This window comes from Triticum urartu, chromosome 7A, assembly GCF_056163025.1.
Source record: "Triticum urartu cultivar PI428250 chromosome 7A, HENAU_Tu73, whole genome shotgun sequence".
In the NCBI taxonomy this organism is placed as follows: Eukaryota; Viridiplantae; Streptophyta; class Magnoliopsida; order Poales; family Poaceae; genus Triticum; species Triticum urartu.
The window spans coordinates 684,958,980-685,103,158 of record NC_141879.1 but is presented as its reverse complement, the minus strand read 5'-3'; the positions used below and the strand labels follow the sequence as shown (position 1 = coordinate 685,103,158).

Sequence of the window (144,179 nt, the reverse complement as noted above, 5' to 3'; positions counted from 1 at the left end):
CATCCAAATCATCCTCATGTTCTTCTGGGGCATTTATCAGCTTGGCCCATTCTTCAACAGTGGACTGATACCTAGTACCTTCTAACATCCAAATGATCTTCCCATCTGGGTAAAAGTGAGCAATGGAGTAAAACTGCATGATCAGCTCATCATTCCATTTTGTGAGCTTCTGTCCAACAAACTCATCTACTCCACATGCTTTGAAGCCGTCATAAACTCCTGGAAAGTGATCTTCATTCTCCTGGATGTATTCCCAATCAACCCATATCATGTCACAGACAATGGGCTTCTTGTCAAGCAGGATAGTTTCATAAAAGTCTTGTTGTTCCTTTGTGTGAAACCTGTAGTCAACTGCAGTCCGTCTCCTCACAGCATAGGGATCTGACTGTCTCCACAATCCCAGTCCTGAATCTTTCCTGATGTGCATGTTCTCAGCGACTGGATGAGCATCATTGTGGTCTGGAATCTTGGGCTTCAATTTTCTCAAAACAAGAGACTCATCATCTTCTTTAGCCTGAGGCACTAGGGCCTTGTTCTTTTCTTCAGCAGGTATACTTCTGGTGTTCCTCTTGGGCTTAGGAGGCTTCTGAGCTTGAGCTTTGGGGGCAGCTTTGGGCTTTGATGTTGCAGCCCCTGACTTTATAGCATCTCCCATAAGCTTCTGAGCTTTGGGCGCTGGAGCATCCTCTTCTTCTTCATCATCTTCAGAGGGATCTTTCATCATGGAGGGATTTCCAATGACTCTGGCAATGGTCTTCTTGACTCTTTCCTTTCTCTTCTTTCCCTCTCCAGCTTCTTTGGGTTCAAGAGTGAACTCCATTGTCTCCTAAGTAGAGGCTCTGTCCTTAGACATAGGAATCCTTTTTGCTGGAGCCTTCTTATTCATTTCTGGCTTAACTATAGCAGTTGTGCCATACTCCTTTTCAGCACCTTCTTCTTGGAGCTTACTTCCTCCTCAGTGGCAATATAATCCTCATCCATAGATTCTGAGGTTCTCTTCTTCCTAGATCTGGTGGCTGCCTTTGGAAAGTTGCTGGGAGTGCTCCTGCTGCCATCATCAGAAGTGCTCGAGGGATCTGAACCCTCACTCAGCTGCACATGTTCCTCAGACTTGTTCTGACTATCACTCTGATCAAACATCTCTGGAAACTCACTGACAGCAGACCCTATGAATAGATGTAGATGAGATAGAGTGGATGAGCATCACAAAGTGCAGAGTTTTTGCCAAATAGATGACTTAAAAACTTAGTTTTAGTTCTCCATAGAAAGCATTTCAAAGCTACCGATTTGTAAACTCGATGATACCGAAGTAGCTTTTGGAACCTAAACTAGTGAACTCGGTCAGACCAAGTCACAGTTTGGTGGCACCAAGACTGCTAGGGTTTCACAAAGAATTGAACTTGGTCACACCGATTTGCAGTTTTCGGTTAGACCGAAAATTGCAAGTGCTATGGCCTAAGCCAAATCGGTGAGACCGATTTCTACAACTCGGTCGGTCCGAGATGAGTTCGGCGGAGACCTAACCCTAAATTTTCAAGTCAAATCTAACCTAAATGATGTTTTCAGTGGATAGAGTGTTTGCGTACGTGGTAAGGATCATGGAAAAACATTGTGCTATGAATCAGAGGTAAAAGAATAGCACAAGGGTCGAACCCATACCCTAGTTCGGCGGGGGTTCGCTACGGCGACAACGGTGGAGAAGATTTCCATTGACGGCGATGAAAACCAGTGGCAGGAGGTCGCTGGCGGCGAGGAGACAATCCGGAGACCCGAGGAGGCAGAGCAGGACGCACATGTGGGCTGAGGAGTTTGAAGAAATTTCCAAAATCTCACCTGTGTGTATATATATCCCGACCCTGTCGGTGTGACCGAGTGGAACAACACGGTGGACCCGAGATGTAGAATCGCAAGCGGTTACTGCAACTCGGTGTGACCGAAAAGTTCAAATCGGTTGCACCAAGATTGAAAACCTAGATCAACTTAGTGATCTTGGTGTGACTGAAATGGATGACTCGGTCATACCGAAATGCACAAAGAGGTTTTGAAAGTTTAAGTCTATGAGGAATCGGGGACTCCGAGTGCTCCTCACACAGAGCGGTTCGAATCTGACTTGATGAAACTTTGTGATGTAGCATGAATAGAGTTTGAGACGAGAAAAGCATAGATAGCTAGAGGAAGTCCTTAGGCATTCTTGTCCATACATTTGGCAAAAGAGAAAAAGCCAAACAATCAAGGCAACAAATGGATGTCCTTGAATGAGTAAAACATGCAATCAACATGCTCACACAATAAGATGGCAAATCAAATATGTGGCAAAGCATGCACAATCACTCTAGCATCTATCAAGCAATTTGGCGATGACTAGATCATCTATACATGAGTATATTGACTGAGGAGTCAAATGAGAACATTTGATCGTAGGTCATACTCATCGTTTAAGAACAAGTGGGGTTACCACTTTTACATAATGCATTGTTGTGTTCACATCGTTATAGTTGCTTTAGCTCAATTGATTAGAGTGAAGCTCCCCCTAGATGTGATATCCCCCTAGGAGGGATGAACTAACCTTGGGTTTTGTCGATGATGACTTCATGTAGGTGTTGAAGATGTAGGTGCTCAAAGTTGATGTAAATCATTCTGAGCAATCCTTTGGAGTGAGTTGCACTTTCAATACCTACACGGGTTAGTCCTGATAACCCACAAGTATAGGGGATCGCAACAGCTTTCGAGGGTAGAGTATTCAATCCAAATTTATTGATTCGACACAAGGGGAGCCAAAGAATATTCTCAAGTATTAGCAGCTGAGTTGTCAATTCAACCACGCCTGGAAACTTAGTATCTACATCAAAGTGTTTAGTAGCAAAGTAATATGATAGTGGTGGTAGCGGCAACAAAAGTAAAGACATCAAAAGTAATGTTTTTGGTATTTTGTAGTGATTGTAACAGTAGCAGCGAGAATGTAAATAAGCGAGAACCAGTATATGGAAAACTTGTAGGCACCGGATCAGTGATGGATAAGTATGTCGGATGCGGTTCATCATGTATCAGTCATAACATAGGGTGACAAAGAACTAGCTCCAATTCATCAATATAATGTAGGCATGTATTCCGTATATAGTCATACGTGCTTATGGAAAAGAACTTGCATGGCATCTTTTGTCCTACCCTCCCGTGGCAGCGGGGTCCTATTGGAAACTAAGGGATATTAAGGCCTCCTTTTAATAGAGAACTGGAACAAAGCATTAGCACATAGTGAATACATGAACTCCTTAAACTATGGTCATCACCGGGAGTGGTCCCGATTATTGTCACTTCGGGGTTGCCGGATCATAACACATAGTAGGTGACTATAGACTTGCAAGATAGGATCAAGAACTCACATATATTCATGAAAACATAATAAGTTCAGATCTGAAATCATGGCACTCGAGCCCTAGTGACAAGCATTAAGCATAGCAAAGTCATAGCAACATCAATCTCAGAACATAGTGGATACTAGGGATCAAACCCTAACAAAACTAACTCGATTACATGATAAATCTCATCCAACCCATCACCGTCCAGCAAGCCTACGATGGAATTACTCACGCACAGCGGTGAGCATCATGAAATTGGTGATGGAGGATGGTTGATGATGACGACGATGACGAATCCCCCTCTCCGGAGCCCCGAACGGACTCCAGATCAGCCCTCCCGAGAGGTTTTAGGGCTTGGCGGCGGCTCCGTATCATAAAACGCGATGATTTCTTCTCTCTGATTTTTTTCTCTCGGAAAGCAAATATATAGAGTTGGAGTTGGCGTTGGAGGGCATCCAGGGGGCCCACGAGGTAGGGGGCACGCCCTAGAGGGGGGCGCGCCCCCACCCTCGTGGACGGGGTGTGGGCCCCCTGGTATTCATATTTGGCGAGGATTTTTTATTGTTTTTTCTAAGATGTTCCGTGGAGTTTCAGGTCATTCTAAGAATATTTGTTTTCTGCACATAAAACAACACCATGGTAATTCTGCTGAAAACAGCGTCAGTCCGGGTTAGTTCCATTCAAATCATACAAGTTAGAGTCCAAAACAAGGGCAAAAGTGTTTGGAAAAGTAGATGCGATGGAGACGTATCAACTCCCCCAAGCTTAAACCCTTGCTTGTCCTCAAGCAATTCAGTTGACAAACTGAAAGAAAGAAAGAAAAACTTTTACAAACTCTGTTTGCTCTTGTTGTTGTAACTATGTCAAGCCAACATTCAAGTTTTCAGCAGAGATCATAACTAACCACATTTGCAATAATTCTCAGGTCTCATAATTACACATATCAATAGCATAATCAACTAGCAAGCCATAATAATAAATCTCGGATGACAACACTTTCTCAAAACAATCATAATATGATATAACACGATGGTATCTCGCTAGCCCTTTCTGAGACCGCAAAACATAAATGCAGAGCACCTTTAAAGATCAAGGACTGACTAGACATTGTAATTCATGGTAAAAGAGATCCAATCATAGTCATACCCAATATAAATTAATAGTGATGAATGCAAATGACAGCTGTACTCTCCAGCTAGTGCTTTTTAATAAGAGGGTGATGACTCAACATAAAAGTAAATGGATAGGCTCTTCGCAGAGGGAAGCAGGGATTTGTAGAGGTGCCAGAGCTCGGTTTTGAAATAGAGATAAATTGTATTTTGAGTGATATACTTTCATTGTCAACGTAACAACTAAGAGATGGCGATATCTTCCATGCTAAACACATTATAGGTGGTTCCCAAACATAATGGTAAAGTTTATACTCCCCCTCCACCAACAAGCATCAATCCATGGCTTGCTTGAAACAACGAGTGCCTCCAACATACATCAGGTCCCAGGAGGAGTTTTGTTTGCAATTAATTTCGATTTAGTTTGCATAAAGCATGGGACTGGGCATCCCGGTGACCAGCCATTTTCTCGTGAGTGAGGAGCGGAGTCCACTCCTCTTGAGAATAACCCGCCTAACACGGAAGATAAGGACAGCCTTGGTTGATACATAAGCTATTCGAGCATACAAAACAGAATGTTTATTTGAAGGTTTAGAGTTTGGCACATACAAATTTACTTGGAATGGCAGGTAGATACCGCATATAGGAAGGTATGGTGGACTCATTTGGAATAACTTTGGGGTTTAAGGGATTGGATGCACAAGCAGTATTCCCGCTTAGTACAGGTGAAGGCTAGCAAAAGACTAGGAAGCGACCAACTAGAGAGCGACAACAGCCATGTACATGCATTAAAATTAATAAACATTGGATGCAAGCATGAGTAGGATATAATCCACCATGAACATAAATATCGTAAAGGCTATGTTGATTTTGTTTTAACTACATGCGTGAACATGTGGCAAGTCAAGTCACTTAAATCATTCAAAGGAGGATACCACCCCATCATACCACATCATAATCATCGCAATAGCATATTGGCATGCAAGGTAAATCATTATAACTCATAGCTAATCAAGCATGGCACAAGCAACTATGATCTCTAATTGTCATTGCAGACATGTTTATTCATAATAAGTTGAATCAAGAACGAGGAACTCATCATATTTACAAAAACAAAAGAGGTCGAGTTCATACCAGCTTTTCTCATCTCAGTCAGTCCATCATATATCATCATAATTGCCTTTCACTTGCATGACCGAATGGTGTGAATAATAATAAGAGTGTACGTGCATTGGACTAAGCTAGAATCTGCGAGCATTCAATAAACAGGAGAAGACAAGGCAATATGGGCTCTTGGTTAAATCAACAATAATGCATATAAGAGCCACTTCAACAATTTAATTATGGTCTTCTCCTACTGACCCCCAAAGAAAAGAAAAGAAATAAAACTATTTACACGGGAAAGCTCCCAACAAGCAAAAGAAGAACGGGAAATATTTTTGGGTTTTCTTTTTAATTATTACTACTACAGCAGAAAAATAAACTACTACTATTTTTTTGGTTTTTCTTAAGGTTTAACAAACACACAAGAAGAAAGCAGGAAAAAGAAAATAAACTAGCATGGATATTACAGTGAAAGAGTATGAGCACCGACATCTAGTAATGAGTGTATGTGAGCATAAATGTAATGTCGGTGAGAAATACGTACTCCCCCAAGCCTAGGCTTTTGGCCTAAGTTGGTCTATTGCCAGGGATAGCCTGGCGGATACCCATAGGTGTAGCTGGGGTCGTACTGCGACGAAGAATAGTTGGGATCATACTATGATGAAGAAGAAGACTCTGACTGCCACTGGCTGACAGTCATCTCTGGATCCCAAGAATAAACAGATTGTCGTGGAGGCTCATCTTGTGGTTCCTGTTCCGGGGCTGGTGCAGGATTCTTGTAAGCTTGGACGACAGCCCACGTAAGGAGGTAGGGTCCTACAAAATTAAACAAAGAAGGAGCAGGCAATGTAATAGTTTCAGGATAATGTTTATCAAAGTATAACTTATATTTGAGCTCTCCATTCCTGTCCTTAACAAGAAAATCATGGGCTATCATGGTCTTATAGTCTAGATAAGCATTAGGCAGCAATTTTTCTTCTTTCTCATAATGCCTAATAGCTATGTTAAAGTGTGCAGCAAGGCGAGAAGCATAAATACCTCCAAAGATGGGGCCTTTAGTACGGTTCAGACTCAACCGCCTAGCGATAATTCCGCCCATACTGACAGTGTTGTCGCGGTATAAACCATGGAACAGAATAATAATATCAGGAACACTAAGGTTCCCACAGTTCCCACGACCAATCAAGCATCGACTAGCAAATAAAGCAAAATAGCATAACACAGGAAAATGTATGCTAGTGATTCTTGCATCAGAAACCTTCCTGGTTTCTCCCATAGAGATAAGGTGAATAAATGGTTCCAACTCTTTACGAGGTGGTTCCTCTAAGATACCATCAGGAGGTATGTTGCAGACTGCGCAAAATTCAGACAATGGCATTTTCTTCACAACGTCATATAAATAAAACTCTACTGAAGGAGGTGACTCTTTAGGGAAAAAGTAGAAGTTTTGCACAAAAGTATTTGTGAGTAAGAGATACTGTGGACGTTGGTCGCGGATGAAGTCGGTGAGGCCAGCATTCTTAATCAATGAATAGAAATCCTCATAAATCCCGGCCTCTCTCAAGAAATTATCAGAAGGCCATTCACAAGGCCGGATCTCTGCAGTACGAGGCAAATTATATTTGGGCCTCTGAGCTTCTTCATTTTGTTTATCCTTTGAGCTTCGGCTCGATGAACCCCTCAAAAATCTCCTCAATATTTTTCTGAAATAATCTGAAATTTTTAGTAACTTCAAACAAAAGTGAACCAACTTCAATAAAACTGATAGCAACTACTCCTACAAGTGCCCAGAGCCTAAATCAAGCATTAGAACTACTTGGAACCATATAAATTGGACATGCAAGCTCAAGAACATGGTCACCTATGCAGCACAAATTTGGAAAGAATAAAGCACTAGAACAAAAACCAATTGGACCAATGGAGGAGTCACATACCAAGGAACAATCTCCCCAAGAAGTTTTGCGAGGGGTGCTTTGAGCAAGGAGATCGAAAATCACAGCAAAAGTGGCTGGAACTCGTGCTTGAGTTGGTTTTTCGGGTTTGTGTGAGACAGAGGAAGAAGATGGGTGCTGGGATAAGTGGAGGAGGGACATCATGGGCCCACGAGGCAGGGGGGCGCGCCCTACAGGAGGGGGGCGTCCACCACCCTCGTGGCCAGGTGGCAGCTCCTCCCGCGGTAATTTTTGCACAGTAAATCCTCAAATATTCCTGAAAAATATCATATTAAATTGGCATGGCATTCTGAGGACTTTTATTTTCAGGATATTTTTATATTGCACGGATAAGTCAGGAAACAGATAGAAAAATACTATTTTTACTTTATTTCTACTAATTAACAGAAAATAAAGAGAAGGTATAGAAGGTTGTGCTTATAGTTTCATCCATCTCATGTTCATCAAAAAGAATCCACTAACAAGGTTGATCAAGTCTTGTTAACAAACTCATTCCGATAATCATGAAACTGGAGAAATTTCCAATAACACTAAGTTGCCTCAACGGGGATATGCACATCCCCTATAATAAGTATATCATATTTCTCTTTGACAGTAGAAAGAGGAAATTCAAAACCTCCAATTATAATCGATGGAATTTTTCCAATGGAGTTGATACTATGAACTTGAGGTTGTTTCCTTGGAAAGTGTACTGTATGCTCATTACCATTAACATGAAAAGTGACATTGCCTTTGTTGCAATCAATAACAGCCCCTACAGTATTAAGAAAAAGTCTTCCAAGAATAATAGACATACCATCATCCTCGGGAATATCAAGAATAACAAAGTCCGTTAAAATAGTAACGTTTGCAACCACAACAGGCACATCCTCACAGATACCGACAGGTATAGCAGTTGATTTATCAGCCATTTGCAAAGATATTTCGGTAGGTGTCAGCTTATTCAAGTCAAGTCTACGATATAAAGAGAGAGGCATAACACTAACACCGGCTCCAAGATCACATAAAGCAGTTTTACTATAATTTCTTTTAATGGATCAAGGTATAGTAGGTACTCCGGGATCTCCAAGTTTCTTTGGTATTCCACCCTTAAAAGTATAATTAGCAAGCATGGTGGAAATTTCAGCTTCCGGTATCTTTCTTTTATTAGTAATGATATCCTTCGTATATTTAGCATAAGGATTTGTTTTGAGCACATCAGTTAATCGCATACACAAAAAGATAGGCCTAATCATTTCAGCAAAGCGCTCAAAATCCTCATCATCCTTTTTCTTGGATTGTTTTGGAGGAAAAGGCTTGGGTTTCTGAACCTAAGGTTCCCTTTCTTTACCATGTTTCCTAGCAACAAAGTCTCTTTTATCAGAACATTGATTCTTTGATTGTGGGTTATCAAGATCAACAACAGGTTCAATTTCTACATCATTGTCATTACTAGGTTGAGCATCATCATGAACATCATCATTAATATTTTCACTAGGTTCATGTTCATTACCAAATTGTGTTTCAGCATCAGACATAGATATATCATTTGGATTATCAGGTGGTTCAGCAATAGGTTCACTAGAAGTTTGCACAGTTCTATCATTTTTCTTCTTATTCTTTTTAGAAGAACTAGGAACATCAATATTATCTCTTTGAGAATCTTGCTCGATTCTCTTAGGGTGGCCTTCAGGATACAAAGGTTCCTGAGTCATTCTACCAGTTCTAGTAGCCACTCTAACAGCATAATCATTTTTCTTACTATTCATTTCATCAAGCACTTCTTTTTGAGCCTTGTACTTGTTCTACTTGAGTGGTAACCATAGAAGCATGTTTGCTAACAAGTTTAAGTTCACCTTTAATATTAGCCATATAATCACCCAAGCGTCTAATCATATAAGCATTTTATTTTAATTGTCTACCAAAATGAGCATTGAAGTTGTCTTGCTTAAACATAAAGTTATCAAACTCATCCAAGCACTGACTAGCAATTTTAGTAGGAGGAACTTTAGCTTTATCATATCTATAGAGAGAATTTACCTTTACTACCTGTGTCGGGATATCGGGGTGAGGAGGTTCTTCAGTAAATAAAGAATTGAGATCATATGTTTCTTCAACAGGTGGTATATTAAGACCATGTATTTCTTCAATAGGAGGTAAATTCTTAACATCTTTAGCTTTAATACCTTTTTCTTTCATAGATTTCTTTGCCTCTTGCATATCTTCGGGACTGAGGAATAGAACAACTCTCTTCTTCGGAGTTGCTTTTAGAATAGGCTCAGTAATTGGAGTAGGAGCTGGCTCAGGAGCTGGCTCAGGAGGTGCCCAATTATTTTCATTTGTCAACATATTATTCAATAGAATTTCAGCTTCATCCGGTGTTCTTTCCCTAAAAAGAGAACCAGCACAACTATCCAGGTAACCTCTGGAAGCATCGGTTAGTCCATTACAAAAGATATCAAGTATTTTAGGTTTCTTAAGAGGATGATCAGGCAAAGCATTAAGTAACTTGAGAAGCCTCCCCCAAGCTTGTGGGTGACTCTCTTCTTTAATTTGCACAAAGTTGTATATGTCCCTCAAAGCAGCTTGTTTCTTATGAGCAGGGAAATATTTAGCAGAGAAGTAATAAATCATATCCTGGGGACTACGCACACAACCAGGATCAAGAGAATTAAACCATATCTTAGCATCACCCTTTTATGAGAACAGAAATATTTTGAGTATATAGAAGTAACGCGATCTCTCATCATTAGTGAACAGGGCAGCTATATCATTTAACTTAGTAAGATGTGCCACAACAGTTTCAGATTCATAGCCATAAAACGGATCAGATTCAACCAAAGTAATTATATCAGGATCAACAGAGAATTCATAATCCTTATCAGGAACACAGATAGGTGAACTAGCAAAAGCAGGGTCGGGTTTCATTTTATCTCTAAGTGATTCTTTGTTCCATTTAACTAATAACCTCTTTGTCGGTGTCAAAACCGGCGGATCTCGGGTAGGAGGTCCCGAACTGTGCGTCTAGGTCGGATGGTAACAGGAGGCAGGGGACACGATGTTTTACCCAGGTTCGGGCCCTCTTGATGGAGGTAAAACCCTACGTCCTGCTTGATTAATATTGATGATATGGGTAGTACAAGAGTAGATCTACCACGAGATCGGAGAGGCTAAACCCTAGAAGCTAGCCTATGGTATGATTGTTGTTCGTCCTACAGACTAAAACTCTCTGGTTTATATAGACACCGGAGAGGGCTAGGGTTACTGTCGGTGTCAAAGCCGGTGGATCTCGGGTAGGGGGTCCCGAACTGTGCGTCTAGGCTGGATGGTAACAGGAGGCAAGGAACACGATGTTTTACCCAGGTTCGGGCCCTCTTGATGGAGGTAAAACCCTACGTCCTGCTTGATTAATATTGATGATATGGATAGTACAAGAGTAGATCTACCACGAGATCAAGGAGGCTAAACCCTAAAAGCTAGCCTATGGTATGATTGTTGTATGATGAAGTTGTCCTATGGACTAAAACCCTCCGGTTTATATAGACACCGGAGAGGGTTAGGGTTACACAAAGTCGGTTACAATGGTAGGAGATCTTGAATATCCGCATCGCCAAGCTTGCCTTCCACGCCAAGGAAAGTCCCATCCGGACACGGGACGAAGTCTTCAATCTTGTATCTTCATAGTCCTGGAGTCCGGCTGAAGGTATAGTCCGGCTACCCGAACACCCCCTAATCCAGGACTCCCTCAGTAGCCCCTGAACCAGGCTTCAATGACGACGAGTCCGACGCGTAGATTGTCTTCGGCATTGCAAGGCGGGTTCCTCCTCCAAATTCTTCATAAAAGTTTGTAAACACCAAGAGTAGTGTCCGGCTCTGCAAAATAAGTTTCCACGTATTGCCACAGAGAGAATAATATTAACACAAACCTAATCCGCTGACGTATTCCGCAGCGTGACATCACACTACAACCAAGCCTTTATTCGAATCGTTTTCACTTTTCCACCTCAGCGTGTTTTGCGAGGCGGTTTCCTTGGCACGTCTTGTCAAAGCAGAGATCGTGTCCCCTTTATTTACGGGATTCTCATCAATACGGACGTGGGTAACCCAATCGTGCCCGTTAGCATGTCTTCTCGATTAAAGGTGAGTCCCAAACGGTTACGGGGAGGGCTCCTGGTATTCAACCTCTTATAAAGAGACCAAGGCCTTACTCCTTCTCTCCAATCTCAAAACAAGTTCGCCCGTCGCCTCGAGTTCCAACACCCTAGGCTCCAGATTCCAGGCGCTTCGGACCTTCGACAATGTCCGGTTCCGACCTTCAAGGCTGATGGATGCCCTCCTCCGTCACGGAGGAGGACGTGCTAAAGTTGAGAGAGGCTAAGTTCTTGACCGCCGAAATTTTGCATACGTTGCCTGCTCAAAGGCAGGCTATTCCCAGTCCCCAGCCCGGTGAGAGTGTAGTGTTCATGTCTCACTTCCTTCGGGGGTTAGGCTTCCCGATGGATCCCTTCGTGAGGGGGCTGATGTTCTATTATGGGCTGGAATTTCATGACTTAGCTCCAGAGTCCATCCTCCACATTTCCTCATTCATCGTTGTGTGCGAAGCGTTCCTCCGTGTTACTCCTCACTTCGGATTATGGCTCAAGACTTTTGGAGTGGAGCCGAAGATGATCGAGGGTCGGCACGCAGAGTGCGGAGGCGCTGTCATAAGTAAGAATGCTGATGCTCCATGGCCCGAGGGCTCCTTTCAAGAGGAGCTCGGCTTGTGGCAACGAGAGTGGTTCTATATCACCGCTCCCAGGAGCGCCAAGTGGGAGGCGCCTCCTGCCTTTCACTCGGGTCCCCCACCACGGCTAGCGTCATGGGTCAACAAAGGATTAGATTGGGGGTTATCCAAAGACGTGCCCTTGTTGCAGGGCCGCATTAGGGATCTCTTAGAAAGAGACCTCAACCTGGTCAAGGTGACGCAGGTCATGCTGATTCACCGAACACTGCCCGGCAAACGTCGCTCCCTTCGTCTGTGGGAGTTTAATCCGGAGGGACCACGAGCTCTCCAGCATTTTATGGGCGCAACGCCCGTGGAGATGTATAAAATGTTCTTCGGATAACAAGCAATGTGTCCGAATTTGACCGAGGACGCAGGTTTAAGCTGCAATCGCCTGGATACTCAAGTAAGTAACCTTGTGCCCGGACTCGCTATCCGTAAAATTGTCATAAATTCACCCCTAAAAGAGCTGTCCTTTTAAACAGGAGTGGATAGCGAAGGCAAAGCTGATCAGGTGTCCGGCTCCCCTTCCTGAGACCAGGCCGGATCCTGTGCTAGTCAGGATGTTGAAGATCGTGCCTTTGGAGGGAAGTGAGGGGGAGGACAAGGAAACTATGGCCTCCTCGAAGGAGGCTGCTCCGAAGGGAAGAACCGACAATTCCTCTCCTAAGGGGAAGAAGAGGGCCGCCTCTGACGACCCGGAGACCATGGCCTCAAAGCGGGGGAAAAAGTCCTCGTCACAGGGTCCGACGCCGGGGAGATCCTCGGCCGAACTACGCCCTCAAAGGGATCAGCCCACCAGCGAGCCGTAAGTAGAGAAAGATTTTCCTTTAGAGGGATGAGAGAAATCCTTGCTTTTTATCTGAGAAGATTAACCAAAATTTTACTTTGTAGCTCGGACCTCAGCCCTTCTCAGCAGAGCTCGTCTTCGGGGGATCTTCTTCCGGAGATGATGGAGAGTGGAACGCCTCCCCCTGCCGTACCGCCTGGCGAGGCGGGCGAACTTGAGGTGTCGTCGCGGAGGGTATCTCCGAATCCGGCAGGGGTGGAAGGTAGCCATATGTCCCCCCAAGGTTCTCCGCGTCCGGCCTTCGATGGAGGTCATAGGACGAGTCCGGCACCGTCCGATGCGCGGTCGGAGGAGCTGATGATTCTGCTGGGGCGAGCTTCTATCTCAGAGGAGCACCGTGCATTGATGGGTACGGTGATTGGAAGGATTTCGTCCGCGGAAAGCGGATTGCATGAGGCCGTCAGAAGTTTGCTGACGGGTTTTGAGGTATGTTTGATAATGTACTTCTTTGTCAGTTGCGCATAAACAAGATGCGTCCTGTGTAGATAGTAGCCCCTGAGACTCTGTGCGTTGTCAAAATTGACGGCGCGCAGAGGATCATAATCCCAGGTCTAAAATGTCACCTTTGTATACAGGTGGCGAAGTGTCCAGAATCGAGCCGAACTGATGATTTTGCCGAACTAAAGTGGCAACTTGACGTGGCAGATGCCGACATCGCTCTCGTCAACGAGCGGCTTGATGAGGCTCAAGGTATGCAATTCCTCGGGCCGCATCTGGTAAGAGGAGCTTTATGCCAGTATCTTACAATGTGTGTGCTTGACGCAGATGGTGCGGCCGCCGTGGAGAGTCTTCGGGCGGAACTTGCCCGAGCTAAGGAACAAGCCAGGAAAAGTGATGCGGCTGCCGAGAAGGCCCTTGAAGAGCTGAGAGCCGAACAGGATTCTCACTGCCGAAGCAAGAAGGAGATGGCCGTGATGGCCGTGAAGTTAAAAAGTGCTGCTGACCGTTGCAAGTTTCTTGAGAAAGAAGACCGGGCGAGACAGACGGACTTAGAGAAGGCCGTTGCTGATGCCAAGGACGCTCGCTCTGCGATGAGAGCTGCGAAGGAGGAGCTGCGTCAGGCCGGACAGATTGCGGCTAGAAAGCCCTTTATGCTGCGGAGGAATTTTTGCGATCCGAAGTTTGCTCCGTTGGACCGGATGTGGAGTGCGGAGGACACCTATCTGGATTTGGTAGCGAATGCTGCTGATGCGACCGAATACTTCTGAGATCAAGAAGATCGCGAAGTGGAAAGGCTTTTCTGGTCGCAGTTCCAGAATCTAGAGCGTCCATTGGCAGTGGACGATCGTCTGGCTCAATGGGCCGAACTGAATAGATTGTCCGGACTTGCCATGAAGTACGTCATGGGTCATCTGTGGCCGAGGAGATCGGAGCCAAAGAGTTATTTCAGCTTGGTGCAGCAATTCCTTGACGCGGTGCCACGTATCAATGCGATGAAGAGGTTAGCATGCATAGAGGGCGCACGGATGGCTCTTGCCCGTGTCAAGACATACTGGGCAGAGATGGAGACCACCGTTGTTGCATCCCGAGATTCGGACAAAAGCCGAGTACCCTACGAGCACTATTTTCAGGAAGTCCTTGAAGGCGCTCGTGTAATAGAGACGCAGTGCTTGAAGGATGCTATGTTCTGATAGCATATGTAATTATAAAGCAATATTTTGATGAATTGTAGTAGCCTTTTATACTTGTGCCTTCATGTATTTGGAACACCTCCTGTGCGTCCGAATTAAGATATATATATACAAAATCTGAAAGATTGCAGTTGTTGGCTTCAGCTCCCACGCACATAGTGTGGGGGTGCTCGCAGAAGGCGCATTTTCACACTTAATCCAACGTCTTGGTCCTACAAAGGAGGTGATAGCGCAGCGAGCTAGGCAACCGGACTATAATGCTTTAACACTTTCACTTAGCCATAGGAGCTTGACAATGGAACTATTTAGGTAGCCCCTGGTGGCGACTGCGCTCGCCCGAATTCGGGGCGCGTATGTGCCTGGCCGGGAAACGGCCCTTCGTTAATGCGGAGGAATCCTACAGATTCCGGAGAGTCATCGAGTGGTTGACCAGTCTCACACCATATCATGACAGTCGGTTTTTGGCTTTCTCTACTGAGGTGCTCGCCTGGCCGAACCAGGGCACAATCGCAGTAGTTCTCCTGGTGCCGCCTTAGCCGATAGAGCGGAACGTAAGGTGGCCGAACACAGGAGCCGGGCAACCCAACATTTGACCAAAATCATGACTCAGAGCTGATGCATATAAGGCCAAACTCGTGACGCCGAACACTCCCTAAGGTATTCGGTCTTTATGAGAGCGGGCGAGGTAACGCTCTGAGGTATAAGCCCCTAGTGTCCAGGTACGCACAAGAATTCTGATGTGGCCACATGCCAAGACGCCAGCCTCCTCCTTGGTCATAGAACCAGGGGATGTGTATCAACAAGAGACAGTAAAAAAGGTTTAGCAGGGTCTTAATCTAAAAAGAATCCTTGGAACGGGTCCCTACTGCACGTCTGCGCCTGTGTCTCCGTTGTGCCGTATCCTAGACGGGCGCAACACGACGTTCATCTGTAAAAAGAGAGCAACTAAGTTGAAAAAGGGGCGTGCCGAACAAAAGTTATATGAAATAAACGAAGTGTAAAGTAAAATATGAAAAATTGAGCTTTATTGTCTCTTATTTTATACGTGTGAAACCCCTAGTGCAGGGGTATATGTCCACTAAGCCTTTATCAATGATACTTTTGTGCCGGACTCGTCTATCCGTGTCCGTGGTCTTAATGACCTGTTCCGATGTTCTGGCTGGTGAAGCCATTGTATTGTGGGGCTGTTAAAGCGGCCGCACAATCCTCCGCTTGGGGGAGGTGTTCTCACTGCTTACCCTTTAAGGAGATGATGCCGCGTGGACCGGGCATCTTAAGCGTAAGAGATGCATAATGCGGTATTGCGTTAAAGCGGGCGAAAGCTTCGCGTCCCAGTAGTGCTTGATAGCGACTTGAGAATGGGACGATGTGGAAAGTCAGCTTTTCGCGACGGAAGTTATCGGCAGATCCGAAAGTAACCTCGAGCCGGAGAAAACCCATGCAATGGGTGTCCGGACCTGGTGTTACTCCTTGAAAGGAGGTTTTGCTGTGGCGAATTCTTTTTGGGTCGATCCCCATGTGGAGGATTGAGTCCTGATATATCAGGTTGAGTCCGCTGCCACCGTCCATAAGGACATTTGAAAACTGGAGTCCGCCAATTATTGGATTGAGTACCAGGGCAGTCCATCCTGGGTTCCTGACACTTCTAGAATAATCCAGATGATCGAAGATGATTGGTTTTGACAACCAGTGGCGGGATTCCTTTGGGATAGGTCGTGGGGCGCGTACCTTTATGGGCGTCGCACGTTTTGTTATGTGGAGTAAGTTTACTGTTTTTACTTCTTGTGGGAAATTCTTTTGTTTCCTGGTACTCTGCTTTTGGGTTTCGTCCTCGTCTTCGCTTGGTGTGTCGAGCCCCTTGTGTTCGGCGTTGAGTCTGCCGGATTGTTTGAAAACCCAACAATCTCTGTGGCTATGGTTAGCAGGCTTTCCGGGAGTGCTGTGTATTTGGCATATCCTATCCAAGATTTTGTTTGGGTTGGATAGGTCGTCCCTGTTATCTTGGAGGGGCGGCTTTTTCTGATTCTGTCGTGAGCTTTTGAATCCGGCGTTGACTGCCGTGCTCTTCGGACTTTTTTCCTTAGTCCGGCGATGGTCCTTATTGTGTCGCGGTTTTCCGTTTCCATCCCTAGTTTCGGATGTACATGGGTCACTGGTGCTGCATCTTGCCAACCAGCTATCCTCTCCTGCGCAAAAGCGGGTCATGAGGCTTGTTAGTGCGGCCATTGTTCTTGGCTTTTCTTGGCCGAGGTGTCTGGCGAGCCATTCGTCTCGGACATTATGCCTAAAAGCCGCTAAGGCTTCAGCGTCCGGACAGTCGACTATCTGATTCTTTTTAGTAAGAAATCTATTCCAGAATTGCCGAGCTGATTCTCCGGGCTGTTGAGTTATGTGACTAAGATCGTCTGCATTCGGAGGGCGGACATAGGTCCCTTGAAAATTTGCTCAGAAAGCATCCTCGAGCTCTTCGCAACTTCCGATTGTGTTTTCAGGAAGGCTTTTGAGCCAATGCCGGGCTGGCCCTTTAAGCTTGAGGGGTAAGTATTTTATGGCGTGGAGGTCGTCTCCTCTAGCCATATGTATGTGGAGGATATAATCCTCGATCCAGACTCCAGGGTCTATTGTTCCATCATATGCCTCTATGTTTACGGGTTTGAATCCCGCTGGAAATTCATAATCCAGGACCTCATCGGTGAAACATAGGGGGTGTGCGGCACCCCTGTATTTGGGTGTGCCGGATTCTGATAATGGCTTTACTGCATTGCTTACGAGAGCTTGCTTTCTTGGCCCGTAAATGGACCTGGCTGGGCCATGATGCGAATCCTTAAGTGGGTCGCATGCCGGCTTAAGTGCGGCGCTGCTTGCCGCTTTATGCTGGCCATGGGGTCGTCTAACCGACCGTGTGGCATTCTCACTTTTGGGATGCGAGGGCTCTAAGGCCTCCTTCTCGAATTCAGGCAGTAGCTTTCTCTTCGTATAGCTTTTAGTGCGGCGACTGTCGCCGTATTTTTCTGCGGTATTGATTACTGTGTGCATCTTCCGCAGTTTTTAGCTTCCGCTTCTGCTTTTTCAGGCTGCGTGCGGTTGCAATGAGCTGTTTGTGGAGGTTCTTCTGCTTCGTGGGCTTGTCCGGCATAGGGTCGTCCGGAATGCCATTTTCGCCGGGGGAGGGATGTTCGGTTTCTCTATCTAGGTTGTCCTGTTGGGACGGTTGCTCTAAGGCATGCTCGTCGTCTACCGGCTCATCCTGCTCTATGGCTGGGTCTTTATCGAGGCGGGGCTTGGGCTGGCATTTACGCCGATGCTTTGATTGTTTTTTGAGAGATTGATCCCTCTTTCCATCCCCGTTTTCCTCGTTGTTGCTTCCTTTAGGGGTATCCACCATGTACACATCGTGAGATGAGGTGGCTGTCCAATGCCCTATAGGCGTTGGTTCTTGGTTGTCTCCTGCATCGTCGTCCATACTGTCGATGTCTTCGGAGTCAAAGTCGAGCATGTCGGTTGAGTCGTCGATAGTGGCTACGAAGTGGGTGGTGGGTGGGTTTTGAATTTCTTCATCATCCGAATCCCATCCTTGCTGACCGTAGTCCGGCCAGGGCTCTCCTGATAAAGAGAGAGACTTTAGCGAATTCAGGATGTCGCCGAAGGGCGAGTGTTGAAAGATGTCTGCGGCGGTGAACTCCATTATCGGCGCCCAATCGGATTCGATTGGCAGGGGCGCGGGGGGCTCGGAGTTTGGAAAGGTATCCGGTTCCTCAGAGTCACGGGCCATGCGGAGTGCGGGGCTGGAGTTCGGCTCGATCGCCTCTGAGATCGCAGCCCCTGAGGCAGCGTCCAACCGCTGATCCTCGATCGGCGCAGTAGGCTCCGAATCAATGGTCGGAACCGATGCGTGTGCGGCCTCCAAGGCACTGTTCAGCGGCAGAGCTATATCATGTCCATCGAGACAGTGCGGCGCGCTTGGCTGTGGCTCGAATCCGTCGAAGATCAAGTCCCCACGGATGTCAGCCGTGTAGTTTAGGCTTCCAAACCTGACCTGATGGCCAGGGGCGTAGCTTTCGATCTGCTCAAGGTGGCCAAGCGACTTGGCCCGCAGTGCGAAGCTGCCGAAGACGAAGATCTGTCCGGGGAGAAAAGTCTCACCCTGGACTGCATCGTTGTTGATGATCGAAGGAGCCTCGGGCCTAAAGGCGACGACACAGAGGAACTCTCAATGAAAGCACCAATGTCGGTGTCAAAACCGGGGGATCTCGGGTAGGGGTCCCGAACTGTGCGTCTAGGCTAGATGGTAACAGGAGGCAAGGAACACGATGTTTTTCCCAGGTTCGGGCCCTCTTGATGGAGTTAAAACCCTACGTCCTGCTTGATTAATATTGATGATATGGATAGTACAAGAGTAGATCTACAACGAGATCAAGGAGGCTAAACCCTAAAAGCTAGCCTATGGTATGATTGTTGTATGATGAAGTTGTCCTACGGACTAAAACCCTCCGGTTTATATAGACACCGGAGAGGGTTAGGGTTACACAAAGTCGGTTACAATGGTAGGAGATCTTGAATATCCGCATCGCCAAGCTTGCCTTCCACGCCAAGGAAAGTCCCATCCGGACACGGGACGAAGTCTTCAATCTTGTATCTTCATAGTCCTGGAGTCCGGCTGAAGGTATAGTCCGGCTACCCGAACACCCCCTAATCCAGGACACCCTCAGTTACACAGAGTCGGTTACAATGGTAGGAGATCTACATATCCGTATCACCAAGCTTGCCTTCTGCGCCAAGGAAAGTCCCTTCCGGACACGGGACGAAGTCTTCAATCTTGTATCTTCACAGTCCAGGAGTCCGGCCGAAGGTATAGTCCGGCTATCTGGACACCCCCTAATCCAGGACTCCCTCAGTAGCCCCCGAACCAGGCTTCAATGACGACGAGTCCGGCGCGCAAATTGTCTTCAGCATTGCAAGGCGGGTTCTTCTCCAAATTCCATGTACCTGTTGAATAGTGTCCGGTTTCTTGTAAATGTAGTGCTCCTTGGCTTCTACGCCCAATAATGCCCGTTTTCCATGTGTCAAACGAATACGAAAAGTCAGGGTGTATTTTATATTTACACCCCTAGCCGCGTGAATGAGCCGCCTATTTAAGGGGACGAGGATTTAGATCCAAACCACACCTTCTCCCTTCCACGAGTATTCATCAGAGCGTATCCGACAGAGGTCCATTCTATCATGGCCGGCCGCCGCAGCTGCTCCTCTCGCCCTTCCAGCCCTCAGCCTGGAGATTGGAAGAGGTGATCCATCCCGCACAGCGAGCTAGTGAAGCTCCAGACCAAGGGATTTCTCCCCCGGCCTATATGGTCCCGATTTGAGCCGGACTTGCCACCTATAATGGCAGAGAGCAGAGAGGGCCCCCAATCCCTCCAAAGGAGAGCGCGTATGCCTTGCCCCTTAATTAATAAGAGGGCTCGGAATTCCAATTCACCCATTTCTCCGGGGGCTTCTGGAGTTCTATGGCCTCCAGCTGCACAACCTCATGCCTGCCTCCATATTGCATATCGCGGGCTTCATAGCCCTTTGCGAGCTGTTTTTGGGTTGCGAGGCTCATTTCGCGCTATGGAAAAGGCTATTCTGCCTTGTGCCCTGCTCTAAGGAGGGGTCAATATATCAAGTGGGCGGAGCCGAAGTGTGGCGCATCGCCGGGACCGGATATCTATCCGAAACCCCAAAGAAGGCGTCCGAAGACTGGCCTTCGGAATGGTTTTATATAGAGGACGTCCCGCTGCCGGATCCTGTCCGGATCGGCCTCCCTGAGTTCGACAGTGCTCCCCTAAAGAAGCGCCTAAGCTGGCGTCCACGGAGCCCTCAGAGGGGAAGTGACAGGAACGTCATTTACCTGATGGGCCGGATAAGATTGTTAGCTCATTCCGGACTGACCATGATCGGGGTCATGGCCGCATGCATCATGCGAGGGGTGAAGCCGCTTCAGTATAGAGGCCGCCCCATGTGGGACTTCAACGGGGAGGACGACGCCACCCGCTACGGCCGTAAGGAGCCGGATTCGGCTGCCGCTCTAATAAAGACCTTGTCCACTTTGTACAAGGGAGAAGAGGAGGAATTTCTCCGCGTCAACCCACGGGGTGGATTTTCTATGTACAATCCCCCAAGTTGGGTAAGTGGACACTTTTACTTGTCCAACCGTTTTATATTCCCATTGTTAAATTTTCAGTCTAACGACTTCAACGCAGGAACTGCGCCAGGCTGTTAAAGAAATAAACAGCCCTCCTCCACAACTCGAGGATCCGGGACGGTCCCTTGACCCGGCATCTCAAGAGGATCCGGACTTATCGGTGGAGCTGATTGATGGAGTGTTTCATCAATTGAGCAAGGACAACGCCTTGGTGGCCATTACGGCCGATTATCCAGGGCTACTCCCAGCCTCGCAGGTAACTGAGACCGAAGTCCCAGCACTTTGAAAAGGGATCTGTCCTCGCGTGTTTTCGATTGCCGTATGACAACCGTGTTTTGCAGGGGAGGTCCTTGAGACGGGAGGCCGAGCCTGCGGCGACTAGCCAACGAGGGGCGGCAAGGCCCCGCGAGCTGAAAAGAAGTGCGGTCCAGACTGAGGCACCGACGCAAAGGTATAGCGCGCCACCTTATTCCCAGGTGTTATTCCTTCGAGGCATATTAATGCTCGTGCTCTCTTCAGGACGAAGAGACCTTGCCGGACAATATCCGGAGAGGCTGCCAATCGCGCCTCCACCAGCCAGGCTCCAAAGGCTGGTCCGAAAGCAGAGGCGAACACGAGGCGCGCACCAGACGCTCCTCCAACGGAGAAAGCGGACAGGCTGTCTGCCACCAATTCCGAGGTGGAGAGTGCCATGAACCACAGGCGTCGCCGGACAGTTCTTCGCGACGCTTGTTTCTGCCAAGAGGCATTGGATGCCTTCAATTCGGGAGATGTGTACCTCCGTGCTGCTCAAAATGGTCTAGCCAGAGCCACGGAGCAGTATGTGAAAGACATACGGGTAAGAAATTTTTGGTAATTATATATATATATATATACCAGTAGCCCCCGAGACATGAAACAGTTAGAATGACTGTTTTAAGGATCATTTGTTATGCAGGTTCTTACAGAAAAGAATACCCTACTGTCCCAGGAGCTGGAAGAGTGCAAAGCCCAACTTGAGGCTGCACTAGCCGCGGCAGGGGAGCCCAAGGAGACCCCCTCTGGTAATATATGCTTTGAAAGGTAAGTATTTTGCGAAGTGCGGCGTGGGTGCAAATCTGACAAATGAAATTGCAGATGGCGCCGGATTAAATCCGGAAGTGCAACAACTCCGACGCCAGCTAAAGGCTGGTGAGAGCGTGCTGACAAAGGTGAGGCGGGAGAAGAACGATCTCCAAGATGCCAACACCAAGCTGGGTGTTGAACTGAAGGATGTTCGTGCCCAGCTGTCGGACTCCGTGAAGGAGAATCAGCGGCTTCGACACGGCATATATAGTAAGTGCTTAAACGAACTTTAAAAAAAAGAGTTCGGCGAGGAAGTCGACTAACAGAGTAATGTCTGTAGGTATGCTAACAGGTCATCCTGCAGAGGAAATGCCCGGTTCTACAGGTGACCTTCTTCTCGAGCTCTCACAACTGCACGAGCGAGTTCGGCAGGTGATGCAAGGCGTCGCCCAGGCCTTGTGGCCATCTGTCTCCATGCCCGAAGGCCTTGGAGATCTTGTACAGAAGCTGAAGGGAGCACGGCAGCGCTTCCGATTGTGGAAGATGTCGGCCTGCCGTCAAGGCACCAGGGAGGCCTGGGCCATGGTGAAGACGCGGTACACGAAGGCTGACCCAAACCACATGGCCGAGGTCGGACCCGTAGGGCCCGATGGGAAGGAGATCCCTGTGAGCTTAGTATACAGCCAAGTAGAGTTGGCCGCAAAGTATTCCCAACAGGACTGTAAACTAGACAGCCTATTAGATGGTATTGAAGAGGAATACAATCAGTCAGATTGACTATGTAATTTTAATTGACATGCGTAATTCCTTCTAGCCGGATTGTAGATCGTTTGTCATGGCCGACCTTTTCGCTTCAACCTCGGGACCTGACGGTCCGGAGTGTGTCCGAATACCCTCGCGGTTATATAAGAACCGGGGTATGCATGGAGACCAGGCGTAGGGGTCATTAGTTCTTGAACAGACAAGTGCCCAACCAGTTATGTTATATTACATGGTTAGTAAGAAACATCTTCCAGGGAGAATAGTTCCGCTAGGGGTTCCTTTCCCTGGGAGGCATGTCCTAAAGTGGATGTCTGTTCTGCGAAAAGAGATGCAGGAAAAACATCTGGGGGCATATAGACAAATAAGTGAAAGAAAAGATCATCTTTAGTTCACCGACCGAATATTCCCTTAAGAACGCTAGCTTTCGGCTTCACCCAGTCTAAGGTACACATCCGGCTGACCTGGCAGTAACAATCGTAGAGGTGCTCCCTTTACCACCTAGCCGAACAATCGGGAACGTAGGGGTAAGCACAGGAGCCAGGCAACCCAGCTTGGCCAAAACTTAAGTCATATCGATGCATATAATGGTGAATAAAAGGTACATGCGGAAGTGTGACACATGTGTTGGGCATGAAGCCCGTATAAATAAGCTTCTGTTTAAAGAAGCCCCCAGGTTTAATGAGCGCGGATAGCGCGTCACTTTATGAGCCTTCGAAGGCTATAAGAGAAAGAGAGGAGAAGGAGAGAAATGTAAGACAAAAAGTATATAAAAAATGGACAGAGGAAGGAGACGAACATAGAGTCCGGTGCTAGGCATAGAATCTTCGGAGACGGGCTGCGTTCCATGGGTTCGGCTTGAGTCGGTAATCCGATGCATCTCGCAGGCGGTACACTCCACCAGTCAAGACTTGGTCAATTATGAAGGGACCTTCCCACTTGGGCTTGAGTTTGTCCTTTTTCTTGTCTGGCAGACGTAGAACTAATTCGCCAACGTTGTAATTTTTGGCCCGTACTTCTCTGCTTTGGTATCTTCGAGCCTGCTGTTGATAGAATGCGGAACGGGCTTTTGCCACGTCTCGCTCTTCCTCCAAGGAGTCCAAACTGTCCTGCCGATCGAGCTCGGCTTCTCTTTCTTCATACATGCGCACTCGAGGTGAGTCATGAATTATGTCGCAGGGCAAAACTGCCTCTGCGCCATACACCATGAAGAATGGTGTGTATCCGATGGTGTGATTTGGCGTGGTCCGCAGCCCCCAGTGTACGGAGTCGAGCTCCTCTACCCAATGCGTATTAGATTCCTTAAGGGACCGCACTAATCTGGGTTTGATGCCGCTCATGATAAGACCATTTGCACGTTCGACCTGGCCATTGGTTTGTGGGTGATAGACGGAAGCATAATCGAGCTTCATGCCCATGTTTTTGCACCAGAGTTTTACCTCATCGGCCTTAAAGTTCGTGTCGTTATCAGGGATGATGCTGTGAGGGATGCCGTAACGGTGTACAACCCCGGATATAAAGTATATCACCAGTCTGGATTCGGCCGTCTTAATAGGCTTGGCTTCTATCCATTTGGTGAACTTATCCACCATGACCAGTAAGTATTTTTTTCTTGTGGGTTCCGCCTTTAAGGGGTCCAACCCTGTCAAGCCCCCAGACCGCGAAGGGCCAAGTGATGGGGATAGTTTGGAGGGCGGTGGGTGGCATATGGCTTTGGTTTGCAAAAAGCTGGCAACCGACGCATCGTTGGACTAAGTCCTGGGCGTCTGCCCGGGCCGTCGGCCAATAAAAGCCTGTACGGAAGGCCTTGCTTACAAGGGACCGAGCTGCAGCGTGATGTCCGCCGAGTCCGGCATGAATTTCAGCCAGGAGGTTCCGCCCTTCCTCTTTGGAGATGCACCTTTGAAGGACTCCGGTAGTGCTTTTCTTATAAAGCTCTCCCTCATGGACTTTATAGGCTTTAGATCGCCGCACTATGCAGCGTGCCTCATTTTGGTCCTCAGGGAGTTCCTGCCTGGTAAGGTAGGCGAGGAATGGTTCTGTCCACGGGGCGATGACGGCCATTATTGCGTGGGTTGAAGGTGTTATTTCATTGGCAGAGCCTCCAATTGTGTCAGAGTGTTCGGTGTCGGGCAGTGCGGTTGGGTCTGGGCTGTTATTGCCGGGTTCCCCTTCCCATACTACGGATGGCTTGAACAGCCTTTCTAGGAAGATGTTGGGGGGACTACATCGCGTTTTGCGCCGATGCGTGCCAGGACATCTGCCGCCTGATTATTTTCCCGGGCTATATGGTGAAATTTGAGCCCTTCGATCCGAGCTGACATTTTTAGGACGGCATTGCGATAAGCTGCCATTTTTGGATCTTTGGCATCAAAGTCTCCGTTTATTTGGGATATTGCGAGGTTCGAGTCCCCGCGCACCTCTAGGCGTTGAGTGCCCATGGATACTGCCATCCGGAGACCATGTAAAAGGGCCTCATATTCGGCTGCATTGTTGGAGTCTGTGTACATTATCTGGAGTACGTATTGAACTGTGTCTCCTGTGGGGGACGTCAAAACGATGCCAGCCCCTAGACCGGCCAACATTTTGGAGCCGTCGAAGTGCATGACCTAGTTTTATTGAATGGTGTCTCCTGTGGGGGACGTCAAAACGATGCCAGCCCCTAGACCGGCCAACATTTTGGAGCCGTCGAAGTGCATGACCCAGTTTTAATATGTGTCGTACTCTTTAGGGAGTTCGGCCTCCGTCCATTCTGCGACGAAGTCGGCCAAAACTTGCGACTTGATAGCTCGCCGTGGTTTGTAAGTTATGTCAAACGGGAGGAGCTCAATGGCCCATTTTGCAATCCGGCCCATTGCGTCGCGGTTGTTTATAATAATGTTAAGTGGCACTTCCGAGGCTACTGTTATTGAACACTCTTGAAAGTAGTGTCGCAGCTTCCGGGATGCCATAAATACCGCGTACGGAATCTTTTGATAATGCGGATACCGTGACTTGAACGGAGTAAGGACAGTGGACACGTAATAGACCGGCTTTTGAAGGGGGAATTTGTGTCCGTTCGTTTCGCGTTCGACAACGATCACTGCGCTTACAACCCGATGGGTTGCTGCAATGTATAATAGCATTGGTTCGCCAATGTTTGGCGCGGCCAGGACTGGGTTTGTTGCCAAGATCGCTTTTATTTCGTCGAGTCCGGCCGTGGCTACATCCGTCCACTCAAAGTGTTCGGTGCGCCGAAGGAGGCGGTAAAGGGGTAGTGCCTTTTCTCCTAGGCGGGAGATAAAGCGGCTTAGAGCCGCCACGCATCTGGTTAATTTTTGTATTTGTTTGAGGTCCTTCGGGATATCCAATTGTGACAGAGCTCGGATCTTGGCTGGATTTGCTTCAATTCCTCTACCGGATACAATGAAGCCCAAGAGCTTTCCGGCTGGAATGCCGAAGACGCATTTTTCCGGGTTGAGCTTGATGTCGTATGTTCGGAGGTTATCGAATGTTAGCCTCAAGTCATCTACTAGAGATTCGACATGTCTTGTTTTAACGACCACATCATCTACGTATGCCTCCACTATTTTGCCGATCTGGTTTGCCAGACATGTCTGAATCATGCCCTGATATGTTGCGCCGACGTTTTTGAGCCCAAAGGGCATTGTGTTGAAGCAGAATGGGCCGTATGGTGTGATGAATGCCGTTGCGGCTTGTTCTGACTCTGCCATCTTTATTTGATGGTAGCCGGAGTATGCGTCGAGGAAACACAACGAATCGTGTCCTGTGGTAGCGTCGATAATTTGATCGATGCGGGGGAGAGGGAAGGGATTCTTTGGGAAAGCCTTGTTAAGGTCTTTGAAATCAACGCACAGGCGCCAGGATTTGTCCTTCTTTGGTACCATCACCAGGTTTGCTAGCCAGTTTGGATGTTTTTTGTCTTTGATGAATCCGGCCTCCAATAGCTTGGCTAGTTCCTCTCCCATGGCCTATCTCTTAGGTTTGGAAAAACACCGAAGAGCCTGTTTGACTGGCTTGTATCCTTTTATGATATTTAAGCTGTGTTCAGCCAGCCTGCGTGGGATTCCTGGCATGTCTGAAGGGTGCCAGGCGAAAATGTCCCAGTTCTCTCGTAGGAAATCTCGCAGTGCGGCGTCCACATCAGGGTTTAACTGTGCCCCGCTGGAAGCTGTTTTATTGGGGTCCGTTGGATGGACCTGGAATTTAACTATTTCATCCGCCGGTTTAAAGGAGGTGGACTTGGATCTTTTATCTAGTATCACATCGTCCCTATTTACTGAGGAGCGCAGCGCAGTCAGTTCCTCAGCCGCTAGGGCTTCGGATAGCGCCTCGAGGGCCAGTGCGGCTGTCTTGTTTTTAGCGCGGAGTGCTATGTCCGGATCACTAACGAGAGTGATGATTCCGTTAGGCCCGGGCATCTTGAGCTTCATGTACCCATAATGGGGTATTGCTTGGAAGACTGTAAACGCTTCCCGCCCTAGCAGAGCCTGATATCCGCTAGTGAACGGGGCCACCTGGAACGTGACCTCTTCGGACCTGTAATTATCCGGCGTGCCGAACACCACATCTAGTGTGATTTTTCCTGTACAACGCGCTTCCCGACTAGGGATTATTCCTCTAAATGTTGTGCTGCTTCGCTCAATGCGGTTCCAGTCTATTTCCATTTTTGAAGGGTTTCCTCATAAATGAGGTTCAATCCACTGCCGCCATCCATGAGTACCTTGGTAAGACGAAAGCCGTCCGCTATGGGACTGAGGACTAATGCGGCTGGTGTTCGGGCTGTTCGGAATTTAGGTTCATCACTGGCGTTAAAAGTAATAGCCGTGTCACTCCATGGGTTTACTGTTGCTACTTGGTATACTTCGGCAAGGCTGCAGAGTGTTCTTTTTTGCATATTATTTGATGCGAAAGTCTCGAAGACTGTTAATACCGTACTGGTTTCTCTGGGGTGGCTTTCTGTGGCTTCTGGAATTAGAAGATCTTCACCAATTTTTGCCACCTGCCGGAGTATCCAACATGCTCTGAGGCTGTGAGTTGGTGTGGCGCCCTCTGCAATGTGGATTTTACAGGGTCCATTAAGCCATCCTTCCAGTACGGTTCCGTGCCCTGTAGAGGGATTTTGCTTTTTGGTATTAAACCCGGGTGTCTGGCGATGATGCACCCTTTTGTTTCAGACTGGGTTTGTATTCAGGGCCGGATTGTCCCAAAATTTTATTTCGGTGTTCCAGGCGCTTTCCATCGCATAGTACTTTCGTACTATGGACGCCAAGTCAGTGAAGCGTGTAATATCATGGCGACTTATGGCGTTGAGGATTCCCTTGTCCGTGCAATTATTGCAGAAGAATAAAATTTGTATTCCTCGCGGCAGTCCTTTATCCTGTTCATAACCAGGAGGAATCTGGCCCAGTAATGATGTACTGTTTCTTCGGGCTCTTGCCTAATTTGGGATAGATCGCTTATGTACGGGTGGGTGGGCAGAATCAAATCCGAAACCTCACCCAATCTGAGACCCAGGGGCCAAGGAGTTTCCGATCTCGGAAGTTTGGATTCTTGGATGCTGTCCAATGAATCTAGCCCGTCACCTGACTTTAAGTTCAGGTCTTGGGTGATGTCCTCCCCTCCGCGGGTATCCGACTTGGAGGGATCGGGAATCCGGACATATCTAGTCCTTAAGATAGATGAAGGGTCGCCGCACTGTCCCTCAACCATGGAAACGTGATGGGTGACCTGGGGGAGTTAATCTCTCTCAGATCAGGTTTAGACCCAATTTGGTCGTAATCCGTAGCGACTCCCAGGGCGGCGAAGCGATCCAAGAGCTCGTTTAGGGAAGAGAGCTCCATTGGATCTAGCTGCTCGGCGAATTCCGAGCTGACGTGAAGATTGCTTTGGATGACCCGAGAGGTCATCATCGACGCAGCAGCCGAACAGGCGGTCATAAGGAAACCGCCTAGCCGGAGTGTTTGGCCGACAGCCAAAGCTTCCTTAGCAACGGTGTCGTCTTTAAAGACGGGATGAGGCATCCTTCCTGATGGCAATGGCACAGAGGAACTCTCAATGAAAGCACCAATGTCGGTGTTAAAACCGGCGGATCTTGGGTAGGGGGTCCCGAACTGTGCGTCTAGGTCGGATGGTAACAGGAGGCAGGGGACACGATGTTTTACCCAGGTTCGGGCCCTCTTGATGGAGGTAAAACCCTACGTCCTGCTTGATTAATATTGACGATATGGGTAGTACAAGAGTAGATCTACCACGAGATCAGAGAGGCTAAACCCTAGAAGCTATCCTATGGTATGATTGTTGTTTGTCCTACGGACTAAAACTCTCCGGTTTATATAGACACCGGAGAGGGCTAGGGTTACACAGAGTCGGTTACAATGGTAGGAGATCTACATATCCATATCGCCAATCTTGCCTTCCACGCCAAGGAAAGTCCCTTCCGGACACGGGACGAAGTCTTCAATCTTGTATCTTCATAGTCCAGGAGTCCGGCCGAAGGTATAGTCCGGCTATCCGGACACCCCCTAATCCAGGACTCGCTCACTCTTAAGCTCATATCTATCCCTGCAAGCTAAAATAGCGGCAAAAGATTCCATATCAAAAAGATAGCCCTCAGGAATAATAGGCATATTTTCATCATCACTATCATCATCGTATTCAGATTCAATAATTTCTTTTTCTCTAGCCCTAGCAATTTGTTCATCAACAAATTTACCAAGGGGCACAGTAGTATCGGGCATAGAAGCAGTTTCATCGTAAATATCATGCATAGCAGAAGTGGCATCATCAATAACATGCGACATATCAGAACAAATAGCAGAAGCAGGTTTAGGTGTCGCTAGCCTACTCATAACAGAAGGTGAATCAAGTGTAGAGCTAGATGGCAGTTCCTTACCTCCCCTCATAGTCGAGGGATAAATTGTTGTCTTAGCGTCTTTCAAGTTCTTCATAGTGTCCAGCAGATATAAATCCCAAGTGACTCAAAGAATAGAGCTATGCTCCCTGGCAAGGGCGCCAAAAATTGGTCTTGATAACCCTCAAGTATAGGAGATCGCAACAGCTTTCGAGGGTAGAGTATTCAACCCAAATTTATTGATTCGACACAAGGGGAGCCAAAGAATATTCTCAAGTATTAGCAGCTGAGTTGTCAATTCAACCACACCAGGAAACTTAGTATCTGCAGCAAAGTGTTTAGTAGCAAAGTAATATGATAGTGGTGGTAGCGGCAACAAAAGTAAAGACAACAAAAGTAATGTTTTTGGTCTTTTGTAGTGATTGTAACAGTAGCAGCGGGAATGTAAATAAGCGAGAACCAGTATATGGAAAACTCGTAGGCACCGGATCAGTGATGGATAATTATGCCGGATGCAGTTCATCATGTATCAGTCATAACATAGGGTGACACAGAACTAGCTCCAATTCATCAATATAATGTAAGCATGTATTCCGTATATAGTCATACGTGCTTATGGAAAAGAACTTGCATGGCATCTTTTGTCCTACCCTCCCGTGGCAGCAGGGTCCTATTGGAAACTAAGGGATATTAAGGCCTCCTTTTAATAGAGAACTGGAACAAAGCATTAGCACATAGTGAATACATGAACTCCTCAAACTATGGTCATCACCGGGAGTGGTCCCGATTATTGTCACTTCAGGGTTGCCGGATCATAACACATAGTAGGTGACTATAGACTTGCAAGATAGGATCAAGAACTCACATATATTCATGAAAACATAATAGGTTCAGATCTGAAATCATGGCACTCGGGCCCTAGTGACAAGCATTAAGCATAGCAAAGTCATAGCAACATCAATCTCAGAACATAGCGGATACTAGGGATCAAACCCTAACAAAACTAACTCGATTACATGATAAATCTCATCCAACCCATCACCGTCCAACAAGCCTACGATGGAATTACTCATGCACGGCGGTGAGCATCATGAAATTGGTGATGGAGGATGGTTGATGATGACGACGGCGACGAATCCCCCTCTCCGGAGCCCCGAACGGACTCCAGATCAGCCCTCCCGAGAGGTTTTAGGGCTTGGCGGCGGCTCCGTATCGTAAAACGCGATTTCTTCTCTCTAATTTTTTTCTCTCCGAAAGCAAATATATAGAGTTGGAGTTGGCGTCGGAGGGCATCCAGGGGGCCCACGAGGTAGGGGGCGCGCCCTAGAGGGGGGGCGCCCCTCACCCTCGTGGACGGGGTGTGGGCCCCTTGGTCTTCATCTTTGGCGAGGATTTTTTTGTTGTTTTTTCTAAGATGTTCCGTGGAGTTTCAGGTCATTCCGAGAATATTTTTTTTCTGCACATAAAACAACACCATGGTAATTCTGCTGAAAACAGCGTCAGTCCGGGTTAATTCCATTCAAATCATACAACTTAGAGTCCAAAACAAGGGCAAAAGTGTTTGGAAAAGCAGATACCACGGAGACGTATCAAGTCCCACAAGGAACAAACAAGGGTATCCATAGACATAGAGTGATATTCACATGAGATGTTGTCCATGAATGCATTAGGTTACCTTGTCCCTTGTCTTACCAACAAGAGGGTTTGTGACTCCTTGAACTAGTGCAAGATATGGAAGTTGTTTGCACTTGTCCTTGCCAAAATGATATGAGGGAGGTATGTTGGCGGAGTCACCCTCAAGAACTCTCTAGTTCTTCTTCTTCGGGATCCACATCATCTTGATGAGAATCTTTGGAGTTGTAGTCATACTTGATGAAGTAGAACTTGATGTAGTCTTGGGAACCCACTTGACCAATGCCTTAGGGACTTCTTCAAATGCATCAATCTCCTGTTGAAGCTTGTCCTTGCCCTTTAGCTTGTGGTCTTGTGGTGGAAGATCATCTTGAGCTTGTGTTCCTTGGAAAGAAGTATGATCATACTTCTCTTGTTGTGGAACAAACTTCGTCTTGGGGTATTGATCTTCTTGTTGGGTTTCGTAATAATTTCAAAAAATTTCCTACACACACGCAAGATCATGTGATGCATAGCAACGAGAGGGGAGAGTGTTGTCTACGTACCCACGCAAACCGACTGAAGCGTTGACGCAACGTAGAGGAAGTAGTCATTCGTCTTCATGATCCAACCGATCAAGTACCGAAACTACGGCACCTCCGAGTTCGAGCACACGTTCAGCTCGATGATGATCCCCGGACTCCGATCCAGCAAAGTGTCGGGGAAGAGTTCCGTCAGCACGACGGCGTGGTGACGATCTTGATGCACTACAGCAGAAGGGCTTCGCCTAAACTCCGCTACAGTATTATCGAGGAATATGGTGGCTGGAGCACCGCACACGGCTAAGGAATAGATCACGTGGATCAACTTGTTGTCCCTTTGGTGCTAGCCCTGCCCCTCTATTTATATGTTGAGCCCCGGGGTCGAAACTTGGAGCAAAAGCCTCCTCAAAGTCGGTTTTGCCCGAAAGGCAAGAGTCCCACTCGGAGTCCAGGACCAAACGCCACAATCCTTGGCATCTGGCCTAGACGCCATGGGCCTCGGCATCTGGCCCAGGGCCAGACGCCAGGGTCTCCGGCGTTTGGCCCCCTGGCCTCCGCAAAACTCCTTTTGCACCGACCTAAAGCCTCATGGGCTTGACCCCTTGGCCTAACCATATCATCCAATATATGAATCTTTACGTCTCGACCATTTCGAGACTCCTCGTTATGTCCCCGATCTCATCCGGGACTCAGAACTCCTTTGGTACATCAAAACATGTAAACTCATAATATAACTGTCATCGTAACCTTAAGCGTGCGGACCCTACGGGTTCGAGAACAATGTAGACATGACCGAGACACGTCTCCGGTCAATAACCAATAGCGGGACCTGGATGCCCATATTGGCTCCTACATATTCAACGAAGATCTTTATCGGTCAGACCGCATAACAACATACGTTGTTCCCTTTGTCATCGGTATGTTACTTGCCCGAGATTCGATCGTCGGTATCCAATACCTAGTTCAATCTCGTTACCGGCAAGTCTCTTTACTCGTTCTGTAATACATCATCTCGCAACTAACTCATGAGTTGCAATGCTTGCAAGGATTATGTGATGTGCATTACCGAGAGGGCCCAGATACCTCTCCGACAATCGGAGTGACAAAACCTAATCTCGAAATACGCCAACCCAACATGTAACTTTGGAGACACCTGTAGGACTCCTTTATAATCACCCAGTTACGTTGTGACGTTTGGTAGCACCCAAAGTGTTCCTCCGGCAAACGGGAGTTGCATAATCTCATAGTCATAGGAACATGTATAAGTCATGAAGAAAGCAATAGCAACATACTAAACGATCAGGTGCTAAGCTAATGGAATGGGTCATGTCAATCAGATCATTCAACTAATGATGTGATCTCGTTAATCAAATAACAACTCTTTTGTCCATGGTTAGGAAACATAACCATCTTTGATTAACGAGCTAGTCAAGTAGAGGCATACTAGTGACACTCTGTTTGTCTATGTATTCACACATGTATTATGTTTCTGATTAATACAATTCTAGCATGAATAATAAACATTTATCATGATATAAGGAAATAAATAATAACTATATTATTGCCTCTAGGGCATATTTCCTTCAGTCTCCCACTTGCACTAGAGTCAATAATCTAGATCACATCACCATGTGATTAACATCGATAGTTCACATCATCATGTGATTAACACCTATAGTTCACATCGTCATGTGACCAACACCCAAAGGGTTTACTAGATTCGGTAATCTAGTTCACGTCGCTATGTGATTAACACCCAAAGAGTACTAAGGTGTGATCATGTTTTGCTTGTGAGAGAATCTTAGTCAACGGTCTTCCACATTCAGATCCGTTATGTATTTTGCAATTTTCTATGTCTACAATGCTCTGCACGGAGCTACTCTAGCTAATTGCTCCCGATTTCAATATGTATCTAGATCGAGACTTAGAGTCATCCAGATCCGTGTCAAAACTTGCATCGACGTAACTTTTTACGACGAACCTTTTGTCACTTCCATAATCGAGAAATATTTCCTTATTCTACTAAGGATAATCTTGACCGCTGTCCAGTGATCTACTCCTAGATCACTATTGTACTCCCTTGCCAAATCAGTGCAGGGTATACAATAGATCTGGTACACAGCATGGCATACTTTATAGAACCTATGACTGAGGCATAGGGAATGACTTTCATTCTCTTTCTATCTTCTGCCATGGTCGGGCTTTGAGTCTTACTCAACTTCACACCTTGTAATACAGGCAAGAACTTTTTCTTTGACTGCTCCATTCTTGAACTACTTCAAAATCTTGTCAAGGTATGTACTCATTGAAAAAACTTATCAAGCGTCTTGATCTATCTCTATAGATCTTGAAGCTGAATATATAAGCAGCTTCACCGAAGTCTTTCTTTTGAAAAACTCCTTTCAAACACTCCTTTATGCTTTACAGAATAATTCTACATTATTTCCGATCAACAATATGTCATTCACATATATTTATCAGAAATGCTGTAGTGCTCCCACTCACTTTCTTGTAAATACAGTCTTCATCGCAAGTCTGTATAAAACTATATGCTTTGATCAACTTACCAAAGCGTATATTCCATCTCCGAGATGCTTGCACCAGTCCATAGATGGATCGCTGGAGCATGCATATTTTGTTAGCACCTTTAGGATTGACAAAACCTTCTGGTTGCATCATATACAACTCTTCTTTAATAAATCCATTAAGGAATGCAGCTTTGTTTATCCATTTGCCAGATTTCATAAAATGTGGCAATTACTAACATGATTCGGACAGACTCAAGCATAGATACGAGTGAGAAACTCTCATCGTAGTCAACACCTTGAACTTGTCGAAAACCTTTTGCGGCAATTCTAGCTTTATAGATAGTAACACTACTATCAGCGTCTGTCTTCCTCTTGAAGATCCATTTATTTTCAATTGCTTGCCGATCATCAGGTAAGTCAACCAAAGTCCATACTTTGTTCTCATACATGGATCCCATCTCAGATTTCATGGCTTCAAGCCACTTTGCGGAATCTGGGCTCACCATCGCTTCTTCATAGTTCGTAGGTTCATCATGATCTAGTAGCATGATTTCCAGAACAGGATTACCGTACCACTCTGGCGCGGGTCTTACTCTGGTTGATCTACGAGGTTCAGTAGTATCTTGATCTGAAGTTTCATGACTATCATCATTAGCTTCCTCACTTATTCGTGTAGGTGTCGCAGAAACAATTTTTTGTGATGTACTACTTTCCAATAAAGGAGCAGGTACAGTTACCTCATCAAGTTCTACTTTCCTCCCACTCACTTCTTTCGAGAGAAACTCCTTCTCTAGAAAGGATCCATTCTTAGCAACGAATGTCTTGCCTTCGGATCTGTGATAGAAGGTGTACCCAACAGTTTCCTTTTGATATCCTATGAAGACACATTTCTCCGATTTGGGTTCGAGCTTATCAGGTTGAAACTTTTTCACATAAGCATTGCAACCTCAAACTTTAAGAAATGACAACTTTGGTTTCTTGCCAAACCACATTTCATAAGGCGTCGTCTCAACGGATTTTGATGGTGCCCTATTTAACGTGAATGCAGCTGTCTCTAATGCATAAGCACAAAACGATAGTGGTAGATCGGTAAGATACATCATGGATTGCACTATATCCAATAAAGTACGGTTATGACGTTCGGACACACCATTACATTGTGGTGTTCTAGGTGGCATGAGTAGTGAAACTATTTCACATTGTTTTTAACTGAAGGCCAAACTCGTAACTCAAATACTCTTCTCTACGATCAGATCGTAGAAACTTTATTTTCTTGTTACGATGATTTTTCACTTCACTCTGAAATTCTTTGAACTTTTCAAATGTTTCAGACTTATGTTTCATCAAGTAGATATACTCATATCTGCTCAAATCATCTGTGAAGATCAGAAAATAATGATACTTGTCGCGAGCCTCAATATTCATCGGACCACATACATCAGTATGTATGATTTCCAACAAATCTGTTGCTCGCTCCATTGTTCCGAAGAACAGAGTCTTAGTCATCTTGCCCATGAGGCATGGTTCGCAAGCATCAACTGATTGATAATCAAGTGATTCCAAAAGCCCATCAGCATGGAGTTTCTTCATGCGCTTTACACCAATATGACCTAAACGGCAGTGCCACAAATAAGTTGCACCATCATTATTAACTTTGCATCTTTTGGTTTCAATATTATGATTATGTGTATCACTACGATCGAGATCCAACGAACTATTTTCATTGGGTGTGTAAACATATAAGGTTTTATTCATATAAACAGAACAACAATTAAATGAATAACCGTATTACAATAAACATGATCAAATCATATTCATGCTCAACGCAAACACCAAATAACACTTATTTAGGTTCAACACTAATCTCGAAATTATAGGGAGTGTACGATGATGATCATATTAATATTGGAACCACTTCCAACACACATCGTCACTTCACCCTTAACTAGTCTCTGTTTATTCTGCAACTCCCGTTTCGAGTTACTAATCTTAGCAACTGAACTAGTATCAAATACTGAGGGGTTGCTATAAACACTAGTAAAGTACACATCAATAACATGTATATCAAATATACTTATGATCACTTTGCCATCCTTCTTATCTGCCAATCACTTGGGGTAGTTCCGCTTCCAGTGACCAGTCCCTTTGCAGTAGAAACACTTAGTCTCAGGCTTAGGACTAGACTTGGGCTTCTTTACTTGAGCAGCAACTTGCTTGCTGTTCTTCTTGAAGTTCCCCTTCTTCCCTCTGCCCTTTTCTTGAAACTAGTGGTCTTGTCTACCATCAACACTTGATGTTTTTCTCGATTTCTACCTTCTTCAATTTCCGCATTACGAAGAGCTTGGGAATCGTTTCCGTTATCCCTTGCATATCATAGTTCATCACGAAGTTCTACTAACTTGGTGATGGTGACTAGAGAATCCTGTCAATCACTATCTTATCTGGAAGATAAACTCCCACTTGATTCAAGCGATTGTAGTACCCAGACAATCTGAGCACATGCTCACTAGTTGAGCGATTCTCCTCCATCTTTTAGCTATAGAACTTGTTGGAGACTTTATATCTCTCAACTCGGGTATTTGCTTGAAATATCAACTTCAACTCCTAGAACATCTCATATGCTCCATGACGTTTAAAACGTCTTTTGAAGTCCCGATTCTAAGCCGTTAAGCATGGTGCACTTAAACTATCAAGTAGTCATCATATTGAGCTAGCCAAACGTTCATAACGTCTGCAACTGCTCCTGCAATAGGTCTGTCACCTAGCGATGCTTCAAGGACATAATTCTTCTGTGCAGCAATGAGGATAAACCTCAGATCACGGATCCAATCCGCATCATTGCTACTAACATCTTTCAACACAATTTTCTCTAGGAACATATCAAAATAAATATATGAAAGCAACAACGCGAGCTTTTGATCTACAACATAGATATGCTAATACTACCAGGACTAAGTTCATGATAAATTAAAGTTCAATTAATCATATTACTTAAGAACTCCCACTTAGATAGACATCCCTCTAACCCTCTAAGTGATCACGTGATCCAAATCAACTAAACCATAACCGATCATCACGTGAGATGGAGTAGTTTTCAATGGTGAACATCGTTATGTTGATCATATCTACTATATGATTCACGCTCGACCTTTTGGTCTCCGTGTTCCGAGGCCATATCTGTATATGCTAGGCTTGTCAAGTTTAACATGAGTATTCTGCGTGTGCAAAAACTGGCTTGCACCCGTTGTAGATGGACGTAGAGCTTATCACACCCGATCATCACGTGGTGTCTGGGCACGACGAACTTTGGCAACGGTGCATACTCAGGGAGAACACTTCTTGATAATTTAGTGAGAGATCATCTTATAATGCTACCGTCAATCAAAGCAAGATAAGATGCATAAAAGATAAACATCACATGCAATCAATATAAGTGATATGATATGGCCATCATCATCTTGTGCTTGTGATCTCCATCTTCGAAGCACCGTCGTGATCACCATCGTCACCGGCGCGACACCTTGATCTCCATCGTAGCATCGTTGTCGTCTCGCCAATCTTATGCTTCCACGACTATCACTACCGCTTAGTAATAAAGTAAAGCATTACATCGCGATTGCATTGCATACAATAAAACGACAACCATAAGGCTCCTGCCAGTTGCCGATAACTCGGTTACAAAACATGATCATCTCATACAATAAAATTCAGCATCATGTCTTGACCATATCACATCACAACATGCCCTGCAAAAACAAGTTAGACGTCCTCTACTTTGTTGTTGCAAGTTTTACGTGGCTGCTACGGGCTTAAGCAAGAACCAATCTCACCTACGCATCAAAACCACAATGATAGTTTGTCAAATAGACTCCGTTTTAACCTTCGCAAGGACCGGGCGTAGCCATACTTGGTTCAACTAAAGTTGGAGAGACAGTCGCCCGCAAGCCACCTTTGTGCAAAGCACATCGGGGGAACCGGTCTCGCGTAAGCGTTCGCGTAATGTTGGTCCGGGTCGTCTCGTCCAACAATGCCGCCGAACCAAAGTATGACATGCTGGTAGGCAGTATGACTTATATCGCCCACAACTCACTTGTGTTCTACTCGTGCATATAACATCAACATAAATAACCTAGGCTCGGATGCCACTGTTGGGTTTCGTAGTAATTTCAAAAAAATTCCTACACACACGCAAGATCATGTGATGCATAGAAACGAGAGGGGAGAGTTTTGTCTATGTACCCACACAGACCGACTGCGGAAGCGTTGACGCAACGTAGAGGAAGTAGTCATTCGTCTTCACGATCCAACCGATCAAGTACCGAAACTACGGCACCTCCGAGTTCGAGCACACGTTTAGCTCGATGACGATCCCCGGACTCCGATCCAGCAAAGTGTCGGGGAAGAGTTCCGTCAGCACGACGGCGTGGTGATGATCTTGATGCACTACAGCAGCAGGGCTTCGCCTAAACTCCGCTACAGTATTATCGAGGAATATGGTGGCTGGGGCACCACACACGGCTAAGGAATAGATCACGTGGATCAACTTGTTGTCCCTTTGGTGCTAGCCCTTCCCCTCTATTTATATGTTGAGCCCTGGGGTCGAAACTTGGAGCAAAAGCCTCCTCAAAGTCGGTTTTTGCCCGAAAGGCAAGAGTCCCACTCGGACTCCAGGACCAAACGCCACAATCCTTGGCGTCTGGCCCAGACGCCATGGGCCTCGGCGTCTGGCCCAGGGCCAGACGCCAGGGTCTCCGGCGTTTGGCCCCCTGGCCTCCGCAAAACTCCTTTTGCACCGACCTAAAGCCTCATGGGCTTGACCCCTTGGCCTAACCATATCATCCAATATATGAATCTTTACGTCTCGACCATTTCGAGACTCCTCGTCATGTCCCCGATCTCATCCGGGACTCCGAAGTCCTTCGGTACATCAAAACATGTAAACTCATAATATAACTGTCATCGTAACCTTAAGCGTGCGGACCCTACGGGTTCGAGAACAATGTAGACATGACCGAGACACGTCTCCGGTCAATAACCAATAGCGGGACCTAGATGCCCATATTGGCTCCTACATATTCTACGAAGATCTTTATCGGTCAGACCGCATAACAACATACGTTGTTCCCTTTGTCATCAGTATGGTACTTGCCCGAGATTCGATCGTCGGTATCCAATACCTAGTTCAATCTCATTACCGACAAGTCTCTTTACTCGTTCTGTAATACATCATCTCGCAACTAACTCATTAGTTGCAATTCTTGCAAGGCTTATGTGATGTGCATTACCGAGAGGGCCCAGAGATACCTCTCCGACAATCGGAGTGAAAAAACCTAATCTCGAAATACGCCAACCCAACATGTACCTTTGGAGACACCTGTAGTACTCCTTTATAATCACCCAGTTACGTTGTGATGTTTGGTAGCACCCAAAGTGTTCCTCCGGCAAACGGGAGTTGCATAATCTCATAGTCATAGGAACATGTATAAGTCATGAAGAAAGCAATAGCAACATACTAAACGATCAGGTGCTAAGCTAATGGAATGGGTCATGTCAATCAGATCATTCAACTAATGATGTGATCTCGTTAATCAAATAACAACTCTTTTGTCCATGGTTAGGAAACATAACCAGCTTTGATTAACAAGCTAGTCAAGTAGATGCATACTAGTGACACTCTGTTTGTCTATGTATTCACACATGTATTATGTTTCTGATTAATACAATTCTAGCATGAATAATAAACATTTATCATGATATAAGGAAATAAATAATAACTATATTATTGCCTCTAGGGCATATTTCCTTCACTTCTTCCCACTCAACTCCATTGGCATTGAACTTTCATTCAAAACCAACACCTTGATTCTTCCGGTGTCTTCCTTGCTTGCGTACGATTTCCTCAAATTGCTTACTTCCGGCAAGACTCTTGTAAACACCTTTCTCTATAATTCCCTTCAATAAGCTATTTTCTTGCTCAAGTGTAACTTGGCGAAGAGAATCATTAGTGGAATCAAGAGAACTACTAGAAGCAACATCATTGGATTTAGCATGATTATTGTTACTACTAGAAGAAGAATCTTTCTTGTACTTGTTGCTAGTTTTAACTTGTGGCATGTAAGTAGACAAGAGTAAATTCTTGGCAATGTAAGAAGAACTTTTCTTGTGGGTGGGGGTATATATAGCCTCCATACAAAATCAAACCGTTACACACAAATCACCAAACTCGGTGGGACCGAATCTTGAAACTCGGTCAGACCGATTTAGTTCAAAATGTGAACGTTAGGATTTTCGGTGGGACCGACATGTCAACTCGGTGGGACCAATTCCATTAGGGTTGGGGCATAACGTAATCTCGGTGAGACTGATTACACAAACTCAGTGGGGCCGATTTAGGTAATAGGCAAACAGAGAGTTGGTTAGGCAAACTCAGTGGGACCGATTCGCTCATCTCGGTTAGACCGAAACATTACGAAGGGGAAACAGAGAATTTGCATTGCAATATCGGTGGGACCGATCGCTCATCTCGGTTGGACCGAAACGTTACGAAGGGAAACAGAGAGTTTGCAATCCCATCTCGGTGAGACTAAGATCCCTATCGGTGAGACCGAAATGACTAGGGTTTGTGGCAGTGGCTATGTCAAGTGAACTCGGTGGCGTCGGGTAGGAAATTTTGGTGGGGTCGAGTTTGACTTTTGGTTTGGGACATGTGTGGAACTGAGAAAGTAGTTGGGGGTTTTGGAGCATATCACTAAGCATTTTGAGCAAGTAACTCATTAAGCAACACCTCATCCTCTTTTAATAGTATTGGCTTTTCCTATGGACTCAATGTGATCTTGGATCACTAACACTACAAGAAATATGTCAACTAGTGACCTTCTGTGAGTGACCCTGGAAGAATTGGTCATAGATCTTCGACCATTTGAGATCAATTGGTCAAAAGTTGTTCGGGGGCCTCCAACCCCTCAACTACATCGACCATTTTGGTCAGAAAGGTCGTTATTTCCTTATACGAAATGGTCATAAAGCAGACAACACTGGTCTGCTTCCTTATTTCTAGATGATCACAACCAATATAGATGTTCATAACCTTGTAAATTGTGGTGGATTGCTATGACTAGGCGCCACCTCATCGGTTTTGCTTATGTGTCATGTCCATGTGTCAATTTTTGCCCTAAGTTGTGAAGCAACCTATATTTCCATTATTCCCAAAATTTCCCAAAATATCTCATAAATTCTTTGGGTTGTATCTTCGTCAAATATGTAAAAATCCTTCCTTGCCTAGTTCAAAAATAATTCAAAAATATTCATTTTCCTATTCGGTTCACAACAATACTTTGTGAAAAAAATGCTATTTATATATTCTTGATTGCCCTCCAAATTTTTGGGCACTCTTTCCTATCCAAATCATTTCCTCATGACAAAATTCAGCTCCATTTGCCCAGTAAATCTTCCGCGGCAAATTTCCAAAGTTTTTTTCCACCTAGAAGCATTGTGAAGGAAGTGCCATTTTTATATATCCAAATGACATGAAATTTATACAGTTACTTCATATGCCCAAATTATCACCCTCCTCCAAATTGCAGCTCAGTCAAATCATCTATGTGAGCCCAGGTTCAATTTATATTTTATGGCCAGATTGGCACATTGCAAAGCAAGTGTTATCCAGATCCCTCCTATTACCCTCAAACTTTTTGGGAACTCTTCCATACCCAAATCATTTCCACACGATAATATTCAGCTCCATTTTCCTGGTAAATCTTTCTTAGGAAATTTCCAAAGTTTCTATCTCGAGAGAAGCTTTGTGAAGTAAGTACTAGCTAGGCTTACCCAAATGATCTGAAAATTTACCAGGGCATGACCATACCTATGTAACTTACGTACACCAAATTTGAGCTCATTTCATTTATCCAATTTCTCTCGCTAATTTTCCCAATTTTTTGTCCAAGGAATAGCATTGTGAAGGAAGTAACACTTTGGCATGTCCAAATGGTATCAATTTTCTACAGTGCTTTCCTATGCCCAAATAACCACCCCCACCAAATTGTATCTCAAACCATTCATTATTTTTAGCTCAGCTTCAACATTCATATTTCTTTCCAGTGTGGTACTTTGCAAAGCAAGTACCACCTAGGCTCCTCCTTTTGAGCTAAAAAATTGTGAAGACAGTCTTCTTAGTAGATGATCATCCTCAGCCAAAACTCACGCCCATTGGCTACGTGCATTTCTCGTATCGCTAATCAAACATTTGGCTGCTAATTTATATTTGAGCACAGTTCGGTCTCCTCGTGAGAATCTAATGTTGTAATTTTCTTCCTAGCACCTACCTGGGGAGTACCCAACCCCCTAGACATGCCTAGGCCGCCCAGAACACATGGCAACACCACGGTCACGCGGTGACCACGCGGCGGGCATGCGAGTTTACGCGCTCTAGAGTTGGGGCCCTCGTCCACCATCCAAACCTCGATGTATCACCACCAAACCATGTATTTCTTATTAAATAGATACTTATATATCGAGAAATGATTTTTGTAAAAAATAAAGAGCAAACTATAAGGTAGATGCAGTACAAAATTGACCCGCTTCCTGCTAAATCGGTAGAAATTTGTCTTTTTCACAAGTGGTGGATCAAAACTTTTGACACCCAACCATTATGTAAATTATGCATTAATTATGGCCTAATATTTTAGAAAAATGATTTGGTCCAATTTTGCAACAAATATAAGGTAGCTCCTTCACAAAAAAACTCATTTTGGACATTCAAAAAATGGAAAATGAATTTTTCGTCCAAAGAAAATGAAAACTTCCTTAGCCAACATTGTTTGTCATTCCAAGATGCACCTTTTTACACAATATGAGATCATTTGAACAAACTATGCCATGAATGTGGCCATAAGATTGACCATTTGACTTGAAAGTCATCAATCCTCACACATGATAGCTCATTTCTGAGAACACTTTTTAAAAATAATCACCGTATTACAAGTTTATTATTTTTTTCTGGTAACTTGGTCACATGTAATGACACAATGCGAAGGTTTTCCATTTTTTTGATTTTTTTGAATTTTTTATGCCCGTTTCAAAATACGGTCAAACCGACGGGCTTGACCGTTCGTAGCTAGTGGTTGAATCTTGGAATTTTTTGGATGTTTCTCTGATTAAATAGATACTTCTATACCTAGAAATGATTTTTGGAAAATATAAAGAGCAACCTATGAAGCAGCTGCAGTTCAAATTTGACCCGCTTTCAACTCAATCGGCGGAAATTTGTCTTTTTCACCCAAGGTGGATCGAATCTTTTGACGCCCAACCATTTGGTCAATTGTGAATTAAATATTGCCTTGTATTTTATAAAATTGAGTTGGTCCAATTTTGCAACAATTATTTGGTAGGTCCTTCACAAAAAAACTTATTTAGGGCACTCAGAAAATGGAAAATGATTTTTTTCGTCTAAAGAAAATGAAAACTTCCTTAGGCAACATTGTTTGGAATTCCAAGATCACCCTTGCGCATAATATGAGATCATTTGAACAAACTATGCATGAATGTCACCATAAGATTGACCATTTGGCTTAAAAACCATGAATCTTAGAATTATTTATGCCCGTTTCAAAATGCGGTCCAAACGGCGGGCATAACCGTTCCTAGCTAGTGATTGAATCTTAGAATCTTTTTGGCGTTTCTCTGATTAAATAGATAGTTTTGTACCTAAAAATGATTTTTGTAAAAAATAAATACTAAACTATAAGGCAACTGCAGTACAAATTTGACCCTATTCCAACTAAATCGGCGAAAACTTGTTTAAATGGCCAAAAGTAGCTAGTAGGATTGGAAATGCATACAAATTGGTGATCATCCATAAAATGTGGTCTAAATTAATTGAAATTTTTAGTGATGCCATTTTGCAAAATAATTTTGGTTTCTGTTTCACGAAACCCCCTATTTTTAGCACTAAGAGATAATTTTAATAAATGCCTCATGTTTTGAACCAATCAGGAAGCAGCCCACGGATCACTCCCCACTGTATTCGATCTGAGTCGTCGAGACTCTCCTTCAGTCCCTCGATCCAGCGTCCCTCCCTCACCAACCCGCCCACCCCTCTGGAACTTACCCCTCTCTCGCTCATCTCGCTCTCTCTCCCCTGCACTAGCAGCGAAACCTAGCGCTCTCCCCTCCCCTCCCCTCGCCGCCACACCCACCCACCCGTCCCCCGCTGCCACCCACCGGTCCCCCGCCACCACCCACCTCCACCACCGACCAGTCCCCTCACCGCGACCCACCTCCGCCACACCTCCCCTCCCCACCTCAGATCCTCACCCCTCTCCCCACTCCCAGATCCAACTTCCCACCGCCACCTCCGGCGCCCAATCCCGGCGACCTAAGGCAGGATTCTACGACGCCTAGCACACCTACACCCATCACCGACCATGGAGGTGGTAGCCCTCTCTGCCGGCGACGTGCCGACCATGAACGAGGTCCTCGCCAACTCGCTCCGCACCGACGAGGCGACGCGGCACCCCACGGAGCAGGCCCTCTCCTCTGTTACCGTCCCGTCCTTCTCCTTTCCTCTGTCTCTCTCTCCCTCATGCATCTTCCCTCTTGTGATGCCCGGATAATTAAGCTACAGTGAACCATCGCTAATGATGCCACATCACCTCGGTTACTGTTGATAAACTCGCGTTGATTTGAAGCCGGTTCAAATTCAAATCAACAATCAAGTCAAATGATTAAAGTTTCCAAATGTCAAAACTAAACTGTTCAAAATGTGGCAAATAAATAATAAGTAATATTGGTGGAGAAAACATCTATTTATAAAATGTTCCAATGCACTAAATTAATTATAATAGCGATAAAACAATTATTTAAAATGCATCTAAAATAATAATAAATAAAATATACCTTATTTGAGGTGCCAAAATATTTGGGGTCGTAGCATATTTATTAACACTATTTTAGGGGCTACTTTTATAATTTGTAAAACTAAAGTAAAAGAGAAACTAAAATAAAACAATAAAAGAAAACACAAAGAGGAAATAAATAAATAAAAACAAAAATAAAACACAATCGCCCCCCCGCCCACGGGGCCAGGCCCAGCTGGCCGCCGAACCGGCCGGCCCACCTGCTCGCCTTGGCCTACTTAGGTCGGCCTCCCCCCGCTAACCCTAGCGCACAACCCCCCCCCACTCTCCTCACTTCCCCACTCCCCGATCCCCTTCTGGATCGGGGCAACTACCTAGGCGCCCCGCTACCTATCCTGCCGTCCCTCCATCGCCAGGCGATCGCCCGATCCCGTCGGCGCCGTCCCGTCATCTCTCCCTCGCCCTTCCCCCTCGCTCAAGATCGCGCCTCGAAGACCACACACGCCGCGGCCACCGTCGCCCCGCCCCCCCCCCACTCCCCACTCCCCCACTCTCCTCACTTCCCCACTCCCCGATCCCCTTCTGGATCGGGGCAACTACCTCGGCGCCCCGCTACCTATCCTGCCATCCCTCCATCGCCAGGCGATCGCCCGATCCCGTCGGCGCCGTCCCGTCATCTCTCCCTCGCCCTTCCCCCTCGCTCAAGATCGCGCCTCGAAGACCACACACGCCGCGGCCACCGTCGCCCCGCCTGGACCTCGTCGAAACGCTCCCTCGCCGGCGCCGCCTCCCCACCGGACTGCCGCGTCCCCATCCTCACCCTCGACCCCCACTGGCTAACCCTTACCGCCCCTGTGAGCACCGCACCTCCCCCTCTCTCCCTACCCCGCACCCGTACGTCGCCCCGGTAGCCAGCGCGCGCGCGCCGCCCGCCGGCTTCGCTGGCCTCGCCCGTTGTCGTCACCACGCCGCTCGGTCCTTCGCTCCGCCTGCTCCACGACGGTCGCTCCATGCTCACCGCGCCTCCCGCAACGAAGCGCGCGCATGCTCGCGCGCCCACACCCGCGCCGGCTGCGCCCCGCACGCCGCCCGCCCGCGCCCCGCACGCCGCCCGCCCGCGACCCGGGCCTTCCTTTGTTCGCCGTGCTCGCGCCATTCGCGCCCGGCGCGTGGCCGCGCCCCTGCTCCCCTGTTCCCCAGCGCGCCCTGCGCCTCGCCCGCGCGCACGCCCGCAACCTTCCTCCGTGCGCCGCCTAGCATCGTCGCCGCTCACCGACCCGCCGCTCACTGCGGTCGCAAGCTGCGTCTGATGCTGCTCCTCCTCCACCGTTGCCCTGCTTCGGCGTTTCTCCTTTTTCGGCCGTTAGCCGCTGCTCGCCGTGCGGCGTCACCAGCCACCGCCCCGCACTCGGATCCGCCCTAGTCCGGGCCCGTGCCAGCAGCTGCCATCCCGCCGGCGTGCGCCTTTGGCCTCGCCCTGCTGCACCACGTCGGCCTTGCCCCGCTACGCCCTATCGGGCGCTCAAAATGCGCCCGTAACCCGCAACCCGTCGCCTGAACCCACTATGGCCATGGGCCTATGACAGGAGGGCCCCGCCTCCAGAACGTTTCCATAAAAAAGGAAAAAAATTAATGAATTAATAATATTAATAATCTATCTATCTATCTATACCTATACTAATTACAGACTCCTAAGAAATTACCACATTAATCAGAAAATAGGAACCGTTTATCTCGTGAGACCAAATTATTACGGTGGAGATTAATCCCAGTTATCACGTTTCGTGCAACTTAAAAAAAATTGTTTAGTGCAACTAAAAAAAAGGAAACTGTGTGCTATTTATCTCCTCTTCTCCACGTTGTGTCAAAACAAATATATCTACTCCACGTTCCCCTAAAGAATAAACCTAAAAAAACCATCTACTCCATGTTTCCCTCAACAATAAAAAAACTATCTACCCACGTATCTTCCTCTCCCTGTTAAAAAACTTACCCAATCGTACACCAAGGAATCTCTCCGATCTCTCTTCCTCCCCAATGGAAAAGAAACCAACGTCTCTCACATATCTAAGCAATCAAGTTGGGGAATTAATCTGCCATGCTCATGCCATGTAATACCTCATCCTCCCTCCAGGAAAAACAAATCAATGTCTCTCTCAAATTGGAACAACCGTGTTGGCGAATGGATCTGATGTGTTGGCAGAGCTTACTGCATTAAAATCATGGATCCAATCCTGGAATTGGTCCAATAGATTCGTACCATCAGATCAGGTGTGCTCGGTTTTCCTAATTGTGTTTCTCTCCAATCTTTGAATCTCACTTGCCGTGTGGAGCAATAAATTATCTATATGTACATGATTTTATCGTGTTGATGATTTCGATTGTACAATCGAACAACCTAGCATGTATATTCATGTACATGGTTTTATCTCATGATGCTCAATTGAGTAGGTGTGATCCAATCAACCATGCATGTCTGGCTCTCCTGAATTCCTGATCATGTTCCTCTTCCATCTTTAAATCGGAGGTCCCAAGTTCTGAGATCTGAAAACACATATACGCCATGGTGGTTGATATAGCAGAAGGAGGTATACAGCCAATCTCATAATCTTCTGTACGTAAGCAATTTTTCTATCGGCTCAATTTACTCCGTTAAAGATATGTGATCAAATATTTTCTTGCGGCCCTAGAAAACGAGCCAGTGAGATCTATAACTTAAAAGTAGTGTTGTTAGTATCTTTCCGTGTTAGGTGACATGACATCCCAACGGCAATGATATTTACTTAATGATGTGAGATGTTTTGCATAATTATTTTTCAGTTACATATTTGTACTTTGATGTTGCACTCCTAATTGTTTCTAAATTTATGTAGCTAATCCGGATCTTATACTTGGGACTTTTATTTATTTGATTCTAGAAGATTTATCAATTCGAAACAAAGTATATCTAGGCTTTGAAAGTTGGGATTGCAATCGATAGCTAAAGTGCAGGCCTGTTGATTCACTATATCTTCTATGTGGAATATTTACTATTTTCTTATCCAATCTAATTAGATAGGCAAACACCAGAACTGGAGCCAATCAATCTGATCTGGCATGCATGCATGCATGCATATATTATGTCTCAAAGTATGAAGGTCAGTTCACATTTTGAGTCGTTAACGAAATTATATTCCGATTGTGCAGAACCTGTGTGCATATAGACCACTAACTAGGCAACGTCCAGTTCTCTGCGTATGAATTTTCATTTCCTATTGATATTCTTTCACTTTTAATGATGGCATTTTTATATAATGTGTGATATCCATAATTTCTATGCAATCTCATGAGATAGTTAAATGCGAAGCTGAAGGCAATAGATCTAACGTGCATGCATCCATATATGGGTTGAAGGTTATTGTTATGGCTGAAAGCATGAAGGCCAATTCACATTTTCATTCATGGTATTTTATTCAGAATGCAGAGAACATGCCTACATACACACTACTAACCAAGAACCGTCCACTTCTCTTCATGTCAATTTTAATTCCCTGTGGATATTTCTATATGTCATTATCTATGACTTTTTATGATATCATTTTTAAAATATCAAATTTGTTGGTCCCAAAAAATCTTACTTGGTTGTGGCATGCAGCTCAGAAATTGACCGAAAAGTCTATATTACCATTGTCTACAGGTCTATATCTCAGACAGTTGCATCATGTTTCTGCCACATACTGATTTGTTGAAATGGGTTCATGCACTTTTAGTTTTTTGTCTAATATGTACTCCCTCCGTTTCTAAATAGTTGTCTTTCTAGATATTTCAACAAGTGACTAAATACGAAGCAAAATGAGTGAATCTACACTCTAAAATATGTCTATATAGATCCGTATGTGGTAGTCCATTTGAAAACTCTAGAAAGACTTATATTTAGGAATGGAGGGAGTATCTCACATGTAATCAGAAAAAAATTATGATTATCACATAAGTGGCATGGCATCCCATCGGCAAATGACATTTACTTAATGATGTGAGGTGTTTTGCATAATTATTATTCCAGTCTATATTTTGATGTTGAACTCATAATCGTTTATAAATTTATGTAGCTAAATATGGATCTCATACTTCGGATGAAACATTGAATTTATTAATCCGCAATGCATTGTATACTATAGTTATCAAGCCAAGAAGTTGATTCCTTGATGGATATGTAATAGGAAAGCAAAACAAAGTGATTTGTCTATATTCTCTAATATGCAATCCTGATACCATAGAGTGCAAAATTTATCCCGAAAGTACTAATTAAATGTCTAAACTTATGATTACATCCACATGTTATTTCTGAAAAATTTGCATACTATCTGTTCCCTACATAATGATATTTTCTCCTTTTTATTAGCATCATCGTTCTTACTATTAATTTATGCAGATGCATGATGGTTCCTCAGATGATTGTTTAAATATGAGAAGCAAACTAACAAAGCCATGAGATTTAATGGTATCCTGAGAGATATTTACATGTAGACTTATTTTTGTTGCACGTTTGTAATATTCAACTGAAAACACAAGAAATGTTATAATTGTAGATGTTTACGTGTTTACAAATAGCTAGCCCATGCATGTGCATGGGTTGACGACTAGTATTATTAATTGATTAACTTAATTAATTTTGATTAATTAAACGAATCAATTAACTACACTAATTAAACTAGTTAACTATTTTAGTTAATCAGTCAATGACAGTGGGGCCACCCCTAATTAATCCTGATTATGTTAATTAATAGGTTTAATTAAAATGTGTCACTCACCAGTGGGACCCACTGTTCTGGTTGACCGGTCAACCCCTGTTGACTGCTGACGTCAGCATGACATCATGCTGATGTCATAAATCCAATTTTGAATTAAATTAAATAATTAATTAAATTCCAGAAATTAATAAAATCTTTAGAAAATCATATCTTTTAATCCGTAACTCAGATTAAATTATTTTCAACATGAAAGTTGCTCAAAACGACGAGACGAATCCGAATACACAGCCCGTTTGTCCGCCACACACCCCTAGCATAGCAAACCCGCAACTTTCCTCCTCCGGTTCATTTGCCCGAAAACGCGAAACACCGAGGATAGTTTCCCGGATGTTTCCCCCCTTCGTCGGTATCACCTCCTACCGCGTTAGGGCACACCTAGCACAACGCATTGTCTTGTCATGCACTGTCATGCTTATGTTTGCATTATATTTATTGTTTCTTCCCCCTCTTCTCTCATTAGACATCGAGACCGACGCCGCTGCTACCCAGTACGACTACGGTGTTGACGACCCCTCTCTCTTGCCAGAGCAACCAGGCAAGCCCCCCCCCCTTGATCACCAGATATCGCCTACTCTCCTCTATACTACTTGAATTAGATTAGTGTAGCATGTTACTGCTTTCCGTTAATCCTATTCTAATGCATAGCATGTCATTGTTGCTACAACTGTTGATACCTTACCTGCAATCCTAAATGCTTAGTATAGGATGCTAGATTATCATCAGTGGCCCTACATTCTTGTCTGTCTGCCATGCTATACTATCGGGCCGTGATCACTTGGGAGGTGGTCACAGGTATATACTTATACATAATATATGATACCTGTGGTGACAAAAGACAGGTCGGCTCGAGGAGTACCCGCGGTTGATTCACGAATTGGGGGCTGGAAGGACATACTTTCGCGACAGCCCTCTGTGTGGATCTTTGTGGCGAAGCGACAGGGCAGGTTGAGACCACCTAGGAGAGAGGTGGGCCTGGCCCTGGTCGGCGTTCGTGGTTATTTCAAGATAACACGTTTAACGAGATCTTGGTATTTGATCTGAGTTTGGCCACTGGCCTATACGCACTAACCATCTACGCGGGAACAGTTATGGGCACTCGACGTCGTGGTATCAGCCGAAGCCTTCGTGACGTCAGTGACTAAGCGGCGCGCACCGGGTTGGACTGGAACGCCTGCTCTTGTATAAGGGAGGCTAGGTCTGCTCTCCAGCCACCCTCGCAACATGCAGGTGTGCAATGGGCGATGGGCCCAAACCCCTGCGCCATAGGATTTAGACCGGCGTGCTGACCTCTCTGTTGTGCATAGGTAGGGCTGCAACGTGTTGATCTTCCGAGGTTGGGCATGACCCAGAAAAGTGTGTCCGGACAAAGGGGATCGAGCGTGTTGGGAAATGTGGTGCACCCCTGCAGGGAAGTTAATCTATTCGAATAGCCGTGATCTTCGGTAACAGGACGACTTGGAGTTGTACCTTGATCTTATGACAACTAGAACCGGATACTTAATAAAACACACCCTTCCAAGTGCTAGATACAACCGGTGAGCGCTCTCTCACAGGGCGACGAGGGCAGGGTCATCGGTTAGGACTATGCTATGCGATGCTACTTGGTGAACTTACCATCTACTCTCTTCTTCTGCTGCAAGATGGAGGTTACCAGAAGCGTAGTCTTCGATAGGACTAGCTATCCCCCTCTTATTCCGGCATTCTGCAATTCAGTCCACATATGATACCCTTATTCCATTTGATACCAATGAATACATGTGTAGTGTAGCTCCTTGCTTGCGAGTACTTTGGATGAGTACTCACTGTTGCTTTTCTCCCCCTTTTCCCCTTTCCTACACCCGTTTGCTGCGACCAGATGTTGGAGCCCAGGAGCCAGACGCCACCGTTGACGACGACTACTACTACTCGGGAGGTGCCTACTACTACGTCACTAGTAGAAAAAGGGTCAAACGTGAAGCACATTAGTGTCGGTTTGAATTTGAATCGGCACTAATGTGTGCATTAGTGCCGGTTCCAACGGCTAGCTGGCCGCTCTCATTAGTACCGGTTCGTGGCGAACCTTTAGCACCGGTTCGTTCCACGAACCGGTACTAAAGTGAGTGGTGGCAGGATGTTGTCAGTCCGGGGCCCCTCCAGCACCTTTAGTACCGGGCCGTATCACGAACCGGTACTAAAGGTCGTCCTACATAGACCCTTCGTCCACCCGAGCTCGCTCTGTTCTTCCCCTTTCCCCTCTCATCTCTGTTCTTTTCCCTCTTCCTCTCAAGCTCATCACACATTTTGCCCAAAATTTGTCAAGATTTGAAGGCCCCCATCCATTCAAATGATCACAAAGGTTAGCAACTTTGTCCTTTCATATCTCATTGCTAGATTAGCTCGTGCAATGCTTTATATAGTGATTGGTTTTTGAGTTTAGTAATTTGGGAGGAATTATATATATGTGCTAGTATTTGATTTATATGCAATTTGAGGTCAAAAATAACACTTAGTTTGCATATGTAGGCGTGGTTTACTTAGTACCTTCTAAATCTCCGTCGTAACCACCGTCGATCGCTCGCAACGTCCCGTCGCCGGCACCACCTTATGGTGAGCCTCTTGTTCATGAAGTTTTATATAAAAAATTGATGTTTGTGTGATTTGGATATATAGTTACTCGTATAATTATCTTACCCATACGTTGTTTGTTATACAGAGTGCCATGGTTTTGATATCCGTCCCCGTCGGCCCTCGTCCGGGTTATGATTCGGATGTGGTATATTCTCTTTTAAAACTATTCATTGCATTTCGTGATTATGACAAATTATGCCCATCAAGTTGACATAGATATTTGTATGTAGGAGGTAGTTGAACCGGAAATTCCAACCAACCCTATTGTCGAGAGGTTAAATTTAGTTGAAAGAGAAAACGAGGATTTGAAGGAAAAAATTGAAAAGAATTGAGGGGGAGAAGATGGAATTGGAGTTGCATGTTGCCGATGTCGTCGATGATCACAAGATTAAGATGGAGAAAATGCGCTTGAAGATTAGAAAGATTAGAAAATATGCCATTCATAGTGAGGCTTGGTATCATTATGCTGTTGGATCAATTGTTACCTTAGTTGCGATCTTGATCGCATTTGTTGTTGCATTTAAATTCTTTAGCTAGAGAGTTATTTGTTTGTTACATTTAAGTGTTGTATGATCTTTATGTATGAACTTTATGTATTGTATTAATTTGGTGTTTTCGGTGTTGTGTATTGAAGATGAGCCGGCAATGGATGTACGATGACCGATGCTCTCCCGAGTTCATTAATGGTGTGCGTACTTTTCTGCTTGCGGCTGAGGCAAACAAGTGGGTGGATGGTTTTATGCCTTGTCCATGTGCTGGCTGTAAGAATGGTCACAATTACTCTATGTCAAGAACCATTCACGTCCACCTGTTTGAGTCCGGTTTCATGCCCCACTATAATGTCTGGACCAAGCATGGAGAAAGAGGGGTTATGATGGAAGACAATGAAGAAGAAGAGGACGACGACAGCTATCCTTGCCATGGGTTCCCTGAATATGATGATACAAGAATGAGGGAAGAAGCTAAGCTGGTAATGCGGGAAGAAGCTGAGCCGGCAATGCGGGAAGAAGCTGAAGAAGAGGCATCGGATGAGCCCGTTGATGATCTAGGTCGGGCCATTGCCGATGCAAAGAGAAACTGCGCAAGTGATTTGGAGAAGAAGAAGTTGCAGCGCATGTTAGAGGATCACAAAAAATTGTTGTACCCGAATTGCGTAGGTGACAAGAAAAAGCTGGGCGCCACACTGGAATTGCTACAATGGAAGGCAAAGAATGGTGTATCTGACAAGGGATTTGGAAAGTTGCTGGTAATGATAAAGAATATGCTTCCAAAGGACAATGAATTGCCCGAGAGAATGTACGAAGCAAAGAAGGCTGTCTGCCCTCTAGGGTTAGAGGTGCAGAAGATACATGCATGCCCTAATGATTGCATCCTCTACCACAGTGAGTACGGGGATTTGAACGCTTGCCCGGTATGCGGTGCATTGTGCTATAAGATCAGCCGCGATGACCCTGGTGATGTCGAGGGCGAGCGCCCCAGGAAGAAGATTCCTGCCAAGGTGATGTGGTATGCTCCTATAATACCACGGTTGAAACGTTTGTTCCAAACAAAGAGCATGCCAAGGCGATGCGATGGCACAGAGAAGACCATAAGAAAGACGGAAAGTTGAGAGTACCCGCTCACGGGTCATAGTGGAGAAAAATCGAAAGAAAGTACGGGAAGGAGTTTGCAGATGACGCAAGGAACGTATGGTTTGGTCTAAGCGCAGATGGCATTAATCCTTTTGGGGAGCAGAGCAGCAACCATACCACCTGGCCTATGACTCTATGTTTGTATAACCTTCCTCCTTGGTTGTGCATGAAGCGGAAGTTCATTATGATGCCAGTGCTCATCCAAGGCCCTAAGAACCCGGCAACGACATTGATGTGTACCTAAGGCCATTAGTTGAAGAACTCTTACAACTGTGGAATGCAACAGGTGTACGTGCATGGGATGAGCACATGAGGGAAGAATTTGACCTAAAGGCGTTGCTGTTCGTGACCATCAATGATTGGCCTGCTCTCAGTAACCTTTCAGGACAGAGAAACAAGGGATACCGCGCATGCACGCACTGTTTGGACGATACCGACAGTATATATTTGGCTAATTGTAAGAAGAATGTGTACCTGGGACATTGTCGATTTCTTCCGAGCAGGCATCCCGTAAGAAAGAAAGGCAAGCATTTCAAAGGTGAGGCGGATCACCGGACGAAGCCTCGCCACCGTACTGGTGCTGATGTACATGATATGGTCAAGGATTTGAAGGTGGTCTTTGGAAAGGGTCCTGGTGGACAACCTGTTCCGAAAGACGCTGACGGACACGCACCCATGTGGAAGAAGAAATCTATATTTTGGGACCTGCCCTATTGGAAAGACCTAGAGGTCCGCTCCACAATCGACGTGATGCACGTGACGAAGAATCTTTGTGTGACCCTGCTTGGCTTCTTGGGCATGTATGGGAAGACAAAAGATACACCTGAGGCACGGGAGGACCAGCAACGTATGCACGGAAAAGACGGCATACATCAGGGTCATGCAAGCTACGCTCTTACCAAAGAACAGAAGGAAATCTTCTTTGAATGCCTGCTCAGTATTAAGGTACCATCTAGCTTCTCATCGAATATAAAGGGAATAATAAACATGGCAGAGAAAAAGTTCCAGAACCTAAAGTCTCATGACTGCCACGTGATTATGATGCAACTGCTTCCGGTTGCATTGAGGGGGCTTCTACCGGAAAATGTTCGATTAGCCATTGTGAAGCTATGTGCATTCCTCAATGCAATCTCTCAGAAGGTAATCGATCCAGAAATCATACCAAGGTTAGAGAATGATTTGGTGCAATGTCTTGTCAGTTTCGAGTTGGTGTTCCCACCATCCTTCTTCAACTTCATGACGCACGTCCTAGTTCACCTATGTGAAGAGATTAACGTTTTGGGTCCTGTATTTCTACATAATATGTTCCCCTTTGAGAGGTTCATGGGAGTCTTAAAGAAATATGTTCATAACCGTGCTAGGCCAGAAGGAAGCATCTCCAAGGGCCATGAAAATGAGGAGGTAATTGAGTTTTGTATTGACTTTATTCCTGACCTTAAGCCGATTGGTGTTCCTGAATCGCGGCATTAGGGCAGACTGGATGGAAAAGGCACGTTAGGAGGGGAACAAATAATATGTATGGACGGACATTCTCTCACTGAAGCACACTACACGGTTCTACAGAATTCTGCCTTGGTGGCTCCGTATATGGATGAACACAAGAATTTGCTATGCTCCAAACACCCGGAGCGGTCTGATGACTGGATTACACGTGAACAAACCAGGAGTTTCTCCAGTTGGTTGCAGACACGTACCATGCATGACGCCTTTATTGAAGATGACATGTACTTGTTGTCCCAGTTACCATCTTCGAATATAATGACTTTCAAAGGGTACGAGATAAATGGTAATACATTTTACACGATCGCCCAAGATAAGAAGAGCACCAACCAAAACAGTGGTGTCCGCTTTGATGCAAAAACCAAGACGGGAAAGGAAACATATTATGGTTATATACAGGACATATGGGAACTTGACTATCGACGTGGTTTGAAGGTCCATTTGTTTCGGTGCAAATGGGTCAATATGACACAAGGCGGGGTAACGGAAGACCCGCAGTACGGAATGACAACAGTGGATCTCAACAATCTTGCATATGCAGACGAACCATTCATCCTAGCCAATGATGTGGCACAGGTTTTCTATGTGAAGGACATGTCTACCAAGCCGAAAAAAAGAAAAGATAAGGAAGCGAATGCATCGTACGATGAGCCAAAGCGGCACATAGTTCTTTCTAGGAAGAGAAACATCATGGGAGTGGATGACAAGATAGACATGTCAGGAGATTATGAAAAGTTTGATGAAATTGCTCCATTCACAGTGAATATTGACCCGAGCATCCAGTTAAATGATGAAGATTTTCCATGGCTACGGCGCAAAGGGACACACGCGAAGAAAAAGTTTCACACCCAAAGACCTGGGATTTGATCGGCTTCACTATCATCACTTTCTTCTGTGTTTCACACCCAGGAGGGAATCTCTGTAATAGTTAGGGTAGCTAGTTATGTGTTTTGGCATTTGAAACGCAAAGAAATTTTATGTGCAAGCAAATTCTTTCATGCATTTACTGATTTTTTCAGCTAAATGACCCTGAAATTGAAAAGCATTTCAAATGAACTCAGAAAAGGTTGAAAGTTGGCATGGTATCATAATTTCACCCACATAGCATGTGCAAAAAAGTAGAGAGGGTTACCACAAAAACTGGATGCACTTCGTGTACAAAATGGACAATCTCTTTCGAAGTATCAGGGTTTCGGACGAAAACTCATCCGTTACAAAGGCATTTCATTTTTTAAATAACCTAAGCATTACCAAATTGAATATAATGATAAAACACACTAATATTAAACATAAGAAAAAAAGAATCACTGGAAAATCTATTTTCAAAGTTAAGTTATTCACAAACTAGTGATTCACACAAATTTCAAATAAATCAATATTTAAACTATTCAAATTTGTAAACTACCGGTACTAACAGAAAGTTTGTAATTTTTTGTACCTAAAGCAAAAATATTCACAAACAAACTCTAAATACAGCAAAAAACAACTCTAAAATAAATAAAACAAAAATAAATAAAGCAAAAAAATAAGAAAAAAAGCCCACCTACTGGGCCACAGCAGCCCGCATACGACTAGAAACCCAAATTCTAGTTGGGCCAGGATGCAGGACCGCTAGCCCAGTAGGCCCAACAGGGCATCACAGAAGAGGTAGGCCCAGAAGGCCTGCTTAAGAGAGGAGCTTGAGACAGCAGGGACGGCGGGGCTTATAAGCAGGTGCGAGTGCCCCTCGGCTAGCGAGGTGGGACTAAACTTTTGCGCCCCTCGCCTGGCAGCGCACACCCTTTAGTACCAGGTCGTGGCTCCAACCGGTTCCCGCCACTTTGCCTGGCCAAAACAGACCTTTAGTACCGGTTGGTGGCTCTAACCAGTACTAAAGGTGGGTTCTATATAAGAAAACACTTCAAAAAAATTGTCAGTTTCTCATCTCTCCCTGCTTCTTTCTGCTCTGCCCCGTCGCCGCCGCCCCTCGTCGCCGTCCCCATCGCCGTCCATCGCCGTCACCGTCCCCGTCGCTGCGCCTCGCCCCGTCGCCGCGCCCCGCCCCATCCTCCCGTCGTCCCCGCCCGGCCCGTCCTCCCGTACGTCGTCCCCGCCCGGCCCGTCCCCGTCCCCGTCGTCGCCGCCCCGTCCCCGTCGTCGCCGCCCCATCTCCGTCTCCGTCCCCGTCGCCGCCCACCGTCGTCGTTCCTCACCGGTGAGCTCCTGCCCCGGCCGCCAACCACACACACACACACACATTGTTATAGAATTGTTAGCAATCTTTCTGTTTTTGAGTTATAGAATTATTAGAAATGTTAGTTTTTGTTATAGAAATGTTAGTTAGATAGAAATATTAGAAATGTTAGTTATATAGAAATGTTTTTTAGTTATAGAAATATTAGAAATGTTAGTTTTAGTTATAGAAATATTAGAAATGTTAGTTTTAGTTATAAAATTTAGAACTTGCATATATGAAATCACAATCCATCATTTAAAAAATGTTACTTTTCTTTTGCTGCATATAGTATTTGTTGTCGACGATGCCCGGCCCGCATCCTCGCCGTCGACCCGTTCGCGACGATGTCCTGCTTCAGAGGACCCATGTCCGGGACTGGGCTCCGCCGGGCTGGCACTGGGAGGTGCTACCTTTAGGGGCGCGACGCTTGGTGAGGAACCTGGCCCCGGGTCCCGTCGTTGACCCTCATCTCCTTTGGTGGCGTTCGTGTGGGCCACTTTCGGTGCGGAGGGAGCCGGCCCCACCGGAGGTGGTACGTCGCCGTGTCAGGGAGGAGGACGAGCACGTCCATCGCTACATGGCTGATATGGACGTCAGGTTCTCCAATACCTGGCAGGTTCTTTTGGGAGATCACCCGAGCTATGATGCAGTGATGGTTCCTTCTCTTTGGGTGTCCACCGCCCGCACCTCAGGAACCGCGAGTGGCCAAGATTACTCTATAGTATTCGATCTTTATTAGCTTGCTAGCTAGCTAGCTAGTGATGTATCTGATATTATATCTATTATTCGAGACGATGTATTTGAGATTATATCTATTATTCGAGATGATGTATTTGAGATTATATCTATTATTCGAGACGACGTATTCGAGATTATATTCGATGATGCTTATTATGTACTATGATTGATTCAGTTTTTCCTTATTAATTGATTGCATCCATGCATTGTAATTTGAATATATTTCTTTTGGATTAGTTAAACAAAACCTATGGCGGACAATACCGGCAGAGAGGGAGAAGAGGCCCTGTTCAATATCCACTACAAGAAATATGTCAACTTATGACCACCACTATTGGTCACTGAAAGGTCACAAATTTCCATTTATGACCTTTTTGTGACCAAAAACATAAGGTCAAAAGCTGGGCGTCATAAAAAAACATAAGGTCAAAAGCTGGGCGTCGTAAACTGACTATAGCGACCTTTCTTCTGGAATGGTCGTAGACGTTTATGACCAAAATACATCTACTGTGGCGTTTTGGTCACTAGCAACCTCCCCAGGCCACGTAGGCATCCAGCGTGGCAATCTGACGTGGCACAAGATTCAGCCCGGTCCAATTCGATTTTCTACATGGGCCTAGCCCAACAATTCGGCCTTTTTATATATTTTTTTGTCAATTTTTTATCGGCTTCATGGGCCAGGCCCAACAATTCAGCCTTGTTAGTTTTTGAGATTCATGCAATTTTTTTGGCCCTTGAGCTTTTTGCAGTCCATTTCTTTTTTATGTAAGACATTTCATTTCATTTTTAAAATTGTTCAATGCTTGTTGGTATGTGGCCTGTTTCAGCCCAATTATTTGTCCAGTTTGACCCAAGCAGACTTTAGCCCAACCACACACATACATCCAACATTATTTCATTCAAATTAGGAAAACTCCCAGGTTTACATAACACAAAAAGAAAATATCTCCCAGGTTTACATAACACAAAAAATCATCTCAGGAATAAATTTCCTTACATAGGAATATACAATAAGAAAAAATGATGGCACATCTGCTACTATCAAAACAGCACAATGTACTTTTTTTTAACGGAACAGTACAATGCATTTCATTGCTCTCTCTTATGCGACATGCTCCAGCTGCCACAACTTGCCATCCTACAATGAGAGAGATATAACATTAGTGGAGCAAACTGTTGTCCAGGCACATGATCCATGAAGCAAGAGAAGAACACATTCTGCGCAACTTTTGATAACACAATTTGGATTAAACAAGAGATTATGCTTAGCTAACTTAGAAACAAGTACTGCCTATGATGCATGTCTATCTATGTGCATTGCATTTTACTTTGTTCAAAAGTAGAAGCTAGATGTCCATTTTTCCAGGTTTGAAGCTACAAATCTAAAAGATAAAGTATAAGTTAACTGAATTGTGTTTTTAGATAATAACTGAATAATGTGCAGTAGAATGAATGTTTCATAATAAACAACTAGTGTTTGTGATGAAAACTTGACGTTACAATAAAACCACAAAATATGTGAAGGATACTGCCTATTGAATTCTACAACAAATAGGTCAACTTCTGCAGTTCTAGAATTGCCACGAAATATGTTCTAGTATGCCCGAATATTCATCAACTCTTGTCATCGTATGAAAATAAAACCAGTGAACAGCACACCGTATTTGGATGCTATCTATACTAGTATGGAATGATGCCAGGTAAGACGATCTCAGCGAGGTGCACAGTTGTTTAGAAAGGAAAGAACATTTGACTGAAGTACCAATTTTTAGAGTTTGCATAGCACCATGAACAGGGAGCTGTAAATTCCTAAATGTTGCCACACTAGAATGTTATCCAGAAAGAATGATACGAGGCAGGCGGCATCCATTACCGACGATCTCGCCGAGGTGCATGGAGATGGAGTTGAGCTGGGCCAGAGGTCTTCCAGGCATATGTCGTTCACCTGATCACCACCTCCCTGCATGCCACACACACACTGCAAGTTAGATTACATACAGACAGATTGTGTTTCTAATGCCCAGCCGCCACAGGCCGTTGTTAGTCAGCAACTAACACAACATAATTAACAGCCAACTAAAGCTTAATACAAGATCTTTTCATAGTTGGCATGCACCAATACAGGAATCTACAATGTTGGATAAGGTGATAAAGAAAAACAGAAATACTGGAGTTGGAAACATATGCAGCATAATGAAAAAACGAAACAATGGATCTTCTTTAGTTCATCACAAGATGTAGTAGAACAACTCAATTAGTAATCCCAGGCACGGAATTAAACATAGAGTTGCAGCCGAAGCGAGTATAGATGGGTTCAATGATAGGTAAGGTGCTTCCCTATCCTTCACAAGCCTATGTAAAGAACAATTCTTCAAGTGACTTACTCTTAAGAAACAGCAAGAAGGGCAAGGTAATTGGCTCCTTCACAAGCCTATCTAAAGAACAATTCTGCAAGTGACCCAACTCTTAAGAAACAGCAAGAAGGGAAAGGAAATTGGCTCCTAATTCGTTAGTTATGACAAATACCATATTTGATAGTAGATGTACTGAAATAAAAACAAACTCTAAGGATTCAAGTAGCGCTCGTGTTAGCATTCTGCAGAAAATGACAAGCATTCACCCTTGAAGCAAGAATTCCATCTCAGGTGACGCTACTTGCTACTATTCTCAGCACCAAAAAGTGAAAACACCTCTGACCAAGTGTTTACTGATCGGTGCTGTACTACGAGTGCATATCCAGTGGTACACACATCTGAATTAAAAAAACGTGTATGCAACTTTCAAGAAAAGTGAGTAACGCAAAAACAGGGACTACTTCTTCTTGTAATCATCGAGTATTAGTGTTTTAGAAAATTATAACGGACTAGTTCATTTGGAAACAATCAGTCGTTGTATATCAGGGTATGTAGCTGGTTCATCAGCTCATCATATACTTGTACAAAACAAATGTGGATACAACTATACAGCAGTTGGGGGCACATACTTGTATGAAATCAAATAGCAGCATTTTAACAACAATGATTACCATTTAAAATGAGATGTCATAGGTTCTGGCTCAAGGTTTGTAACATGTCAGGTTGATGCATTAATCTAGCATAAGCACATTAGAAACCACACTTATAATGCACATTAGAAACACAATTACACATCCTAGCAAAACTGAAGCTAATTTCAATCACACAGTTGCCGCCATGGGCAAAGCTCTGTAGCAGGCTCGCCTGGCCGCTCAGACAATATCCTCGATCTGCAAGGGCAAGAACAAGAGTAAGTTTTGGTCACGTTAATAAGATGATGATATAAAAAAATGGTCGACGGATGGTGAAATGTACACAAGACAGCATGTTTTATTGCTTCCTTCTGATTGCTCACACAAATAACATCCCGGTCCTATGTTTGCAGTACAGAAAGCCACAAAGAATTTGGTGGAAGACAGAATATTTATGCTTCCCTTTTTAATGGAGCCCCAGACCAAATACACCCTCGTCAATAATGCAAGTCCGGAGATGCAATGCAACATTGGACCACTAAATGACTATGTAAAGCATGATAATGGCCTAACTAGATCTGAGATTTCACACAAGTGGTGACTATACTAGTACAGAAGTGCACACATGTCTCATGAAAAGCACGATCCTCGTACTGCAATTGCTTATCAGATCTAAACTACAAAACGAAATGGCTAGACATCACAGATCGCAGGCTTAAATTAGGAACTATGAACAGTTCATGTTCCTGACAAATTCAGAAGGGTCCCAAATTAGACGAAGTTTCAGCTAGCAAAGAGGAACAGAGTAATGGCTTTGCTTGTGCAGTGCGCTACCTTGAGGCCATCCTGGGAGTAGAGCCGCTCCTGCATGAGCAGGAGGATCTTGGGCACCGAGTTCCCCCTATCGTCGTAGCCGCACTGCATCGAATCCGGCAACACCCCAAAGACGCTCGCGCTGCAGGCTGGAAAGGAAGCACACGCATTTGAAATCCGAACTGAATCCTCATCCTCGCTGGGGCACACGGTTCAGCAGGCAAGCAGTAATCTAGAAGGAGCAGAGTTGGTTGGTGAGTAACCTGGCGCTGGGCGCTGGGCAGGGGATCTGGCGCCGGCGATGGTGTATCCCTCGATGGATCTGCATCCATAAGGCGAGGTGAGAGAGGGGGTCAGCTACAGCCTCCTGCGGATCGATCGGATCGGAGGGGGAAAACAAGTGGGGACAAGGGGCACCCACCCGGGCTGGTCCGGCGCCGCGGGGCCTAGGCACGCCGCCAGGACGGCAGCTGCCTTGTCGGGGCGGACGGCAGCGGCCTCCGGGCGCGGTCGTCGGAGGCGCTGCGGACCTCGTCGCCTCGTGAGCCGCAGGGCGCGGCGGCCGCTGCTGAGGGGCGCGGGGAGGGCGGGCTTGCTGGAGCTTGTGGTGAGGAGCCGGGGACGGCGGCGGGATTGGAGATGAATCACGGGGGAGCTCGAGTGGATCTCCAGCCAGCGGGATTGGAGAGGAATCGGGGGAGAGAGAGGACTGGTGTGCGGTGGGGCTGGAGGTGGAGGTGGAGGCCACGCGGAGGCGGACGGCGGTGGATCTGAGGGAGGGAGAGGGGAGGCGGTGGGAGACAGAGGCGAGGCAGAGAGGATGGACGGTGGCGGTGGCGATCTAGAAAGGAGGAGGTGGCGGCTGTGATCTGGAAGGGAGGAGGAGTGGTGTGCGGGGGAGAGAGGGGCTAGGGTTCGCTGCACGGGGGAGAGGGGAGAGGATCTGAGGGGGGAGGGAGAGAAAGAAAGAAAGAATGGAGGCGGGGGGGTGGGTGGAAAATGTCCATGAGGACAGACCTAGGGTTTCGGCTCGGGTGGGTTTGGGCTGTTGGATCCGGAAGCATCCGACGGTGGTTGATGCGTGATCCGCGTGATATGCTCATGGACCAATCAGAACGCAGCAAACCATTTGATGACCTTATGACCAATATAAATTGGTCGTGATCGATTCAAGATAAAAAAATTCATTCCATTTTTTAGTGCTCAAAATGAGTATTTTTGTGAAAGTCCTATCAAATATTTGTTCAAATGATTCCATATTTCGCACAAGTTTGCATCTTGGAATGGCAAACAATATTGACAAAGGGAGTTTTCATTTTCTTTGGACGAAAAAACCATTTTCCATTTTTCGAGTGCCCAAAAGGAGGTTTTTTTGTGAAGAACCTATAATATATTTGTTGCAAAATTGGACCGAATCATTTTTCTAAAATACTAGGCCATATTTCATGCACAATTGACCAAATGGTTGGGTGTAAAATGTTTTGATCCACCTCTCGTGAAAAAGACAAATTTTCGCCGGTTCAGCTGGAAGCGGGTCAAATTTGAACTGTAGCCGCCTTCTAGTTTGCTCTTTATTTTTTCCAAAAATCATTTCTAGGTACATAAGTATCTATTTTATCAGAGAAACACCAAAAAAATTCCAAGATTCAACCACTAGCTAGGAACGGTCATTCCCGCCGTTTTGACCGCATTTTGAAACGGGCATAAAAAATTCAAAAAAATCAAAAAAATGGAAAACCTTCGCATTGTGTCATCATATGTGACCAAGTTTCCAGGAAAAGTAATAAACTTGTAATACGGCAATTATTTTAAAAAAGTGTTCTCAGAAACGAGCTATTACGTGTGGAGATCAATGGCTTTCAAGCCAAATGATCAATCTTATGGCCACATTCATGGCATAATTTGTTCAAATGATCTCATATTGTGCACAAGGGTGCATATTGGAATGGCAAACAATGTTGCCTAAGAAAGTTTTCATTTTCGTTGCACGGAAAATTCATTTTCCATTTTTCGAGTGCTCGAAATGAGATTTTTTTGTGAAGGACCTACCATATATTTGTTGCAAAATTGTACCAAATCATTTTTATAAAATATTAGGACATATTTAATGCACAATTGACAAAATGGTTGGGTGTCAAAAGTTTTGATCCACCTCTGGTGAAAAAGACAAATTCCCGCCGATTTAGTTGGAAGCGGGTCAAATTTGAACTGCAGCTGCCTCATAGTTTGCTATTTATTTTTTCCAAAAATCATTTCTAGGTACGTAAGTATCTATTTAATCAGAGAAACACCAAATGTTTTCCAAGATTCAACCACTAGCTAGGAACGGTCAAGCCCGCCGTTTTGGCCGCATTTTGAAACGGGCATAAAAAATTCAAAAAAATCAAAAAATTGGAAAACCTTCGCATTGTGTCATTATATGTGACCAAGTTTCCAGGAAAAATAAAGAACTTATAATACGGTAATTATTTTAAAAAAGTGTTCTCAGAAATGAGCTATCAAGTGTGAAGATTCATGGCTTTCAAGCCAAATGATCAATCTTATGGCCACATTCATGGCATAGTTTGTTCAAATGATCTCATATTATGCCCAAGGGTGCATATTGGAATGGCAAACAATGTTACCTAAGGAAGTTTTCATTTTCTTTGGACAAAAAAACCATTTTCCATTTTCTGAGTGCCTGAAATGAGTTTTTTTTGTGAAGGACCTACCATATATTTGTTGCAAAATTGGACCTAATCAATTTTCTAAAATACTAGGCCATATTTAATGCAAAATTGACAAAATGGTTGGGTTTCAAAAGTTTTGATCCACCTCTGGTGAAAAAGACAAATTCCCGCCGATTCAGCTGGAAGCGGGTCAAATTTGAACTGCAGCTGCCTCATACTTTGCTATTTTTTTCCAAAAATCATTTCTAGGTACGTAAGTATCTATTTAATCAGAGAAACACCAAAAGTTTTCCAAGATTCAACCACTAGCTAGGAACGGTCAAGCCCGCCGTTTTGACCGCATTTTGAAACGGGCATAAAAAATTCAAAAAAAATCAAAAAATTGGAAAACCTTCGCATTGTGTCATTATATGCGACCAAGTTCCCAGGAAAAATAACAAACTTGTAATAAGGCAATTATTTTAAAAAAGTGTTCTCAGAAACGAGCTATCACGTGTGGAAATCAATGGCTTTGAAGCCAAATGATCAATCTTATGGCCACATTCATGGCATAGTTTGTTCAAATGATCTCATATTGTGCACAAGGTTTCATATTGGAATGGCAAACAATGTTGCCTAAGGAAGTTTTCATTTTCGTTGGACGAAAAAACCATTTTCCATTTTTCGAGTGCCCGAAAGGAGGTTTTTTTGTGAAGGAACTACCAAATAATTGTTGCAAAATTGGACAAAATCATTTTTATAAAATACTACGCCATATTTAATGAACAATTGACAAAATGGTTGGGAGTAAAAATTTTTGATTCACCTCTCGTGAAAAAGACAAATTTCCACCGATTCAGGTGGAAGCGGGTCAAATTTGAACTGCAGCTACCTCATAGTTTGCTATTTATTTTTTCCCAAAATCATTTCTAGTTACATAAGGACCTATTTAATCATAAATACATGGTTTGGTGGCGATACGTCGAGGTTTGGGCGGTGGCCGAGGGCCCCAACTCTAGAGCGCGTAAACTCGCATGCCCGTCGCGTGGTCACCGCGTGACCGTAATGTTGCCATGTGTTCTGGGTGGCCTAGGCATGTCTAGTGGGTTGGGCACTTCCCAGGTTGGTGCTAGGAAGAAAATTAGAACATAAGATTCTCACGAGGAGACCGATCGATGCTCAAACATGAATTAGCAACCAAGTGTTTGATTAGCGGTACGGGAAATGCACATGGCCAATGGGTGTGAGTTTTGGCTGAGGATGATCATCTACTAAGGAGAATGTCTTCACAAATTTTTAGCTCAAAAGGAGGATCCTAGGTGGTACTTTCTTTGCAAAGTACCACACTGGACAAAAATATGAATGTTGAATCTGGGCTCAAAATAATGAATGGAGTGAGCTGAAATTTTGTGGAGGATGGTTCTTTGGGCATTAGGAAAGCATTGCATAAAATTGATACCATTTGTACATGCCAAAGTAGTACTTCCTTCACAATGCTCTTCTATGGATAGAAACTTGGGAAAACTAGTGAGAGAGATTGGATGAATGAAATGAGCTCAAAATTGGTGTAGGTAAGTTACTTAAGTATGGTCATGCGCTCGTAAATTTTCAGATCATTTGGGTAAGCCTAGCTAGTACTTACTTCACAAAGCTTCTCTCGAGGTAGAAACTTTGGAAATTTCCCGAGAAATATTTACTAGGAAAATTGAGCTGAATATTATCATATGGCAATGATTTGGGTATGGAAGAGTGCCCGAAAAGTTTGAGGGTAATAGGAGGGGTCTATATAACACTTGCTTTGCAACGTGCCAATTTGGCCATAAAATATAAATTGAACCTGGGCTCACATAGATGACTTGACTGAGCTGCAATTTGGAGGAGAATGATAATTTGGGCATATGAAGGAACTGTATAAATTTCATGTCATTTAGAGATATAAAAAAGGTACTTCCTTCACAATGCTTCTAGGTGGACAAAAACTTTGGAAATTTGCCGAGGAAGATGTGCTAGGCAAATGGAGCTGAATTTTGTCATGCGGTAATGATTTGGATAGGAAAGAGTGCCCAAAAATTCCGAGGGCAATCAAGAATATATAAATAGCACTTCCTTCATAAAGTGTTGTTGTGAACAGAATAGGAAAATGAATATTCTTGAATTAGTTTTGAACTAGGCAAGGAAGGATTTTTACATATTTGATGAAGATATGCCCCAAAGAATTTATGAGATTTTTTTGGGAATTTTGGGAATGATAGAAATATAGGTTGCTTCACAACCTAGGGCAAAAACTGCCACATGGACATGACACATAGGCAAAACTGATGAGATGGCGCCTAGTCATCACAACCCACCACAATCTACAAGGCTATGACCATCTATATTGGTCATTAACAACTAGAAATAAGGCAGCGGACTAGCACTATTTGCTTTGTGACCATTTCATGTAAGGAAATTACGACCTTTTTGACCAAAATGGTCGCAATGGTTTAGGGTTTGGAGCCCCTGAACAGCTTTTGACCAATTGGTCTAAAATGGTCATAAACTTATGACCAATTCTTCGAGGGTCACTGACAGAAGGTCATAAGTTGACATATTTCTTGTAGTGATCATACGTAATCCTCGCGGGCCAGATGATGATCAGAATGAAGAAGATTATGACGGCTCCGAATATCTAAACAACACCGGGGAGGGTGATATGATATTCGATCGCGACGACCGAATTGATGAAGTCATGAACAATGAACATGGCGAAGAAAATGTTGATCTTGAAACAACAAAGACCGGCGAGGTATATATATTTATATAAGCAGGCACCTGGTGATCATCACATGTTTTAAATGACTTGAAGATATATTAACAAATCGATCTTTCTTCTTTCAGCCATCCGGATCGAGCAAATCTTCAGGCAATAGGAAACGAGGGCCGAACAAAAAGTTGAAGGAGGGCGTAAAGTACAATATCGAGGCCATCAAACCTAATGGCGAACCATTAGCGCCTAAGAAGATTGCGGACAAGTTCATTCGTCAGTGCGGAGTTCTTGTGAAGGACCAACTCCCGATCTCCCTTCAAGAATGGAGAGAGCCAGCAAAGCCACATCCAGGAGTTACTTTTGTCGACGACAGACAAAAACTTCTGTTTGGGAAACGCCCATGGAACATTTCACCCTACCAGATCATTTCATAGATGCAGATGTGGAGAAAGTCAAGGACGCTGCTCTTAGGAAGATGGCGGTTGCATTCAAGAACCACAAGATTCGTGAATGGGCCAAGTACGTCAAGGGAGGAAGGAAGACTCTAGTATTCGAGGGAACACTAGAGAAGCAAAGTGCTCATTGGGACGATTTCGTGAAATTCAAGGATTCGGAATTATCTAAGGAACGGTCGAGAATAAACAAGGCCAATGCCGCAAAAAAGGATAAGTTCCATAAGCTGGGGCCAGGTGGCTATGCGGTGGGAATGCCTAAGTGGGATAAGTCTGAGAAAGAGATGCTGGATGCAGGTGTCACTCCAGAAACATTGAGCTGGCCCCCCAGGTGCAGGACTTGGTTCTATGCGCATGGGGGGGAGTTGGACCCGAAGACAGGCAAAGTTTCAAAGAAGGCATGTCTGGACGGAGCCGAAGATAAGCTACTTGTTGCAATTGAAGAGGCTCGATCAGGGGTGTTCGAGCCCAATAGAGAGAACGACGAGCTTATGCGTGCCCTGGGAAATCCTGAACACCCGGGAAGAACACGAGGCATGGGCGCTATGCCGTGGTATGAGGGGTTTTCGGACTGGAACACCGACTACAGAACCCGTGCGAGAAAGAAGATTGTGGAGGAGAAGAAGAGGAAGATGGAGGAGGAGCAGAGGAAGCTAGACTATGAACGCCTTCAAGGCCTAGAATCAGCGCACGCGGACTTGGCAGTCAAATTCCAGCGGCAGCAGGAGCAGATCGACTCACTTAGCCAGCAAAGGGGGTCTCAGCAGCTAGCGGATGATCCACCATTGGATAGCACCGTCCCATCCATGCCGAGAAGCAGCGTGGATTCCGCCCCGGGCGATGCATTGCTGGATAGCTACCCAGTGGATGACATCATGGAGAACCCTAACTGCAAGCTACACTTCAAAATGAAGAACATATCCATGAAGGTGGCGGACGCCCTTGCTTTTACAAATCCCCCCGAGGCAACCTTCCATTGCAACCCGATTCCAGCGGGCTATGCTCGTGTCTTGGTTGATGAGGTGGTGGACCAATATTCGGGGCTAGAGCTTGACATTCCTGGAGGTGACGATGAGCACACACTGGGAGAGGCCAACCATCGTATCATCCTATGGAGAAAGGATTACATCATCTTTCGAAGGCCACCGACACCGCATCATCCGACTCCTCGTCGGAGTCCGCCACCGAGTCAGCAGACTCCCGCTCCTCCAAGTCCACCAACGCGTCAGGCCACTCCTCCTCCAAGTCCGGCACAGCTTCAGGCCACTCCTCCTCCAAGTCCGGCAAAGCGTCAGGCCACTCCTCCTCCAAGTCCGGCACAGCTTCAGGCCACTCCACCTCCTCCAACTAAGCCACATCAGCCGTCTTCGCCGCCTCAGCAATCACGGAAGAGAGCCGCCTCAGCTATGGTGCGTAGCGGTACAAGTCGAGGTAGTACTGGAGGTACAGGCGGAGGCAAGCGATTTCAATATGGTCCAAGCCTCGCACCTCTTCCGCAGAGGCCTTATGACAAGTCCGAGGAGGAAAACGTAGCCATATCGAAGGCCGAGGTGGAAGCCCATTTTGCACCGAAACCGCCATCGCCGCCAAGGGAGAAAGTGCCTGTGGAAAAGATTGACCACTTCATTCGTATGGCTAGAGCACCAGCTCCCAAGCCTGTTGACACAGACTATGAGCGCCACATCAAGAAGTTAAATCGAGCACGTCTACAGAAAGAGGCGAGCTCGAGCTCGAGCAAATCAGCTGGCAAAAGGAGCGGTAAAACCGTTCCCCAGCTGGGAGAACAGGCGGCACAATCAATCCCCCCGCTTGTTGTAGCAACAACACATGAGAGTAGACGCGCCCAATATTATTGTGGGCAAACCGTTAACGTTCCCGGGGTGGGTGATGTGGTAATAACCGAGGAGCATATTGCGCAGGCTGAAGCGATCGGGATCACTGTTGGACAACTCCTCGATATCGAGCCCATGTCTCCAACTAGAGAGGAGGAAATAAAACGAAAATATGTCCGGGGCCAACCTTTGGTCGAGCCAGATGAGGTCAAGAACCTCCCAACGAGAATGTATGAATTGCATCGATGGTACATGGACATTACCAAGATTTCCAATCGAGAGTCCCTCATGGTGAATGTCAAGGAGGAGCATTACTACCATGAGAAAGCTCTAGCCGTTGAGTATTCAGAACTGTTTCAGCTATACAATCAAGACGCACTCGACAAATCTATCCTCAGTTGCTATTGTCTGTAAGTGATTTCTTTCTGTAATTTAAGTCTCAAGCTAGATGTACTGATCATTTTGATCAATCATTACCTGTAATTATCCTCACTATATTCTTTTCTGTGGTATTATGCAGGATGAAGATTTATAAAATGAAAAATGGTGGACGCTATGGCATTGGGTTCGTTGACCCAAATACCATTAATGAATACATATGGAAATTAGATCCATATCATGAAAAAAGTGTATAGGAAAGCATGCTAGAGTTCTTCAAGCGCCTCAAATACAATGAAGATATACTACTTCCTTACAACTTCAAGTGAGTCACACTGTCTTGTACTAAAAATTTTGTTTTTGCCTACTAGCTAGCTACATGTTTTTGCTTACATATGCCCGTTTAATTAAGACATGCAAACGTGTGTGCATGCAGATTTCACTGGATCTTGTTAATCATTAAAGTTGATGAAGGAACAGTTGAAGTACTAGACTCACTACTTAAGAAAGCAAGTGACTACACCATCGTGAAGGGGATAGTCAACAGGTAATTTCAATCATTATTAACTATATCTCGTCCTATTTAATTAGTTCGTCATTTCCAGATAACAACTATTTAATAACCCATTTATTCATTTTCTTTGTCGGCGGGCAGAGCTTGGGCAAAGTTCATCAGGGCCACTCAGGCCCATGGAAACAAGATCCGAAATGGTATCGACCCCAGGTAAGTAATTAAGTAGTACTAGCTAGCTGCCATATCTTTAATTATCATGCTTGATTAATTATTATCTGATCAAATTCCATTCTCGTAAAGGCCCTGAAGCAGGCGCCGGGGAATAATCTGTGTGCATACTACGTTTGCGAGAACATTCGCATGATGGCGTCCGAAAGGAGCAAATCTCAAAGACAGGAGTGGGTACGTTTGTCAGAACACTATTCACCATTTTTACACCATTATTGATATCTAGTCACACAACTAATACACATGCATATTGATCTCCTTCTTAACAGTTCAAAGAGGTGCGGGAGCAGCTCCTACCAACGGAGCGCATACAAGCAATTCAAGAGGAAATAGCGGGATTTTTGCTCAACCAGGTCATAGATCTCAAAGGAGAATACTATTACCCGCTACCGCCCCCATGAACCACTTCCAATTGTTATCGTGCTCCGAAGGCAGCAATTAGGCTAATGCCACTGGCTCTGAAGGCACCAATTAGGAGAAATTGTGCGTGTGTATATAATCGACGTAAAAAGTATTTTATGTTATGTAAAATTACAAACGTAAAAAACATAGTCTAAAATACACATAAACTGCAAATTTTCTTGTCTTATGATCTATATTTTTATTTTCTTATGTCAAATTTTACATAGTGAATCAATAGGAATGTAACTATTTGAATTTGAAACGTAATTTAATTATGAAATGATCGTAAGATTACCTCGGGTGAATAATAAATTATTCTGCACCCTGGGTGATGAATAGTAACGATATATATATATATATATATATATATATATATATATATATATATATATATGACTCCTCTTCTGTACTCTTGGGAGTATGTACTCTCATCCTCAATATACCTCATATATGCATTAATTATACCTCTTTATTATTTTTAATATACTTTATTAAATATTCTAAGATACCCCAATATGAATTTAGTTCAAAAAATATCATCTGCGACGTACTTTTTGTAATATACCTTTTCAGGTACAAACACATCAGTATATACGTAAATATTTAAAAAATACATACACTCACATGAATTTTTTCATAAACTCATTTTGGGGTATCTAATAATTACTAATGAAGTATATTAAAAATAATAAAAAGGTATAAAAGATTCATCTATGTGGTATATGAGGAGCGGAAGTACGTACTCCCAGAAGTACACAACGATTTTCCTATATATATATGTGTGTGTGTGTGAATTAATTAATGATTGTTGTGAGACATGCGATAATATATATATATATATATATATATATATATATATTATGATCGGTTCTACTAGAAATTCTATTTATATATGTGTATAACGTGTACAATATGTAGTATCGTAAAATACCAGCAAACGAAAAAGAATTAAATGGAAAACACAAAATTAAATGAAAAAGAAATCATAAACCCAAAACCCCCCAATCTTTTAATACCGGTTGGTGACACCAACCGGTACTAAAGGGCTCCCTGCCCCCGAAGCTGGCTCGTGCCACGTGGTTGCCCTTTAGCACCGGTTCATGCTGAACCGGTACCAAAAGGGGGGCCTTTATTGCCTACACTTTAGCGCCGGTTACCAAACCGGCACTAAAGGGCCTTACGAACCGGTGCTATTGCTCGGTTCTGCACTAGTGTGTGCAGCCCGCTGACGACGAGTAGGAGTAGTTTAGGAGGATCCCAGGCAGGAGGTCTGCGCCTCTTTCGATCTGTATCCCAGTTTGTGCTAGCCTTCTTAAGGCAAACTTGTTTTACTTACGTATGTACTCAGATATTGTTGCTTCCGCTGACTCTTGTGTCTTCGAGCATTTGTATTCGAGCCTTCGAGGCCCCTGGCTTGTAATATAAAGCTTGTATTATTTTAATTTGTGTTTAGAGTTGTGTTGTGATATCTTCTCATGAGTCCTTGATCTTGATCGTACACATTTGCGTGTATAATTAGTGTACGGTCAAATCGGGGGCGTCACACCTCTCCCTCAGATACGTCTACAAAAGCCCCGCCATGGATGGCCTCTTCAGGAGCTCCTGCCGCCGCTGTAGTTCATCCGCGTCGCCGCCCCGCGGACCACCCCTGCGCCTCTGCCGCCCCACCATCTAAGCCACGACGCCCGCTCGTTCTTTGCTTCGGGCGACGGGACATGCGTCGCCCCTCGTTGACCTCCAACGAGCTCCAAGTCCCACGATCCATGACAGCCAGCCCCACCCCTCCAAGTCCCACGATCCACGACATCCAGCCAGCTACGTTCCACTCGTCGTCGACCTGCCCCGCAACTAGCAGGCCCTCATCGTTGTCGTCATGGCTGGGTCGCCTGGTGAGAGGCCCTCAACTTCCTACTCTTTTCCTTTGGCAAGAAACTCATACTTGCACTCGTCTGGAACTTTTCCGGATATTTGCACTAGTCTGAAAAATAGTTTACTAAAACTGGTGTCATTTGAAACTTTTGATAATCTATTTCAGTTAGGATCTATGACTTGGACATAGTCTGAACTGTTGTAGTAGGATTATAGAAATCAGTAAAAGTTGTTGAATCGAATCAGTAGCTGCTCAACAGGAATGACATTATGCATGTTGGATTTGTGGACCGATGCTAGTGGAAATCCCAAATTAGTATCAGTTCAGTCTGAACCCAAGTCATTCTCGTAAGCACCACTTCTCTGTTCTACCAGTGTTAATAATAAGTGTGTGTGTGTGTGTGAGTGTATCCTGCTGAACCTGGCAGCAGCCACCATTGTTAGTGCAAGTGATTTTGCGTGCTACTTACTCATTTGTGACATGAGTTTTCATCGCTCTGCGTAGGGTTTGATGCATGCATTGCATTACTCAGACACTTGTGTCACTAGCGTCCGAGTAAGTTTGGAGTTTACAGTATTCATATTGTGTGATGATGAGTTTGTGTCACTCTGCATGCATGTCGAGTTCTGCACAAGCATTGCTTTGCTACTCTGCTTCCGTTCCTCGCTGCTGCTGGTGGTAATCACGCTGGCAGTACAAGCCTTTTCGGTGATACATCGTCAACAAATAGAAAGTGCCAAGTGTAGTAGCATACCCAGATTGTGTGAACTCCTTCATAACAGCAGCAGTCTCTCGGACAAGCTGGGTCACCGAGATGGTTTCCTGCATTTGGAAATGAATAATAATCAGGAAACATATATTTGCTAGGGATGAAATTGTAGTCCCAATCTCTAATTCACTGCAAATTGAAGTTCTAATCTCTGCAATTGTTGATAAATGGTTGAAATTCTAGTGTATCAGTACAATCATCTCTTCAGGTTCCTTACATTTTGGTTCAGAGCACGCCCAACATCTGATGTTCAGACCATAAATTGACTACTGTGTAACATTATGGTCGATGCCTTTTCTTTTTTTAATCATCCCTGGTTCCATTATATAGAATGAAACCAGAGTAGTACAAAGTCCAGCTAAATTAGTTCCTATGAAGCATTATCAATGTTGTTCTTCCCTGCTCTTACTGGCGTCCTATTAATTCCGTATGTGTTTTTGTAGTTTAAGGAGTTCATTCTGGGTAGCCGGAGGCGTACGAGTTCAAGATCGACGACAAGTTTTTTCGGAGGTCCGGAGACCCACCCTTGGACCTGTTGGAAATATGCCCTAGAGGCAATAATAAATTAGTTATTATTATATTTCCTTGTTCATGATAATCGTTTATTATCCATGCTATAATTGTATTGATAGGAAACTCAGATACATGTGTGGATACATAGTCAACACCATGTCCCTAGTAAGCCTCTAGTTGACTAGCTCGTTGATCAATAGATGGTTACGGTTTCCTGACCATGGACATTGGATGTCGTTGATAACGGGATCACATCATTAGGAGAATGATGTGATGGACAAGACCCAATCCTAAGCTTAGCTCAAAGATCGTGTGGTTCGTATGCTAAAGCTTTTCTAATGTCAAGTATCATTTCCTTAGACCATGAGATTGTGCAACTCCCGGATACCGTAGGAATGCTTTGGGTGTGCCAAACGTCACAACGTAACTGGGTGGCTATAAAGGTACACTACAGGTATCTCCGAAAGTGTCTGTTGGGTTGGCACGAATCGAGACTGGGATTTGTCACTCCATGTAAACGGAGAGGTATCTCTGGGCCCACTCGGTAGGACATCATCATAATGTGCACAATGTGATCAAGGAGTTGATCACGGGATGATGTGTTACGGAACGAGTAAAGAGACTTGCCGGTAACGAGATTGAACAAGGTATAGGGATACCGACGATCGAATCTCGGGCAAGTACAATACCGCTAGACAAAGGGAATTGTATACGGGATTGATTAAGTCCTTGACATCGTGGTTCATCCGATGAGATCATCGTGGAACATGTGGGAGCCAACATGGGTATCTAGATCCCGCTGTTGGTTATTGACCGGAGAACGTCTCGGTCATGTCTGCATGCTTCCCGAACCCGTAGGGTCTACACACTTAAGGTTCGGTGACGCTAGGTTTATAGAGATATTAGTATGCGGTAACCCGAAAGTTGTTCGGAGTCCCGGATGAGATCTCGGACGTCACGAGAAGTTCCGGAATGGTCCGGAGGTAAAGAATTATATATAGGAAGTGCTATTTCGGCCATCGGGACAAGTTTCGGGGTCACCGGTATTGTACCGGGACCATCGGAAGGGTCCCGGGGGTCCACCGGGTGGGGCCACCTGCCCCGGGGGGCCACATGGGCTGTAGGGGGTGTGCCTTGGCCTATATGGGCCAAGGGCACCAGCCCCAAGAGGCCCATGCGCCAAGAGAGAGAAAAAAGGGGAGAGTCCTAAAGGGGGAAGGCACCTCCGAGGTGCCTTGGGGAGGATGGACTCCTCCCCCCCCCCTGGCCGCACCCTTCCTTGGAGGAAGGGGCAAGGGCTGCGCCTCCCCCCTCTCCCTTGGCCCTATATATAGTGGGGAAAAGGAGGAGCAAACCATACCTAAGGCCTGGCGGCTCCCTCTCCCTCCCGTGACACATCTCCCTCCTCCCGCAGCGCTTAGCGAAGCCCTGTTGGAATCCCGCTACTTCCACCACGCCGTCGTGCTGTTGGATCTCCATCAACCTCTCCCTCCTCCTTGCTGGATCAAGGCGTGGGAGACGTCTCCGCTCCGTACGTGTGTTGAACGCGGAGGTGCCGTCCGTTCGGCGCTAGGATCATCGGTGATTTGGATCACGACGAGTACGACTCCATCAACCCCGTTCTGTTTAACGCTTCCGCGCGCGATCTACAAGGGTATGTAGATCCACTCCTCCCTCGTTGCTAGATGACTCCATAGATAGATCTTGGTGACACGTAGGAAAATTTTGAATTTATGCTACGTTCCCAACAGTGGCATCATGAGCTAGGTCTATGCGTAGTTTCTATGCACGAGTAGAACACAAAGTAGTCGTGGGCATTGATTTTGTTCAATATGCTTGCCTTTACTAGTCTTATCTTGATTCGGCGGCATCGTGGGATGAAGCGGCCCGGACCGACCTTACACGTACTCTTACGTGAGACTGGTTCCACCGACTGACATGCACTAGTTGCATAAGGTGGCTAGCGGGTGTCTGTCTCTCCCACTTTAGTCGGATCGGATTCGATGAAAAGGGTCCTTATGAAGGGTAAATAGCAATTGGCATATCACGTTGTGGTTTTGCGTAGGTAAGAAACGTTCTTGCTAGAAACCCATTGCAGCCACGTAAAACATGCAAACAACAATTAGAGGACGTCTAACTTGTTTTTGCAGGGTATGCTATGTGATGTGATATGGCCAAAAGGATGTGATGAATGATATATGTGATGTATGAGATTGATCATGTTCTTGTAATAGATGATCATGGAGCCCCAAGATGGAGATCAAAGGAGCTATATGATATTGGCCATATCATGTCACTATTATTTGATTGCATGTGATGTTTAATATGTTTATAGATCTTATTTGCTTAGAACGACGGTAGTAAATAAGATGATCCCTCATTAAAATTTCAAGAAGTGTTCTCCCCTAACTGTGCACCGTTGCTACAGTTCGTCATTTCGAAGCACCACGTGATGATCGGGTGTGATAGATCCTTACGTTCACATACAACGGGTGTAAGACAGTTTTACACATGCAAAACACTTAGGGTTAACTTGATGAGCCTAGCATGTGCATAGACATGGCCTCGGAACACACAAGACTGAAAGGTCGAGCATGAGTCGTATGGTAGATACGATCAACATGAAGATGTTCACCGATGATGACTAGTCCGTCTCACGTGATGATCGGACACGGCCTAGTTGACTCGGATCATGTAATCACTTAGATGACTAGAGGGATGTCTATCTGAGTGGGAGTTCATAAGATGAACTTAATTATCCTGAACATAGTCAAAAGGTCTTCGCAAATTATGTCGTGGCTCACGTTTCTGTTCTACTGTTTAGATATGTTCCTAGAGAAAATTTAGTTGAAAGTTGATAGTAGCAATTATGCGGACTAGGTCCGTAAACTGAGGATTGTCCTCATTGCTTCATAGAAGTCTTATGTCCTTAATGCACCGCTCAGTGTGCTGAACCTCGAACGTCGTCTGTGGATGTTGCAAACATCTGACATACACATTTTGATAACTACGTGATAGTTCAGTTAAACGGTTTAGAGTTGAGGCACCGAAGACGGTTTTGAAACGTCGCAAAACATATGAGATGTTTTGAGGGCTGAAATTGGGATTTCAGGCTCGTGCCCACGTCAAAAGGTATAAGACCTCCGACGATTTTCTTAGCCTGCAAACTAAGGAGAAAAGCTCAATTGTTGAGCTTGTGCTCAGATTGTCTGAGTACAACAATCATTTGAATCGAGTGGGAGTTGATCTTCCAGATGAGATAGTGATGTTTCTCCGAAGTCATTACCACCAAGCTGCTAGAGCTTCGTGATGAACTATAATATATCAGGGACATATATGATGATCCTTGAGATATTCGTGATGTTTGACACCACAAAAGTAGAAATCAAGAAGGAGCATCAATTGTTGATGGTTTGTGAAACCACTAGTTTCAAGGAGGGCAAGGGCAAAAGGGACACTTCATGAAACGGCAATTCAGCTGCTGCTCTAGTGAAGAAACCCAAGGTTGAACCCAAACCCGAGACTGAGTGCTTCTGTAATAAGGGGAACAGCCACTGGAGCAGAATTACCCTAGATACTTGGTAGATGAGAAGGCTGGCAAAGTCGATAGTAGTATATTGGATATACATTGTGTTGATGTGTACTTTACTAGTACTCCTAGTAGCACCAGGGTATTAGATACTGGTTCGGTTGCTAAGTGTTAGTAACTCGAAATAAAAGCTACGGAATAAACGGAGACTAGCTAAAGGTGAGCTGACGATATGTGTTGGAAGTGTTTCCAATGTTGATATGATCAAGCATCGCACGCTCCCTCTACCATCGAGTTTGGTGTTTGCGTTGAGCATAGACATGATTGGATTATGTCTATCGCAATACGGTTATTCATTTAAGGAGAATAACGGTTACTCTGTTTATTTGAATAATACCTTCAATGGTCTTGCACCTAAAATGAATGGTTTATTGAATCTCGATCGTAGTGATACACATGTTCATGCCAAAAGATAGTAATGATAGTACCACCTACTTGTGGCACTGCCACGTAAGTCATATCGGTATAAAATGCATGAAGAAGCTCCATGTTGATGGATCTTTGGGCTCACTCGTTTTTGAAAGGTTTGAGACATGCGAACCATGTCTATTGGTGTATATGCATGAAGAAACTCCATGCAAATGGACCATTTGGACTCACTTGATTTTGAATCACTTGAGACATGCAAATCATACCACATGGGCAAGATGACTGAAAGCCTCGTTTTCAGTAAAATGGAACTAGAAAGCAACTTGTTGGAAGTAATACATTTTGATGTGTGCAGTCCAATGAGTGCTGAGGCATGTAGTGGATATTGTTATGTTCTTACTTCACAGATGATTTGAGTAGATGTTGAGTATAGTTACTTGATGAATCACGAGTCTGAATTATTGAAAGGTTCAAGTAATTTCAGGGTGAAGTTGAAAGATCGTCGTGACAAGAGGATAAAAGATCTATGATATGATCATAGAGATGAATATCTGAATTACGAGTTTGGCACAGAATTAAGACATTGTGGAAATTGTTTCACAACTAATACAGCCTGGAACACCATAGTGTGATGGTGTGTCCGAACATCATAACTGCACCCTATTTGGATATGATGCATACCATGATGTCTCTTATCGAATTACCACGATAGTTTATGGGTTAGGCATTAGAGACAACCACATTCACTTTAAATAGGGCACCACGTAATTCCGATGAGATGACACCGTATGAACTATGGTTTAGAGAAACCTAAGCTGTCATTTCTTAAAAGTTTGGGGCTGCGACGCTTATGTGAAAAAGTTTCAGGTTGATAAGCTCGAACCCAAAGCGGATAAATGCATCTTCATAGGACACCCAAAACAGTTGGGTATACCTCCTGTCTCAGATCCGAAAGCAATAAGGGATTGTTTCTGGAATCGGGTCCTTTCTCGAGGAAAAGTTTCTCTCGAAAGAATTGAGTGGGAGGATGGTGGAGACTTGATAAGGTTATTAAACCGTCTCTTCAACTAGTGTGTGGCAAGGCACAGGAAGTTGTTCCTGTGGCACCTACACCAATTGAAGTGGAAGCTTATGATAGTGATCATGAAACTTCGGATCAAGTCACTACCAAACCTCGTGGGATGACAAGGATGCGTACTACTTCAGAGTGGTACGTAATCCTGTCTTGGAAGTCATGTTTCTAGACAACAATGAACCTACGAGCTATGGAGAAGCGATGGTGGGCCTGGATTCCGATAAATGGCTCGAGGCCATATAATCCGAGAGAGGATCCATATATAAAACAAAGTGTAGACTTTGGAAGAACTACTCGATGGTCGTAAGGCTATTGAGTGCAGATGGATTTTAAAAGGAAGACGGACAATGATGGTAAATATCACCATTAAGAAAGCTCGACTTGTCGTTAAGATGTTTTCCGACAAGTTCAAGGAGTTGACTACGATGAGACTTTCTCACTCGTAGCGATGCTAAGAGTCTGTTGGAATTATATTAGCGATTACTGCATTATTTATGAAATCTTGTAGATAGGATGTCAAAACATTGTTTCCTCGATGACATTTTCTTGAGGAAAGGTTGTATGTGATACAACCGGAAGGTTTTGTCAATCCTGAAAGATGCTAATAAGTATGAAAAACTCCAGCAATCCTTCTAAGGACTGGAGTAAGCATCTCGGAGTTGGAATGTATGCTTTGATGAGATGATCAAAGATTTTGGGTTTATACAAAGTTTATGAGAAACTTGTATTTCCAAAGAAGTGAGTGGGAGCACTATAGAATTTCTGATGAGTATATGTTGTTGACATATTGTTGATCAGAAATGACGTAGAATTTCTGGAAAGCATATAGGGTTATTTGGAAAGTAATTTTTCAATGGAAAGCCTAGATTAAGCTACTTGAGCATTGAGCATCAAGATCTATAAGGATAGATCAAAACGCTTAATAGTACTTTCAAATGAGCACATACCTTGACATGATCTTGAAGGTGTTCAAGATGGATCAGTCAAAGAAGGAGTTCTTGCCTGAGTTGTAAGGTATGAAGTTAAGACTTAAAGCTCGACCACGGCAGAATAGAGAGAAAGGACGAAGGTCGTCCCCTATGCTTTTAACGTAGGCTCTACAGTATGCTATGCTGTGTACCGCACCTGACGTGTGCCTTGCCATGAGTCAATCAAGGGGTACAAGAGTGATCCAAGAATGGATCACAGGACAGCGGTCAAAGTTATCCTTAGTAACTAGTGGACTAAGGAATTTCTCGATTATGGAGGTGGAAAAAGAGTTCGTCGTAAAGGGTTACGCCGATGCAAACTTTAACACTAATCCAGATTATTCTGAGTAGTAAACTGGATTCGTATAGTAGAACAGTTATTTGGAATAGCTCCAAATAGAACGTGGTAGCTGCATCTAGGAGATGCCATAGAGATTTGCAAAGTACATACGGATCTGAATGTTGCAGACCCGTTGACTAAAACCTCTCTCACAAGTAACATGATCAAACCCAGAACTCATTGAGTGTTAATCACATAGTGATGTGAACTAGATTATTGACTCTAGTAAACTCTTTGGATGTTGGTTACATGGCGATGTGACCTGTGAGTGTTAATCACATGGCGATGTGAACTAGATTATTGACTCTAGTTTAAGTGGGAGACTGTTGGAAATATGCCCTAGAGGCAATAATAAATTAGTTATTATTATATTTCCTTGTTCATGATAATCGTTTATTATCCATGCTATAATTGTATTGATAGGAAACTCAGATACATGTGTCGATACATAGACAACACCATGTCCCTAGTAAGCCTCTAGTTGACTAGCTCGTTGATCAATAGATGGTTACGGTTTCCTGACCATGGACATTGGATGTCGTTGATAACGGGATCACATCATTAGGAGAATGATGTGATGGACAAGACCCAATCCTAAGCTTAGCTCAAAGATCGTGTAGTTCGTATGCTAAAGCTTTTCTAATGTCAAGTATCATTTCCTTAGACCATGAGATTGTGCAACTCCCGGATACCGTAGGAATGCTTTGGGTGTGCCAAACGTCACAACGTAACTGGGTGGCTATAAAGGTACACTACAGGTATCTCCGAAAGTGTCTGTTGGGTTGGCACGAATCGAGACTGGGATTTGTCACTCCATGTAAACGGAGAGGTATCTCTGGGCCCACTCGGTAGGACATCATCATAATGTGCACAATGTGATCAAGGAGTTGATCACGGGATGATGTGTTACGGAACGAGTAAAGAGACTTGCCGGTAACGAGATTGAACAAGGTATATGGATACCGACGATCGAATCTCGGGCAAGTACAATACCGCTAGACAAAGGGAATTGTATACGGGATTGATTAAGTCCTTGACATCATGGTTCATCCGATGAGATCATCGTGGAACATGTGGGATCCACCATGGGTATCTAGATCCCGCTGTTGGTTATTGACCGGAGAACGTCTCGGTCATGTCTGCATGCTTCCCGAACCCGTAGGGTCTACACACTTAAGGTTCGGTGACGCTAGGGTTATAGAGATATTAGTATGCGGTAACCCGAAAGTTGTTCGGAGTCCCGGATGAGATCCTGGAAGTCACGAGGAGTTCCGGAATGGTCCGGAGGTAAAGAATTATATATAGGAAGTGCTATTTCGGCCATCGGGACAAGTTTCGGGGTCACCGGTATTGTACCGGGACCACCGGAAGGGTCCCGGGGGTCCACCGGGTGGGGCCACCTGCCCCGGGGGGCCACATGGGCTGTAGGGGGTGTGACTTGGCCTATATGGGCCAAGGGCACCAGCCCCAAGAGGCCCATGCGCCAAGAGAGAGAAAAAAGGGGAGAGTCCTAAAGGGGGAAGGCACCTCCGAGGTGCCTTGGGGAGGATGGACTCCTCCCCCCCTTGGCCGCACCCTTCCTTGGAGGAAGGGGCAAGGGCTGCACCTCCCCCCTCTCCCTTGGCCCTATATATAGTGGGGAAAAGGAGGAGCAAACCATACCTAAGGCTCGGCGCCTCCCTCTCCCTCCCGTGACACATCTCCCTCCTCCCGCGGCGGTTAGCGAAGCCCTGTTGGAATCCCGCTACTTCCACCACGCCGTCGTGCTGTTGGATCTCCATCAACCTCTCCCTCCTCCTTGCTGGATCAAGGCGTGGGAGACGTCTCCGCTCCGTACGTGTGTTGAACGCGGAGGTGCCGTCCGTTCGGCGCTAGGATCATCGGTGATTTGGATCACGACGAGTACGACTCCATCAACCCCGTTCTCTTGAACGCTTCCGCGCGCGATCTACAAGGATATGTAGATCCACTCCTCCCTCGTTGCTAGATGACTCCATAGATAGATCTTGGTGACACGTAGGAAAATTTTGAATTTATGCTACGTTCCCCAACAGGACCAAGTTATCGAGATGCTACAGAAGCACAAGGATAAGTCTCAAGATGAAATTTAGCTAGCTGGCTACACTATGCCTTATGCTCTTGTTGATTTATTTCTTTTGCGCTCTTTGCAGTTCTAAATTGATGAGTGAGTGATCTGGTAGCAGCTAGCTAACTACCTCTAGATTGTAACGCTGTTATGGGATGTGTGGTTGCGCATGCGTTCTGCATTGTCAAATGTGTTCTCTATTGTCACACATCGTATGCGATGTTGTTCATAGTTTTTATATTTGTTGTCATGCGATGCGGTCACTGAATTGCTCAAATTTGCTGGCCAAGTACTATGTAGTGTTGTTCTATGCTAGGCTACCAGGCTAGGTAACTTCTGTATCAAAATCATGGGTTCTAATCTTTACTATTATCTGTCATGGATCAACAATGATGCGTCACAGGTAGTAGTAGTAGAGTCGGACTTGCTGCTGCATTGCCTAGATATTAAAGGCATGCTCTATATTGTTTTGTCACATGCACTTTGGTGTATATATGATGGGAGATTTTGTACATGAACAAAAGAAACAAAGGTAAAACTGTATTTATCACTTTGCATAACCTCAGTACATTTACATGCACACGCACACACATTTGACTGCTGAGTGTTTGAATTATTAGAATGTGGGGAGTGGTCTGTTTATTCCCATGCTCTTTGCTGGTTTGGGGACTGGTGTGTTATTTGTTGGGCTATTCAACACTTTTTTTTGTGGGTTGGGAAGAAAAATGGAGCTGATAATTTGTTAGGCTATTCAAAACCTGGAAGGAAGATGAGTACTCTGGTTACTGATAATTTGTAGTCATGCTAACAGAATTTACAACTATTGTTTGATTCAAACCTTTGTTCTTTTTCTTAGTGTTCACAGGTGCCGATGAGTAGAGGCTAGTCGAATCCTCGATGTCCTACATTGCCGGCAACCCCAGAATGTCCGACACTGAATTCGACAAGCTCAAGCTCATACTCAAGGTACCCCCAGCCTGGCCTATGATTCAAATTAACCTGTTTATACTTATTCAAATTCATCTATTTACACGGCAGAGCGGTAAATAGACGTTTCCTTCATGCAGCAGTTTAAGTTGTGATTTCACTTCCAATTAAATCTGTTGTGAATGTGTTTTATATAATTGAATCTGAACAAAATTTATTCTTGCTGCTGCGTGTGAGGATCTGGGTTTATTTGTTTCCTGATATTTTGATGTTTGCATAACCTAGCATCGGTCTCTGTATGTCAATTCTAAGAATTTTACTTTTGTTTATTTTAGTACTGCTTGTAGCATACCTGGGACATGATCATATTGAGGAACCATTTTTATCCTGCTTAGATTCTTCATTATATTTGAGTTGTAGTAGTGATTGGGTCACTTCCTAGCCTTAATTTATTTGTCGTCGTGTTTGTTTGTGTGCATGTTCATGAAGGAAATATGCCCTAGAGGCAATAATAAAGTTATTATTTATTTCCTTATATCATGATAAATTTTTATTATTCATGCTAGAATTGTATTAACCGGAAACATAATACATGTGTGAATACATAGACAAACAGAATGTCACTAGTATGCCTCTACTTGACTAGCTCATTAATCAAAGATGGTTATGTTTCCTAACCATGAACAAAGAGTTGTTATTTGATTAACGAGGTCACATCATTAGATGAATGATCTGATTGACATGACCCATTCCAGTAGCTTAGCACACGATCGTTTAGTATGTTGCTATTACTTTCTTCATGACTTATACATGTTCCTATGACTATGAGATTATGCAACTCCCGTTTGCCGGAGGAACACTTTGGGTGCTACCAAACGTCACAACGTAACTGGGTGATTATAAAGGAGCATTACAGGTGTCTCCAAAGGTAGATGTTGGGTTGGCGTATTTCGAGATTAAGATTTGTCACTCCGATTGTCGGAGAGGTATCTCTGGGCCCTCTCGGTAATGCACATCACATAAGCCTTGCAAGCATTACAACTAATATGTTAGTTGTGAGATGATGTATTACGGAACGAGTAAAGAGACTTGCCGGTAACGAGATTGAACTAGGTATTGGATACCGACGATCGAATCTCGGGCAAGTAACATACCGATGACAAAGGGAACAACGTATGTTGTTATGCGGTCTGACCGATAAAGATCTTCGTAGAATATGTAGGAGCCAATATGGGCATCCAGGTCCCGCTATTGGTTATTAACCGGAGACATGTCTCGGTCATGTCTACATTGTTCTCGAACCCGTAGGGTCCGCACGCTTAAGGTTACGATGACAGTTATATTATGAGTTTATGCATTTTGATGTACCGAAGGTTGTTCGGAGTCCGAGATGAGATCACGGACATGACGAGGAACTCCGGAATGGTCCGGAGATAAAGTTTGATATATATGATAATAGTGTTTGGTCACCGGAAGGGTTACGAAAATCACCGGAAGGGGTTCCGGATGTTTCCCGAAATGTTTGGGTACGAGAACACTTTATTTGGGCCAAAGGGGAAAGCCCACAAGGTTTTTGGAAAGCGCAAAAGGAAGTTTTGCGGAGTCCAGGGGCCAGACGCCAGGGTCCCTAGCGTCTGGGTCCAGACGCCGGGATCCCTGGCGTCTGGCCCTGGAGTCCGAGAAGGACTCTTGCCTATCGGGTGAAACCGACTTTGTGGAGACTTTTACTCCAAGTTTCGACCCCAGGGCTCAACATATAAATAGAGGGGCAGGGCTAGCACCAAAGACAGAAAAAGAAACACAAGTTGATCCACGTGATCTATTCCTTAGCCGTGTGCGGTGCCTGCAGCCACCATATTCCTCGATAATACTGTAGCGGAGTTTAGGCGAAGCCCTGCTGCTATAGTGCATCAAAATCGTCACCACGCCGTCGTGCTGACGGAACTCTTCCCCGACACTTTGCTGGATCGGAGTCCGGGGATCGTCATCGAGCTGAACGTGTGCTCGAACTCGGAGGTGCCGTAGTTCGGTGCTTGATCGGTTGGATCGTGAAGACGTACGACTACTTCCTCTACGTTGTGTCATCGCTTCCGCAGTCGGTCTGCGTGGGTACGTAGACAGCACTCTCCCCTCTCGTTGCTATGCATCACATGATCTTGCGTGTGCGTAGGAAATTTTTTGAAATTACTACGAAACCCAACAGTGGCATCAGAGCCTAGGTTATTTATGTTGATGTTATATGCACGAGTAGAACACAAGTGAGTTGTGGGCGATATAAGTCATACTTCCTACCAGCATGTCATACTTTGGTTCGGTGGCATTGTTGGACGAGACGACCCGGACCAACATTACGCGTATGCTTACGCGAGACCGGTTTCCCCGACGTGCTTTGCACATAGGTGGCTTGCGGGCGACTGTCTCTCCAACTTTAGTTGAACCAAGTATGGCTACGCCCGGTCCTTGCGAAGGTTAAAACGGAGTCTATTTGACAAACTACCGTTGTGGTTTTGATGCGTAGGTGAGATTGGTTCTTGCTTAAGCCCGTAGCAGCCACGTAAAACTTGCAACAACAAAGTAGAGGACATCTAACTTGTTTTTGCAGGGCATGTTGTGATGTGATATGGTCAAGACATGATGCTGAATTTTATTGTATGAGATGATCATGTTTTGTAACCAAGTTATCGGCAACTGGCAGGAGCCATATGGTTGTCTCTTTATTGTATGCAATGCAATCGTGATGTAATGCTTTACTTTATTACTAAGCGGTAGTGATAGTCGTAGAAGCATAAGATTGGCGAGACGACAACGATGCTACGATGGAGATCAAGGTGTCGCGCCGGTGACGACGGTGATCATAACGGTGCTTCGGAGATGGAGATCACAAGCACAAGATGATGATGGCCATATCATATCACTTATATTGATTGCATGTGATGTTTATTCTTTTATGCATCTTATCTTGCTTTGATTGACGGTAGCATTATAAGATGATCTCTCACTAAATTATCAAGAAGTGTTCTCCCTGAGTATGCACCGTTGCCAAAGTTCGTCGTGCCCAGACACCACGTGATGATCGGGTGTGATAAGCTCTACGTCCATCTACAACGGGTGCAAGCCAGTTTTGCACACGTAAAATACTCAGGTTAAACTTGACGAGCCTAGCATATGCAGATATGGCCTCGGAACACGGAGACCGAAAGGTCGAGCGTGAATCATATAGTAGATATGATCAACATAATGATGTTCACCATTGAAAACTACTCCATCTCACGTGATGATCGGTTATGGTTTAGTTGATTTGGATCACGTAATCACTTAGAGGATTAGAGGGATGTCTATCTAAGTGGGAGTTCTTTAATTAATTTGATTAACTGAACTTAAATTTATCATGAAACTTAGCCCTGGTAGTATTAGCATATCTATGTTGTAGATCAATAGCTCGCGTTGTTGCTTTCATATGTTTTGATATGTTCCTAGAGAAAATTGTGTTGAAAGATGTTAGTAGCAATGATGCGGATTGGATCCGTGATCTGAGGTTTATCCTCATTGCTGCACAGAAGAATTATGTCCTTGAAGCATCGCTAGGTGACAGACCTATTGCAGGAGCAGTTGCAGACGTTATGAACGTTTGGCTAGCTCAATATGATGACTACTTGATAGTTTAAGTGCACCATGCTTAACGGCTTAGAATCGGGACTTCAAAAGACGTTTTAAACGTCATGGAGCATATGAGATGTTCTAGGAGTTGAAGTTGATATTTCAAGCAAATACCCGAGTTGAGAGATATAAAGTCTCCAACAAGTTCTATAGCTAAAAGATGGAGGAGAATCGCTCAACTGGTGAGCATGTGCTCAGATTGTCTGAGTACAACAATCGCTTGAATCAAGTGGGAGTTAATCTTCCAGATAAGATAGTGATTGACAGAATTCTCTAGTCACCATCACCAAGTTAGTAGAACTTCGTGATGAACTATGATATGCAAGGGATAACGGAAACGATTCCCAAGCTCTTCGTAATGCGGAAATTGAAGAAGGTAGAAATCGAGAAAAACATCAAGTGTTGATGGTAGACAAGACCACTAGTTTCAAGAAAAGGGCAGAGGGAAGAAGGGGAACTTCAAGAAGAACAGCAAGCAAGTTGCTGCTCAAGTAAAGAAGCCCAAGTCTAGTCCTAAGCCTGAGACTAAGTGTTTCTACTGCAAAGGGACTGGTCACTGGAAGCGGAACTACCCCAAGTGATTGGCAGATAAGAAGGATGGCAAAGTGATCATAAGTATATTTGATATACATGTTATTGATGTGTACTTTACTAGTGTTTATAGCAACCCCTCAGTATTTGATACTAGTTCAGTTGCTAAGATTAGTAACTCGAAACGGGAGTTGCAGAATAAACAGAGACTAGTTAAGGGTGAAGTGACGATGTGTGTTGGAAGTGGTTCCAAGATTGATATGATCATCATCGCACACTCCCCTATACTTTCGGGATTAGTGTTGAACCTAAATAAGTGTTATTTGGTGTTTGCGTTGAGCATGAATATGATTTGATCATGTTTATTGTAATACGGTTATTCATTTAAGTAAGAGAATAAATTGTTGTTCTGTTTACATGAATAAAACCTTATATGGTTACACACCCGATGAAAATAGTTCGTTGGATCTCGATCGTAGTGATACACATAATCATAATATTGAAACCAAAAGATGCAAAGTTAATAATGATAGTGCAACTTATTTGTAGCACTGCCGTTTAGGTCATATTGGTGTAAAGCGCATGAAGAAACTCCATGTTGATGGGATTTTGGAATCACTTGATTATGAATCAGTTGATGCTTGCGAACCATGCCTCATGGGCAAGATGACTAAAACTTTGTTCTTCGAAACAATGAAGCAAGCAACAGATTTGTTAGAAATCATACATACTGATGTATGTGGTCCGATGAATATTGAGGCTCGCGACAGGTATCATTATTTTCTGATCTTCACAGATGATTTGAGAAGATATGAGTATATCTACTTGATGAAACATAAGTCTGAAACATTTGAAAAGTTCAAAGAATTTCAGAGTGAAGTGAAAAATCATCGTAACAAGAAAAATAAAGTTTCTACGATCTGATCGTAGAGAAGAGTATTTGAGTTACGAGTTTGGCCTTCAGTTAAAAACAATGTGAAATAGTTGCACTACTCATGCCACCTGGAACACCACAATATAATGGTGTGTCCGAACGTCATAACCGTACTTTATTAGATATGGTGCGATCTATGATGCCTCTTACCGTCTACCACTATTGTTTTGAGGTTATGCATTAGAGACAGCTGCATTCACGTTAAATAGGGCACCATCTAAATCCGTTGAGACGACATCGTATGAACTATGGTTTGGCAAGAAACCTAAGCTGTCATTTCTTAAAGTTTGAGGTTGCAATGCTTATGTGAAAAAGTTTCAACCTGATAAGCTCAAACCCAAATCGGAGAAGTGCGTCTTCATAGGATACCCAAAAGAAACTGTTGGGTACACCTTCTATCACAGATCCGAAGGCAAGACTTTTGTTGCTAAATTCGGAAACTTTCTGGAGAAGGAGTTTCTCTCGAAAGAAGTGAGTGGGAGGAAAGTAGAAAAACTTGATGAGGTAATTGTACCTTCTCCCTTATTGGAAAGTAGTTCATCACAGAAATCTGTGACTACTACACCAATTAGTGAGGAAGCTAATGATGATGATTATGTAACTTCAGATCAAGTTACTACTGAATCTCATAGGTAAACCAGAGTGAGATCCGCACCAGAGTGGTACGGTAATCCTGTTCTGGAAGTCATGTTACTAGACCATGACAAACTTATGAACTATGAGGAAGCGATGATGAGCCCAGATTCCGTGAAATGGTTTGAGGCCATGAAATCTGAGATATGATCCATGTATGAGAACAAAGTATGGACTTTAATGGATTTGCCCGATGATCGGCAAGCCATAGAAAATAAATGGATCTTCAAGAGGAAGACGGACGCTGATAGTAGTGTTACTATCTACAAAGCTAGAATTGTCGCAAAAGTTTTCGACAAGTTCAAGGTGTTGACTACGATGAGAGTTTCTCACTCGTATCTATGCTTGAGTCTGTCCGAATCATGTTAGTAATTGCCGCATTTTATGAAATCTGGCAAAACAAAACTGCATTCCTTAATGGATTTATTAAAGAAGAGTTGTATATGATGCAACCAGAAGGTTTTGTCAATCCAAAAGGTGCTAACAAAATGTGCAAACTCCAACGATCCATCTGTGGACTGGTGCAAGCATCTCGGAGTTGGAATATACGCTTTGATGAGTTGATCAAAGCATATAGTTTTATACATACTTGTAGTGAAGCCTGTATTTACGAGAAAGTGAGTGGGAGCACTACAACTTTTCTGATAAGTATATGTGAATGACATATTGTTGATCAAAAATAATGTAGAATTATTCTGTAAAGCATAAAGGAGTTTTTGAAAGGAGTTTTTCAAAGAAAGACTTCGGTGAAGCTGCTTACATATTGAGCTTCAAGATCTATAGAGATAGATCAAGACGCTTGATAAGTTTTTTCAATGAGTACATACCTTGACAAGATTTTGAAGTAGTTCAAGAATGGAGCAGTCAAAGAAAAAGTTCTTGCCTGTATTACAAGGTGTGAAATTGAGTAAGACTCAAAGCCCGACCACGGCAGAAGAAAGAAAGAGAATGAAAGTCATTCCCTATGCCTCAGTCATAGGTTCTATAAAGTATGCCGTGCTGTGTACCAGATCTATTGTATACCCTACACTGATTGACATGGGAGTACAATAGTGATCTAGGAGTAGATCACTGGACAGCGGTCAAAATTATCCTTAGTGGAATAAGGATATGTTTCTCGATTATGGAGGTGACAAAAAGGTTCGCCGTAAAGGGTTACGTCGATGCAAGTTTTGACACTAATCTGGATGACTCTAAGTCTCGATCTAGATACATATTGAAAGTGGGAGCAATTAGCTAGAGTAGCTCCGTGCAGAGCATTGTAGACATAGAAAATTGCAAAATACATAACGGATCTGAATGTGAAAGACCGTTGACTAAGATTCTCTCACAAGCAAAACATGATCACACCTTAGTACTCTTTGGGTGTTAATCACATAGCGATGTGAACTAGATTACCGAATCTAGTAAACCCTTTGGGTGTTGGTCACATGACGATGTGAACTATGGGTGTTAATCACATGATGATGTGAACTATCGATGTTAATCACATGGTGATGTGATCTAGATTATTGACTCTAGTGCAAGTGGGAGACTGAAGGAAATATGCCCTAGAGGCAATAATAAAGTTATTATTTATTTCCTTATATCATGATAAATGTTTATTATTCAAGCTAGAATTGTATTAACCGGAAACATAATACATGTGTGAATACATAGACAAACAGAATGTCACTAGTATGCCTCTACTTGACTAGCTCATTAATCAAAGATGGTTATGTTTCCTAACCATGAACAAAGAGTTGTTATTTGATTAACGAGGTCACATCATTAGATGAATGATCTGATTGACATGACCCATTCCATTAGCTTAGCACACGATCGCTTAGTATGTTGCTATTGCTTTCTTCATGACTTATACATGCTCCTATGACTATGAGATTATGCAACTCCCGTTTGCCGGAGGAACACTTTGGGTGCTACCAAACGTCACAACGTAACTGGGTGATTATAAAGGAGCATTATAGGTGTCTCCAAAGGTAGATGTTGGGTTGGCGTATTTCGAGATTAGGATTTGTCACTCCGATTGTCGGAGAGGTATCTCTGGGCCCTCTCGGTAATGCACATCACATAAGCCTCGCAAGCATTACAACTAATATGTTAGTTGTGAGATGATGTATTACGAAACGAGTAAAGAGACTTGCCGGTAACGAGATTGAACTAGGTATTGGATACCGACGATCGAATCTCGGGCAAGTAACATACCGATAACAAAGGGAACAACGTATGTTGTTATGCGGTCTGACCGATAAAGATCTTCGTAGAATATGTAGGAGCCAATATGGGCATCCAGGTCCCGCTATTGGTTATTGACCGGAGACATGTCTCGGTCATGTCTACATTGTTCTCGAACCCGTAGGGTCCGCACGCTTAAGGTTACGATGACAGTTATATTATGAGTTTATGCATTTTGATGTACCGAAGGTTGTTCGGAGTCCGAGATGAGATCACGGACATGACGAGGAACTCCGGAATGGTCCGGAGATAAAGTTTGATATATATGATAATAGTGTTTGGTCACCGGAAGGGTTCCGGAAATCACCGAAAGGGGTTTCAGATGTTTCCCGAAATGTTTGGGTACGAGAACACTTTATTTGGGCCAAAGGGGAAAGCCCACATGGTTTTTGGAAAGCGCAAAAGGAAGTTTTGCGGAGTCCAGGGGCCAGACGCTAGGGTCCCTAGCGTCTGGGTCCAGACGCCGGGATCCCTGGCGTCTGGCCCTGGAGTCCGAGAAGGACTCTTGCCTATCGGGTGAAACCGACTTTGTGGAGACTTTTACTCCAAGTTTCGACCCCAGGGCTCAAGATATAAATAGAGGGGCAGGGCTAGCACCAAAGACAGAAAAAGAAACACAAGTTGATCCACGTGATCTATTCCTTAGCCGTGTGCGGTGCCCCCAGCCACCATATTCCTCGATAATACTGTAGCGGAGTTTAGGCGAAGCCCTGCTGCTATAGTGCATCAAAATCGTCACCACGCCGTCGTGCTGACGGAACTCTTCCCCGACACTTTGCTGGATCGGAGTCCGGGGATCGTCATCGAGCTGAACGTGTGCTCGAACTCGGAGGTGTCGCAGTTTCGGTGCTTGATCGGTTGGATCGTGAAGACGTGCGACTACTTCCTCTACGTTGTGTCATCGCTTCCGCAGTCGGTCTGCATGGGTACGTAGACAGCACTCTCCCCTCTCGTTGCTATGCATCACATGATCTTGCGTGTGCGTAGGAAAATTTTTGAAATTACTACGAAACCCAACCGTTCAAGCGTCTATTGCTAGTGTGCTGAAAGTTGCTTAGAGCTCATGTCGGTTAGTAATTAAACACAACTGAACATATTCATGAAAATTTTGTTAGTGGGTGGATGGCTTCTAGTTGTAAATGCCATTTGAAGAAAGACACAACAAATTCATTCATCTGCTGTAACGCCAAGTTTGGTCTATTAACGTGGCGTCGATTTTATGCTGCAGATTAGTATGAACCAATATTTGAGATTTGGAAGCTGGGAAGCTGGGGAATGCGAAGTTTGAAGAGACCTGGAGTATTTAGACTGATTTCCATTTGTATATGTGTTATACGATGATGTAACACACTGATTCTGCTATTGTATGATGTATCAAACTGATTTTGGCTATTATTTGAAGTGTTACGTGTGTTCTTTGTCTGTTCCCATTTGAATACTGGGTTGTTTATTTACTAGCAAATTGAAATTTGAAGAAAATGACCTTGACAACTGGGACCCACTTACCAAAAGAACCTGACAATTGGGACCCATCTTTTTAAAAAAGAAATACTTGATCCGTTGAACTAAAAAGGCCACAGCCCAGAAAATAAAAAAGGCTTAGTTGTGGGCTCGGCCCATGTAGTCGACAAAAATTGAAAGAAAATAACTAATAAATGGTTTGAATTAATGGGCTCGGCCCATATAGACACCTAATCAGACCGGGCCGATTCTTGTCAACGACCTTTTCATTTGGTCATAGTTTTGCCACGTCAGCTTGCCACGTCGGATCCGACGTGGCCTGGGTCGTTGAACCAATGACCTTTTGTTTTGGTCGTTGCCTTCCACGACCTTCTCACAGAGAAGGTCGTTAATTTCAGTTTCGACCGTCAGCTTTTGACCTTCTGTTTTTGGTCACAAAAAGGTCGCAAATAAAAAACAATGAACTTTCAGTGACCAATAATGATGGTCGCAAGTTGACATATTTCTTGTAGTGTAAAAGTAAAATGTAGAGTCTTGAGCTTGAGCCAACATGTGTTCTTATTATTTTGAGGGGTCCACTTTCTAATACATCCCATGCCAAACATTGAGCTTTCCTGAAATATTTATCTTGAAATAGCATTAGCTCAATGGGCTATATGTTGTTAGGAATTACCAAAACTACCCAGGGATAGTTGCACTTTCAAAGGCACACATCTTCCACTGCACAAACATATAATGTGGCAACACACACCCTGTCCTCATATAATGTGGCAATTCACACCCTCATATAAAAATGAGTTGTCATTTAGTACAACCAAATATGTTCAGAAATCACAAGTCGGCATGGCAAAACGCAAACTGATTCTATATTACAGTGAATTTACCCATTATCATGCCTACATCATGGCAACAGCCATAGTGTGTTCACGAAAAGATTAGTTGCCACATGGAAAGCATATTTGTTGCAACTGACACAGTTGATCGGGAAATTAGTTGACATTTAGTACATGAAAAGCATATTTGTGGCAACTAATTCTATAGTACAGTGAATTTAGCCACTATCCTGCCTAAAGCATGGCAACAGCCATGGTGTGTTCACAAAAAGATTAGTTGCCACATGGAATGCATATTTGTGGCAACTGACACGGTTGATCAGGAAATTAGTTGCCATCTCACTGGTAGAAAAAGGGCCTATTGTCCCGGTTCGTAAGGGCCTTTTGTCCCGGTTCCTGAACCGGGACTAAATGGGTCGGTACTAATGCCCTGTCCCTTTAGTCCCGGTTCAATCCAGAACCGGGACTGATGGACCTCCATGTGGCATGTGCGCGGACCCCAGGAAGGAGACCCTTTGGTCCCGGTTGGTGGCACCAACCGGGACCAATAGGCATCCATGCGTCAGCATTTCTGTGGCTGGGGTTTTTGTTTTTTTTGAAAGGGGGGGGTTTGGGGGTTTTGGGGGGTTAATTTAGGTGTTTCATATATTGTGTTAGCTAGCTATAATTAATAGAGAGAAGTGTCCTCTCTTATGTCCGTGCTTGGTCGACGCTACGTACTATACATATGTATAGAGAGGACTAGACACGCTAGCTAGCTAGTAAGCAAACGAAGGAAATAGAAGATCGTCATGAACATATATGCATACAGAGAGAAGTGATATCGACCACCTCTCCTTCTCCGAGAGATTGGTTGAACAACAAGTTCTCGTATATCTATCCGATACTACCGGCTACATATATACAATAATTATCTCTTACAAATATAATCATACGGACTCATGGTCCACATAGTATTCTCCGTCTTCAACGATCACGTGGTCAAGAAAGAATGCCGCCAATTCCTCTTGAATTGCTCGCATGCGAGCTGGTGCTAGGAGTTCATCCCGCTTCCGAAACATCTAATTTGAAGAAGGGGGTCAATACATATATATATGAATGAATGAAACTCAACACAAATGATGGTAATAAAATAAAATTGTGAATGTTGTTATTTACGTACTTCATATTGTTTGTTAGTGTAGCCCCGCTCACAGGTCGTGTGGCGGATGGACTCGCAAACGTAGTATCCACAGAAATCATTCCCTTGTTCCTGCCACAACCACTTTACAAGAAATAGAGGTCAATCAAACTGATAAGCAAGAATGCCAAATGGTATTGATGAAACTAGCGCTTGAATCAATAGGAGATGCACGGAACATGCTACTATAGTACTTACTTTCGAGGTTCTAAATTGCAGCTTCTTCGGGAGTCCTGGAGCTTTTTTGGAGAATTTTTTCCAAACCCTACCAGACAAAGAAAACAATTACTTGATATATCAGGAAATGAACAAAGTTGTTGATATGGTGGATAATGATCGATTTAACTTACTTCTCGAGCATTTGAGTCATGTCTGGATAGTCCTGGGGATCTTTTCGTCTTGAGTCTAAGACGGTTACTAGTCCCTGCTCAAGCTTAATCACTAGGAGAATATAGTGGTAACTGCACACGCATGCATAACTCATCAATTACATTACTATAACCTTGAGTAATATATAAGGGAAACCGAATACGCACAAGACAGTAACACTCACTTGAAGTTGTAAAGAAAGAGTATTATATCTTTGTTTTCATTTATTACCAACGATCGTAGCAAGTTGGCCTCGGTATCTGCGGCATGAAATTTAACCTGAGTTGCATCTATGAGATATGTGTTAATGAACCCAATATCACCGACTTGTCTTTTCTTCAATTCGGCGATCTTCAATCTGCATAATATATTGAGGACCATTATAAATACATGCAATGAAAGAGCTGGGCTATATAGAGAGACTTAATGACAGAAGTAGTACTACTTACAGACAGTAGCAGGCGACCGTTGTTTTAACGAGGGCCAATTGATTGAAAAACTGAAAGAACTCCTCGAATGGAACAGGCAACAGTTCAATTCCAACGAGGTCATGCTCCTTTTTAACTTTCACATACAAAGTACTCCTCTCCCTAGAGTCTCTGCAGATTTTCAAGTACCAATCATGCAATCTTCGCATCATCGTTGATAGAGATCTTTCATCTTTGACGAGAGGCTTCCCGTACTCGTATCTTTGTATCTGCACCTCCATGAAATCATAATGTACATCGTCGGGCAGGTAATCGCCAAGATTGCTATAACCAGGCACCATCCTCGGATCATTAGCAACGTTGTCGCTAGGCACCTTGAGCGGGGGGCACGATTGCTTCGCTTGTTCGCCGAGCTAGGCAATTTGTTTCCCAGCTCATCGTTCTTTCAGCCTTTGATCACTGACAGTACTTCCCGACCGCTCCGCTTCGGCAAATTCCTTTCCAATAATGCGCTCATAGTTTCCTTTCGGCGGAGACTTGGGTGGTTTTGTCAGGGCAGCCAGAGTGCGCTTCGCTTTCACCGGATCTACCTTCTCCTCCGGAGGTGGATGTTTCTTTGCTTTCACCCCTTCAAAGTGGTTCCTCACTTCTTCTCGTGCGATCTCGGCGTTCTCCTCCGGGGTCCTCTCGTATGGTAACTTCTCTGGAGTCTTCAGAGAAGGACCAAATCTGTATTTCCTCCCGCCTCTGGCTATACTGCTAGACGCCGGCAGAGCAGACGGGGCGGTTGTCTTCTTTACTTGCTTACGAGGCGGAGGAGAAGGACTACGACGCGCCGGAGCGGCGGCAGGTCTCTTCCGCCCTTGCTGACGAGGCGGAGAAGGAGGAGGCTGGCTGCTCGGGCGCGTCGGCGCAGGCGGAGAAGGAGGTGGAGTGCCGCCACGCGCTGGAGAAGGAGCGGTCGAGTGCCCTGATCGTCACTCGCCGGAGGAGGAGGCGGTGGAGGAGGCGGAGTGCCCTGACTCGCCGGAGGAGGAGGCGATGGAGGAGGCGGAGTGCCCTGACTTGTCGGAGGAGGAGGAGGAGGCGGAGGCGTCCAGTTCGGAAGGTTGATGAGCTCCTTCCGCCATAGGCATGGAGTCTTCAGAGCAGACCCCGGCCTAGTCTCCCCTTCACCGGTAGGGTGGTCAAGCTGGAGGTCCTCAAATCCCTTTGTTATTTCATCCACCATCACCCTAGCATATCCTTCTGGAATCGGCCGGCAGTGAAAAGTTGCGCCGGGCTCAGTAGGATAAATAGAGCCAACAGCCGCCTTGACCTTCAAATTCATCCATTGCGTCATAAGGTGGCAATTTTGAGACTCCGTGATAGCATCCACGGGATAGCTGGCAGGAGCCGTCAAGGCATGCTCCGGCTGAAGCAGCTCGGTGAAAGCCACGCTGCTTCTCCGCTGAGATGGCGGGTTAGCTTCGGGGGAAGCTTCGGCAGTACGTTTGCTGCGATTTGCTTCTCGTTCCTCTATCGCTTGTACTCTTACTTGCAACGCCTGCATTTGGGTCTGCTGCAATTTTTTCCTCCTCTCATGGGATTTGTAACCGCCTGTGTCCGGAAACCCAACCTTCCACGGAATGGAGCCTGGCGTGCCTCGTGTCCGTCCAGGGTGCTCAGGATTCCCGAGGGCCATTGTGAGCTCGTTGTTCTCTCTGTCTGGAAAGAACGTCCCTTGTTGCGCTGCTTCAATATACTTCTGAAGCTTCCTGACTGGTATGTCCATTTGATCGTTCGTCCAAATGCACTTCCCTATTACAGGGTCCAAGGTTCCGCCAGCCCCAAAGAACCAAGTCCGGCAACGGTCTGGCCAGTTAATTGTCTCTGGTTCGATCCCTTTATCAACCAGATCATTCTCAGTCTTGGCCCATTTAGGCTGGGCTACGAGGTAGCCACCTGCCCCCGTGCGATGGTGATGCTTCTTCTTCGCAGCATTTTGCTTGTTTGTCGCTGACATCTTCTTACTCTTTTCCGATGTCTTGTGGGCCACAAATGTGGGCCAGTGATCTCTGATCTTCTCATATCTGCCCTTGAATTCTGGTGTCTCATTATTTTCGACAAACTTATTCAGCTCTTTCTTCGACCTCCTGAATAGTTCTGCCATCCTCTTAAGAGCAAAAGACTTGATTAATTGCTCTTTAACTGGCTTCTCTGGATTATCCTCTGGCGGTAGGGTGAAATTTGACTTCAGCTCAGTCCAAAGATCATTTTTCTGCATTTCATTGACATAAGACACCTCAGGGTCTTCTGTAGCCGGCTTAAACCATTGCTGGATGCTGATCGGGATCTTGTCCCTAACCAAAACCCCGCACTAAGCAACAAATGCGCTCTTTATCCAGAGGGGTTCAATCGGTTGGCCGTCGGGCGCGATTGCTATGATCTCAAACTTTTCATCCGAGCTCAACTTTTTCTTCAGGCCTCATCTCTTTACCGAAGTTGTGCTCGATACGGAGGGCTAGAAAAAAGAACAAAGACTTAATTAATATGTGTACATACCAAAACAATGAATGCATCAATTAGCTAGTCAGCAGAAGCTTAACTAATATATATACCTGGCTGGACTCGGTTCGGTCACCAGAGACGTCATCACGGTCTCCTTCTTGCACCGGCATTGGGTCACCGGAGCCGTCCTCACGGTCTCCTTCTTCCACCGGCATTAGGTCACCGGAGCCATCATAATCATAGCCAGATGCTTCCAGACCATCGGTGTCGTTGAGAAACAACGAGCAGACGGCATCACTTCCTCGTGGGATTATGTCCCCCAACAACTCTTCTTGTACTTCGTCTCGGGCGGTGTCCATAGTTTCTACAAATATTGACAACATGGCAATTATTATTCAAACATGACAAATGGATATATTAGTGGCAAACGTAGAACTAATATTAATTAGTGGCCTCGACGCTGCTTCTCTAGGGTTTGGGGTGGCCTCGACAACGCTTCAAGGATAAAAAAAAGAGGAAGAAGAAGAAAAAAAGAGGAGAAGAAAGAATAGAGGAGTTCTACTCTTTTTTTCTTCTTCTTCCTCTTTTTTTTATCGGGAACGAGGGTTGTCGAGGGTCGCCGAGCAGTAGAGGAAACCCTAAATAGAAAGTATCGTCGGTATGAGATACATGTGGCGTCGGTGTCGGACACTACATCCACGTCCCACAAGTGACGTGGGCGTCGAAGCCCGCGCCACTTGTGGGACGTGGATGTAGTGTCCGACACCGATGGTACATGTATCTCACACCGACGATACTTTCTATTTAGGGTTTCTCCTCTACCGCTCGGCGACCCTCGACGACCCTCGTTCCCGATAAAATAAAGAGGAAGAAGAAGAAAAAAAAAGAGGAGAAGAAAGAATAGAGGAGAAGAACTCCTCTATTCTTTCTTCTCCTCTTTTTTTCTTCTTCCTCTTCTTTTTTTATCCTCTTCTTCCTCTCATGTTCGACGACCCTCGACCCCTCGGCGACCCTAGACCCCCTCTCGACCCCCTCATGTCAAAGTTATCGGGTAGGGGGTATATCGACAACGACATACCCGATACATACATACATACATATCACATGCATCCATACATATATGAACAAAATTAATATCTACTAATTAACAACCTAAATAAAGAAACTAATACATATAGGAAGAAGAAGAAAAAAGAAGAGAAGAAAGAATAGAGGAGAAGACTTCCTCTTCTTCCTCTCCTCTTCTTCTCCCTCTTCTTCCCCTTCTTCCTCGCCTCTCTCATGAATGTCCGACGTTCTCGACCCCCCCCCCCCCCCCCACGTGTCGAAGAAAAAAAAGAAGAAAAAAAAGAGGAGAAGAAGAAAGGAATAGAGGAGAAAAGAGAAAATAGAGTATATATTCTATTTTTCTCTTCTTCTCCTCTTCTTTTTCTTCTTTTTTCTTCTTCTTGTTTATTTCTCCTCGTCTTCCTCTCCCCTCTTCTTCTCCTTTCTTCCTCTTCTTATTTCCTTTTTCCTCTCATTCTTTTTCTTCTTCTTCCTTCTTAAAAATACATGAAGTAGTATTGCTTGTTTTTTTTAAATAATGTTCAAATAGAAATTTTAGAAAAAAAGTAAAGGTTTTGCCTAATTCATTGTTCATATGAATATGCAAACATTTGCATCTTTACAATAATCAATATCACCAAAAAAATCTATGAACAGAAAAAAAAATACTATTTTTTCTGTTAATCTATCTTTTGCATACATATACACACATACATATACTATACATATACATATAATCAGGAAAAAACATATATAAATTTGCAAAAAAATTAAAAACAGGGGGAAGAGGGGGGCGGTGCCGGCCCTGACCAAAGCGAGAGGCGACGGCGGCGCGGGGCGGCGACGGCGAGGCAGAGGTGGGGCAGCGATGGCGTCGGGGTGGCGACGCAGGGCGGCGACGGCGTAGGGGCGCGACGCGGGGCGGCGACGGCGTCGCGGCGGCGCGGGGAGGTGACCGCGATGGCGCGGGGTGGCGCGCGGCGACAGAGTCGGGGCGGCGCAGGGTGGCGACGGCGTTTGGGCGGCGCAGGACGGCGTCGGAGGCAGGGCGACGACAGCGACGGCGAGGCGCAGAGGGGCAGCCTGGCGGCGTCGGGCGGGGAAGACGAACTGAATGGAAATTTTCACAAGTGCTAGTTATATAGCAAAGGCATTGGTCACGGTTCGTGGCACAAACCGTGACCAATGCCCCCCTTTAGTCCCGGTTGGTGCCACCAACCGGGACCAAAGGCCTATTTTCAGCAGCCCAAAGGGGGGGAAGCAGCGGCCTTTGGTCCCGGTTGGTAGAACCAACCGGGACTAAAGGGGGGGCATTGGTCATGGTTCGTGTCACCAACCGTGACCAATGCCCCCCTTTAGTCCCGATTGGTGCCACCAACCGGGACCAAAGGCCTTGTGCGGCTGCTGTGTCGAAAGTTTAGTCCCACCTCGCTAGTTGAGAGGGGTGCGCAGTGGTTTATAAGCCCCACTGTCGCACCCCTCTCGAGCTTCTCTCCATTGCAGGCTTACGGGCCTAATTGTCACTGCTATGCCTGTGGGCCTACTGGGCCTCATGCGGGCCTGAATCCTGGCCCTTGGATGGGTTTCTAGTCGTATTCAGGCCGTGGGGGCCCAGTAGGTAGCATTTTTTTGTTTTTTTGTTGCTTTATTTTATTTTCTTTTGTTTTTTGCTTTATTTTTTTATTCTTTTTGGTTTTAGTTTTAGAAAAATTATAAACTTTCTGTTAGTGCCTTTAGTTTTCAAATTTGAAAACACTTTTTTTTGTTTTTTTGTTTTCTTTGCTGCTTTATTTATTTTATTTTGTTTCTAATTACAAAAAAATACTTATTGTTGCTATTTTTTTCCAGTTTTTTTGTTTTTTTTTGCATTATTTATTTTCTTTTGTTTTTTGCTTTAATTTTTGTTAGTGCCATTAGTTTACAAATTTGAATAGTTAAAATTTGAATTCTTTGAAATTTGTGTGAATCACAAGTTTGTGATTAACTTACTAAAAAAATGAGAATAGATGCGCTTATAGAGAAAATTCAACCTAAATTCATACTAAATTTCTATGAATTTCAGAGAAATTCACTATGAATTTAGGTTAAACTTTTCTCTATTAGGGCATCTATTTTCACTTTGAGAGGAGCTCAACAAGGCAGAGAGGGAAGGGCTTATAAACCGGTGTGAGCCCCCTTCGGTTGGCGAGGTGGGACTAAACTCTGCCCGCAACGAGGACCAACCCTTTAGTCCCGGTTTGTGGCACAAACCGGGACTAATGGTCATGGGCAAGCGGCGAGGAGCAAAATTATAAACTTTCTGTTAGTGCCATTAGTTTTAGAAAAATTATAAACTTTTTGTTAGTGCCATTAGTTTTCAAATTTGAATAGTTAAAATTTGAATTCTTTGATATTTGTTTGAATCACAAGTTTGTGATTAACTTTACTTTTTCCAGTTTTTTTTGTTTTTTGCATTATTTATTTTCTTTTGTTTTTTGCATTTTTTAATTCTTTTTGCTTTTAGGTCAGAAAAATTATAAACTTTCTGTTAGTGCCATCAGTTTTAGAAAAAATTATAAACTTTCTGTTAGTGGCATTAGTTTTCAAATTTGAATAGTTAAAATTTGAATAATGGTATTACAAGGGCCGAACCATAAGACATGAAAGCATTTCAAATGAACTCTGAAAAAGTTGAAAGTTGGCATGGTATCATAATTTCACCCACATAGCATGTGCATGTACAAAACGGAAAATGGTAGCATGTTCGTGTGTTACAAAGTTGGCATGGTATCATCATAATAGTTACGGGAGAAAGTCTTCACTTTTTCTTCGCTTGTGTCATTTGCTTATTGCGCCGTAACCATGGATAATCTTCATTGTTTATCAGGATGCTTGGGTCAGCCTTGACATTCAAGGGAGGAATTTCATGAAACTTTTCATAATCATCAGACATGTCTGTCTTGCCGTCCACTCCCAGGATGTCCCTTTTTCCTGAAAGAACTATGTGGCGCTTTGGCTCATCATATGATGTATTCGCTTCCTTATCTTTTCTTTTTCTCGGTTTGGTAGACATGTCCTTCACATAGATAACCTGTGCCACATCATTGGCTAGGACGAACGGTTCATCAGTGTACCCAAGATTTTTCAGATCCACTGTTGTCATTCCGTACTGTGGGTCTACCTGTACCCCGCCGCCTGACAGATTGACCCATTTGCACTTAAACAAAGGGACCTTAAAATCAGGTCCGTAGTCAAGTTCCCATATGTCCACTATGTAACCATAATATGTGTCATTTCCGCTCTCGGTTGCTGCATCAAACAGACACCGCTGTTTTGGTTGGTGCTCTTTTGATCTTGGGCGATCGTGTAAAATGTATTCCCATTATCTCGTATCCTTTGTAAGTCAATACAGTCAAAGATGGTCCCCTGGACAACAAGTACAACTCATCACAAACAGTGTTGTCACCTCTGAGACGTGTTTCCAACCAACTGCTGAAAGTCCTGATGTGTTCACATGTAATCCAGTCGTCGCACTGCTCCAGGTGTTTGGAGCGCAGACTGTTCTTGTGTTCATCGACATACGGGGTCACCAAGGTAGAGTTCTGTAGAACTGTGTAGTGTTCTTGAGACCAAGAATATCTGTCCCTGCATATTATTGAGTCTCTTCCAAGAGTGCCTTTTCCAGTCAGTCTCCCCTCATACCGCGATTTAGGGAGACCTATCTTCTTAAGGCCAGGAATGAAGTCAACACAAAACCCGATAACATCCTCTGTTTGATGGCCCATGGAGATGCTTCCTTCTGGCCTAGCGCGGTTACGGACATATTTCTTTTGGACTCCCATGAACCTCTCAAAGGGGAACATATTGTGTAGAAATACGAGCCCCGGGATGACAATCTCATCGACTAGATGAACTAGGACGTGCGTCATGATATTGAAGAAGTATGGTGGGAACACCAGCTCGAAACTGACAAGACATTGCGCCACATCACTCCTTAGCCTTGGTACGATTTACGGATCGATCACCTTCTGAGAGATTGCATTGAGGAATCCACATAGCTTCACAATGGCTAATCGGACGTTTTCCCGTAGAAGCCCCCTCAATTCAACCGGAAATAGTTGCGTCATAATCACGTGGCAGTCATGAGACTTTAGGTTCTGAAACTTTTTCTCTGGCATATTTATTATTCCCTTTATATTCAACGAGAAGCCAGTCGTGACCTTCATACTGAGCAGGAATTCAAAGAAGATTTCTTTCTCTTCTTTCGTAAGAGCGTAGCTGGTAGGACCTTTATACTGCTTCGGAGGCATGCTGTCTTTTTCGTGCAAACGTTGTAGGTCCTCCCGTGCCTCAGGTGTATCTTTTGTCTTCCCATACACGCCCAAGAAGCCTAGCAGGTTCACGCAAAGGTTCTTCCTCACGTGCATCACGACGATTGAAGAGCGGACCTCTAGGTCTTTCCAGTAGGGTAGGTCCCAAAATATAGATTTCTTCTTCCACATGGGTGCGTGTCCCTCAGCGTCATTCAGAACAGCTAGTCCACCGGGACCCTTTCCAAAGATTACGTAGTGTAAATCATTGACCATAGCAAGTACGTGATCACCAGTACGCATGGCGGGCTTCTTCCGGTGATCTGCCTCGCCTTTGAAATGCTTGCCTTTCTTTCGACATTGATGGTTGGTCGGAAGAAATCGATGATGGCCCAGGTACACATTCTTCCTGCATTTGTCCAGTATATACTTTCAGTGTCATCTAAACAGTGTGTGCATGCGTGGTATCCTTTGTTTGTCTGTCCTAAAAGGTTACTGAGAGCGGGTCAATCGTTGATGGTCACGAACAGCAACGCCTTAAGGTTAAATTCCTCCTGTCTGTGCTCATACCACGTACGTACACCGTTTCCATTCCACAGCTGTAAAAGTTCTTCAACTAATGGCCTTAGGTACACATCAATTTCGTTGCCGGGTTGCTTAGGGCCTTGGATGAGAACTGGCATCATAATGAACTTTTGCTTCATGCACATCCAAGGAGGAAGGTTATACATACATAGAGTCACGGGCCAGGTGCTGTGATTGCTGATCTGCTCCCCGAAAGGATTAATGCCATCCGCGCTTAAAGCAAACCATACATTCCTTGGGTCCTTTGCAAACTCATCCCAGTACTTTCTCTCGATTTTTCTCCACTGCGACCCGTCAGCGGGTGCTCTCAACTTCCCATCTTTCTTTCGGTTCTCACTGTGCCATCGCATCAACTTGGCATGCTCTTCGTTTCTGAACAGACGTTTCAACCGTGGTATTATAGGAGCATACCACATCACCTTCGCAGGAACCCTCTTCCTGGGGGGCTCGCCATCAACATCACCAGGGTCATCTCATCTGATCTTATACCGCAATGCACCGCATACCGGGCATGCGTTCAGATCCTTGTATGCACCGCGGTAGAGGATGCAGTCATTAGGGCATGCATGTATCTTCTCCACCTCCAATCCTAGAGGGCATACGACCTTCTTTGCTGCGTATGTACTGTCGGGCAATTCGTTATCCTTTGGAAGCTTCTTCTTCAATATTTTCAGTAGCTTCTCAAATCCTTTGTCAGCCACAGCATTCTCTGCCTTCCACTGCAACAATTCCAGTACGGTACCGAGCTTTGTGTTGCCATCTTCGCAATTGGGGTATAACCCTTTTTTGTGATCCTCTAACATGCGATCGAACTTCAGCTTCTCCTTTTGACTTTCGCATTGCGTCCTTGCATCGACAATGACCCGGAGGAGATCATCATCATCGGGCACATCATCTGGTTCCTCTTGATCTTCAGCAGCTTCACCCGTTGCAGCATCATTAGGCACATCGTCTGGTTCCTCTTGATCTTCACCAGCTCCCCCCGTTGCAGCATCACCGTATTCAGGGGGCACATAGTTGTCATCGTACTCTTCTTCTTCGCCGTCTTCCATCATAACCCCTATTTCTCCGTGCCTCGTCCAAACATTATAGTGTGGCATGAAACCCTTGTAAAGAAGGTGGGAGTGAAGGATTTTCCAGTTAGAGTAAGACCTCGTATTCCCACATTCAGTGCATGGACAACACATAAAACCATTCTGCTTGTTTGCCTCAGCCGCATCGAGAAACTCATGCACGCCCTTAATGTACTCGCAGGTGTGTCTGTCACCGTACATCCATTGCCGGTTCATCTGCGTGCATTATATATAATTAAGTGTCCAAATTAATAGAAGTTCATCATCACATTAAAACCAAAGTGCATACATAGTTCTCATCTAACAACATATAGCTCTCTAGAGCATCTAATTAATTAAACCATACATTGAAACTATGTAAAACATTTCAATGCGAAAACAAATGCGATCATAATCGCAACCAAGGTAACAATTGATCCAACGGCATAATGATACCAAGCTTCAGTATGAATGGCATATTTTCTAATCTTTCTAATCTTCAAGCGCATTGCATCCATCTTGATCTTGTGATCATCGACGACATCCGCAACATGCAACTCCAATATCATCTTCTCCTCCTCAATTTTTTTTATTTTTTCCTTCAACAAATTGTTTTCTTCTTCAACTAAATTTAACCTCTCGACAATAGGGTCGGTTGGCATTTCCGATCCACATACATCCTACATAAATAAAATCTATGTCACGTTGGTCGGCATAATTTTCATAAACAATAAATGAACCAATAGTTATAAAGATAACATATATACCACATCCGAATCATAGACAGGACGAGGGCTGACGGGGGCGGATACCAAAACCATTGCACTATATAAGATGCAATAATAAAAGTAAGAAAATAATACAAGTATCTATGTAAACATACAAGTAAGAATATTTTTCCTTTCAGAAAGAAGATAAGAACAAGAGACTCACCACGATGGTGCTGGCGATGAGCTCGGCACGGGTGATCGACGGCGGTGAAGACGGGGACGGGGCGTGACGGACCGCTAAACCTAGACAAATATTATGGAAAATGGAGTTTGGAGGTCGAGCTTGGAGAGGAGAAAGCTTAAGTAGTGTGGCTCGGGCATTCCATCGAACACCTTGTGTGCATAGGAGGTGAGCTAGAGCACCACCAAGCCCTCTCCCCCTCGGCCAGAGAAAAACAGAGCACTGGGGTGCTCTGCTCGCGAGCGAGGGGTATATATAGGCACCTCATTGGTCCCGGTTGGTGACATGAGCCGGGACTAAAGGGGAGCCCTTGGTCCCGGTTCAAGCCACCAACCGGGACCAATGGTGGTGGGCCAGGAGCAAGGCCCACTGGTCCTGGTTCATCCCATCAACCGGGACCAAAAGGTCCAGATGAATCGGGACCAATGGCCCACGTGGCCCGGCCGGCCCCCTGGGCTCACGAACCGGGACCAATGCCCACATTGGTCCCGGTTCTGGACTGAACCGGGACTAATGGGCTGACCCGGCCTGGACCAAAGCCCTGTTTTCTACTAGTGTCTAGTGAAGATAGTTGCTCAAAATGCAATCGCTGCCATTATACTACACTTTGAAATACACCTACCTAGATTTAGGGTTCATTGGCAACTATCATATCCTCATAATTAACAACAAAAAAACTCCCTACACTGATGGTCTTATCATTCCGAAGCAATACATAACTAAGATCTAGAAAAAACGCCGGTGCGTGGACAGGATAATGGGCAAACCACACCGGCATGGCTTCCACCACGGATAGGCCGATCCACACCGGCATGGCTGCCACCGCGGCGGCGGCGAAACTGCGCAATGTCTCCCTAAACGGCAAGCACCGGACTCCATCGTCGACGGGGACGCCGGAGCACCGCGAAAATCACCGGAATCTCGAGGAATCTCGAGCGGAGATTAACCACATAGGGGAGGGGGAATGCAGGCAGGATTGTGAGCATGGGATGGAGCATTACCTTCAATCTGCGGGCACTCCGGTGAAGAAGCTTGGGTCCGGCGAGCCTCACCAACGGCCGCGAATGCCGTCGACTCTTCAGCCTCCACCGTCGCCTTCTCCTCTCGGCTTCTCCTCCAATCGACTGAACTGGTATGGATGATGGGTTGGGGGAGTAATGAAGTGGAGGGAGTAAATGGAACCGCAAGGGAAGGGGGCGAAGTAGCGAGACGTGATAGACGGCAACCGCAGTCGGGCGTGGCGTGCGGGCGCCACGGTAGTTCCACCGCACGCCCCGACTGGCAACCGTTGACCGCGGAGAGGAAACCGGCGTGTGGGCGAACTCTCTCACACGCCACACACACGAGTTGTCCTACGTGGCACACAAAATCAGCCATTTCGTGCCAAGATTCGTACAAAAATAAATGGACGGCGATGGAGGTGTGTGGGTGAGTTGGCTAACGCCCACACGTATGAGCTTTAGTGTTTCCAATTAACAATCACAGCTGTGGGATACGGTCTGCTTTAAGTAGCAATTAAGCTACGGCTAATCGCCGTCGTTAAGGTTAACGACGGTATCTGGCGGCGATCAGTATGCTCCAAGGTCCAAGCGGCTACGCGCACTGCAGCAAACGTCCAAGGCATCGGATACCTTCTTCCCGATCGATCGGCCCCCCACTTATATAAAATTCAGAGCCCGACTCCTGCTCTGCTGCTTTCATGTGTTTGTTCCGTCTCAGCAGCCTCTGCATCATGGCAGGCACGATCCTCTAGGATGATTGCTGCAGCCCGGTTTAACTATAGAGCCAGATATACTACCATGTCTCTGTTTTTTGTTTCTGCTTTTGAGAGTTCAGATCTATTCCGTATCAGACAAGCTAGATCTAGAATATGGGAGCATCATTAGCAACGAGCTTTGTTTAGCGGCGCTGTTCTTGATTTAACACAAACAAACACTCGCTGTACCTGTAGGATCTGCATAATTCCTCTGTCATCCGATAATTTGCTTTACTATATTCATACGTGGAGGGCGCCATGTCTAAACACATGCACAAAATTGGAGGACGGCTCGAGATCCGAGGCTAGTGTGCTGTACGTACGGAGGAATCGGCCCAAAGAGGCTAGGCGTGGGGATATGCCGTGTGTTCGGACCACGGTTAACTTATCCTCGGCGTTCTTTTGACGCGGGCAGCATGAAAAAGAGTATGATTGTAAGCATGTACATGATTTTCTTGGCACTAGATTTTGTTTCATGGTACCACTGAAACAATAAAGAATTCTTTTCAAGACATATTCAAGTGCAAGAAAAAAATTGCTTACAAAAATGTTGTGCAAACAAGGTTATCAGTCACCTTGGGGCTAGTGGCATATCGCATCTAACCTGGCCGCCACGGCCAGAGAGAGAGAGAGAGAGAGAGAGAGAGAGAGAGAGAGAGAGAGAGAGAGGGGGGGGGGCGATCATGCCATCAGCATCACCGGGGTTCTCTCACGTCCTCCGGCTGCTCCAGGGGCGACGAGGGAAGGAGAACCTTGGAATCTTGTCCCGTGTCCACCTAATGGTCTAGGTTTTTTCAATTATTGTCTTTTGCTGTTAATGATCTATGATTTTGAAACAGGGTGGTCCACCATGAAAAAAAATTGACTACAAATATGATATGTCACTGGCGGTTCTAGGATTTCAAACTTGGGTGTTCAAAATAAACAACAAAAGAAGTTGTTCCATGTAATATCTAAAATGTCTAAGTAGTAAGAACCTTTTTTTGGGCCATAGTGACAATAACTCTAATAGCTTAAGAAAATATTAAAAAATGAAGGTAATTACTGCACAATCAAATAATCTGTCTTGGTTAGGAAAAAGGCATCACAACAATATCCTTGCAGAAACATTCTCGTGTGGAAAGTGAAACAAAAACCAGTTTTCATGTAGCAACGGTAATAGGGCGTCAATGTGACAACGGTGCCGTATCAAAATCAGCGATGGTAATTGGACTTGAGAATCAGCAACAGGGAGCAAGCTGCTTGTATTGGCTAGTTTGGGTAACGAGTCTAAAGGAATCAAGGGAACGAGTGGTGAGTGTCGGCCTAATAAGTGTATTGGGCCACAGTGTAGGTGCTGAACTGGTACTAGCTACCGATGGGCTTTTTACTTTTTTTACCATTCTCTGTCTGTCTCCTATAGTATATGGGCCAATCTAAAATTCCAGGGTGGGGCCCGCGGCCCACCCTGTAGATCCGCCCCTGCCTGCGGTGGCAATGGCGGCGACGAATAAGGTTTATCCAGATCTTTCTTTGATGTGGCGGCTCTCATTGTTTTTGATCTTGATCTGAGACATGGTGTCTACGTCTGAATCATTTCATAATTGGTTTGTGCTTCTTGGTCATGACTCATGACGTCAGGGTCATGGTGCATAGTTTCAGTCGCAACATCAAGCATGGCTCACGGCGTGTGGAGATGTTTCTTCAGCGGGTCTTCATGAATCTAGTCTGTCTTGGTCTCTAGCGGCAGCCGCTTTGTTCCTTCCGATGAAGTCATGGTCGATGGATGTCATGATCGACGCTCACAGGCAATACTTGAAGGATGTCTCGTTCTTAGTGGCGTGGGTGCAATTTGTGTTGGAACGTAGGTCGGCAGTGTCCTATTGAGTCTTTGTCAATCTCATTTCTTGATAAATACAGATTTGGGTAGCCGCTTTGTTCCTCTCTTGCACTTGATTAATTGATCGAGCAGTTTTCACTATGGTTTATAAAAATCCAAATTAATTCTTATAGGAATAACCTTAGCTAAAAGCAACCAAAAATGCTATGGTACTGTCAATGGGTGGTGCTTTTCTACATGGTGATCGATATGCTAATTTTATAGGAATTACAAACTAGCATCTCTATTCGACGTGACACGAGAGGAACCCTACACCACTCTGCCAGCCACCGCTCCCCCCTCCCCCCTGCGCTGCCGCCTAGGGTCGTAGGTGGGCGTAGCCCGGGCAGTGTCGGTGGCTGCCAGGACTCTCCTAGGCGTGGACCCCTCCTCCTTGGCAATGACATGGAGCCCTGCCGACAATGCTCTTGGTGTCTTAGTGCGGCAAATCTCCGGCGGCGGCTCGGTGAGTTAGCGGCGGTGGTAGGGTGCTCTTCGTCCGGTGGTGCTGCATGTGGTAGCAGCGGTCCGGGGCTCCTTCCTGTCCATGTCCAATCCGATATGGGTCTGGATCTGGACGATAGGGTTTCAGCCATGGTTGTTGGCAGGGGCGGTGGTGTTGGGCCTCGGTGGCTACTAGGTACCATGGTGGTGGCTCGGTTGGGGGCTAGCACGGAGTCGATCTACGTAACTTAGTGGCGATTCAACCGGCTACGAGTTGGGGATAAGTGGTTGCCGGTGAATATCGAGTTCCGACTTCAGTCATGGAGGGCGATGGCGGTGTCTATGCGCCATTAACTTGTTGAAGGCATCGTAGTTGCGGTAATCTCGTCTCCTCGTTCTGGCTGCTCCAGGGGAAACCCTTGATCTAGGTGTCCTAGATCGGACGATAATGAAGCTTCCAGTGTCGTTATCCCTCACGAGGGCATCATTTTGGAGAAAATGCTTGCTAGAGATGTCGGTGTTGGGGAACGCTGCATGGAAAACAAAACAAAATTCTACGAACATGCAAGATCTATCCTTAGAGATGCATAGCTACGAGAGGGGAAAGTGTGTCTTCATACCCTAGTAGACCATTAAGAGGACGCGTTTATCAACGTGGTTGATGTAGTCGTACACCTTCACGATCCACCCGATCAAGTACCGAACGTACGGCACCTCTGCGTTCAGCACACGTTCAGCTCGATGACGTCCTCGCCTTCTCGATCCAGCAAGACGGACGAAGTAGTAGATGAGTTCCGGCAACACGACGGCGTGGTGACGGTGGTGGTGCAAACTATATCCGCAGAGCTTCCTCGAGCACTACAAAAATTATGACTGAGGACTAACTAGAGGGAGAGGGGCGCCGCACAATCGCGGTATATGTTGCCCCTCTCCCTCCTCTCATATCTATAGGTGGAGGGGGAGGGGAGGCAGCCCTAGGGCACCCCAAAGGGGCCGGCGGCCAGCCCTAGGTGCGCCCCCTTCCTTTCTTGGCGCTCAGGGAGAAGGAAGGAGGTGCCCCCCCCCTTCCTTTCTCTTATGTGGAGGGGAAGGCAGGAGGGGCTAGCCCTCCTCCCTTTCCTTCCCTAGGAACGCCTGCCATGAGGAGGGGCGCGCCAGCCCTATGTGGGATGGTGTGCTCTCCCTCGTTGGCCGAACAAACCCAATAACTCCTCGTGGCCTCCCGGAACCCCTTTCGGCACTCCGATGAATACCTGCTACATCCCAAAACCTTTCCGGTGACCAACTAGCATTGTCCTATACATCAATCTTTAGCTCCAGACCATTCCGGGGCTCCTCATCACGTCCGTGATCTCATCCGGGACTCCGAACAACATTTGGTCACCAACTCACATAACTCATTTAATATTATATCATCAACGAACGTTAAGTGTGCGGACCCTACGGGTTTGAGAAAGATGTAGACATGACCGAGATGCCTCTCCGGTCAATAACTAATAGCAGGACCTGGATGCCCATATTGGTTCCTACATATTCTACGAAGATCTTTATCGGCCGAACCTTTATGACAACATACAAATTTCCCTTTGTTTGTCGGTAAGTTACTTGCCCGAGATTCGATCGTCGGTATCTTCATACCTAGTTTAATCTCGTTATTGGCAAGTCTCCTTACTTGTTCCGTAATACATCATCTCGTAACTAACTCCTTAGTCACTTTGCTTGCAAGTTTCTTGTGATGCTGTATTACCGAGAGGGCCCAGAGATACCTCTCCGATACATGGAGTGACAAATCTCAATCTCAATCCATGCCAACTCAACAGACACCTTTGGAGATACCTGTAGAGCATCTTTATGATCACCCACTTACGTTGTGAAGTTTGATAGCACACAAGGTATTCCTCCGGTATCCGGGGGTTGCATGATCTCATGATCGAAGGAATATGTATTTGACATTAAGAAAGCAGTAGCAACAAACTGAACGATCATATGCTAAGCTAACAGATGGTTCTTTGTTCATCACATCATTGTCCTAATGATGTGATCCCGTTATCAAATGACAACTCATGTATATGGTTAGGAAACCTTAACCATCTTTGATCAACGAGCTAGCCTAGTAGAGGCTCACTAGGGACACGGTATTTGTTTATGTATCCACACATCCACACATGTATTTAAGTTTTCAGTCAGTATAATTCTAGCATGAATAATAAACCTTTATCATGATTAAGGAAATATAATAATAACCATTTTATTATTTCCTCTAAGGCATATTTCCATCAGTTGGAGGGTGGAGCAGTTTGGCATCTACAATGTCGACATTGCCGGTCTCGGTTGCATGGTGCAGCGGAGTCTCGGCAACGAATGTGTTTTGATGGATGAGCGCAGGGTGGTGGAGCTGTTTGATGCCGTGGTGGCGTCGAAAGCTGGCCTGGCAAGGACAAAGCGGATCTCTAACCTGAAGATGGGTTGGCGGTTCGATGGTGGTGGTGGCTTCTGAAGTGTATGCGTGTGGTTCACTCTTAGGATCTGCTGGACAGAAGGTGTGCTCCTGGTATGCCATGCGGGCAGCTCGCGGTGTTCACTCTGGTTCTAGATTGTGGGGGCATTGTGCCGGCATCTTGTCGAGTTTGTAGGTGTGAAGTGACGGCTTCGGGTTGTTTGATGAATGTTTTGTCGGACCTTTGTTGGATAAATTTAAAAAAGTGGTTTTGTGCATCCTTGGATGCAGAACCCAAGAATTTCAACCTTCTTTTTTGAAAAAAAGCATATCTCTTAAGGTCGGGATCGACTAGAAGAGCTTTTCGAAAAAAAAATCGACTAGAAGTGCTAGAAGGCAGCTTCGTATTGTAGATCATGCATCATTTGCTCAGGTTAAATATTTAGCTACAGGGGGTTTCGTTTCATTGGACAAACACAAGGTCAGATGTCCAATTCTTTTCTAAACGTCTTTTTTGGCGGGAGAAGTTTAATTGTAAATGCACATAGCTAGCTTTGTAGTAACCAAGATATTACCCCAACAAACAGAAACTTGATTCCCGGAAAAGCTCTGTTTTTATATGACAGGATATGCTCATAAAGAATACTCCTATCTACTTGAAAGATGCTCGGAAAGTAGATTTTGTGAGGTATAACCACGACGGAAATCCACCAATTCAGCAGGCCACTCACAGTCACTGCTCACTGGAAAGCGCCAAAACATCCCCGAAAAGAGCCAGGGAAATGAAATTTAAATTGAACAGAAATGCCTAGAGGTCGATCAATGTCCCTATCAAGCATTAGTGGGTCGGTCAACCACCAAAGCTAATTTAGAGACCTGGAAAGGTCATTTTCAGGAAAATTGATACCATCTTTCCTAGCTTGATTTGCAATTGATCTATGTGATTATGACCTACTAAACCAGTCACGTCAAGGGACAACGTGCTCCCCCCGTACCAAAGATAATCCTACATTTTCTCCAAACTTAGATCGATCCCAGTCACGACCAACCCATGACAGTGACTTCACTACGAGCTCGTGCAGGTAAAGATATGTGAAATGGGCAACAAAAGAGTACGCTGAAGTAACAACGGAGTGTACGTGCGCGAGATTGACAACGACAGCGTACGCTCGGTGTCTTCTCAGTTTGTCGGGTACCATGGTCGATCGTCCATGTGTGTACGTACGTTGCAATGATCGATCGATCTGCAGAATAATCTTCCGAGTTACTTGTGCCACAACCACAATGGCCGTCGTCATGGCCTCTTTGGCCGTGCCTGGCATGCAGGTGCACTGCACAAGCTCCGCGGCACGTAGTGCGGTCACTGACACCGCGTTACGTACGTACGTACTCTCGGTGTGTGGTCGCTGGCGTCCAAACTCCGAAGTGACTCTACATCACCGTGCATGGGAATGCATGGCGTACGTGCACAAAAGGTTACGTGCACAGCGACGAGTGCGGGGCCGTATGCTCGCGGCCGGCACGTACGTCAACTGTTCATCTCCCTGCCGGTACGTGGTCTGCAGGGCGCCACAGGTTGGTGGACGTAACGCACGGCCCCAGGAGCGAGCTGGCTGTCGGTAGGGTAGGATGCTCGGCATAGAGTGGACGTGTGCAGAGGCGGAGTCAGGATTTTTCAAAGCCTAGGGCTAAAACTAAACGGTTTTAAATAACGCCAAATACCACACATATTAGTGCATCCTAGAAATACGCCACAAATTCACATTCAAAACAAAATATGAATTCATTATTACCACAAGAACAAATTTCGTACTGATTTCATCAATTTAACAAAGTGCATCATTGCAAATGGGTAATAATATAGCAAAATTGACTAAAGTAATAGTACAATCAACAATTCATTGGCTTCAGATTTCTTTTGTGGACTCAGCTATTTTTTGGGGATAGAGAGATTCATTGGTTTCCGGTGATACTCCCTCTGATATGTCTGATACAACACTAGAAAAAGAATAGCTGATACAACACTAGAGATTGCCTGTCCAGATGGTTGTGGAGATGGAGCCGAACAGGAGGCTTGAAGCCTGAAGGAGGGCCGCTCCGACGAAGCGACGAGCATCAGGTGCAGCTGCGCAGGTCTGGATCGTCCCATCTGTCGAGGGGGAACGCCTGGGGCGGCGGCGCAGGAAACAAGCCAATGGGGATGCTACAGGCGCGTGACCGATCGCATCCGTGCAGTGGGCGAAAGGATCACAACAGACCAACCTGGCTTCGTGTGGGTTCCTAGCGATGGAGATCTCAGTTGGGCTGAGAACGTGAGAAGGTAGATGGGCTGAGCTGCTGAGGCCTGGGGCTGGGCATTCACGTATGGGGCTAGGCCTCTTTAGAGCTACAAATATCCAGAATTTATCCTGGGTGTTACAACACGGGTTGGGCCACGCCTGGGGCTATAGCCCCAGTTGCCATAGGCCCAATTCCGCCCCTGGACGTGTGTCAGACCACCTACCATGCGCGTGCGTGTGGGTTCGGCTGGTGCCGTCGGTGTCAGCTGCGCAACGCGCCAACGCCCGACCACGCACGAACGGACGGACTCGTTGGGAGTCATGGTAGGAGGAGTGGCAGCAGAAATTGCATCGCAACTCCGGTAAAAACAGAGCACGAACATTCGTTTCTTTGTTTGAATCGCACGAGAGCTCTTATCTATCTGTTCAACACGGCCCGGCGGCCGATGAGCTCGTGGGTGTTTTGGCCCAGTTTAGGCGATCCACCTCTCAATTTTCTTTCCTCTGTTTCTCCTTCCGTTTTACCATACGGTTTTTGCCTTTAAAAAACCCATACGGTTTTCTTCCAAAATCCGTTGCTCTATTTTATTGATTTTATAAACATGTAGCAGAAAAACCCTTGCTTGAGAATTAAAAAAATGATCATATATTTTAAAAAATATTCTTGATTTTTTTGAAGAACTTACTCAATGTTAACAAATTTTAAAAATGCTCTGAGATTTTCAAAATGTTCAGAGTATTTTTATAAAAAAATCTTAGATTTTAAAACAGTATTCACAATTTAAAAGATTGTTCCCAAAATTAATAAAAATTTCTAACTATTACAATATTGTTAATTTCAAAAGAATTTTCATAATTGACAAAAATATGAGTATTGCCGAGTCAATTAAAATTAGAACTTGTTGATTGCGTTTTAGAGCCTTTAATCTTGGACCCTGATAAGTGCCACATGTGTGGCATGAAGCAATTCCGCCCTGACTCTTTTTATGGCAAGTTTAGTTAACCGAGGATGGCAACATTAGTTGTGAAGCATGTCACTTTCTGTTTAGATGGTAAGTTTCAGTTTTTTTTCGAGGTTTGTTTTTATTCGGATGGCAATTTTAGTGTAAAAAAAACGTCAGGGTGGTGTTACTTGGTGTCACACATGTAGCACTTATCAGTTGGGTTAACCTTTGGGATGACTTGCTCCAGAAAATGTATTTATTGACAGTTCCATTTCTGCCAATGGTTCCTCATGTGCTTCGATTGCATCTAGCATTTCATCAAACAAGAGCTCTTTGTGTTCTGCTCCCAACGCTTGTAAGGATGCTTCATTTGGAGATTTAGCACAAGTGTGCCAAGGAGTTAACCTGTCTCCAGTGGCGGAGCTAGCAGAGAATGGCAGGGGGGCAGAGCAGGAAATATTCCTTGAGTTGTCTTGCTTTCCGTGGATCACCTGCAAGAGTTGTTGTAGGTCTGGTTTAGATTTCTAAAAAAATGTTTTTTGCTTAAGACTGGTCTGCTAGGTCTTGCACGACTCAAAATGTTCTCCTACACTTCAGCATATGTGGATGCAACACTAGCAGTTGTAGTTGCCATCTGCTGCTCACAGTTCTTCCTTCAATCCTAGCAGAAAAATATGATTGACAGAGGACTTATATATGAACAACTGATTGAGTTCCCTTTTGTACTCTCCTATTGAACCTGTCTGCTTCAACACTATCAGTGCTTTCATTTTGTTGTGGTGAACATTTATGTCGAACTCCTACATTGTTGTATTTCTAAACTATAATAGGCCACTGACGACTTAATTTGTACGTGGGTACCAGTTTGCAGCATTTCCCAACATGTGCAACATTTTAGTGGTCACTTTGGAGTCCTCAGTCTCGATCTGCATGCGAAGGAAAAAAGAGAAGCCACTTCGCTTCATGTAAATTTATCGCTAGACTTACGGGTGCAATGCATGTGATGTGCTGAACTGCATTTACAAGACAGTGAGGGAATGTACGTGTGTCTCTCACACTTGCATGTGCCTAGAGGCACGGAAGATTCCACCACGTGCGCGCGCATCTTCTTGGCAGGCGGCGAGCACTGCGGCACGGCGACGAAGACGGTGGTCAGGTCGCTCGGCACAGGGTAGAAGAAGAGCCGCTGCTGTAGCGGCGCGCGCTTCCTCGTCGGCGCCGGCGCCGACTTCCGCGGAGCGGGCGGGCACACCGTGGCCGGCACCAGCGCGCTGTCGGCCGTCGTTGGCGTGGTGAAGCTGCCCTCGTCGCTGGCAGTGGCCCCCGCTCTGCAGCCGTCTAGCGGCCTTATTACTCCACCCGTGGCCTGCGGCGTGGTGAAGCCGATGTTGACGCTGTCGTCTTGCTGCAGTGGCGCAATGGGTAGCATGGCCATGGAGCCGCTTGCCTTGGGTGTGACGCAGCCGGTGTCGGCGGCTGCGTCGTCGTCGTCCGCTCCCCCTGATGTGGCCGATCGGGCGCCGTTCGCCTTGGGTGTGACGCAGCCGGTGTCGGCAGCGGCAGTGCCATCGTCCGCCTCCGGCACAGCGGTAGCCCGGGCGCCACTAACGACCGTCTGGATCGGCCGGAGCGCCGCCAATTCGGAGATTTCCGCGACGTCGAGGCCCATGATATCTGGTGAGCGCGCGCAGATCCCACTGCTGCTCTAGATCCTCTCTCAAGGGATCCAAGAAATAGTTTGTGCGATGAGTAAATAGCACTGGTGGTCTAAGAACTTGCACCGCGGATGCACTTAAGTCACACTACTTGCAAACCGGAAAAACACGTCGCAGAACTTGCGTTGCGGGTGCAATCAAGTCACACACACCAGCTGAACCGCGCCGTCGCCCGGTTTTTTCTGTTCTTTTGCACGAAAGGCCTTCCCAATATTGTGTGAGGGCCGTATTGCAAAGTCGCCAGATCTATAACCGCATTGAACCCTAGTTCCCAAATTGAAACGAAATCCCTAGCTCTCGTCCCCTCTCATACCTTCCGGCGACGCGGATAGATGGGCGGCGGCAGCGGGAGCTCGAGCGGTGGCGGCGTTCCTTCTGGCAGTAGTTGTTCCTCCTCCGTGGCCGGAAGTAGCCGTGGTGCCGCCATCATTCGTAGCGGGCAGTATGGCTGGCGCGGGCGGCAGCGAGGAGAGCGTGGCGCTGGCGAGCCGCGCCGCCGCCGGCGTCGGCGATGGCAGGTCTTCGGCGACCGCCGTGGCATGGCCTCGCATCCGGGACACGCGTATGTTTCCTCAAGAGGTGTGGCAGCGGGGCGAGCCGGAGATGCGGCCGGAGCGCGGGCGGGTTGTCATCGCTCGCACTGCTGGCATGGCGGCACTCGAGCGAGATTTCTATGGCCGTGTCCTGTATGCCACCATCATTGGACAGCCGCGGAGCGTGGTGACACCGGAGGCACTAGCGGCGGCGATGGAGTCTCACTGTGCTGTCCGACGGACGACAACTAAGGTGGAGGTCACTTGCCCACCATTCCATTTTTTCGTTCGCTTCGACTCGACGGATGATTGCACTCGTGTGGTGCACGCGTCGGAGCAGCTTCGTTGTTGTGGCAGCAAGATTTCTTTCCAGCGGTGGTCAAGCTTCTCGCATGGCAAGCCGGGGAAACTCGAGTACAAGACGTTGCTGAGTTTGGAGGGGCTGCCGGAGGAGGCTTGGGATGCACACACTGTCAACCTGGTTCTCGCCGGTGTCGACGGCGAGCTCATTGACATGCTCCCGGCCACTGACAAGTGGGTGTTGCCAGTCACCGCGTGGCTGCGCAACCCTTCTGGTGTGCCAAAGTTGCTCACCGTGTCTGTTCCTGCACCTCCTACGGGGCCATGGAAGCCAGACTCCGACGACGAGAATGCACGTTCACCACCGGCTCCAAATTCTCCCACAGAGCGTGCAACCGTAGATTTTCCAGTGATTATGCATGTCAAAGAGGTCGTCGACCGTGGCCCATTGCTAACTGAAGGCTTAGCTGTACAATTTCTCCCTGATGAAGATGAAGACCTTACCCGCAAGCATACTTTCAGCACATGGCGCGGCAAGATAGATGGCACTGGCCATGGTCAATATGGCCAAGCTTAATTGAGAAGCACTGTAGCTGAAGTACCTATCATTGTAATTTGAACTAGCTTTGCTTGTACCCTGTTATGTCTGTTTCTGTTAGTTTCTATCAGTTTGGTTATTGTCAGTTGTCAGTTTGTAATGTTTGGATGATGAACCAGTCTGTTTTCTGAACATCAGTGTTGTAATGTTGTAATGTTAGCTATTGTGTTGTGTGTCAAACAATTCTGCAATTTGTTTATGCACTTTCTAGCAATGTTGAACCAGTCAAGTTGAACCAGTCTACTCTCACATATGCTTGCTGTCTTACATCAACAAGTTTACACAGACTGATAGCATGCAAAAGACCACACCAACTAGTTCAGTACATAGTAGTAGTACTTAAGTTACAAAATACCAAAACAAATGCATTGTAGCAAGCACTTCTCCAACTCATTCTTCATCTGCTGGAACATGTGTGGTTCTGCTAGACCCTTCTCCAAGTAGCAGCCACTTCAGTCCCTTTGTTTTTGTTTTCTTGTTTCTTGTTCCTCTTCTTCCTCTTGTTCCTCTCACTCTGACTTGTGTTTGTGCAGAAGAAGTACCTCTTCCAGCTCCTCTTCCTCTGCCTGGTGCTTGTGCAGAAGCACTAGCTCTTCCAGCTCCTCTTCCTCTGCCTTGTGCTTGTTCAGAACCAGCACCTCTTCCAGCTCCTCTTCCTCTGCCTGGTGCTTGTGCAGAAGCAGCAGCTCCTCTAACTCCTCTTCCTCTAGCTGCTATGTTGGCCCTGTGCTCAACTACAAATGCACTTTCCTTGGGAATTTGGTGTATCCTAGTAACAGGAATTCCTTGTGTTGTTCCCTATACAAAGAAACAACGGTAATGTCAGTTTTTCATGAAAATGCAATTTTAAGGAATAGAATATTGTGAAATTGTGGCACAAGTACCTCATGTGATAAAATATGTATCATGTTGTCTTCAACCTGTGTTGGGTCAAGACCTGGCCTCAAAGTTCTGTTCTGAATGTGCTGCACATCATACAAGAGCATGTCCGTTATTGTTATGTTCCTTTTGTTTTAGTAATTACTAATGTAAACTTACAGTTAGAATTATAGGGAAGTCAACATCTCCATTTTCATCAATAACCATCTTTGACTTCTTTTTCTTAGCTTGCTCCCTCATTTTCTCTATTTGCTCCCTCATTTTGTCAGTGGGCTTTCTCTTCCTTCCCCTCCTACTATGTGATTCTAGCTGCTCAGTTGCAACATTTTCTGTTCTGCCATGATCAGGTTGATCACTTTCAACATTATCTGTTCTGCCATGCTCACGTGGATCACTTCCAAAGTCCCCAGTCTGCTCATGTTGATCTTCCTCTTCTCTTAGTACAACAGCTTTCAACTTTGAGCAACCACTTCTGTTATGAACAGCTCCTTTGCAATAGCCACAGTGCATAATAGCCCCATGTCTACTGAGTTTAGTGCCATCTTATGTCTCCTCTGGTTGCTGCCTTCTGTTCTTTCTTCTCCTTCCAGCTCTTTTCTCATATAGTGGTGGCAATATAGGTAGTGCATCTACATGTGGCCACTCATCTTTGTCCCTTGTAGGATATACTTGAACTCCATAAGCTGACAAGTATGTTTACACAGAGTAGCAAGAAGACAGCATGGTTTCAGGTTTAATCCTTTCATGTCTACAACAGGCACAAGCATGGCTGCAAGGAATTCCAGTGAGTTGCCACCTTCTGCAGGTGCATGCATACATATTCAACTCCACTATGTATGTCTTGCCATTTGATAAGACACCAAAGACACCCATCCCTGACGCTTCAGGGTGACAATTGGCCGACAACTCTACATTTTTTTAATTTGTCTCTAATTTTGGAGTTATGTTGCCTGTCCACTTCTCAGTGGCCTCCTTTTTCTTTGACATATTCCTATGCATTATCTGTGATTTAATCCTCTCAAGCATGGTCAACACAGGTAGCTCTCTAGCTTCTAAAATGTACCTACAACACAACATTTTGACAAAGTTCAATTTCAGTTACTATTCAATTTCTGACAAAAATCAGTTACTGTTCATTTTCAGACAAAATTCAGTTATTGTTCATTTTCAGACAAATTTTAGTTTCAGATACAGGATTAAGTGGTATTACCTGTTGAAAACTTCACAAGTGTTATTCAACAAAATGTCACACTTGGGAAAAACATAAAAAAAGGCCCTTGACCATTGATTTGGAGGCTTATCTTCCAACCAAGCATAAGCTTCTGGATTATCTTCCCTCATCTTCTCCATATTAATTTCAAACAAGGTTGGAGTGGTTGATTTGGCACAAGTCCATAGTTGTTGTCTGATTGTCTCACCTTTGTGTGCTGAGTGCAAGTTTTGGTACAAGTGTCTCACACAAAACCTATGCTCTGAGTCAGGGAACTGTTCATTCACAGCTTTTATGAGCCCCTATGTGAGAAAACAACAGAATTATCACACTAGTGCAAGTAAGAAGCAAAACAAGAAATGAATGTAAACGGTAACTGAACCTATGAACATTATCTAAACCTATGAACAATAACTGAACTTATTATACCTTCTGTTTATCACTCATAATACTGAATGTGCTAGTGTTCATTATGTTAAGATCCTGCTTCAATGTAGCAAGGAACCATGCCCAAGATCCATAGCATTCTGTCTCCACCACTGCCATTGCAATTGGATATATTGAATCATTTCCATCTATACCTACTACTGTGAGTAATTGGCCACCATACTTTGTCTTTATGAATGTGCCATCAATACATATGATTGGCCTACATCCCTTCAGCCAAACTGAAATAACAAGTACTAAACAACCCATTCTCCAGGTTTAGATAGAAAGATGAACCTGGATCACTATGTCTCACTTCCTCTGCATATCTCCAAAGCAATGAGTACTGCTTCACCTCATCCCCATGCACCACTTCCAATGCTGCTTTCCTATCTCTACCTAGCTTGTGTCTGTTAACTTCCATGTTAAATTTCTTCCTAACTTTCCTTGAAAATGTAGCTAGAGAAATCTTCTCATTATCTCTGAACTTCTCCACATATTTGCTAGCAAGAAAGGGGGCTGTTAGTTCTTTGACATCCCAGACCTTCTCACAAGTGTGCTCTGCAATTAAAGTCTTCACAAGAAAAGATTGTGTCCTATTGTCAGTAATAGCCACTAGTTTCCAAGGGCAACCCTCTTCACACACTGCCTCAAATCTTTGTTTATTATTTCTTTTCTTCCTAATTTGCACCATGTTCTTCACTGCATATTGTGCTACTACTTTCCTAAGGAGCTTCACTGCATATTTCTTAACAAAGTAGTAAAGACCAGATCACTAAAAGTAGTAATCTAAAAGCTCTTATATTTCTTAACAAAGGGAGCATAGATCACTAAAAATATTTCTTAACAAAGGGAGCATAGATTACTACTTTTAGTGATCTAAACCCTCCTATATTTCTTTACGGAAGCGATATTTTTTAAGAGAGAAAAGGGATATTTGGTGGCTTGTTGTTGAAAAAACAAGCATCTATTTTTTGTACCTCAACCATTGCTGAAGTCTAAGTTTTGACTTCCAGTTCTAACACCAAAAACTCTTGATTTTACTACATGTGTGTGATGTTACCACCACATCATCACTAAATTTGCTTTCAAAATGGCCAAAGACATGATTTAGATGTTTTTGATATCTGAGGGACAAAGTATTTCTGGTATTGTAGTTGAGAGACTGAATATAACATTGGCAATTGTTAAGCGGCCAAAAATTCACCTTTTCTTTTACGGAGCTGCTAAAAATCAGTCGACTGAGACTTCGCGAAGTCTCAGTCGACTGGTGAGCCGTTCGATCCTTATTTGCTTGTAGATTCGCGCTGGGACGCTTTGTCCCTGTTTCGGCCTGTCAAAGGCGCGGCCCGGCCTGTTTCCTTTCTTTTTTTTCTTCGAACCGCGACCCCGCGTGAGCGTTTGCTATTGTGGGCTGGGCTTTTATATCCTTTTTTGTTTTTTCTGCTTTGTTTGGGCAGTTAGCACTCATTCCTTCGTCTCTCTCCATTCCCCAATCTCAAATCGGAAGAACTCCGCAGGGAAGAAGAGACGCCAAGCTCCGGTTTCTTTAACGAACAGATTGACCTGCTACTGCACTCCCAACGAGAGATGATGGCCTACACTGCTGGTGGAGTAAGTTTCCCCTACCTTCTTTTCCATCTTTTCTTGTTTTGTTTGTTGGTGTTACACCGCAGATCTGAGGGGGATTGGGTCGATTTTTTGTGTTGGATCAAGTGTAGATTAATAGCTTCAAGCATAGAATCGGCTCCAGGATTTTAGCCATTTTTTCATGTCCTTTTTCTTCAAGCAGTGGTATGTAGGGGTGTCCCCCTTTTTTGTGTGTGACTTTTATCTTTAGATCTTTTTGCTAAAACCTTTTTGCGAATCAGTAGGATGTTGATATCATTTGTCCGCGGAAAACAAGAGGATGATTACTGAACCTATCATTTAGCATCGGCATGTTTTTTTTTCCAGATTTTTGTTGCTGAAACCCTATGAATCAGTAGCATGTTTCAAATTTATCTCTCTGGAACCAAAGAGAAATGATTACTGAACTTATCTCTCTAGCAGCGGCATGTTTATTTGTTTGTATCAAGTATTGGATTAGTAGTTTCAAGCAGAGAATCGCCCTAGAGTTTAGACTTTTTTATTTTTTAGATTTTCGTTTTGTGCATTCATGCATAATAGTGTCTCTCGCCACCATGTTGATCGGCAATGTCGCCGTGGTGATTTGAGGATGAAAGTGGTTCTTTGCTTGTAGCTAGATTCACTTACCTTGATAAATAAAGCTCTGTTTTTGTGGCACCTCTCGTCATTCAGATTGCTTCGCGGTTTTCCCTGTGTCTGAATCGCTTCAAGAGAGGAGGAAATAGGTTAGCAGTAGTTACAGTGTCTGTCAGATAGGAGTTTTTGGTATGGAGTCGCGGTAGGATGTGAGTGGTGTGGGAAAGGAACAAAAGCGAGAGCATCCATCTAAGTCCCCAGCTGAGGGTAAGTGAGTTATTCCTCGTCCAAGAAAACACATAAAGCATTCAGTGAAGAAGTGAGCCTAGTTTTGAGAGTGGTTAAGAAAGGAAATGGTTCCTTTGCTTCTAGCTAGATTAAGTCACCTCTGAAAATGAATTTCCCGTCCTGTTACTTCCATCCTTGTCCAGATTGTTTTTGTGCTTTTTTCTCCTGAAACTGTTTTGACGTTGCTGCACCGAGGAAATAGGTTAGACTAGTTACAATGTGTGTTGGATAAAATGAGCCTAGTAAGTAACAAAGGAGGGTTAGGTGTCGTGTCGCAGTAGCGCGTGGTGATGTGTTGGCTTTTACCTACAAAGCGGGGTGAAAACTTTGTTTTTTCTGAGCAGTGAGTGGTGCAGGAAAGGAACAAAATCCAGCTACAAGCAATTAAATAATGTATCCATACAATGGTGTGTAGGTATGTGGTGTGCATGTATTTATATATTGTAGTTTCACTTTTTTTCATGGACACATGTTGATTACAATAATCTAGTGGCATTCTATTTTTTCTTGCTTTTTTGTGTTTTTGGTTTTATAGTGTAGATGCGGGACGGGTATGATTACTGAACCCATTTTTTACTAGCAGTATGATTTTTTACTGAACCTCTGTGACTTGGAAGAATGTTGGAATCATTCTCTAGAAAATAAGAGTAAGATTTTTCAGTTTTACTAAACCCATTTACTAGTGTGGTACCGCTTCTGTTTTTGTAACCTTCTACTTATGAGGCTCTATCCAGTAAAGATTTTTTACAACACTAAAATCTAGTAGCCCCTAAGAGACTCACATGAAGTGTTTACTCCTTTGGATTATACTGGAAGTAGTACTATTAGCACCAGAAAACATGGGGCAACGTCGAGAGACATGGGGCCTAGTTGCATGTCCCACACCAGGCACACAACTACATGTCTTCTAGTTTGTTCGCAACTAGGAGGGGCTTTGTTTTGTCGGAGGGGGCGGCATCGAGATACATGGGGGGCTAGTTGCATATCCCACACTAGGCACGCAACTGCATGTCTTCTCTTAGCGTGAAGAGTCTGCTAATAGTATTTGAGCCATGTTAAAGAGAGACAGTAGAGTGCATTTTTACCCCTGTGTACTTCAATAGGTGACAATAGAGTGTGTTTTAGGCTTTCAAAGTTGACCTTTTTTGTTAGATATAACCTCCGCTAGTCATTCTATTTTTTGGGCAGCTTTTTGATCTGGTGAGTGTGTTCCTTCTCGGAGATTTGGTGGCACATGCCCTTAGTAGATTAATTAGGGGCTGCAGTAGTACTTTATGTTTTTGTAAATGAATATGGTTTAGCATCTGTTAAGCAGGTTTTGGGTTCACACAGTCATAAAGCTGCAGGAGTACATGGTGAAATCTAGATGTTTTGAAATCATTCTTTTTTTAGTTATGTTTTTTCTGAATTCATTTCTTTCACTTTTTTCGTATTTGTGTTGTGAGTAAGTTATCTATTTATTTATTTTTTGCATTTTTATGTGCACAGGAGGCGTTTTGTGGAGTTTGTTTGAATCATTGCAACTATGAGAGCAAGGGAAGTGGTTTCAGCATGTATGTAGGGGAGGACTTAAAAACGGAGGGGTAACTCACCAGCTACTGTTTATATATATTTTAAAATCTTTTTCGTTTTTTTATTCGTTTGTTTCTTTTTATTGATTCTTTTGTCATGACACCAGTCGTAACTTTTTGTGTTTTGCTTTTTTGTGTTCAACCAAAATATGTTGTGTGATGCAATGAAAGGGCCTGTTTCAACAACATGACGGGATAGGAGGTGACATTTATGGCAAACCAATGAACATACACTGTAAAGTGTTACAAGGGTCACACACAGAGCGCAATTATGAGAGAGGTTGGAGGAAGTTTTATGTAGACGACAAGCTGGATCAACCTTCCCCTAGGGCATTTGTTTGTGTGATCCAGTTTGGCAACGACTCTGAAGATCACTTCCAACATAGCTGCAACTGGGGTCCTTTGTTTTGTTTGGGGGGGAGGAGAGAGATAAAAGGGGCAAGTTGCATGCCCAACTATAGTTACAGAACCGCATGTATTCAATATTGGTTGCAACTAGGAGACCTTTGTTTTGTTAGAGGGGGCGGCGGGGAGAGAGAGGAGGCTAGTTGCATGTCCAACTATAGTCACGTAACTGCATGTCTTCCAACATAGTTGAAACTGTGGGCCTTTCTTTTGTCAAAGGGGGCTACGGGAAGAGAGAGGGGGGGCCAGTTTGCAACTACAAGTGGCTTTGCTTTATCGGTGGGGCGGCGGAAAGAGAGTAGGGGGGCTAGTTGCATACCCAACTATAGTTATGCAACTTGCAAGTCCTGCAACATGGTTGCAACTACACGTCTTCTACAACTGGCTTTTGTTTTGTCGGAGGGACCGAAGGGAGAGTGGCCAGTTGCCTGTCCCACACTAGTCATGCAACTGCATGTTTCCAGCTTGGTTGCAACTAGGCTTTGTTTTTGTTTTGTTAGGGGGGGAGGGGGAGGGGCGAGAAGAGGAGCCAGCTCCATGTCTAAGTATAGTCACGCAACTGCATGCCTTCTAACATGGTTGCAACTGGGCTTTTGTTTTGTTAGAGGGGTGGCTGGAAGAGAGAGGGTGTCAGTTGCATGTCCAACTATAGTCACGCAACTGCATGTCTTCCAACGCTGTTGCAACTGCATGCCTTCTAACTTGGTTTGCAACCCAGCTTTTGTTTTGTCGGAGGGACCAATGAGGAGAGGGGGCGTTGCATGTCCCACACTAGTCAGGCAGCTGCATGTCTTCTAACTTCGGTTGCAACTAGGGCCTTTGTTTTGTTGGAGGGGCAGCGGGAAGATAGAGGGGGCCAGTTGCATGACCAACTATATAGCCATGCAATTTGCATGTATTCCAACATAGTTGCAACCGGGTCTTTGTTTTTTTGGAGGGGGCGGCGGGAAGAGAGTTGGGGAAGAGAGAGAGGCGTAGTTGCATGTTCAATTATAGTCATGCAATTGCGAATGGCTTTGCTTTGTCGAAGTGAGGGGCCGATGAGGAGGGGGCCAGTTGCATGTACCACACTAGTCACCCAACTTCATGTCTCTTAACTTGGTTGCAACTAGGGCCTTTGTTTTTATCGGAGGGGGCGACGGGAAGAGAGTTGGGGCCAGTTGCATGTCCAACTATAGTCACGCAACTGCATGACTTCCAACATAGTTGCAACTCGGGGCCTTTGTTTGGTTGGAGGGGGTGGTGGGAAGAGAGAGCAAGCCATTCGCATGTCCACCTATAGTCACGCAACTACATGTCTTCCAACATAGTTGCAACTAGGGGCCTTTGTTTTGTCGGAGGGAGTGGCAGGAAGAGAGAGGGGGCTAGTTGCATGTCCAACTATAGTCACGCAATTGCATGTCTTCCAACATAATTGCAACTGGGGGCCTTTGTTTTGTCGCAGGGGCGACGAGAAGAGAGTAGGGAGCTAGTTGCATGCCCAACTATACTTATGCAACTGCATGCCTTCCAACATGGTTGTAACTGTGGCTTTGTTTTGATGGAGGGGGCGGCGGGAAGAGAGAGGGGGGGCTAGTTGCATGTCCAATTGTAGCCATGCAACTGCATGCCTTCTAACTTGACTGCAACTAGGGTTTTGTTTTGCCGGAGGGGGCAACGGGGAGAGAGAGGGGGCCAGTTGCATGTCCAATCATAGTCATGCAACTGCATATCTTCCAACTTGGTTGCAACTGGGGCTTTGTTTTGTTGGATGGGGCGCGTGGAGAGAGGGGGTCAGTTGCATGTCCACCCGTAGTCATGCAACTGCATATCTTCTAGCTTGGTGGGGCTTTGTTTTGTCGGAGGAGGCGGCTGGGAGAGAGAGGGGACGAGTTGCATGTCCAACCATAGTCACGCAACTGCATGTCTTCTAACTTGGTTGCAACAGGGGCATTGTTTTATCGGACGGGGCAGTGAGGAGAGAGAGAGGACCAGTTGCATGTCTAACCATAGTCATGCAATTGCATGTCTTCTAACTTGGTTGCAACTAGGCTTTATTTTGTCGGATGGGGCATCAACAAGGAAAGGGGGGTCAGTTGCATGCCCCACACAAGTCATGCAAGTGCAAGCTTCGCACCCCCGACTGCATGTCTTCTAACACGGTTCCATCTTTGTTTTGTCGAAGGAGGCGGCGGGAAGAAGGGGTGTTTGTTGCATGTCCCACACTAGTCATGCAACTGCAATTGTCATCCCCCAACTGCAACTGCATGTCTTCCAACATGGTTGCAACTGGGGCTTTGTTTTGTAGGAGGGGGCGGTGCGAAGAGAGAGGGGTCCAGTTGGTTGTCCAACCGTAGTCATGCAACTGCATGTCTTCCAACATGGTTGCAATGTGAAGCCCCCATTTATAATCACGCACTAATCATACACGCATCAGGCATGATCACGAACGGTGACTCACATCAATATCACAACAAATGGGGGTGTCACATGCAACTAGGGCTTTGTTTTATCGAAGGGGGGATCAATCAGAAGTGGGGCTAGTTGCATGTTCCAGTCATGCAACTGCATATTTTCTTACCTGGTTTCAACTAGGCTTTTGTTTTGTCGGAGGGGCCGGCGAGGAGTGGAGGTGGGTTGCATGTCCGACACTAGCCATGCAACTGCAACCGTCGCGCCCGTCTACAATTGCACATCTTCCAGCATGTTTTGTCGGAGTGGGCCAACAGGGAGAGGGGGGCAATTTTGCATGTCAATTGCAAGTGTCGTCCCTGACTGCAATGCAAACTTTTTTGTTTTTGTAAGTTAGTGGCGGGAGAGGGGGCAGGGTATCGATTTGCATTTGCAATACTATGGGGGGGGCAATGTAATTGTGATTTTACCAGCCCCCTCTGTAACAATCCCGTTGTTGTGTCCACAAACGCAAATCAAGCACCCGATGTCGCAACTCACTATGTGTTTTTGTCGAAGTGCGGCATGAGAGGAGAGCGAGTGGGCCATTTTCAACACGATTTTTTCCTTCTTTCTGTATTTTTTAAAAATCAGATACAAAGTACAAACTTATTTTTTAGTTTTCTTTTTGTATTTTTAAGATTTGTGTTTCCAAGGAATCAGAAGTAAAATCAATTGTTTTCTATTTGATTTATCATTTTCTCTTTTTTCTAATGCCTCTAGAATGTGGCCCCAGGATCAACATCTTTCTAGAGCACTCCCAACGGTACTGTTTGAAATCAGAGAGGAGAAGAGATCGAGAGAGACAAACTAGGAAGGAAGCCGCGTCACGGGGACGGGCAAATCGAAGATGCACGCAGCGGAGTCGCCGGCAATGATATGCTCGGCCACATGGGCGCGCCTCCAGACTTTTCTCGCCCCGCGGACCAGGTAAGCTATCTACCCCTTTTCCCTCCCCTCCAAATCGACCCCCCCACCCCCCGTGTTGCCTGTGTGCGCAAACCCAAATCATGCATCCCATGTTTTTTTTTTCTGTCACAACCATGGTATTGAAATCATGCATGCATGTTTTTCTGTCACCGCCATCATGTGTTTTGCCACAGCTGAAATGTGCCTGCTCAAAATCAATCCCAAAACCTGATGCATGTATACATGTTCTGGATTTTCTAAAGTTCTATATTTCTGAAGTACTGTTCAGAGACAGCCAGTTTGAAACAATGAGCAACAATCCCTGCCACGCTGTGTCCGCAAGAGTGCATCCCAAAACCTGAGAGCATGCATGAATATTCTCTCAATTCCCGACAGTTTAATTGCTATACGTGTTTTGTTAGGGTTTTTTATGAATTCAGTCCTGGTAAACATTGTCTCAATTTGTCCCCTGTTTTTCTCATGCCACTAATGCAGCAACTTCACTCATATTTTTTTCATGTGTGCATTTTGGGTTAACCTGAGTTCACTTTAATGCGAGTTCCTCCCGTGATCGTTTTTAAGTCGACAAGTCTCTGCTGAAGCTGGAATTTGCAGAGAGTTATTTTTCACCTAAGTTAACCTGAATGTTTTTTGTTTTCTGAATCGGCGTAGCAGTTTTTTTAGGAATGATCTTTGTTGAGTTTTTAGTTGAAGAGGAGAGACGGTTAGTAGTGGTACTTGGGTAAGCGGGATTTTTGTTCAAAAGAGTTAAAATGGAGCCAAATAATATATGCATGTTTTGTTGCACAAATTCACTACGTATTTGCTTCAGTTTAACTCAGTACTGATCTTATGGACACTTGTTATCTACAGTAGCATTGAGTCCCCTTTTTTCTTCTATATTATACTCACCTGATCTTTTTTTTAGCTTGACTTCAACACTAATGTATCATATACATTTTATGAATACAGCAGCGCATAGGTAATGACATTGAAGACGAGGGAAGCGACCCTGGAGTAGGCAGAGAGCAGTGTCTTGAAGATACAGAGTTAGAAGAGAGAGGGTATCATGTAGAGATCACCAGACACTTAGGGTGTGTTTGGTAGCATGTATGGACCTAGCCTAGTTGTTCTCATCTCATACATGCTGAGTGTAGACATACTGAGTCCATGCAGTTGCTGTTGTTTGGCAGTGATGTATGCGCTGAGACATGCTGAGCTGAGATTTTGTTTGGCAGCCTGCATGTGTTTAGACATGCTGAACAATTTCGAATTCTAAAAAAAAATGAATGATGAACAAAATCGAAAAAATGTCAACACAAATTTAAACATATTTTGAAAATTTAAATAAAATTTGATATTCTAATTTTTTTTGGAAAATTAAAATAAATTTTGAAATTCTGTTTTTTATTTGAACATATTTGAAATTATGAGTTTTTTTTGAAATTTAAACAATATTTGAATATTTTATAAAAAATTAAAATCCTATTTTTTCAAAATTCAAACAATTTTGATTTCCTTTTGAAATTCCAAACATTTATGATTTTTTTTAGAAAAAATTGAAATTTCAAATACTTATTGAAAATTCAAACAAATTTTGAAATTATGATTTTTTTCGAAAATTTAAATAATTTTGAAATTCAAAATTTTTCTATTTTTCTGAAATTCTAAAGTTTTTCAAAAATTTAAACAAATTTTGAAATTCTGATTCTTTTTGAAAAAATAAACATATCTGGACGTGGTCTGGTTGGTGGGGACGAGTGTCAGGGCCAGCATAGCTGCCTCCATGCACCCTGTGTGGGGTGCATGTGATGAGCATGGTTGAGGGCACTTTTATGCATCAGATGAGCATAGCTCAGGTGAGCCCATGCACCCTACCAAACAAGTAAAAGTGGGTCGGATTGGGAACTTTTGACCTCGTACACCCTCCATGCACCCTACCAAACACACCCTTAAGCACCAGAGGGTTTGCTGTATGAAGAAGCTGCAATGCTGGTTTGTAACCTTTTTTTATAAACATTCATATATATTTTTTTCAAAGTTTTATTAGTTGATACAGGAAGTTAACTAGGTAACACATGATCTTTTTTTAACTTGTTATGTTTGCCGCATGCCCATACTTTTTGGTTGATGTTTTAAAAAAATAGCTAGTGCATGAATTTTTTGTTAACTAGCTACTTCATGTCTACACACTCTTTTTTGTTTGAAAGTAGGCAGTGGCCATCTGCCCAGTTGCTAGTCATCTTAGAACTGAAAAATATTCATAAGTTCCTGCGATCAACTCCACGAACAATGGACAACACCGTTCAATTTAGCTAGCTATGGAACAGCAAACTGCTTACACGGTCAACACTTTTTCATGGGCAATGTTTTTGCTCTACTTTTTTGCTTCGACCACATACTTTGTTTGTTCAGATAACGCTTATGTAATGCAAAAACTTTAGAAAATATAGACCTTCAGAAACTCCACTGCCAAGTACTTTTGTCATGCGACTTTCACAGCAGTAGTGGGGAAACTTCTCTACCAATGTTTGTCTAAAGTTTTACCTGTCGTTTAACTACACATGGGCTTTACATTTTTTGTTGCCTGGGAGGGAGGTAAAACGGGCCAAACAAACAGCAAAAACAAAAAAGACAGACAAACAAAGCCCACACCTCAAGCCCATCACAGAGGAAATCATAAACATTTTGTAAGACTATGAACATATTCTGAAAAAGAAAAATAAACTTGGAAAAGAAATTGAAACAAGAAACAAAAACGAAAAAATGAAAAAGAAACATAAACGAAAAAAAGAGAAATAAAAAAACAATAGAAACCCGAAAAAGAACCAGAAAAAAACGATACAGAAAAAAAACCGGTTCAGGGAACCTTCTGAAAGGTTCCCAAAACCGGTTTAGATGCATTATGTGTGGGCCGGCCCATTTGTGTCGCTCGCTGCGCTGCCCCTGTGCGATCGCTCGACAGTTTGCCGCAGCGAGCGGCAAATAGGATTTTCCGGTAAAATGGGCCTAATCTGTTCAGGGTGATGTCAGCCGACTGAGACATAGACAGGCCCTTTCTTTTAATATGCAGATATCATAAATATACAAAGAGCTCCCCTGTGGCGCCAGGTATTACATACCGAAGCCTGGATATATGATAGCATGTGCATCCCTCTGTCCCTTTGAAGGTCTTGGGGGTTAACATGATTCCGGGGAGAATGATCATCCCTAGCGTGCGGCGCCATTTCGATCATGTGCATGCATGCAGCTGGTCACGTAGTACTCCGTACGTACGTAGCCACGTCGGTGCCAGTGGCCGTACGGAAACTAGACTAGCTAGTAGCTAGGCATCAGGCAGGCGGCATTCAAGCGTACCTGCAGGATTTTAATGGCCGCCACGCTGCCGTGTCCGGCGATTACAGCGGCAGTATATCGTGGCCGATCTACTCCGATACAGTGATATACTCACTTTGTTTCAAAATATAGTGCTTTTGCGTTTTCCAAAATTCAACTTTAATCATAAATTTAATCATTGAGACCGACTGCGGTGGGAGTGAAAATTATATAACTTTTGCTGACGTCGCAGTCGGCCTCGTTGGTTAAATTTATAGTCAAAATTGAAGCACGAAAACCAGAGACACACTATATTTCGAAACGGATGGAGTACTATGTTGGATGATAGAGTGGATCTCTAGTCAGATGTGCAGGCCAGGAAAGACTACAACGGCAGAAAGAGCTTCTCGTTTCAGTGTCACTTTTGCCACCAACTCGTTAAGATCTATCTGCATTGCAGTCAATGTAGAGCTTTTTCCACAACACAAAGCAGCTAGCTAGCCTATCTTTCTGCCTCTAGATCCCCTCTCTGCAGGCCTCTGCAAAGACCTGAGTGGGTCACATGCATGCATGGCCATTGCTACGCTTTAATTTACATTGTGGCATAGTTTCGTTGCCAGGCTAATGGCGACATAAGGGCATCTCCAATGAAGACCCGTGGACCAGTAGTATCCGTCTGGACCGCTGAAGCCATTCGGTGCAGGTCTGTATGGGTCCCCTAAGCACCGTTTCTGCGAGAAAATCCCCACTCTCTTCTTTCATCCGCTCAATTCCCGCTCTTTTCTACCACCTTGTCCTTCCTTTCGCTGTCAACGCACGGAACCGTTGAAGAACCTATCGGAGATGGAGGCGGCGGATGTGCCGAAGGATCCGAGCAACACGCTTGTTCGGAAGATCAGCTCGGCTACGTGGCAAACTCTACACGTCAAAGTGAAGGCCGCAAAGGAGGAGAAGCTAAAGAAGTGGTTGGTCGCCGGTGGGGCCGGTGGTGACGTTGGGCGTGGTGGTCACAGTGGTCATCGCGGACGTCACCAGACGGGCACGCCCACAGTACAAATGGCGTCGTGGCCGGAGAATTACAAGCTTACATACTAGTACTACGCCGCCAAGCAGCCCGGAACCCCTGACAGCATGTGCCTCTTTTTGGTTGTGATCGGGTATGCAATCTGGCGCTGGTGTGAGTCGGCGTACTGTGTGGATCAGCCTTTATTAGTTTTTGAAAGTGCACTTTACGAATGGACATATACAGGATAACGTTGGATGGCGTCCTCCCGCACCCAAGTTTGCAGACTGATCTTCCTGTCCGTGGACGGATTTGGGGGGGGGGGAGGGTGCGGATTGTCGTTTGAGATGCCCTAAGGAAACAAACAAGTTAACTCTAAGCCTTAAGAGCAACTCCAGCCGCGCCCCCAACAGGCCCTCCCCAGATGTTTTTTTCCGCACCAACGCCCAAAAATCGGCACAGTCACGCCCCAAAGAGCCCATTTTTCGCCGGCTTGGGCCAAAATTGGCGCCGGCGGCCCCAGGCCGAACACGGCGTGCTGGGGGAGCCCGGGGGATGCCGGGCGAGCGGTTTTGGCGCGAAAGAGCCGCGGGCCCGCCGAGTCAGCGGCACGCACCTCGTCTTCCCCAGAACGCCTCGATTACCCGCGGGGAATCAATGGCAAGGCTGCCGCCGGTCAGCCTTGCATTGATTCCTCACGGGCGGCGCGTCCCGGGCGGGCGGGCGCGGTGACGCCGCACGAGGCTATAAAACCAGAGGCTCCCCCTCGCCGCTGGCCACACCAGCCCGAGCCGCCGAGCCCAAACCAGCAACCGTCCCTCCCGTCCGCCGCCGAGCTGTACCGCTCTCCCCTTCCCTCCCTTCCCTTTCCCTCTCCATGCCTGAACGCTTCCCCGGCGACGCAGCGGCAGCCAACGGCTTCAGCCGCCGCTCGCTCCAGAGTGCGAGGCGTACCTCCTATTCGAGGCCAACATCCTGGCGCCGCCGGACATGCACGTCGGGCCGACGGGGTGGAGGCTCAGCAACGGAGCATCCCCATCCCCCCTGTACCCGACGTCGACGCACGCCCCGGCATCTTTGCCGTCGATGTCGACCACGTGCGGTCGTCCCTGACGGAGGAGCAGCGCGCCCTCCCCCAGTAGGCCACCGACAACCACGCGGTGTGGGCAGAGTACTTCCAGCGCCGGCAGGCGCAGAGGCTAGCATCGACGAGCGGGGCGCCGGTGGTGGGCGGCCCCAATAACAGAGACGGGCGTCGCGTCTGGTGGGGCGTCCCGGGCCGCACACTCCACGAGGTGCTGGCGTACCTCGAGGGCGGCAATGACCCACCGCTGGCATACCCTGCCGCGGCGGCCGTCCCGCCCCCACGCCGGAGTGCCGGGCCATGGGTGAAGGAAATATGCCCTAGAGGCAATAGTAAAGTTGTTATTTATATTTCCTTATATCATGATAAATGTTTATTATTCATGCTAGAATTGTATTAACCGAAAACTTAGTACATGTGTGAATACATACACAAACAGAGTGTCACTAGTATGCCTTTACTTGACTAGCTCATTGAATCAAAGATGGTTAAGTTCCCTAGCCATAGACATGAGTTCTCATTTGATTAACGGGGTCACATCATTAGAGAATGATGTCATTGACTTGACCCATTCCGTTAGCTTAGCACGATGATCGTTTAGTTTGTTGCTATTGCTTTCTCCATAACTTATACATGTTCCTATGACTATGAGATCATGCAAATCTCGAATACTTGAGGAACACTTTATGTGCTACCAAACGTCACAACGTAACTGGGTGATTATAAAGGTGCTCTACAGGTGTCTCCGATGGTGTTTTTTGAGTTGGCATAGATCGAGATTAGGATTTGTCACTCCGATTGTCGGAGAGGTATCTCTGGGCCCTCTCGGTAATGCACATCAATATAAGCCTTGCAAGCAATGTGACTAATGAGTTAGTTGCGGGATGATGCATTACGGAACGAGTAAAGAGACTTGCCGGTAACGAGACTGAACTAGGTATTGAGATACCGACGATCCAATCTCGGGCAAGTAACATACCGATGACAAAGGGAACAACGTATATCGTTATGCGGTTTGACCGACAAAGGTCTTCGTAGAATATGTGGGAGCCAATATGAACATCTAGGTTCCGCTATTGGTTATTGACCGAAGACATGTCTCGGTCATGTCTACATAGTTCTCGAACCCGTAGGGTCCGCACGCTTAACGTTCGGTGACGATCAGTATTATGAGTTTATGTGTTTTGATGAACCAAAGGTTGTTCGGAGTCCCGGATGTGATCACGGGCATGACGAGGAGTCTCAAAATGGTCGAGACATAAATATCGATATATTGGAAGCCTATGTTTGGACATCGGAAAGGTTTCGAGTGAGTTTGGGCATATACCGGAGTACCGGGTGGTTACCGGAAACCCCCGGGGAGTATATGGGCCCTAATGGGATTTAGTGGAGAGAGATAGAGGCAGCCAGGGCAGGACGCGCGCCCCCTCCCCCTCTGGTCCAAATTGGACTAGGAAGGAGGCGGCGCCCCCTTTCCTTCCTCTCTCTCTCTCCCCCTTCCTTCTCTCCTAGTCCAACTAGGAAAGGGGGGAATCCTACTCCCGAAGGGAGTAGGACTCCTCCAGGGCGCGCCATAGAGGGACGGCCCTCCCCCCTCCTCCACTCCTTTATATACGGGGGAGGGGGACCCCATAGACACACAAGTTGAGCATTGATCTCTTAGCCGTGTGCGGTGCCCCCTCCACCATAATCCACCTCGGTCATATCGTAGCGGTGCTTAGGCGAAGCCCTGTTCCAGTAGCATCATCATCACCGTCATCACGCCGTCATGATGACAAAGCTCTCACTTGACACTCCTGGATCGTGAGTTCGTGGGACGTCACCGAGCTGAACGTATGCAGATCGCGGAGGTGCCGTACTTTCGGTACTAGGATTGGTCGATCATGAAGACGTACGACTACAACAACCGCGTTGTCATAACGCTTCCACTTACGGTCTACGAGGTACGTAGACAACACTCTCCCTCTCGTTGCTATGCATCACCATGATCTTGCGTGTGCATAGAATTTTTTTTGAAATTACCGCGTTCCCCAACAGTGGCATCGGAGCCAGGTCTATGCGTAGATGTTATATGCACGAGTAGAACACAGAGGAGTTGTGGGCGTGGGTATATACATATTGCTTGCTGTCACTAGTTGTTTCTTGATTCGGCGATATTGTTTGATGAAGCGGCCCAGACCGACATTACGCATACGCTTACGCGAGACTGGTTCTACCGACGTGCTTCGCACACAGGTGGTTGGTGGGTGTCAGTTTCTCCAACTTTAGTTGAATCGGATTCAATGAACAGGATTCTTTTTGAAGATCAAAAAGCAATCACTATACCGCATTGTAGTTTTTGATGCGTAGGTAAGAACGGTTCTTGCTCAGCCCGTAGCAGCCACATAAAACTTGCAGCAACAAAGTAGAGGACGTCTAACTTGTTTTTACAGGGCATGTTGTGATGTGATATGGTCAAGACATGATGCTAAATTTTATTGTATGAGATGATCATGTTTTGTAACTGAGTTATCGGCAACTGGCAGGAGTCATATGGTTGTCGCTTTATTGTAGAAATGCAATCGCAATGTAATTGCTTTAATTATCACTAAGCGGTAGCAATAGTCGTAGAAGAAATAATTGGCGAGACGACAACGATGCTTCGATGGAGAACAAGGTGTCAAGCCGGTGATGATGGTGATCATGACGGTGCTTTGGAGATGGAGATCAAAGGCACAAGATGACGATGGCCATATCATATCACTTATATTGATTGCATGTGATGTTTATCCTTTATGCATCTTATTTTGCTTAGTTCGGCGGTAGCATTATAAGACGATCTCTCACTAAATTTCAAGGTATAAGTGTTCTCCCTGAGTATGCACCGTTGCTACAGTTCGTCGTGCCAAGACACCACGTGATGATCAGGTGTGATAAGCTCTACGTTCACATACAACGGGTGCAAGCCAGTTTTGCACACGCAGAATACTCGGGTTAAACTTGACGAGCCTAGCATATGCAGATACGGCCTCGGAACACTGATACGGAAAGGTTGAGCATGAATCATATAGAAGATATGATCAACATAGTGATGTTCACCATTGAATTCTACTCCATCTCATGTGATGATTGGACATGGTTTAGTTGATATGGATCACATGATCACTTAGATGTTTAGAGAGATGTCTATTTAAGTGGGAGTTCTTAAGTAATTTGATTAATTGAACTTTAATTTATCATGAACTTAGTACCTGATAGTATTTTGCATGTCTATGTTGTTGTAGATAGATGGCCCGTGCTGTTATTCTGTTGAATTTTAATGCATTCCTAGAGAAAGCTAAGTTGAAAGATGATGGTAGCAACTACACGGACTGGGTCTGTAACTTGAGGATTATCCTCATTGCTGCACAGAAGAATTACGTCCTGGAAGCACCGCTAGGTGATAAACCCGCTGCAGGAGCAATGCCAGATGTTGTGAACACCTGGCAGAGCAAAGCTGATGACTACTCGGTAGTTCAGTGTGCCATGCTTTACGGCTTAGAACCGGGACTTCAACGATGTTTTGAACGTCATGGAGCATATGCGATGTTCCAGGAGTTGAAGTTAATATTTCAAGCAAATGCCCGGATTGAGAGATATGAAGTCTCCAATAAGTTCTACAGCTGCAAAATGGAGGAGAATAGTTCTGTCAGTGAACATATACTCAGAATGTATGGGTACCACAACGACTTGACTCAGCTGGGAGTTAATCTCCCTGATGATAGTGTCATTGACAGAGTTCTTCAATCACTGCCACCAAGCTACAAGAGCTTCGTGATGAACTATAATATGCAAGGGATGGATAAGACAATTACTGAGCTCTTCACAATGCTAAAGGTTGTGGAGGTAGAAATCAAGAAGGAGCATCAAGTGTTAATGGTCAACAAGACCACCAGTTTCAAGAAAAAGGGTAAAGGGAAGAAAGGGAACTTCAACAAGAACAGCAAGCTAGTTGCTGCTCAAGTGGAGAAACCCAAGTCTGGACCTAAGCCTGAGGCTGAGTGCTTCTACTACAAAGGGACTGGTCACTGGAAGCGAAACTGCCCCAAGTATTTGGCGGAGAAGAAGGATGGCAAAGTGAAAGGTATATTTTATATACATGTTATTGACGTGTACCTTACTAATGCTCGCAGTAGTGTCTGGGTATTTGATACTGGTTCACTTGCTAACATTTGCAACTCGAAATAGGGGCTACGGATTAAGCGAAGATTGGCTAAGGACGATGTGACGATGCGCGTGGGAAATGGTTCCAAAGTCGATGTGATCGCTGTCGGCACGCTACCTCTACATCTACCTTCGGGATTAGTTTTAGACCTAAATAATTGTTATTTGGTGCCAGCGTTGAGCATGAACATTATATCTAGATCCTGTTTGATGCGAGACGGATATTCATTTAAATTAGAGAATAATGGTTGTTCTATTTATATGAGTAATATCTTTTATGGTCATGCACCCTTGATGAGTGGTCTATTTTTACTAAAACTTGATAGTAGTGATACACATGTTCATAGTATTAAAGTCAAAAGATGCAAAGTTGATAATGATAGTGCAACTTATTTGTGGCACTTCCGTTTAGGTCATATTGGTGTAAATCGCATGAAAAACTCCATTCTGATGGACTTCTGGAATCACTTGATTATGAATCACTTGGTACTTGCGAACCATGCCTCATGGGCAAGATGACTAAAACTCCGTTCTTCAGAAAAATGGAGTGAGCAACAGAGTTATTGGAAATCATACATACTGATGTATGTGGTTCAATGAACATTGAGGCTCGCGGCGGATATCGTTACTTTCTCACCTTCACAGATGATTTGAGCAGATATGGGTATATCTACTTAATGAAACATAAGTCTGAAATATTTGATAAGTTTAAAGAATTTCATAGTGAAGTGGAAAATCATCATAAAAAGAAAATAAAGTTTCTACGATCTGATCGTGGAGGAGAATATTTGAGTTATGAGTTTGGTCTTCATTTGAAACAATGCGGAATAGTTTTGCAATTTATGCCACCCGGAAAACCATAGCGTAATGGTGTGTCCAAATGTCGTAATCGTACTTTACTAGATATGGTGCGATCTATGATGTCTCTTACTGATTTACCGCTATCGTTTTGGGGTTATGCTTTAGAGACGGCTGCATTCACGTTAAATAGGGCACCATCTAAATCCGTTGAGACGACACCTTATGAACTATGGTTTTGAAAGAAACCCAAGTTGTTGTTTCTTAAAGATTGGGGCTGCGATGCTTATGTGAAGAAGCTTCAACCTGATAAGCTCGAACCCAAATCGGAGAAATGTGTCTTCATAGGATACCCAAAGGAGACTGTTGGGTACACCTTCTATCACAGATCCGAAGGCAAGATATTTGTTGCTAAGAATGGATCCTTTCTAGAGAAGGAGTTTCTCTCAAAAGAATTGAGTGGGAGGAAAGTAGAACTTGACGAGGTAATTGTACCTTCTCCCTTATTGGAAAGTAGTTCATCACTGAAATCAGTTCCACTGATTCCTACACCAGTAAGTGAGGAAGCTAATGATGATGATCATGAAACTTCTGATCAAGTTACTACCGAACCTCGTAGGTCAACCAGAGTAAGATCCGCACCAGAGTGGTACGGTAATCCAGTTCTGGAAGTCATGTTACTTGACATGACGAACCTATGAACTATGAGGAAGCGATGATGAGCCCAGATGCCGCAAAATGGCTTGAGGCCGTGAAATCTGATAGGGGATCCATGTATGAGAACGAAGTATGGACTTTGGTTGACTTGCCCAATGATCGGCAGGCCATAGAGAATAAATGGATTTTCAAGCTGACGGTAATGTTACTGTCTACAAAGCTCGACTTATTGCAAAAGGTTTTTGACAAGTTCAAGGAGTTGACTACGATAAGACCTTCTCACCCATAGCGATGCTTAAGTCCGTCCGAATCGTGTTAGCAATTGCCGCATTTTATGATTATGAAATTTGGCAAATGGATGTCAAAACTACATTCCTTAATGGATATCGTAAACAAGAGTTGTATATGATGCAACCAGAAGGTTTTGTCGATCCAAAAGGTGCTAACAAAGTGTGCAAGCTCCAGCGATCCATTTATGGACTGGTGCAAGCCTCTTGAAGTTGGGATATACACTTTAATAGTGTGATCAAAGCATATGGTTTTATACAGACTTTTGGAGAAGCCTGTATTTGCAAGAAAGTGAGTGGGAGCTCTGTAGCATTTCTGATATTATATGTAGATGACATATTGTTTATCGGAAATGATACTGAATTTCTGAATAGCATAAAAGGATACTTGAATAAGAATTTTTCAATGAAAGACCTCGGTGAAGCTGCTTATATATTAGGCATGACGATCTATAGAGATAGATCAACACGCTTAATTGGAGTTTCACAAAGCACATACCTTGATAAAGTTTTGAAGGAGTTCAAAATGGATCAATCAAAGAAAGGGTTCTTGCCTGTGTTACAAGATGTGAAGTTGAGTCAGACTCAATGCCTAACCACTGCAGAAGATAGAGAGAAAATGAAAGGTGTTCCCTATGTTTCAGCCATAGGCTCTATCATGTATGCAATGTTGTGTACCAGACCTGATGTGTGCCTTTCTACCAGTCTAGTAGGAAGGTACCAAAGTAATCCAGAAGTGGATCACTGGACAGCGGTTGTCGTGGTTTTGTCACGGCAGATGTCCTAGAGAAAGGACTTAGTCGTGGAGCCATCGCGACTGGTTAGCTTGAAGGGGTTAAAGCGGACACAAGGACGCAAGAGAGTTTATACTAGTTCGGCCCCTTCGATGAAGGTAAAAGCCTACGTCTAGTTGTTATGGAATTGATGGGGCTTCGATGACTAGGGAGCAAACAAGCTTCGCCTATGTACACGGGTGACTCCCGTCAGCTTACAGAGTCCCAATACCGGCTCATAGATGTGTCCGGTTTGGTCTCTACTTATTCCTAACTTACAGTACAGGTTAACTACTAACGCCGGTTTACGGCTACAGGCCTTGAACCGACCATGGGCCTTGAGCCCTCCTCTGTCTTCTTGGGCTTTAACATACTTAACTACTGACGAAGTTAACCCGGCCCAGATAGGCCGGTTTACGCCCAGTAGTAATATCCCCAACATTAGGCCCCAGATTGATTTGAACGGGTTCATGTCAATCCTTTAATAAAAAGCTTCATCTTCCACATCTTTTTATAAATTGGTAAACCGCCATGATGTCATCTTCTCTGATTACTGTAAACCGGAGTGACATCACCTGTCATAACGAAGCTATCCATTATGCTTCTTTGTTTAATAGATCGGCGGAAATTGAGGCGACAGCTCCGTTTTGTGGCCCCTTGATTGTCGCGCCTGACTCATGTTCTTTCGCCTTATAAATAGGACCGAAGGGTCATTTCTTTTCTCCTTCCATGCCTTCTTCGTCTTCCTCGCGTCGCCAGCCTCAGAGCTCCGCCGCCGCCGTCGACCTCTGCCTCATCCTTGGCCGCTGCATCAACCCGAGCGCACCAGAACATCGCGGCAACCTTCCGCATCTTCCTCGGCTCCGGTAAATCTTCTATCCTTTCCCCCGCAGATCTGGCCTAGGGTTTCACAGTTCTTCAGTGTTCATCGTCTGCATCTTGCTCATACGATAGATCTTTAGATGAATCCACAAATCTTTACTCTGTGCAACGATAGTTGTTTGACCTTCGCCTTCACTTATGCATCTGAAACCATCGATCTATATGAACGTTTTGCTCATTGGTTCGGTACTGCTCCTTTGAACCTCTAAGCATTTATCTCTTTTCTGAACTTGCTTCAGATCCAATGCTGTAAAGAAATCTTGTGAAACCTGTTTCTGCGTACTTGTCCATCCGCAATCTCAGCTTTTCAATGCTTAGATCAGGCGGTTTAACCTTATAGAAAATCTTCCAAACCGGTATATGCCATTAGTACCCTTGTTGAACCGCCAGATGTTGGTTGCTTCATGAAACTTCGGTTCAAATAGTTCTGCCTCCGGTTTAACAGTGCACATACCAACGTACCTTGATCAAATGCATTTTTGAACCGGGATCTTCTGCCTTGCAGATTCCATCATGGCCAAGCAAGTGTATGAGTGCAATTGGGTTCCTTCTCGTGTCATAGAGGATCAACTGGACGATTTAGTCCTGATTGGCGCTTTAGGCAGCAAAGATACCATCCATTGGAGGGCTCCTGGAAAAGAATGCCCTCCCACACCTCGAGAAGGAGAGGTTGTTGTTTTCGTAGATCACTTAGCCCGAGGCTTTAAGCCGCCCGGTTCTAAATTTTACCGAGATGTTTTAGCCGATTTACAACTCCATCCGCAAGACACTGGCCCCAACTCTGTTACAAATATGTGTCACTTCCAAGTGCTCTGTGAGGTGTTCTTTCAAGAGGAGCCCACAGTGGAATTGTTCAGAGACCTTTTCCATCTAAACCGCCGTACTGAGTTTACTGATGGCTCTAATACAGAGTTGGGTGGTGTGGCGATTCAGAAAAGGAAAGAGGTCACATACCCTCACGTCAAGCTGCACAGTCACCCCAAGGAGTGGAATCAGACATGGTTCTACTGCAAAGACACCTCCCCTGCTGGTGAGAATCCCTTGCCTGGCTTTTGTCCGGAGCGGCTCAGCAATACACACCCTTTTCCTCAAAGATTGACTGCCCAGGAGAGAAGCAAATATGCTCCCCAACTGTCAAAGCTCAGAGCCTTTATGGCCAACGGTTTAACAGGGGTTGATCTCGCTCGCTGTTGGATATCATGGAGCATACTGCCCCTTAGTCAGCGCTCCGATTTG

At 45.0% G+C, this 144,179-nt stretch overlaps 3 protein-coding genes and 1 long non-coding RNA gene across 4 annotated transcripts; 1 reads left to right on the top strand and 3 right to left on the bottom strand.

Annotated features, from left to right (window-relative positions):
• Window positions 1-61,821: 61,821 nt before the first annotated feature.
• On the bottom strand, window positions 61,822-118,233 carry LOC125526050 (uncharacterized). The gene is made up of 4 exons (XM_087533825.1): window positions 117,537-118,233; window positions 62,658-62,716; window positions 62,416-62,543; window positions 61,822-61,839 (listed from the first exon to the last, which is right to left on the bottom strand). The coding sequence occupies exons 1-4, from the start codon at window positions 118,160-118,162 to the stop codon at window positions 61,822-61,824; spliced, it is 831 nt and encodes a 276-aa protein (XP_087389951.1). The 5' UTR covers window positions 118,163-118,233.
• Window positions 118,234-118,652: 419 nt separating this feature from the next.
• On the top strand, window positions 118,653-119,618 carry LOC147961495 (uncharacterized). The gene has a single exon (XM_087533824.1). The coding sequence runs from the start codon at window positions 118,653-118,655 to the stop codon at window positions 119,616-119,618; it is 966 nt and encodes a 321-aa protein (XP_087389950.1).
• A 310-nt stretch (window positions 119,619-119,928) lies between these two features.
• LOC125524148 (uncharacterized) lies at window positions 119,929-121,028 on the bottom strand. The gene is made up of 3 exons (XM_087537822.1): window positions 120,678-121,028; window positions 120,524-120,604; window positions 119,929-120,437 (listed from the first exon to the last, which is right to left on the bottom strand). The coding sequence occupies exons 1-3, from the start codon at window positions 121,026-121,028 to the stop codon at window positions 120,030-120,032; spliced, it is 840 nt and encodes a 279-aa protein (XP_087393948.1). The 3' UTR covers window positions 119,929-120,029.
• Window positions 121,029-121,451: 423 nt separating this feature from the next.
• On the bottom strand, window positions 121,452-122,295 carry LOC147961494 (uncharacterized). The gene is made up of 3 exons (XR_015612378.1): window positions 122,158-122,295; window positions 121,729-122,030; window positions 121,452-121,581 (listed from the first exon to the last, which is right to left on the bottom strand). It is a non-coding gene; the product is annotated as an uncharacterized LOC147961494 (long non-coding RNA).
• Window positions 122,296-144,179: the final 21,884 nt, after the last annotated feature.

Bases quoted from the DNA above. Each gene is read 5' to 3' on its own strand.
- LOC125526050 (XM_087533825.1), bottom strand. From the start codon at position 118,162: ATGGGCCTCGACGTCGCGGAAATCTCCGAATTGGCGGCGCTCCGGCCG. The intron at 62,717-117,536 runs GTACATTCCCTC...TTATGGATGCAG, and splicing joins TGCAAGTGTGAGAGACACAC to ATCCATCGAGGGATACACCA. The intron at 62,544-62,657 runs GTTACTCACCAA...CTTCCTTTCCAG, and splicing joins TGCCCAGCGCCCAGCGCCAG to CCTGCAGCGCGAGCGTCTTT.
- LOC125524148 (XM_087537822.1), bottom strand. From the start codon at position 121,028: ATGCACTGTGGCTATTGCAAAGGAGCTGTTCATAACAGAAGTGGTTGC. The intron at 120,605-120,677 runs GTAAGTTTACAT...TATGATGTGCAG, and splicing joins ACTTCCCTATAATTCTAACT to CACATTCAGAACAGAACTTT. The intron at 120,438-120,523 runs GTACTTGTGCCA...TTCTTTGTATAG, and splicing joins TACATATTTTATCACATGAG to GGAACAACACAAGGAATTCC.
- LOC147961495 (XM_087533824.1), top strand. From the start codon at position 118,653: ATGGCTGGCGCGGGCGGCAGCGAGGAGAGCGTGGCGCTGGCGAGCCGC.